At 48.9% G+C, this 144,179-nt stretch overlaps 1 long non-coding RNA gene across 1 annotated transcript; it reads right to left on the minus strand.

The window, feature by feature from the left end:
* Window positions 1-33,883: 33,883 nt before the first annotated feature.
* LOC142295129 (uncharacterized) lies at window positions 33,884-84,389 on the minus strand. Its single transcript, XR_012751374.1, has 5 exons — window positions 84,116-84,389; window positions 78,506-78,597; window positions 77,885-78,059; window positions 64,369-64,563; window positions 33,884-34,711 (listed from the first exon to the last, which is right to left on the minus strand). It is a non-coding gene; the product is annotated as an uncharacterized LOC142295129 (long non-coding RNA).
* Window positions 84,390-144,179: the final 59,790 nt, after the last annotated feature.

The following is a 144,179-nucleotide window of genomic DNA, read 5'->3' on the forward strand; positions in this document are numbered from 1 at the left end:
CCCAGGTGGGGTATAAACAAGTGGCTATGACTGTGGGGCAAGCTGAACTGCAACACCAGGGTATGATTGTGATCATGAATGAACCCAGTGATCATAACCCGAAAATAGTGCTGGGAACCAATGTGATGGAACACTGCATGGCTGATGTGTTAACCCTATTACAACAGCTGGCCGCCACAGCGGCAGGGAGCCGGCAGAGGGCTGTGCAGCGTGAAATCCGAGCCCTGATGTACTGCCAGCATGTAAGCTCAACAGGAGGGGAGATTGGTGGAGTGAGAGTGATGGATGTTGCTCCATTGACTGTGCCCCCTAGGAGCGAGATGATGATCTGGTGTAGGGCAGCAGTAGGGCCTCAGGGGCGTGACTACCCTGCGATGATGGAGCCCATGCCTTCCGAGCACTGGCCCACTGTAATGGCCGCCCGAGGGGTGGTGGATGTGAAGAAAGGGAGAGTGCCTGTGAGAGTGCTGAACTGTGGGGAGGAAGAAGTCAGGCTTCCCCGGTATGCCACCATTGCCAAGCTGCTCACCCTGGACCCTCACACTATCCATGAAGCCAGTCCATCCACACTCCCACCTACCACCAGCACTTCCCCACCCCAGGGGGAGACAAAGGAGTGGCATCAACAGCTACATGTAGGCACTGATGATACCCCTACACACCACAGGGCAGGGGTATACAGGGTGGTGCAAGAGTACGAACAGGTTTTCAGTAAGCACCCCCTAGACTTTGGGCAGATCAAGGGGGTCCAACACCACATCCCCACCGGTGAACATCCCCCTATCAAAGAGAGGTATAGACCTATTCCCCCTGCACATTACCAGTGTGCCAAGGATATGTTGAGGAATATGAAGGAGGCAGGGGTTATTCGGGACAGCTGTAGTCCCTGGGCCGCTCCGTTGGTACTGGTCAAGAAGAAGGATGGTACCATGCGGATGTGTGTGGACTACCGGAAGATCAACCAGATAACCCATAAAGATGCCTATCCATTACCTCGTATTGAAGAGTCTTTGGCTGCACTGAGAACTGCAAACTACTTCTCGACCCTTGACCTCACCAGCGGATACTGGCAAGTGGCCGTGGCCCCAGAGGACCGGGAGAAGACCGCCTTCACCACCCCGATGGGGCTCTGCGAATTCAATAGCATGCCGTTTGGGCTGTGCAATGCCCCCGGAACCTTTCAACGGCTGATGGAGTGCTGTCTGGGACATTTAAACTTCGAGACCGTCCTGTTGTACTTGGATGATGTGATTGTTTATTCCCAGACGTACGAGGCCCATCTGGAGCACCTGGCCGAGGTGTTCGCGTCCCTTGCCAAGTACGGGATGAAATTGAAGCCCTCTAAATGCCACTTGCTGAAACCCCGGGTGCAGTATCTAGGGCATGTGGTGAGTGCGGATGGTGTCGCCCCCGACCCTGAGAAGATTACTGCCATCCAGAGCTGGCCGAGACCAACTACGGTGAGGGAAATAAGGCAGTTTCTGGGTCTGGTGGGGTACTATCGGCGCTTTATAAAGGGGTACACGAAGATGGCCGCCCCCATGCAAGACCTCCTCGTGGGACAGACCAAAGGTGGTAGACCCATTGGAGCCCCACTGTCATGGGAGGACAAGCATGAGGAGTCCTTTTGCCAGTTGAAGGCGGCCTTGACCGGAGAAGAGGTCCTGGCGTACCCTGATTATGGGCGCCCGTTCATCCTCCACACGGACGCCAGTAACGTGTGGCTAGGAGCGGTCCTATCCCAGGTCCAGGATGGAAAGGAGAAGGTGATTGCCTATGCTAGTCGAAAACTCCGGCCGACTGAAAGGAACCCTGAGAACTACAGCTCCTTCAAGCTCGAGCTATTGGCGTTAGTGTGGGCTATCACGGAGCGGTTCCGTCACTACTTAGCGGCAGCAACATTCACCGCGTTTACGGACAACAATCCGCTGACTCACTTGAACACGGCCAAGTTGGGCGCGCTGGAGCAGCGGTGGGTAGCCCGGCTAGCCAACTATGATTTCACCATAAAGTACCGAGCCGGTCGCGTCAACATAAATGCAGATGCACTCTCCCGAATGCCCCATTTGTCAGAAGAGGGGTGCGAGGATGACGACCTCGAGGAGATCGAGTTGCCTGCGTTGAACCAGCCGCCTACTGAGAGGGTACAAGTACATCAGCAACGAGTGGATCTGGACCCACGGCCCAGTCAAGAGTGGCAGGAAGCTCAGGACCAAGTGCCGGCTGTTCGCCTTGTCAAAACTCTGGTGGAACAAGGTGCTACGGGAATAGACCCTGCCGCTCCAGCCGAAGCCCAACGCTTGTGGAAGGAACGGAAATGGCTTTACCTACACCAGGGGAGGCTGTACCGTGAGCTGATCAACCCGAAGACCCATGAGAAAATATGCCAGCTGGTCATTCCTCAAGCTGACGTCGCTACTGTCCTGCGGGCATACCATGATGGTGCTGGCCACTTCGGGTGGAAGAAGCTGGAGATGCTGTTGAGGGAGCGGTTCTATTGGAGTGGGATGCGTGAATCGGTGGAAGCCTGGTGCCGAGAGTGCGGTCCTTGTACGCTGAGGAGAAAGGACGAGACTAGCCAGAGGGCACCCTTACATCCAATAGTCACCCATCAGCCGCTGGAGTTGGTCGCCCTAGACCATGTCAAGCTCACCCCTAGCCGAAGTGGGTACGCCTACGCATTGACCATTGTAGACCACTACTCAAGATTTATGGTGGTAGTCCCCGTTAAGGACCTGACTGGTCGAACTGCTGCTCGAGCGTTCCAGGCTTATTTTTGCCGACCCCATGGGTACCCCGAAAAGGTGCTGACTGACCAAGGCCCGGCCTTTGAAGCAGAGGTGTTCCACGAATTCTGCCAGTTGTATGGCTGCAAGAAAATCCGGACCACTCCGTACCACGCCCAAACCAACGGCATGTGCGAGAAAATGAACCACTTGGTCCTGGGGCTTCTCAAGACGCTACCGCTGGAAGAACGGAACCTATGGCCGGAAAAGTTACCCGACTTGGTCGACATGTACAATAATATCCCCTCTAGCTCGACGAAGTGCACCCCGGCGTATCTGATGAGGGCTCGGCCTGGCCGCCTGCCGGTGGATCTGGAGATGGGGTTGGAGGCCCCAGAAGCACTCCCTTCGACGGCGGAGTGGGAAAGTCGGAGGAGAGCACAATACCGGCAAATCCAGGAATATGTGGAGAAAAACCTCAGTCGAAGTCGAGAACAGCAGGAGCACCGGTTCAATCAGAAGGCGTCCGCGGGTCCTTTCCAGCCAGGAGATGTAGTGCTGAAACGGAAGAGGAAGGCCCACAAGCTGGACGATCAGTGGGAGCAAGTCCCTTACGTCATACAAACCACAGAATGGGGAGATGGGAAGGCCTACCAGATCAGACATGACCAAGGGGGAACCCTGGCCACAGTTTCCCGGGACCATCTAAAAAGGTGCCCCCCAGCGTTGGAGGCAGAGGCTGAAGTACCGGTTCCTCCACCAGCAGAGAAGACAGCCGAGGTAATCCACACTGTAATGGGTGACTTCCCAGCAAACTGGCCTACACAGAACGGCGCGGTGATTCTTCCAGTGATACTGTTCCCACAACCCGTGGATGAAGAAGTAGTGGAAGCGGTTAACCGTGAGCCAGAACCAGTGCCAGTGCCCAGGGATGAACCTGTACTCAGCTCCCCTACACCTCCGCCTGCTCCACACTATAGCAGGGAGGAGGAACCGATTGTTTCCTCTACCCCACTGTCTAGCACCACTGACACCGGTCCCCGTAGGTCCACCCGTTCCAACCTAGGTAGACCTCCACTTAGGTACAGGGAGACCGTTTTGTGAGTAAAGGGGTTAGGGAATGTAAAGAGTGTTTGTTGTTTGAAAAGTTGAAAGATGATAAGAAGAAGATGATTACCGAAGTTTAACCTGATTTGCTTTGTGATTTGCAACCGGCTGGAGCCGGCACCGTTGTCCCCGTGGGGACCGTTTAAAAAGTTTTTGCATGGGAACTATCCATGGACAAGCCCGTGAACTTGCAGGGCAACCACAAACGTTAAGTGGCTTGTAAATATGTTGTTTGCCGTTACCGTTCCCGCAATGCCGCCTCCGGAGAGGCAGGTTGGAGGGAGGGCCCTCAGCAGAGCAGGCTGGGGCCCAGCCACCAAAGGAACCGGTGGCTACCCTCTGGAGGGAAGGACAGATCCCGCTCGGGTACCGTGTGCTGGACTATGGGTCAAGGGGTGCTGCCTGGGCTTTAGGGGCAGCATCAGGGCCAGGTTGCTTGGGTGGGAGAGAGCGGAAACCGTAACCGTAAACCGTTATGCAACGTTTAAGAAATGTGCCTCCCGTTTTGGGAAGAGTTATTATTAAAAATGTACATATGTTATTTTACCATGTTATCTTTTACAGAAAAATAAAACCGGTGTTGGACGGCAGCCCGCGGACGGTCTGCATTTTGCTAAGGGGGAATGTGTCGCCCTGGGCAAGCCAGGGGACACAGGTCACACACCACCACACCCTACATCCCAGGTAGGAACATCTAAGCTAACCAAAAATCCTTGTTGCCTTCCTCCAGAGGCTGATGATACACACCAGGGGGTGGGCCAGGTGGTTGGCTCCACCCACCGAGGAGTTCACAGCTCTGGAGGAGGGAAGAACCAGGCAGTCCAGCGAGGGACATGGAAGAGTAAACAACAAGATTAGCCCAGGCAGGGCTCGAGTTCAGAACCACTGACAAATATTGTATAGAGTAGTAATTATCCAAAACACCACTATTAAATCTACTCTTATAAAATCGTTTATTATAATGAGTTAAAACAGAACAAACATATTGTTCTTCTTATAAATAGGCATAGAAACATAAACATGCAGATCAAGTGCAGGTGCAAGTGTCAGACAAACAGTGCCCTCGCCTAGGGACAGCCCCAGACAATGTAGCTGAATAAGTGAGGTAGGGGTATAAATTCGTCACTGTCAGAATGATACTGCTTGGTATGTGCTGTGACTCTCCCTCACAAGTTAGCTTACTTCACTTGGATTGAGCCTAAGTTGGCATAGTAGATGTATGTCAGACTCACCGTCCTAGCTCATCTCTTAGCGGGGGTTACCACCACCAAGTAATCGTGATTAACATATAGTACAGATATAACAAACCATAGACAACAGAGACAATAAGCGTTAGGTGTCCAGGGTTCTACTGTAACATAGATTTCCCTAATATAACAATACTGGATGGTTAGATTAGAGTCTAGGATGCCACTTAGCTTGTGGATCTCCTAGCTCTCCCGACGCGTTTCACCCCCCTAACGCAGTATAGGGGATCATCAGGGGATATATAGAGGAATCATTCCTTGGAGAGAATGACACAAGGTAGTAGATCCCTGTGGTAAAGTACTTGTGTTCTTAGAAAGATGCCAGGGAGACTATCTCCAAAACCAAATAGTAGTTTCAACTTCCCATCGGATAGTGCCTTGACTCTCCGGGGTTGAAGGTACAGGTATAACGGGTTTGTCTATTGTAACCATGAAATTAGATCCATTCCTGATGTTCAGGTTATCACTAAGTGTCTGGATCAAAATTGGGTCCTTTTGTCGACCAGACAGTTAGAATGATCTATAGGGTTTAAAGAATACAGCTCCTCCAGATGTGGCTGATCACTGGTTTTTTCCTGTAGGGAACAGTTCATATATGGGAGTGGACAAACGGGTGCAGAGGTCCCTAGTTGCCTGCGTTCAGACCGTGTGTAAGGTTTATTCTTTTCTCCTGTAAGGAGGCAAAGAGGGGAGGTATATCATGGGACTGATGGCTGCCTGTAGACCCCGAGTATATATTCCCAGCCTATGGGCTCAACCAGCAAGGACTGTTAGTCCCGAGTGGAACCCACTCTAAGTACGCTGGGAGCCCACGGTCCAAGGATGCCAGGGGAAGATGCCAGGGGAGACCAACCACGTCTGCTTGTTACTGTCTCAACAGTAACAAGCAGACGTGGTTGGTCTCCCCTGGCATCTTCCCCTGGCATCCTTGGACCGTGGGCTCCCAGCGTACTTAGAGTGGGTTCCACTCGGGACTAACAGTCCTTGCTGGTTGAGCCCATAGGCTGGGAATATATACTCGGGGTCTACAGGCAGCCATCAGTCCCATGATATACCTCCCCTCTTTGCCTCCTTACAGGAGAAAAGAATAAACCTTACACACGGTCTGAACGCAGGCAACTAGGGACCTCTGCACCCGTTTGTCCACTCCCATATATGAACTGTTCCCTACAGGAAAAAACCAGTGATCAGCCACATCTGGAGGAGCTGTATTCTTTAAACCCTATAGATCATTCTAACTGTCTGGTCGACAAAAGGACCCAATTTTGATCCAGACACTTAGTGATAACCTGAACATCAGGAATGGATCTAATTTCATGGTTACAATAGACAAACCCGTTATACCTGTACCTTCAACCCCGGAGAGTCAAGGCACTATCCGATGGGAAGTTGAAACTACTATTTGGTTTTGGAGATAGTCTCCCTGGCATCTTTCTAAGAACACAAGTACTTTACCACAGGGATCTACTACCTTGTGTCATTCTCTCCAAGGAATGATTCCTCTATATATCCCCTGATGATCCCCTATACTGCGTTAGGGGGGTGAAACGCGTCGGGAGAGCTAGGAGATCCACAAGCTAAGTGGCATCCTAGACTCTAATCTAACCATCCAGTATTGTTATATTAGGGAAATCTATGTTACAGTAGAACCCTGGACACCTAACGCTTATTGTCTCTGTTGTCTATGGTTTGTTATATCTGTACTATATGTTAATCACGATTACTTGGTGGTGGTAACCCCCGCTAAGAGATGAGCTAGGACGGTGAGTCTGACATACATCTACTATGCCAACTTAGGCTCAATCCAAGTGAAGTAAGCTAACTTGTGAGGGAGAGTCACAGCACATACCAAGCAGTATCATTCTGACAGTGACGAATTTATACCCCTACCTCACTTATTCAGCTACATTGTCTGGGGCTGTCCCTAGGCGAGGGCACTGTTTGTCTGACACTTGCACCTGCACTTGATCTGCATGTTTATGTTTCTATGCCTATTTATAAGAAGAACAATATGTTTGTTCTGTTTTAACTCATTATAATAAACGATTTTATAAGAGTAGATTTAATAGTGGTGTTTAGGGCTCGAGTTCAGCCAGGGAGGAGGAAGTGGAAGGAGTGGAGGAGTAGCCCAGACAGGGCTAAAGTAAACAGCTAAGTGAAAGTGAAGGAAGAAAAGGAGTAAAGGAGGAAAGCAAGAGTGGTGACAGGAAAGAAAGAGTGTGCAGAGCCTGAAGTAGTCCAGCTGTGTGCAGGACAGGTCAGCAAGGTCAGCAACGGCGGTGACTGTCTGGAGGGGGACCGTTTGGAAGTTCCTGGAAGGACCCCGTAGGCTGTGTGCCCGATGGTCTGGAGCAGTGTTCCGAAGGACAGTCAGCACCAGGGCAGGGGCCTCTCGGACCCCGGCAAGGCTTGGAGTCGCCATAATTTGTCGAATCCGTCAGTGAAGGGGACGTAGATCCCCCAACAACCAAGTCCCGATTGAAGGCAACAGCCCAGCCAGTGTAAGAGAGACACCGCCACCGCCAAGGCACCAGTTTCTTAGGGCCAGCGCCTGCGGGCAAAGAGTAGAGCTCCCCCGGTCCAGCTTGAAGCCGGGGAGCGGGTTACCGGTGGGGACCCATCGCAACCAACGAGTACAAATAGGTGCTAGGAAGAGGGACATCACCGTCACCTATCGGGAGAGCAAGTGCAGCCGTCCGTGGGACCGTCTTACCAGCCGTTTGGTTTACCGTAAAAACTGTGTCAACGTCTCAGGCTGAGTGAGTACCACAGTGCCACAAGGCACAGCACTGCCCCCCGCGTCCCTGCGCCCACCAGGCCCCGCACCTTCCTCACCATCACCGGGCCCCGGGATCACCAACCCCTACCCACGGAGGGGCAACACAACACCTGGCTGCTCCGCATCACCATCCCCGGGATCCCCATATCGAGCAGCGGTGGTGAAATCACCACAACTGTGGGTGGCGTCACAGACAATAAACAATCCCCACACCCAACAACCCCTTTCACTCACGGGCGAAGAGTGCCGCTCGAGAAACCCCCGGGATCCGGCCTACAGCTCGAGCCACCACTGAGCAGTGGCCGCCGGACCCGAGCAGAAGGGGGTGAGCGTAGTGTGCTGACACCCTCCTCCCCGCCCGCGACATAGTCACTTCCGTAACACATGATGGTCCATCACTCAGATTCTGAGGTCAGAGACCTGTATTACAATACTTTCACTGGTTACGCAGGAGGAGGAGGAAGAAGCAGCAGACGATGTTGATTTGGCAGCTGGTGGCTTAAAAAGAACCTGTCACCACTTTTTTTGGCTATAAGCTGCGGCCACCACTACGGGCTCTTATATACAGCATTCTAACATGCTGTATATAAGAACCCAGGCCGCTGTGAGAACATAAAAAACACTTTATAATACTTACCTAGGAGGTGGAGTTGGGTCACAGAGGCGTCTCCGTTCTTTGGTGCCGGCGCCGCCTCTTTCGGCCATCTTCGTCCTCTTTCTGAAGCCTGTGTGCATGACGCGTCTACGTCATACACAAATACATACACACACACTATTAGAAAGCTGTATATAAGAGCCCTGTGGTGGTGGCTGCAGCTTATAGCCAAAAAAAGTGGTGACAGGTTCCCTTTAATAGGTCCATTAGTCTGTATTTTAGTGCAGTGACATTGCCACAGTAATGCATGTTGGTTCACCATGTGCCTGTTCATGCATGTAGTAGTCACATTTTTACAATTTCTGCATCTACTCAGTCATTGTGTGAGGGCTGGGGAGGTCGGGTAGGCCCAGGAGGTGGATCCACTGGACTGAGCACCCCACCTGGAGGGCAGGGTACACAGTAGCTGGAGCACTAGCGTGGCAGGAACGGGAAGAACCAGGTCACTAGGGTCATGGAGTCCCATAGGACAGTGCAGGAACAGGTGCAGGTATCAGGAAGCAAAGACTGGACCAGGTCACTAGGGTCACAGTGTACTTTAATGTAGTAATACACGATACAGGAACAAAAGGACCTGAGCACCTAGCTCACAAGACAAAGCAAAGAAACACAAGCGATGATCAGGCCCCGCCCACATAGAAAGGCCAGTCTTATATACCCAGCACAGCCTCAGGTCATTTCCTGTTGCAGCAGTGCTGGGCCTATAAGACCAGGTGAGTGGGCGCGGCCCAGTCCTATACAGAGGCATCAGTCAGAGTCAGACTCCTGAGACCAGGAACAGGACTCAGGGGAGCATGAGCGGGAGCGGCAGCCATGACCGGTGGATGCATGGACTGGACCAGTGAGCAAGGAGCGGTGGTCTGATGGCAAGACCGGACCAGTGGGTACAGAGCGGTGGTGCGATGCAGGGACCAGCTCAGTGAACAAGGAGCGGTGGTGCGATGGTGAGACCGGCTCAGCAGGTAAGGAGCGCTCCCGAGGCATCGGAAGCGTGACACATTGTTTACAACAGTGGAAGATAACAGGAGTTGAGTCATCTTTTGCGGTTTGAAAAAAGGCCCAGGCTACGCAAACCCTTCCTGCGAATGGCAGACCCGCAACCGCTGATGGCCACATCCAGAGTTGTGGCTGAGGATGCAGTGCTTCTTATGGTTGCATCACTACGTGTTTGTGTGGGAGTTGAAACCATAAAATCCTCGCCTTCCACCTTCTCCTCATCATCTGCTGTTCTACTCAACTGCGTGCCTCTAGGTTTACACCAAGTGGGATCTACAACTTCATCATCATGCTCTATGTTTTCCCCCTCCTGTTCTTCCTGACCTGACATTACAGCACAGTGTGCATGCACCTCAGGTATCTGAGTATCATCAAAACTCCACCCCTGGGGCTAACGTTAGTTCATGAGGGTCAGGATCCTGCTTGGACGCTAGTTCATCCGGGCCAGGATCTAACTTGATTTCCTCCTCTTGAGTCTGGGAATTTTAGAGCAAACCTCTGATGCCCATGGGATAGAAAGTGTGAACAGCTCTGCAGACTCTCCCATTTGTAGTTCACCACAGTCAGTTTGCTGGTTGTAGATTTGTGACGCGGGCGCAAACAAGTATAATTGGGTTGTCACCTCTGGGGAATGAACTGTGTGTGATATTGAGGAGGAGGAAGAGGAGGAGAGGTCACTTGATGCAGTACTTGCCATCCAGTCTAACACCTGCTCTTTATCAGCCTCGTTTCAAAGCTAAAGTGATGTGCGGCTGCCAAAGATACTGTATCTAGTGGTGTAAACTGTCTAAGTAACAGAAGTTATTCTCATTTCTCTAGGCATTGGATGAGCTGGTGTTTGGTGATTAGACCTTTGACTAGCAGAACTTCCCACACATACACCTCCAACACCCCGCATATTCCCTCTTCCACGACAACCTCATTGTTATTTACCACTCATGGTTAATGTACCTTCCTCTTTTCAAACAGATGTTTCGCAATCCTACACTCACTCCTGTCAGACACCTGACACAAAAGATAAATTATTTATTTCCTGCCTGAGTTGGCAATATTGTGAAGGTGAAGGCACTAACAAGTATCACTACCTACAAATGCGGTTCACTGCGTAATTTGGAGCAGACACGTAAAAGTGCCAAGGAGACCTTTTCAGCTTGTTCAATAGCAAATTGTCAGCAGGCAGCACTAACAATACCTATATGTTACGAGGGGGACCCGGGGAAGCGTGCCAAGATGGGAAATGGACAGCTTCCGCCGGTCAAGGTCCACTGTGCGGTGTAAGGGACCGCCGCTATGGTGGGTGAAGAGTGAGCGGGTTGCTGCTAGCGATCGTCTGGAATGTCACAGACGATCTATGTACACCGATCTGCCCTAACCCGTGAGGGTTGTATGGCACGGATCTCGCGGCTCGGTGTACCTGTTGCACGGGGAAGCACAGAGGTGCCCACGCATGTGTGCCAGTGGAAGTCACGAGAATATGGCACGAGGGTAGCACAGAGGTGCCCACGCACGTGTGCTTTCAATAACCAGGTGAGTCCGGTGGAGACTTGAGGAGCTCACCTGGGACAGGAACACGGCCTGTTGAAGGGGATACTGCCGGAGCAGTAAGGCAGGAACACGGCCTGCAAACCAGGGGCTGCCTAAGCAGCAAGGGCCAAGCCCACATGAGACAGTAATGCCTGAGCAGTGGCGTGGCAGCACGCTGCCAGACATCCAAACATAGAAGGACGGTCGCGCGCCGCCATGATGGCAGGAGGAGCTTTTAAGGAGGTGTCGTTCCACCCAAGGGCGGGCGCGAGGCGGAGATGACGGACTTGACCCAATCAGGGTCCACGGCGTCCCAGCCTGGCCAGTCAGGATTCACCACGTCACCAGCCTTGTCATCAAGCCGTGTGACGTCAGTGGGCGAATCAGAACCCACCACGCATTGCACATGCTCACCCTCCTGCCTCTGGGAAATAGAGGCGGGATCCTCGGTCTCACAATGTGCAGAGATAACGGAAGTCTCACTGCTTCCCTGAGCAGTAAACCTCTGCACATTGCGTAGCCTCGCAGACCTTCGGGGCCGCTGAGCAGGAGGGTCTGCGGCAGGCCAGGAATGGGAGACCGCTTCACTCCTTGTAACAGGAGAACCACTAGGTGTCACCCTTCTGCTGCCTCTCTGAGAAGGTATCTCCTGCGCAGTCTGGCAGACCTTCGGCGCTGCTGAGCAGGAGCGCTCGTGGCAGGCAAGGAATGGGAGACTGCCTCAGTCCTTGCCTCAGGAGAGCCACGAGATGTAACATTACCCCCCCATCTAGGCCCCCCCCGTCCGTGCTCGAAGGCCGCTATCAAACCCGGGGCGCGGATATGATCCTCCAACTCCCAGGATCTATGTTCCGGACCACGGCCGGCCCACTCCACGAGGTAGTACCTCTTGCCCTGTATGACTTTTGTCTCCACAAGTTTTGCCACCTCAGGGTCGTCGGATGGGGAGTCGGTTTGAGCCGGCACGGACCCCGAGAATTTATTAAGTCATACGGGTTTCAGGAGGGACACGTGAAAGGTGTTGGCTATAGCCCAGCGTGGAGGGAGCTGGAGTCGATATGCCACCGGGTTTACCTGCTGTAGTACTTTAAACGGACCCAGATACCTAGGGGCGAATTTGGCTGCCTGTACCCGTAGGTTAACATTCTTAGAGGACAGCCATACTAGGTCACCAGGGGCGAAGGATGGTGCAGGGCGGCGGCGAACATCAGCCGTTGTCACCATCCGGTCTTTAGCCCTTTTAAGAGCCTCTTGGGTGTCATCCCAGATCTCCCGGGCCTTGGTCGCCCAATCCTCCACTCTAGTATCGGGTGACGTAATGGGCATTGGAACCGGGATTCTGGGATGTTGTCCGTTATTGAGTAGGAACGGAGTCTGGCCAGAGGATTCATGGACCGAATTGTTAATGGCAAATTCGGCCCAAGGAAGGAGGTTAGCCCAGTTGTCGTGGTGTGCGGAGATAAAATGGCGGAGGTAAGTTACCAAGGTCTGATTAGTCCTCTCCACTAGTCCATTGGTCTCGGGATGGTATGCGGAGGAGATGTTCAGCTCTATCTGCAGGAGCTTACAGAGCTCTCTCCAGAAGCGAGACGCGAACTGGGGACACCGGTCGCTTACCACCTTGTCAGGCATGCCATGCAACCTAAATACATGCTGAATGAACAAGGTGGCGAGAGCACGTGACGTCGGGAGTCGTGGGAGAGGCACCAAGTGGACCATTTTAGAGAAGTGGTCCGTGATGACCCATACGACCCTGTGCCCTGCTGACTTGGGCAGATCTCCCAAGAAGTCCATCCCTACCACTTCCCAGGGACGATCCGGCACTGGCAGTGGGTGAAGAAGACCTGCCGGTCTCTGCCGGGACGGCTTATTCCGAGCACACGACATAGAGGCTCCCACATACTCCTGTATGTCCTGGGGTAGTCTCGGCCACCAATAATGCCTGGTCACCAGGTCTCTGGTCCTTTTGACCCCGAAGTGACCCCCAACCTTGGAGGCATGGGCCCACGATAGCACCTCGTTCCGTAGTTCAGGGGGAACGAGGGTCTTGCCAGGTGGCACCTGGTCCAAAGAAGTGGGAGTAACCATCCTCAAGCTGTCCGGGGGTAGTATAAGACGAGGCTCCTCCTCGTCCTCCTCCAACACAACCATACAACGTGACAAGGCATCGGCCCGTACGTTCTTCTCACCAGCCAGGTGGCGGATAATAAAGCGGAACCGGGAGAAGAACAAGGACCAACGGGCCTGCCTTGGGTTCAGGCGTTGTGCTGTCTGGAGGTATGTGAGGTTTTTGTGGTCAGAAAATACCTCAAATGGATGCTTCGCACCCTCCAGGAGATGCCGCCATTCCTGGAATGCTAGTTTCATCGCCAGTAACTCCCTATCCCCTATGGAGTAGTTCCTCTCGCCCGGAGAAAAGGTCTTGGAGAAAAAGAAACACGGATGCTTCCTTCCTCGTTCGTTTTTCTGGTACAGGACTGCACCTGCACCGACCGAAGAGGCGTCTACCTCCAGTAGGAAGGGTTTGGAGATGTCTGGACGATGAAGGATGGGAGCTCTGGAGAAGTATGTTTTGAGAGTGTGAAATGCCTCTACCGTTTCCCGTGTCCATGCTTTGCGATTAGCGCCCTTGCGGGTAAGGGCAATGATGGGTGCTGCCACCGTCGAGAAGTTGGGAATGAACTGGCGATAATAATTGATAAACCCCAGGAATCGCTGGATCGCCTTCAGCGAGCGGGGCTCAGGCCAGTTCATCACTGTCTCCAACTTCCCCGGATCCATTGCTAACCCCTGACTGGACACTATGTACCCCAGGAACGGCAAGGATTCCCGTTCAAAAACACACTTTTCCAGCTTAGCATATAACGAATGGGTGCGGAGCCTTTTAAGTACTCGGATGACATCCCTCCGATGGGTGGTAAGATCGGGGGAGAAGATAAGAATGTCATCCAGGTATGCAACCACGGATAGATACAAATCCCGGAAAATGTCATTCACAAAGTCTTGAAATACGGCGGGGGCATTGCAGAGTCCGAAGGGCATTACTAGATACTCGTAGTGACCGTCCCTGGTGTTAAAGGCAGTCTTCCACTCATCGCCCTTTCGGACTCGCACTAGATTATACGCCCCGCGTAGATCCAGCTTTGTGAAGACCTTTGCCCAGCGGAATCGATCAAATAGCTCAGTAATGAGGGGCAAAGGGTATTTGTTCTTGATCGTGATTGCATTTAATCCCCTGTAATCGATACAGGGGCGCAGATCCCCTTCCTTCTTCTGCACAAAAAAGAACCCTGCACCAGCCGGTGAAATAGACTTGCGAATGAACCCCTTCGCCAGGCTGTCCTGAATATATTTGGACATAGCCTCCGTCTCTGGAGCAGAGAGTGGATACACTCTGCCCCTAGGGGGCTCGGAGCCTGGCTTCAGGTCTATTCGGCAATCATATGGCCGGTGGGGAGGAAGAGTATCTGCGGCCCTTTTGGAAAATACATCCCTGTAGGCCTCATAAGGTGTCGGTAAACCCGGCCCCTCTGTATTCCCTGAGGACCCAACCGACCTAATGGTAGCGGGTGGTTCGGTAGTCACGAGGTGCTCTCTACAGGATCCTGCCCAGGATGAGATCTCCCCTGTTGCCCAGTTGAGTATAGGAGCATGCTGTCTCAACCAGGGAAGGCCCAGTAGGATCTCATCCGTCCCCCCTGGAAGCACCAGGAAGGACACCTGCTTATGGTGTCCCGGTGGTACATCCATCCTGAGAGGGATGGTGATCTGGGTGATAGGGTCGAGTAGTATGGACCCGTCGACTACCCGGACCCTGAGTGGCTTGGGCAACAGAACCAGGGGAACTGAGTATCGGGTTGCCAGGGAGGTCGAGATGAAATTGCCTTCAGCGCCTGAGTCCAAGCAAGCCAGGGCAGAGAAGAGAGTAGTGCCAAACTGCAACTGGGCGCTGATAGTCAACCTAGAGGGAGAGGTAGCGTCTAGAGTCCCCCCTCTGATAGAAACTAGACGCTTGTCTTTTCCCGACGGTTTGGGACATCGGGTAGCTATGTGTCCCCTCTGCCCACAGGAAAAGCAGATGACTAGAGTTGAGCGCGGTTCGCGGTTCGAGGTTCTCCAGTTCTAGGCTCGAGTGATTTTGGGGGCTGTTCGAGATCGAACTAGAACTCGAGCTTTTTGCAAAAGCTCGATAGTTCTAGATACGTTTGAGAACGGTTCTAGCAGCAAAACGCAGGGCTTTTTACAGCTACAGTGTGCAGGAGCCATCGCTGGCAGACTGCCAGAAGCTGGTAACCAAGATAAACATCGGGTATCCAACCAAAGCGCTTTGGTTAGTAACCCGATGTTTATCCTAGTTACGTGCAGGAAGCCCACACTTCCCCGCTCAGCTCGCTCCGCCCCCTCCTGCCCGCGGCATGTACACATACATACATACATACACACACACACACACACACATGGTCCCGCTCGGCTTACCTGCGGTGATGAAGTCCCGCCATCCCGACCTCAGCGCTGTCACTGTCCTCCATGGCCGCCGCTTGTCACATCACCTCTCGCTTCCGACCCGAGACTGACTAGCGGTGACGTCACGGGCCTCTCGCGATACTTGGTGTGAAGGCGCCGGTCATTGAACTCAGTGACAGGGGCTGTCAGTGTGCTGGAGATCAGCGCAGGTAATGTACCTCGCTGACAGCAGCACTTGTCATGCCCTGCAGTGACCTGGGCTGACCCATTGATGTTAGCTCAGGTCACTGCATTGCTCTCCCAGCCAATGGGGAACATCCTGCTCTTCATTGACTGGGACAGTGTGGATCGTCATGGCAACCCCTTGGATTACACCAGACCTGGATTTGTTTTTCATTCTAATAAATTGGTTAAAGAGGGAATGTTTTGGGGAGTGTTTTTTCAAATAAAAATGTGTTTGTCGTCTATTTGTTTTTTATTACTGACTGGGTTGGTGATGTCGGGTATCTGATAGACGCCTGACCTCACCAACCCCAGGGCTTGATGCCAGGTGACATTACACATCTGGTATTAACCCCATATATTACCCTGTTTGCCACCGCACCAGGGCGCGGGATGAGCTGGGGCGAAGCACCAGGATTGGCGCATCTAATGGATGCGCCACTTCTGGGGCGGCTGCGGCCTGCTATTTTTAGGCTGGGGAGAGTCCAATAACCATGGACCTCCCTAGTCTGAGAATATCAGGCCCCAGCTGTCTGCTTTACCTTGGCTGGTGATCCAATTTTGGGGGACCCCTACATGTTTTTTTTTTAAATTATTTATTTAATTTAAAATAACAGCGTGGGGTGCCCTCAGTTTTACATTACCAGCCAAGGTGAGGTTGCCAGCTGTGGTCTGCAGGCTGCAGCCGTCTGCTTTACCCTAGCTGGCTACAAAACTAGGGGGAACCCTACGTCATTTTTTTTTTCATTTTTTTGGCTAAATACAAAGCTAAGCACCCCTTAGTGCCACATGAAAGGCACCACTTTTTCTCCACTTTTTCTCCATTTTTTCTCCACTTTTTCTACATTTTTTCTCCACTTTTTCTACATTTTTTCTCCACTTTTTCTACATTTTTTTTCTCCATTTTTTTCTCCACTTTTTCTCCACTTTTTCTCCACTTTTTCTCCACTTTTTCTCCATCTTTTTCTCCATTTTTTCTCCACTTTTTCTCCACTTTTTCTCCACTTTTTCTCCATTTTTTCTCCATTTTTTTCTCCATTTTTTCTCCACTTTTTCTCCACTTTTTCTCCACTTTTTCCTCCACTTTTTCTCCACTTTTTCTCCATTTTTTTGCTCCACTTTTTCTCCACTTTTTCTCCACTTTTTCTTCACTTTTTCTCCACTTTTTCTCCACTTTTTCTCCACTTTTCTCCATTTTTTTCTCCACTTTTTCTCCACTTTTGCTCCACTTTTTCTCCACTTTTTCTCCACTTTTTCTCCACTTTTTCTCCATTTTTTTCTCCACTTTTTCTCCACTTTTTCTCTATTTTTTTCTCCATTTTTTCTCCACTTTTTCTTCACTTTTTCTCCACTTTTTCTTCACTTTTTCTTCACTTTTTCTTCACTTTTTCTCCACTTTTTCTCCACTTTTTCTCCATTTTTTTCTCCACTTTTTCTCCACTTATTCTCCACTTTTTCTCCACTTTTTCTCCACTTTTTCTCCATTTTTTTCTCCACTTTTTCTCCACTTTTTCTCCACTTTTTCTCCACTTTTTCTCCGTTCTTTCGTACCAGAGCTGTCTAAGCCTACTCTGACCCCATATTTGTCATTACTATATTGTCCTTGTACTGTATTATGACATTTGTATCATGTGTTTCATTTCTTGCTGTGTTGCAATTTTTTTGCTGCATCCCAATTGTACCTCTACATTGTTCGAGTTTATGTTATTGTTCTCTCACTCTTATGTGATACTGATTATTGTCATTTTTCATGATTACATGCAGATAAGTCCAATCTGACGAAGGCTCAGGCCGAAACGTCATTTGTAACTTGTTTTGGACAAAAACATATAAGCTTATGAAAAAAAAATTTTTCTTAATATGGACCAATAAAGAGTGATTTTGCATTACTATCCGTTGTGACTTACTGACTTAGTCTGGGAGATTTAGAGTGCCGAGGTTACTCACTAATTTTATCTATTATTACCTCTGAGCACCTATATACCAGTGAGCAGAGCTTCCTCTACAGTAGTTCTCCTGATTAGGCATGCCCTTACCTCATGAGCAGGGCATTGCAGCTTTGGTAGCAACCATTACGACATGGACTCTGCTGCTGTGGACCCGAGAAGAGTGAGTGCAGATTCATTGCACCAACACTCCTCACATAAAGGGTCCGCACTCCTAGAAAATGGGGGATACGTTCCCTGAGTGTCTCCCCCCCATATATTAGACGGTCCAGAGTCGTCGTGGGACCCCTTTATTTTTTTTCTTACAATAAATTGGTGAAAGAGGAAATGTTTTGGGGACTGTTTTTTCAAATAAATTTCTTTTGTCGATTTTTTTTTTTTTTGTTAGTACTGACAGTTTATGATGTTGGGTATCTAATAAATGCCATGACATCACAAACTGCTGGGCTTGATCTCAGGTTACCTTACAGCTAGTATCAACCCGATTTATTACCCTGTTTGCCACTGCACCAGGGCACGGGATGAGCTGGGGTGAAGCGCCAGGATTGGCGCATCTAGTGGATGCGCCACGTCTGGGGTGCCTGCGGCCTGCTATTTTTAGGCTGTGAAGGCCCAATAACTATGGAGCTTCCCACCCTGAGAATACCAGACCCCAGCTGTCCGCTTTACCTTGGCTGGTGATCCAATTTGGGGGGGACCCTACTTTTATTGTGTAATTATTAATATTTATAAAATAATTATAAAAAAGAGCCTGAGGGGACCTCCACATTGGATCCCCAACCACGGTAAAGCTGCCAGCTGTGGTTTTCAGGCTACAGCCGTCTGCTTTACCCTAGCTGGCTATCAAAAATGGGGGGACCCAACATCATTTTTTTTTTTAACTATTTTTTAAATAGAAAAAATTAATGGGCTTCCCTGTATTTTGATTGCCAACCAAGGTAACGGCAGGCAGATGGGGGTGGCAACCCATAGCTGTCTGCTTTATCTGCGCTGAGAATCAAAAATACCGCGGAGCGCTACGTCATTTTTTTAAAGATTTATTTTTACAGCACTGTGATGTCCAGCAATCAAAATACAGGGAAGCCCATTTTGTTTTTAGTTATTTAAATAAATAATTAAAAAAAATATATATGGGCTCCTGCTGGATTTTTTGTATTGCTAGCTAAGGGTAATCCAAGCAGCTACTGGCTGCTAACCCCCACTGCTTGGTGTTACCTTCACTGGCAATGGAAAATCCAGGGAAGCATTTTTTTATTTTTTTTGCCAAAAAACTACAAAAAAAGGACGTGAGCTTCGCCATATTTTTGTATGCTAGCCAGGTATAGCAGGCAGGTGCTGGAAGAGTTGGATACAGCGCCAGAAGATGGCGCTTCTATGAAAATGCCATTTTCTGAGGCGGCTGCAGACTGCAATTCGCAGCAGTGGGGCCCAGAAAGCTCAGGCCAACCTGTGCTGCGGATTCCAATCCCCAGCTGCCTAGTTGTACCTGGCTGGACACAAAAATGGGGCGAAGCCTACGTCATTTGTTTTCTAATTATTTCATGAAATTCATGAAATAATAAAAAAAGGGCTTCCCTTTATTTTTGGTTCCCAGCCGGGTACAAATAGGCAACTGGTGGTTGGGGGCAGCCGTACCTGCCTGCTGTACCTGGCTAGCATACAAAAATATGGCGAAGCCCACATAATTTTTTCAGGGGGCAAAAAACTTCTGCATACAGTCCTGGATGGAGTATGCTGAGCCTTGTAGTTCTGCAGCTGCTGTCTGTCTGTATGGAGAAGAGTAGACAGCAGCTGCAGAACTACAAGGCTCAGCATACTCCATCCAGGACTGTATGCAGAATTTTTTTGCCCACCAAAAAAATGACGTGGGCTTCGCCATATTTTTGTATGCTAGCCAGGTACAGCAGGCAGCCACGGGCTGCCTCCAACCCCCAGTTGCCTATTTGTACCCGGCTGGGAACCAAAAATATAGGGAAGCCCGGTTTTTTTTAATTATTTCACTTATTTCATGAAATAATTAAAAAACAAATGACGTGGGCTTCGCCCCATTTTTGTGTCCAGCCGGGTACAACTAGGCAGCTGGGGATTGGAATCCGCAGCACAGGTTAGCCCGAGGTTTCTGGGCGCCTCTGCTGCGGATTTCAGTCCGCAGCCGTCCCAGAAAATGGCGCTCTCATAGAAGCGCCATCATCTGGCGCTGTATCCAACTCTTCCAACAGCCCTGGAGCCGGGTGGCTTGTTGGGTAATCATGAGTTAATACTGGCTTTGTTTTACTAGCCAGTATTAAGCCAGAGATTCTTAATGTCAGGCACGTTTGACCCGGCCATTAAGAATCTCCAATAAAGGGTTAAAAAAAAACACCACACAGAGAAAAAATACTTTAATATAAATAAATACACAGACACATTAGAGACTCCATCTTTATTACCCCCTGTCAGCCCTCCACGATCCTGCTCTTCTGTCTTCTTTCTTTCTAGTGGAGTAGTAGTGACGATTGTAGTGAGGATGAGGTTCACCAGCCCATCACTTGGGGCTTGGGAACCTCATCTTCACTACAATCCTCACTAGTGTAGTAGTAGTGACGATTGTAGTGAGGATGAGGTTCACCAGCTCATCACTTGGGGCTGGGGAACCTCATCCTCACTACAATCCTCACTACAATCGGGAAGCAGCGTGCAGCCTTCACTCCGTGAGTGATCAGTGCTGGCTGTCAGCGGTAACAACGGTAATGCTGACAGACGCGTTACCACCGCTAACTGCGTTGCTATGGCAACGGTGATCTCCGTTAATGACCGGCTGTGTCAGCCGGTCCCTAACGGAACGGGGAGTCGACCGTGTGCTAGAGCATGTCGCCGGTACACGGCGATACACATATGTGCACCGTGTACCGGAGAGATGCACTCGCAGGTCCTACATGACGCGTCATAGTCATGTGACCAGTCTGTAGCCAATGAGGTAATAGCCACGTGACTGGTCACATGGCTATTTTGACGTCACGATAGGTCCTGCATCTCTGCTGGCAGTGCCGTCACCGGGAGGATTCAGCGATCATCGGATGGAATAGCGGCAGGAGACAGAGTGCAGAAGGGATTGCGAGGACCGGTAAGTGTTATGGCAATGTTTATTAACTGTTTGTGTACATTTATAATGCATTTTTATGTGTTTGTGATTGCCTCCCATTATAGCCTATTGGCTCGAGTTCGGTTCGTCGAACGTTCGACGAGCCGAACTCGACCGGGACCTCCGTTCGGCGAACCGACCTCGAGCCGAACCGGGACCGGTTCGCTCATCTCTACAGATGACACAAGACCGAGAACCTGGGGCAGAGGAGACCACCTTGGACACCTCCATTGACTCCACGGAGTCGCCTACAGGACTGGCTGGGAGACCTGTCTGATGGAAGAAGGGAGCCAGACGCTTTTTAGGCTGAGAAGACGTGGGTGCTGAAGAGACCTCGAGCCTCCGCTCCGCCTGGCGGATGTCTATGCGAGAGGCAACCTGAATCAAGGACTCTAAAGTGGCAGGCACCTCACGCGTGGCCAGTGCGTCTTTGACAAACCCTGCCAGGCCCTCCCAAAACACAGGGACAAGGACCTTATCTGGCCAGTCTAGCTCTGCGGCAAGTGTCCTAAAGTGTACAGCAAAGTCCCCGACTGAAGCGGACCCTTGCCGAAGTCGTAGGAGGCGCTGCGCGGAGTCGTGGGTGACTTGAGGCCCGAGGAACACCATTCTCATGGCCCCAAGATAAGCTGTTAAGTTATTCACCACCCGATCTACGCGCTCCCACAATGGCGTGGACCACTTCAGCGCTCTCCCTGTGAGCAGGGACTGGACGAAGGCTACCTTCGCCTTCTCGGTAGCGTAAAGAGTCGCGGACAGCTCTACGTAGGTGGTAACCTGGTTTATAAAACCACGGCACTCAGAGCTGTTGCCGCTAAAGCGCTCTGGAAGCGCAAGGCGAGGAGACCTTCCGCCCAATAGCATAGCCTGGGTAGCCGCCTGGGTGGCGACTGTCGTCAGAGTAGTCTTATCGGAGGAAGACTGCTCCACTGCTGCCAATCGTGACTCCAACTGCTGCACATAACGCAGCAACTGCTGCTGCTCTTCAGCCATAGCCAGACCTTTGGCGCGACCGTAATGTTACGAGGGGGACCCGGGGAAGCGTGCCAAGATGGGAAATGGACAGCTTCCGCCGGTCAAGGTCCACTGTGCGGTGTAAGGGACCGCCGCTATGGTGGGTGAAGAGTGAGCGGGTTGCTGTTAGCGATCGTCTGGAATGTCACAGACGATCTATGTACACCGATCTGCCCTAACCCGTGAGGGTTGTATGGCACGGATCTCACAGCTCAGTGTACCTGTTGCACGGGGAAGCACAGAGGTGCCCACGCATGTGTGCCAGTGGAAGTCACGAGAATATGGCACGAGGGTAGCACAGAGGTGCCCACGCACGTGTGCTTTCAATAACCAGGTGAGTCCGGTGGAGACTTGAGGAGCTCACCTGGGACAGGAACACGGCCTGTTGAAGGGGATACTGCCGGAGCAGCAAGGCAGGAACACGGCCTGCAAACCAGGGGCTGCCTAAGCAGCAAGGGCCAAGCCCACATGAGACAGTAATGCCTGAGCAGTGGCGTGGCAGCACGCTGCCAGACATCCAAACATAGAAGGACAGTCGCGCGCCGCCATGATGGCAGGAGGAGCTTTTCAGGAGGTGTCGTTCCACCCAAGGGCGGGCGCGAGGCGGAGATGACGGACTTGACCCAATCAGGGTCCACGACGTCCCAGCCTGGCCAGTCAGGATTCACCACGTCACCAGCCTTGTCATCAAGCCGTGTGACGTCAGTGGGCGAATCAGAACCCACCACGCATTGCACATGCTCACCCTCCTGCCTCTGGGAAATAGAGGCGGGATCCTCGGTCTCACAATGTGCAGAGATAACAGAAGTCTCACTGCTTCCCTGAGCAGTAAACCTCTGCACATTGCGTAGCCTCTCAGACCTTCGGGGCCGCTGAGCAGGAGGGTCTGCGGCAGGCCAGGAATGGGAGACTGCTTCACTCCTTGTAACAGGAGAACCACTAGGTGTCACCCTTCTGCTGCCTCTTTGAGAAGGTATCTCCTGCACACTGCGCAGTCTGGCAGACCTTCGGCGCTGCTAAGCAGGAGCGCTTGTGGCAGGCAAGGAATGGGAGACTGCCTCAGTCCTTGCCTCAGGAGAGCCACAAGATGTAACACCTATACATGTACATCACGGAGTAATTTTGAGCAGGCAATTAAAGTTGCAAAGAAACACTTTTTAGATATTTCCCTAGCACCTTTTTTAGGCCAGGCGCTAACAAGTGACAATACCTATAAATGTGTCTGAAGAATTTTGAGCACGCAATTAAAATTCCAAGAACCATTTTTTAGATACTTGCCTAGCAACTTTTTTTTAGGCCATGCACTAACAAGTAACAACACCTATAACTGTGTTTGCAGAATTTGGAGCAAGTAATTAAAATTGCCATGAACAAATTTTTAGATACTTCCCTAGCAACTTTTTTAGGCCAGGCACTAATAAGTAACAATACCTATAATTTTGTGTTAGGGTTGGCGGATTGGAATAAATAATAACGTTTCAATCGCAACCCGGGGTCCACCGTGCTCTAAGGTGGTATAGAGCTGCTAGTGTCCCAAGTAGAGTTGAGCGATGTTCGATTCGAATGGTTCGCCAATTTCAAATTCGAGTGATTTTGGGCGGTGTTCGAGTCGTTCGACGAACTCGAACGATTTTCTTCACGTTCGGCAGTTCGAGTTACGTCGATAATAGTTCAATCACCAAAAGCGTGGCTTTATACAGTAAGGCTATGTGCGCACGTTGTGTATTTGCATGTGTCCTGCATCCCCAGTACAATCCCTCTCTCTTTCCTACTCACTGATCACGGGCCCGGCGCTGCACGGCTGTCACAAAGCTCCGGCGGCTTTTCTTCTTTTGAAAATGGCTGCCGCTTCATTATTCAATCTGGTATTCCCTGCTTTCCCCGCCCACCGGCGCCCATGATTGGTTGCAGTCAGACACGCCCCCACGATAAGTGACAGCTGTCTCACGGCCACCAATCACAGCGGCCGGCGGGTCTATATCGTGCAGTTAAATAAATAAATAATAAAAATAATACAAAAACAAAAGCGGTTCCCCCAATTTTGATACCAGACAAGATAAAGCCACATGGCTGAAGGCTGGTATTGTCAGAATGGAGAGCGCCTTGTTATGGGGAGCCCACCACTCTAACAATATCAGCAGGCAGCCGCCCGGAATTGCTGCATCCATTAGATGCGACAGTCCCGGGACTCTACCCAGCTCATCCCGAATTGCCCTGGTGCGGTGGCAATCGGGGTAATAACGGGGTTAATGATGGCAGGCGTCTCCCCGAGATACCTTCCATGATTAACCTGTAAGTAAACGTAAATAAACACACACACCGAAAAATCCTTTATTTGTAATAAAAGACAAAAAAACACCTTCTTTCACCATTTTATTAAAATCCCCAAATACCCCTCCAGGTCCGATGTCATTCACAGAGGTCCCGCGAGGCATCCAGCTCTGCTACACAAAGCTGACAGGAGCGCCATAGAACACGAGCGCTCTGCGTCAGATCCACGCAGCAGCTGAAGTGAGCCGCGCTGTCACCGGGGACGTCACTGAGGTAATGCCTGCATGTGCGGTGATGATGGGGGTTGTAGTACCTGCGTGTGTGCGAGGATGATGAGTGCCATAGTGCCTGCATGTGTGCGAGGATGATGAGTGCCGTAGTGCCTGCGTGTGTGCGAGTATGATGAGCGCCGTAGTGCCTGCGTGTGTGCAAGGATGATGAGTGCCGTAGTGCCTGCGTGTGTGCGAGGATGATGAGTGCCATAGTGCCTGCATGTGTGCTAGGATGAGTGCGGTAGTGCCAGTGTTTGCCCATCCCTCCCTCCATCCCTCCCTCCATCCCTCCCTTCATCCATCCCTCCATCCCTCCCTTCATCCATCCCTCCATCCATCCCTCTATCCCTCCATCCATCCCTCTATCCATCCATCCATCCCTCCATCCATTCATCCATCCCTCCATCCCTCCATCCCTTGATCCATCCATTCATCCATCCCTCAATCCCTCCCTCCATCCATCCCTCCCTCCATCTCTCCATCCATTCTTCCCTCCATCCATCCATCCATTCTTCCATACATCCCTCCATCCATCCCTCCATCCATCCATCCATCCAGTCCATGTGAAAAGACACGGAAGGCACTCACCAAATATGCGGTAAAAAAAGCTGTTTTATTCGACCATCAGGTCAGGGGGAAAGGCGTGGCCTTTCATTGGAATGAGCACTGTGGCCAGAATGCAAGGACATTTACAATCCATATAATGCGTGTATAAACCTGAAATAGGAAGATTGAGCTGCTAGCTCGCTGAATGGTGCCAGTGTTTCCTCCTTTCACTGTTATATTGGAATGAGCACCGTGGCCAGAATGCAAAGAAATTTACAAGTTATATAATGCGTGTGTAAACCTGAAATAGGAAGATTGAGCAGTTAGCTCGCTGAATGGTACCAGTGTTTCATCCTTTCACCATCCATCCATCCTTGTAGCTGAACAATCTGCTTCTGGATTCTCTACTGCAATATAGAGGTCAAGATTACCAAATCTTCCTATGCTTTTCATTAGAGGCAGTGGCTCAATGGATAGAGCTACTGCCTAAGGAGAATTAGCTCATGAGTTTGAATCCTGGCCATCCCGGTAAAGAATTTAATTTATTTTAAATTATAATTATTATTTATTTATAATTATAATTTAATTTAATTATGCACTGAGGGGAGGAGCCGGACATCAGCTGTGAGCCGCAGGACACACCTCTAAAATTGGAGCAGTTAATAGAATTAGGCTGCATTTCTCTCTCCTCTCTCTCTTCTCTCTCTTCTCTCTCTTCTCTCTCTCTCCCTCTCTCTCTTCTCTTTTTTCTCTCTCTATTTTCTATCTCTTTTCTCTCTCTCAGACCTGGCGATGATCGGCTGATGCGGTCACCTGACGGGGTCAGCTGACGCTATAAGTTGAGTGGTGTGGCTGGCTTTTTACCGCCCGGCCGGCTAAACTATCAGCTGATGCTGTCGGACAGGAGTCTGCACAGAAGTGTGTAGTTTGTTGGGTTTTTTTGCACTGATGCATCAGCTGATTGTGTAAAAGCCGTCTATACAATCAGCTGCTGTGTCATGTGATTCAGGCCCTTGAACCTGACACATCATCTGATCGCTTTGCCTTCCAGCAAACCAATCAGATGATATTGGATCCGGATTGGACGGCGCGGGACCCTTGACCCAGGATTACTGCGGAGGGGGGTTCTTTATTTCAATAAAGATGGAGTCACTAATTGTGTTTTGTTTTATTTAAAAAAATATAAATTTTTCTGTGTGTTGTGTTTTTTTTATCTGTACTAGAAATTCATGGTGGCCATGTCTAATATTGGCGTGACACAATGAATTTCGGGCTTAGGGCCAGTTGATAATATACAGCTAGCCCTAACCCCATTATTACCCAGCGAGCCACCCCTCACCAGGGCAGCTGGAAGAGATGGATACAGCACCAGAAGATGGCGCTTCTATGAAAGCGCCACTTTCTGGGGCAGCTGCGGACTGCAATTCGCAGCAGGGGTGCCCAGAAAGCTTGGGCAACCTGCGCTGCGGATTCCAATCCTCAGCTGCCTAGTTGTACCTGGCCGGACACAAAAATTGGGCGAAGACAACATCATTTTTTTAATTATTTCATAAAATTCATGAAATAATTAAAAAAAGAAGGGCTTCCCTATATTTTTGGTTTCCAGTCGGGTACAAATAGGCAGCTGGGGGTTGGGGGCAGCCCGTAGCTGCCTGCTGTACCTGGCTAGCAAACAAAAACATGGCAAAGCCCACGTAATTTTTTTTGGGGGGGCAAAAAACTCCTGCATACAGTCCTGGATGGAGTATGCTGAGCCTTGTAGTTCTGCAGCTGCTGTCTGTCTGTAAGGAGGAGAGCAGACAGCAGCTGCAGAACTACAAGGCTCAGCATCCTCCATCCAGGACTGTATGCTGGAGGGAGAGGCAGGGGGAGCAGAACTGCAAGGCTCAGCATACTTCATCCACTAGTGTATGCAGGAGAGCAGACAGCAGCTGCAGAACTACAAGGCTCAGCATGCTGCATCCAGGACTGTATGCTGGAGGGAGAGACAGGGGGAGCAGAACTACAAGGCTCAGCATGCTCCATTCACTAGTATATGCAGGAGAGCAGACTGCAGCTGCAGAACTACAAGGCTCAGCATACTCCATCCAGGACTGTATGCAGGAGTTTTTTGCCCACCAAAAAAATGACGTGGGCTTTGCCATATTTTTGTATGCTAGCCAAGTACAGCAGGCAGGTATGGCTGCCCCCAACCCCCAGCTGCCTATTTGTACCCGGCTGGGAACTAAAAAAAATAGGGAAGCCCTTTTTTTAAATATTTCATGAATTTCATGAAATAATTAAAAAAAAAAAAAACGACATGGGCTTCGCCCCATTTTTGTGTCCAGCCAGGTACAACTAGGCAGCTGGGGATTGGAATCCGCAGCACAGGTTGGCCCGAGCTTTCTGGGCCCCTCTGCTGCGAATTGCAGTCCACAGCCGCCCCAGAAAATGGCGCTTTCATAGAAGTGCCATCATCTGGCACTGTTTCCAACTCTTCCAGCTGCCCTGGTGACGGGTGGCTCGCTGGGTAATAATGGGTTAATACTAGCTTTGTTTTACTAGCTATTATTAAGCCAGAGATTCTTAATGTCAGGCAAGTTTGACCCGGCCATTAAGAATCTCCAATAAAGGGTTAAAAAAAAGACACCACAGAGAGAAAAAATACTTAAATAGAAATAAATACACAGACACACTTAGAGACTCCATGTTTATTACTCCCTCTCAGCCCTCCATGATCCTGGTCTTCTGTCTTCTTTCTCCTTCAACCCATGCAGCTCTGCTATATGGCTATGTGCCAGAGCATCTCGCCGGTACACGGAGATGCTGGAACGAGCACCGCATACCAGAGAGATGCACTGACAGGACCTAGCATGACATCTAGCCATGTGACCAGACTGTAGTCAATGAGATAATAGACACGTGACTGGTCACATGCTATGACGATGTCACAGAAGGTTCTATCATCAGTGCTGGTTACCGGGAGGATGCAGCGATTATTGGAAGAAAAAGCGGAGGGAGACTGAGTGCAGGACGCGTCGCGGGAGCCTGTAAGTGTAATGGCAATGTTTATTAACTGTATGTGTATATGTAAAATGTGTTTTTATGTGTTTTCCTGCCATTGTTTTCAAAGGCGTTCGAAGGTGTTCGTCGAACGTTCGCCGAAGTAAGCTGCCGTTCGATGAACCGAACTGAACCGAACTCGAACACTAGGGGGGTGACTCAACACTAGTCCCGAGGACTAGCCAGATGACAGCAGATCACAAAAAGGTAGAATGCACTATATCCTGTGTTAACCATCACACAGGTAGCACGCAATGACTTGTGTAACTCCACACAAGCCTGGTGTAGAGAAGCTTATGTTACGTCACAAAAGCTGAACATACACACACTGAAATAACTAAAGGAGACTAAAGATAGTTTGACAGGCCACAAGTGTGCTGCCAAAATAAAGGAGAAAGAAGAAAGACGCCATTCAAGCAGCTAAGAACGTGTGTGCACGCTGCCCCGTGCACACACAATATGGCTAAAGAGGTAGATCCTAACCAGACTGCCTGTCACTTTGTAGAATAGTAGTGCTCACCCAGCATCCATGCATAACCTGCATTCAAACACTAAGGCATCAGGACGCCTTGACTGCGACTACTCACACACTCTCTCTCATATATAAAATGACAACTGCACAGCCATGTGCGCAACCCCAAATACTTACCCCCAGTCGGCGGTGACGTCACCCATGGGCCAATCTGGTGGTGCCACATCATCAGGCCTGCTGACGTCAGACCATCAATAGGACGATGACAGATCATGCACATGCTCACTAGTGTGGGTTCTGCACTTAGACTTAGGAGCTAAAGCACCTCCAACTTGGGCATGCACTGTAGAGAGTTTCCGGGATTTAGCTGCAGAACAGCCAGTACACTGGCGCACCTCCCAGAGATGCGCTAAGCACTGGGAGTTACGCCTCGGCTATGCAGCAGTTCCAGCAACCAGCTCCAAATGGAAGACCCGAGGAGATCCAGATTCTAGCTCACGGTGTCCGGGCTCCAGCTTGCGAAGAAGGGCAACCGCGGCCCATAACAGTACATCCCCGCTAACACCCCCCACTCTGATGCTCAAAGGCAGTGCCCACTTCAGTCCACCAGATAATTTTTTTTTCTGCTCTGTACCTTGGACTCGACTATCGCATTGACCTTGAAATCATCCGAAGACGAATCGGAATCTCTAGGGAAGGATCCTGAGAACTTGGTGAAGAGAATGGGTTTCAACAAGGACACATGGAAAGTGTTGGAAATACAAAGATGGGGAGGTAGACTGAGGTGATAGACCACAGGTTTGACCTGGGCAAGGACCTTGAATGGACTCAAATACCAAGGGGAAAACTTAGTGGACTTCACACGTGGAATAATTTTACGTGCAGATATGGCACCCTGGCCTATCAGGCCATCACAGGGAATTGTGCAATCTGCCCTTCTGCACAGTATCCGCATCCTCTTGGTTACGGATCCTTGGCCTTTGGTGTTGCTAAGAGCAGAACCAGTCAAAACCCTAGAAACACTCGGCACCACACCCACCAGACACACCATTGGGGGGCCTGAAGGGAATAGGGCCACCCACTTGGGGGATTGGTAGGGAAGGAGTCAGAGGTGTTGGGAGCGGTGAAGTTGAGGAGAGAGGAGGTCAGGAGCAGGGCTCCCGGTAGAATACTAGGTGGCAGACGTTGGTCTGGGCCTAGTAGGAGCTGGAACCCCGGTCGTAGGGGATAGTGTCAAGGGGCACAGATCTGCCAAGGAGGGCAGCCGGCGGCCTTGAGCCATCTCCGGGCAGGGGCCAGGGCACGACGGGGTACGTGGACCCTAGGCCGGGAAGCAGCTTCACACATCCTGGTAATTTACCCGGCGAGGGTGAAGTCTTCAAGATTCATCCTCCACCCGCTTCAAAATCGGCGTACTAGCGCAACAAGGGAAAAGGACTTTCCCAATACATAGTCCAAAAAATCCCAAGCGTGAACCCTGAGGGAAAGCTCACTCCGTTAGCCATACGGGTGAGCGGGACCCGACTAGTTCCACACTACAGGGTCCAAATAGTGAAGAAAGTGCCACGGAAAAGGTCACAGGCTAACAAGCAACACCAAGGGAACGGATCCACGTGTGCTTCTCCCTGCTGCAGCGGTGCTCAGAATTCTGGTTTACAAGGTGTCGTGTCAGTATTGTTGGACGGAGTGAGTATGCAGAAAAACCCTTTCCTCCCCAACGGTACCCCCTTCACTACAGACACCGGGCCTCGGGGCAAACCCCCTACCCACGGAGGGGTTAAACACCTTGCTGCCATACCACCGCCACCGGGCGCTCCCAACAGCAGCGGTGGTACTCCATCTTACCATGCACTGTGGGTGGCGTCACAAACTTCTAATCCTCCTGTACATATCCCCCCTTTTAAATTCGAGTGTCCGCATGACCCCCTCCCGGGTCCGGAGACACCTCGAGCCGCCGTGGTTCCGGATCCGAGCAGCTCGGCCGCTGACATGGGGGCGGTACACAGAGAGCCACACTAAATCACCTGCAGCAAAAGTCGGAGCTGGACAGCAATGTACGTTGACTGCGACTCTCATCCGCTCCTTGGACACATGAATGGCATCCTGTATACGGTCCCAGATGTCACGGGCCCCAACTGCCAAGTCCACGACCCTCGGGTTGATAGAGGAGACGGGCATAGGCACAGGGATGCGAGGATGCTGTCCTTTATGAAGGAGGAAAGGTGTTTGCCTTGTAGAGTCCCTAACAGCATTATTTAGGACAAATTCTTCCCAGGGCAAGAGAGATGACCAGTTGCCGTGATGAGCCAACACAAGGTGTCGCAAAGGTCAGTAGTGTCTGATTAGTTCTCTTCACAAGACCATTAGTCTCCGGAAGATATGCGGATGACAGGTTAAGCTCTATCTGAAGTAGGCGACACATCTCCCTTCAGAAACGAGAGGCAAATTGGGGACCATGATCACTGACAATCTTGTCAGGCACTCCGTGCAACCGGAAAATATGCTTAACAATGAGAGCGGCAAGCATATGCGAAGATGGAATAAGAGGGAGAGAGATTAGGTGAACCATCTTAGAGAAATGGGCGGTGACCACTCTGATGACTCTACTGGCTCGGGACTTAGGCAGGTCCACAATAAAGTCCATCCCAACCATCTCCCAGGGCCTATCCACCACAGGCAATGGATAGAGAAGACACCCAGGTCTCTGCCAGGAAGGCCGATTCCTAGCACAGTAAACACAGGCCTGTACATAGTCCCTCACATCACTGGCTAAGCATGGCCACCAGTATGCCCTCTCCAAGAGCTCCGTGATCCTCTTAACACTAAAATGCCCACCAACCTTGGAGGAGTGTGCCCAAAAGAGCACCTTGACCCGCAAGTTAGGAGGCGCAAAGGTCTTGCTCCAGGGACTTACTCCAGGGACACGGGAGCAACTATCCGCAGACTCTCTGAAGTGACAATTAGGCGTGGCTCATGCCGTTCATCAGTCGAGTCCACAGAGCGGGACAAAGCATCCACTCGTGAAGTCTTCTGCCCCGACAAAAAATGAATGGTGAAATTAAAACACAAGAAGAATAAGGACCCTCTCGCTTGTTGGGAATTCAGACTCTGGGCTGTCTGGAGGTAAAGGAGGTTTTTATGGTCGGTAGAAACCATAAAAAGATGCTTAGCTCCCTCTAGCAGATGCCTCCATTCGGAAAAGGCCAGCTTCATTGCCAGCAATTCTTTGTCCCCAGTAAGATAATTCCTCTAAGCTGGTAAAAGATCTTAGACAAATAAAAACAGAGATGTTTCCGACTGTGTGAGTCCTTTTGATACAGAAGTGCCCCAGCACCAAGAGACGAGGCATTAACATCAAATATGTAGGGCTTAATCTTATCTGGCCAATGTAGAACAAGGGTCTTGGCAAAATGGGACTTCAAGGAGACAAATGACCAGGAAACCTCCTCAGACCAATGCTTCAGGTTAGCTCCCTTCTTAGTAAGGGCTCCCAGCGGGGCCACAAGCGTGGAGAAATGTGGAATGAACTGGCAGTAATAGTTGATAATCAGGGAATGAGGTTCTTGCCAGGTCAACACCACCTCCAGCTTGGTGGGATCCATAACTAAACCCGCAGAAGAGACTATGTAACCCAGGAATGATAAGGACTCCTGCTCAAATACGCACTTCCCCAACTTAGCATAAAGTGAGTTAGCACAAAGGAGCTCAAAGACCTTACAGACATCCTTATGGTGGGTAGTGATATCTGGAGAGAAGATGACAATGTCATCCAGATAGACAACTACTAACAACGTTAACAAATCTCAAAAGATGTCATTAACGAAGTCCTGGAATACTAAGGGGGAATTACACTATACGAAAGGCATGACTATATACTCATAGTGAACGAATGTGTCTGGCTCACTGTGTGTATAATAGGTGCCCAGAAAAAATAAAAGTCAATCAAATAGAAATAGCTCTGGCACACTGAAATAATTGATAGCATGAAAAAAGGTTCTTTGATGCTGAATAAATTTATTTGTGCAAAGGATAAATGAAAATTCATCCGACGTTTCGACTGTATGACTTAGGTCTTTATCAAGGACAAAGTTATCTAAGATCATAAAAAATGTTTTGAAAGTACAAAACATAAGATTAGTACATAGTATGACATTAACAATACAATGTCTTATAAGTGGCTGTTACAGTGAATATACGGACCATCTTTTATTGCACATAATAAACAAATATACGTTGTAAAGATATATGAAAAAAGGAATTCATCATATAAGTAACCTATCTAAAGAAAAAAAGGTGGTACATGTTTGTTTATAAGGTAAAAGGTAAGTACAGCAAGCACACACCAACCTATATGGACAATGGGAAGGTATGTGTTCTATTGTATATGGTCATCACCATTAGGTAATAGAAGGACAAATATGCGATCCTATGCAAAGATAAATAAGTATCATATGACAAATCACAAGAATATAAACATGAAGGAACAGTTCATTTTGCTTTTGCATCAGGGATGTAAATGTATAATCATATCTATACCTTATGCACTTAAGAGTGGTAAATGCAAAAGGTAGCAGAGGCCCTCTTTTTCAAGAGTAGGAGGCAATATGCAGTTGTGATTGATTCTAAACAGAGATCAGCACAAATGTTTACATCATAATAATGTATGCACTATCACATGATAGGAGATGCACATAAATTATAAAAAATGAAACAAAATTAAAGATAAAAAATAATAAAAATGAAGAACATGTGTAAGAAGAGCAAACTACCTGAAATACTATGTTGTAAGCAGTGGTAGACTTTTTGGGAGATAGAGAGGAATGATGTGGTTCACTCACTGAATGGTTCTCAGTTTCCTCCAAGGGACATAAATACTATAAGTAGATTATGTAAGAAGAGAGAGAGATTCATACATAAGTGGATAACACCAGTATAAGGTACGTATGCCATTGGATATAACAGATGTAATATCCATATTACCTTTATGTAGTATTAGAGGGAAAAAAACAACTCTAGTTTTTCCATACTTCACTAGCAACTTTTTAGGCCAGGCACGGCTAACTAGAAATACCTATAAATGTTATAAAATTCTCTCAACAATATGTGTCAAAATAAATCATACCAATCCAAAAATAGACTCACCTCCTGGGCATGTAACATACAAATAAAGAATGTGGACCATATGACACAATTATTTCAAGAAAAACAATCATTTTATTAAATTACCTCAATAAAAACAAAAATATATTAAAAACGAAAAAGAAAATACCACCAGTGTGGGAGTAAGGGGCACTTTGCACACTACGACATCGCAAGCCGATGCTGCGATGCCGAGCGCGATAGTCCCCGCCCCCGTCGCAGCTACGATATCATGGTGATAGCTGCCGTAGCGAACATTATCACTACGGCAGCTTCACATGCACTCACCTGCCCTTCGACATCGCTCTGGCCGGCGAACTGCCTCCTTATTAAGGGGGCGGGTCGTGCGGCGTCATAGCGACGTCACACGGCAGCTGTCCAATAAAAGCGGAGGGGCGGAGATGAGCGGGACGTAAACATCCCGCCCACCTCCTTCCTTCCGCATAGCCGGCGTGAGCCGCAGGACGCAGGTAGGAGATGTTCCTCGCTCCTGCGGCTTCATACACAGCGATGTGTGCTGCCGCAGGAACGAGGAACAACATCGTAACATCGGTATTTCCCAATTCATGGAAATGACAGAGGCTACACCAATGATACGATTACGACGCTTTTGCGCTCGTTAATCGTATCATAAAGGATTTACACACTACGTTATCGCCTGCGACGCCGGATGTGCGTCACTTTCAATTTGACCCCACCAACTTCGCACCTGCGATGTTGTAGTGTGCAAAGTGCCCCTAACAGACAGGACCAGTGCACAAAATAGATGCAATAATTCCATTAACAATGCAGTACATATAAATAGCAAAACAACCAAAATACTACTGCAATAGGTAAAATATGCAGACCAAGGTATTTGTTAACATGCAGAGAGTGCTAAAAAGTGCTTAATTATGACAAACATCTGCCAGTACTAGGTGTAGTCACCAAAATACCCCCTGCCATAATAAATGTTTAATCTAAATGTACCTGTATTAGAACACTATTTTACCCATAACATAAAATCTACAATGAAGTAAATATCTCTGCATGTATCAAACTAGTGATTAGCCACTTATGAAATCACTGCAAAAAATGTGGAAAAAAATATATTTAAACTTAGAAAAAGAGGTAACTGCATCTGCCTCCTGCCTCCGACGTGTGTTTCATCTCCTTCATCAGGTGTCCCCTGCAGTGAAACGAGATATGAATGAAAGGTAAACAGACCATCATTAGGCATAAAAAAAGATGATATACATGAGAGAGAGAGCAGAAATATTAGAAGTGGCCATTTCAAAATTTTGGCACAGTCTACAAAAAAAAAAAATACAAATGAACTGTTGAGCGTGGGAGCTCAAAAAGGCCTTGAAGTCCACAGAAGAAACGATGGTGGACAGTTGCAAAATCCTTTCTATGTTGAAGAAAAACCCCTTAACAACATCCACCTAAGTGAAGAACTTCTCGATGAAGTAGGTGTTTTAATATCTAAGTCTACCATACAGTGAGCAAATACAGAAGGTTATCTACAAGGTGCACACCATTAATCAGCCTTAAAAATAACAAAGCCAAATCAGACTTTGCCAAAAAATATTTGAAGAAGTTAACCCAATTCTGGAAAAGCATTCTTTGAAAAATGAAACTAAGGAAACCTGTACCAGAATGATGGGAAGAACAAAGTATGGAGAAGGATTGGAAGGCTCATGCATAGTGTTGAGCCACACCCCTAGTGTTCGAGTTCAGTTCGGTTTGTCGAACGGCGGCTCAGTTCTGTGAACGTTCGACGAACACCTTCGAACCCCATTGAAAGCAATGGCAGGCAAACACAAACAACTACAAACACCTAGAAAACACCTTCTAAGGTGTCCAAAAGGTGACAAACAAGTCACAAGACACCACAAACACATGGAAAGTGACAAGTACATATACTCATGCTGAAACAAAAGAGCTGGACGAGTAAAAGGAGGAGGAGACACAGATGTAGTAGTATCTCCAAACGAAAATCGATGCCATGACTGAGCAACTGGAGCCTTGCTCATTTTGGGCTTCCAATCTGGAAAAATGGCCTGAGGTCACCACTAGAGATGAGCGAACCGGTCCCGGTTCGGCTCGAGGCGGTTCGCCGAACGGGGGGTCTGGCTCGAGTTCGGCTCGTCGAACGTTCGACGAACCGAACTCGAGCCCATAGGAAACAATGGCAGGCAATCACAAACACAGTAAAACACCTAGAAAACACCCTGAAAGGTGTCCAAAAGGTGACAAACAACTCACAACATAACACAAACACATGGGAAAGTGACAAGGACATATACTCATGTGAAAACAAAACAGCTGGACAAGGAAAAAGAGGGAGACACACAGATATATGAGTATATGCAAAGAAACATCGATTCCATTATTGTGCAACTTGAGCCCTGCTCATTTTAGGCTTCCAATCTGGATAAATTGCCTGAGCTCGCCACGTACGCCTTGAGGATCTTGTCGTGTCCTGCAGCCAGCGTTCTCTCGGAACCTGTCTTCAGTGCTGCTGGGGGTCTGCTGGCAGATAAGCACACGTGTCTGTCCACTGACAATGTGGACCTGGCTCTCAGAGGACTTTTCTTCCCCTGGGTCAGCCAGGGGAGGCGAAAGGCACGCGTATTTTTGAGAGTGCTTCATGCAAAGCATCTTTTTCTTTGTCAAAAGGGGGGCTCAACCGATGCCAGTCAAGTGGGGTGTGTGTGGCCCAGTTAGTGGCAACGAGGGAGACTGTGGTTGGAGTCCCCTCGCTGTGTCTCTAAAAGAACCAAGATGAACAAGTCATGGCTCTCAGAGGACTTTTCTTCCCCTGGGTCAGCCAGGGGACGGGAAAGGCACGCGTATTTTTGAGAGTGCTTCATGCAAAGCATCTTTTTCTTTTTCAAAAGGGGGCTCAACCGATGCCAGTCAAGTGGGGTGTGTGTGGCCCAGTTAGTGGCAACGAGGGAGACTGTGGTTGGAGTCCCCTCGCTGTGTCTCTAAAAGAACCAAGATGAACAAGTCATGGCTCTCAGAGGACTTTTCTTCCCCTGGGTCAGCCAGGGGACGGGAAAGGCACGCGTATTTTTGAGAGTGCTTCATGCAAAGCATCTTTTTCTTTGTCAAAAGGGGGGGTCAACCGATGCCAGTCAAGTGGGGTGTGTGTGGCCCAGTTAGTGGCAACGAGGGAGACTGTGGTTGGAGTCCCCTCGCTGTGTCTCTAAAAGAACCAAGATGAACAAGTCATGGCTCTCAGAGGACTTTTCTTCCCCTGGGTCAGCCAGGGGACGGGAAAGGCACGCGTATTTTTGAGAGTGCTTCATGCAAAGCATCTTTTTCTTTGTCAAAAGGGGGGCTCAACCGATGCCAGTCAAGTGGGGTGTGTGTGGCCCAGTTAGTGGCAACGAGGGAGACTGTGGTTGGAGTCCCCTCGCTGTGTCTCTAAAAGAACCAAGATGAACAAGTCATGGCTCTCAGAGGACTTTTCTTCCCCTGGGTCAGCCAGGGGACGGGAAAGGCACGCGTATTTTTGAGAGTGCTTCATGCAAAGCATCTTTTTCTTTTTCAAAAGGGGGCTCAACCGATGCCAGTCAAGTGGGGTGTGTGTGGCCCAGTTAGTGGCAACGAGGGAGACTGTGGTTGGAGTCCCCTCGCTGTGTCTCTAAAAGAACCAAGATGAACAAGTCATGGCTCTCAGAGGACTTTTCTTCCCCTGGGTCAGCCAGGGGACGGGAAAGGCACGCGTATTTTTGAGAGTGCTTCATGCAAAGCATCTTTTTCTTTGTCAAAAGGGGGGGTCAACCGATGCCAGTCAAGTGGGGTGTGTGTGGCCCAGTTAGTGGCAACGAGGGAGACTGTGGTTGGAGTCCCCTCGCTGTGTCTCTAAAAGAACCAAGATGAACAAGTCATGGCTCTCAGAGGACTTTTCTTCCCCTGGGTCAGCCAGGGGACGGGAAAGGCACGCGTATTTTTGAGAGTGCTTCATGAAAAGCATCTTTTTCTTTGTCAAAAGGGGGGGTCAACCGATGCCAGTCAAGTGGGGTGTGTGTGGCCCAGTTAGTGGCAACGAGGGAGACTGTGGTTGGAGTCCCCTCGCTGTGTCTCTAAAAGAACCAAGATGAACAAGTCATGGCTCTCAGAGGACTTTTCTTCCCCTGGGTCAGCCAGGGGACGGGAAAGGCACGCGTATTTTTGAGAGTGCTTCATGCAAAGCATCTTTTTCTTTTTCAAAAGGGGGCTCAACCGATGCCAGTCAAGTGGGGTGTGTGTGGCCCAGTTAGTGGCAACGAGGGAGACTGTGGTTGGAGTCCCCTCGCTGTGTCTCTAAAAGAACCAAGATGAACAAGTCATGGCTCTCAGAGGACTTTTCTTCCCCTGGGTCAGCCAGGGGACGGGAAAGGCACGCGTATTTTTGAGAGTGCTTCATGCAAAGCATCTTTTTCTTTGTCAAAAGGGGGGGTCAACCGATGCCAGTCAAGTGGGGTGTGTGTGGCCCAGTTAGTGGCAACGAGGGAGACTGTGGTTGGAGTCCCCTCGCTGTGTCTCTAAAAGAACCAAGATGAACAAGTCATGGCTCTCAGAGGACTTTTCTTCCCCTGGGTCAGCCAGGGGACGGGAAAGGCACGCGTATTTTTGAGAGTGCTTCATGCAAAGCATCTTTTTCTTTTTCAAAAGGGGGCTCAACCGATGCCAGTCAAGTGGGGTGTGTGTGGCCCAGTTAGTGGCAACGAGGGAGACTGTGGTTGGAGTCCCCTCGCTGTGTCTCTAAAAGAACCAAGATGAACAAGTCATGGCTCTCAGAGGACTTTTCTTCCCCTGGGTCAGCCAGGGGACGGGAAAGGCACGCGTATTTTTGAGAGTGCTTCATGCAAAGCATCTTTTTCTTTTTCAAAAGGGGGCTCAACCGATGCCAGTCAAGTGGGGTGTGTGTGGCCCAGTTAGTGGCAACGAGGGAGACTGTGGTTGGAGTCCCCTCGCTGTGTTTTACATGCTTTTAGAAGGGCATGAAATGGCTTGGAGGTTGACTTTCATCATATGCAAACTGTTGGCTACCAAAATGCTGCCTTTCCAACAACTGTGGTTATAGGCAATGAGGAACATACTGATGAAGATGAGACGCAGATACCCGATTGGGATGACAACTTAAATATTCGGTCAGGGCAAGAAGAAACTCGGTCTGAGGGGTAGGGGAGTGCAAACACAACAATTGATGATTAAGTTCTAGATCACACCTACTGTCAACCCACAGTCAGACACTCGAGGAGGTCAACAGAGGCGGTGGAGGAGGATGCAACCGACGTCGAAGTAACCTGGCGCCTTCCTGGACACAGTCGGAGCACTGGTAGCACGTCTACAACTGCATCCTCAGCCACCACTCTGCCTCTGAGCATTATTCGGGGTGGATCAACAGGTCGCATGGCCTCTAAGCCTTGCCTAGCCAGGTCCTTTTTTGACATAGAAAAAGATCGCCCAAATTATGTGATCTGTAAAATTTGTCATGGTTCTCTTAGTAGAGGTCAAAACCTCAGCAGTTTGACAACTTCTTCCATGAATCGTCACATGAATAAATATCATATGGCCCGATGGGAAGCTCACCGTGCTGCAATGCGGCCTAGCGGAGCGAACCATCCACCGCCTGCCCCTTCCAGTGCATCCGCGCGCTCGTCATCTTCTAGGACTGTGGGGACAGCTGTCACACCTGTTTTTCCACCCACAACTTCCACCACTGTAACCGCAACAGGCAGTTTGCTTGGTAGGTCGTCAGTTGGTTTGGAAGGGGAAACAAGTGAGTGTGTACAGCTCTCTCAGACATCGATAGCACCAACTTTGGATGAAGGCAACATCATGTCTCCGCCTGCACTTGACGCATCTATAAGGGATAAGCAGGTTATCCTGTAAAACACACCCCCCGTACCATATCTACCTAAATGAAGACGAGAACCACGACTTTATTGCAGGAATGGCCACAGTTTTATTTTACCGTATATATGTATACCAAACTTGTGGCCCAACATGCCACTCAATTGTTAAACTTAACCTTATACATATATATACCCGTATAACCAGAAACACCGATAGATCCGTCCGAGAGGCAAACCATCATTCCTAACCCCCCGGCCGTAACCTCCAAACCGGCCCAGAGGACCACCTCGGCCGTGACCACCCGGCCCGAGGTGAGGGGTAACAACGTTCCATCGTTAATTACCCCTACCCAGAACCTGCGGGACCTCCGCCCACAAGTTCCCATCCACTCCGAAGCCACTCCCCTTGAGCGACTTCGTACCAACAAGCCGACTGTCGGTACTCCCAACCTCTCAGACGGACCTATCACCCCGCTGTGACAACAATAAATTAGCAACTCAACCTTGTATTCTCCTTTATTCCTCTTTTTTTTTTTTGAAAAACCATCACCTTTTCACCCTTTTATTTTTTTTATTTTTTTTTTTATCTTTTTTTTTTTTTTTTTTTGAACATATACATATAATTATATATCAGGGCGGGCGGGTGGGACACAAAGATCAATCGACGAAAGGGGAGGTAAACAGCACACCCCCCTCTCTTATACCTCTCCCAACACCCCACCCCTTCCTTGCTCCCCCCCAATCCCCTTACAGCTCCCTACTACCAATCCTGTACTCCCACACATCCCCCATCCCATGCAAACCTATTAACCCTTTCCTAACCTTGCACCCTCCCGATCGTCATGGGGTCCATTCCCCCCTATGGGGCTCACTGCCCTTCTTGACGCATCTATAAGGGATAAGCAGGTTATCCTGTAAAACACACCCCCCGTACCATATCTACCTAAATGAAGACGAGAACCACGACTTTATTGCAGGAATGGCCACAGTTTTATTTTACCGTATATATGTATACCAAACTTGTGGCCCAACATGCCACTCAATTGTTAAACTTAACCTTATACATATATATACCCGTATAACCAGAAACACCGATAGATCCGTCCGAGAGGCAAACCATCATTCCTAACCCCCCGGCCGTAACCTCCAAACCGGCCCAGAGGACCACCTCGGCCGTGACCACCCGGCCCGAGGTGAGGGGTAACAACGTTCCATCGTTAATTACCCCTACCCAGAACCTGCGGGACCTCCGCCCACAAGTTCCCATCCACTCCGAAGCCACTCCCCTTGAGCGACTTCGTACCAACAAGCCGACTGTCGGTACTCCCAACCTCTCAGACGGACCTATCACCCCGCCACAGGCCGGCCAAGTGACACCCTTACTTGGCCCGGGCCCCCCACATCCCCAGTGCTTGCTCTAGGCCATCCCTCAAACCCAACATCCATAAATCCAGACCCACATCAGTCAGGTGAACCCCATCTCTCCTTAGATACTGCTCCGTGGACTCCTCCAATTCTCTATGCCGCACCACCAACCCACCATTTCTCGCCACAAACCTGCCAATAGCCCGGTTCAGCTTGCTCCAAGCCCTATTAATACGGTCCACCGACCTCCCAAAACGCCACTGCGTCCGAGCTATAATGTCCGACCAAACGATAACTATGCCCGGGAATGCCCTCCACAAATGTAACAGGTCCAGCTTTATATCCCTTTTCAATTCCCTCGCCGACCTTACTCCCAAATCGTTCCCTCCCACATGCAAAATTAACACATCAGGGACACGATCCATACGGCTATAATAAGCCACCTCAGGGCGCACCCTACCCCAGGTCATGCCCCGAATTCCGAGCCACTTTACTCGAGCTTCCGACACCGACATTCCGAGCTGCCGACCGTCACGCCGCACATCCGCCCGCAACGCTCCCCAATACACATAGGAGTGCCCGAGGATCCACACAAGGCATGGACCTATAAAATACAAAGACCACGAATAAAAACAGCAACAGCACAAGAAATTGCCCACAAACCGGCATCTAACACCAACCTTGAATCCCCCACCCCTGACCATCACCTGACCAAGTGAGGCCTAATGTACAAACGGAACCTGGAAGACTCCCACCTCCCAATCCGCCGGATACAATCCTCACTCAAGCCCCACCTGGCGGCCTCCGTTGCCGCCCCAATCCGGGAGGAGTGAGACCCGTACTCACGTGGCTCCTCCCCCACCCTTGCTAGAGCCATCTTCAGCACCGCATTGAATTGATACCGCGACAAAGCCAATCCGTCCGTATGTCTAAGAAAAACACCAGGGTAACCGCCGCGCACCTTTAAAAACTCTGACACATGTAACACTGGGCACAACTGGTGCCCCGGTAAAGCGTACAACACTACTAAGCGCCCCCGGCCCCTCTGATCCGTCTTAGAAAAACGAAGCCGACATTCCACTCTATCCTCCCCCAGCATCACATCACCCAACAGCAAACCACCCATCGCTTGCTTAGTCGGGCTGACCAATTCGCCAATACGAAAGGCCCCAAAAAACGCCAGTACAAAAGCTACCGAGAACAACACCCGCTCATAAGGAGACGAACACAACTCCCCTAAACACCCCACCAAACGCACCAACAATGGCAATGACACCGGCCGCCTACAGTCACGCGACTGAGCCCCTTTTCGAAAACCCTTCATCGCCTGTCGCACCAGAAAATCCTTAGTCGCGTCCCGAACCCCTTGCATCTGGAACAAAAAGGCCAACGCCGCCAACTTGCAACCAATCACCGAAACAGACCTGCCTTCCGAAAAATCCCCACTTATTAACATCAGTACCCCCAACACTCGACCCTGGTAACCCGACTCTATGAACTCCCTACTTTCCAACTTTGCCCATTCCTGCCACACCGCCTGATATCGGCACCAAGTAGCCTCAGACACCGATCTCCGAATTCCCTCAAAAGCTACACCGATGCCAGGTCCCACAGCCAGTTCGGGCAAGGTTCCCCCTCCGCGTCCGCTTCCGGCACCAGCTTCCTGAACCTGCAAAACTGAAACCGTGATAGCGCATCAGCCACCTCGTTGCGAATCCCAGGCACATGCCGAGCCACCACGCAAATGTTTAACTCCAAACAACGCAACACTAGATGCCTTAAATACCCCACAACCGGCGGGGATTTTGCCGACAGTGCGTTGATGGAATGCACCACCGCCATGTTGTCACAATGCATGCAAACCCTTCTTCCAGCAAAAACAGGGCCCCACAACTCCACCGCCACAATAATGGGAAACAATTCCAACAGCGCCAAATTCCTCACCAAACCTGCTTCCACCCACCGCCGCGGCCACTTTCCCACGCACCAGCGCGTTTGAAAAATTGCTCCAAAACCTGTCGCCCCAGCCGCATCCGTGTACAATTCCAGCTGGCTATTGGACACCGCCTCGCTCATCCAAAGGGTCCGACCGTTGTACCGGTCCAAGAACTCCTCCCACACCAACAAATCCCCTTTCATCATTTTTGTCACTCTGACAAAGTGATTTGGAGCTTTTACCCCTGCGGTTGCGCTCGCCAGTCTCCTATTAAATATCCGCCCCATCGGCATAATGCGACAAGCGAAATTCAATTTTCCGAGCACTGACTGCAACTCGCGCAACCGCACCTTCTTGGCCTGAGACAAAAACCGCACCGACGCCTTCAAATCCAACAGCTTTCCCTCCGGCAACCGGCATTCCATTGCCAGTGTATCAATTTCGATACCTAAGAAACATAATACCGTCACCGGCCCTTCTGTTTTGTCTTTTGCCAACGGAATACCCAGGCTCCGCGCGATCCGCTCTAACGTAAACAACAATAAGGAGCAAACCGAAGAGCCCGCCGGACCCACGCAAAAGAAGTCATCCAAATAGTGAATCACCGAATGGACTCCTGCCACCTCCTTGACTACCCATTCCACAAACGTACTGAATGCCTCAAAATAAGCACACGAAATGGAACAGCCCATCGGCAGGCAACGATCCACATAGTATTCACCATCCCACATACACCCTAAGAGATGAAAGCTCTCTGGATGCACCGGGAGTAAACGAAAAGCTGCTTCCACATCCGCCTTTGCCATCAGGGCCCCCCGCCCCGCTACCCTTACCAGCTCCAAGGCCCTATCGAACGATACATAACATACCGCCGACAATTCCGGTGATATCCCATCATTCACCGACAATCCCGCCGGATAAGATAAATGATGAATGAGCCGAAATTTGTTCGGCTCCTTCTTAGGTACCACCCCAAGGGGGGAAATCCGTAAATTAGAGAATGGCGGGTCCTGGAATGGGCCCGCCATCCTCCCCAACTCCACCTCCTTCTGCAGCTTTTCCTTCACCACCGCCGGATGTTCTTTTGCGGACCGCAAGTTTCCCGGGCGAAACACCGGCGCCTCAGATTCAAACGGAATCCGAAAGCCCTCTGTAAAACCACGTTCCAACAACTCCGCCGCCCGCACATCCGGGTATCTACTTAAATAGGGAAGCATCGCCTCTACCCTCACTGGCGTCCTCCCTTTTTCCAGACCCCTCCCCCGCCTTTCCTTTGCCTTTCTTGAAGCACCTGGCCAGAGGGTGGGACCCTCCACATCCGGAACACTCGTGTCTGAACCGACAAGAGGCCCCGAACTTACACTGTCCCTCGTTATACTGCCAACAAGCTCCCTTTTTCTGTCCAGCCGAGGACCCGCCACTCGCACCCGGGCTCCCGGCACCCCCTCGAAAGGGCTGAGCCGGCGCCGTCATTAACCGCATCCACAAAGAAATATCCTTGTGGCCCCACTGGACTCCCGACCGCAGAGCCTTCCGCTGCCGGAACTGCTCATCATATCTCAACCACCCCAAACCGCCGTATACTCTATACGCTTCCCCTATCGCGTCCATATATCCAAATAGGGCGGAACAATGCTCCGGCTCCTTTTCCCCGATCACACTGGCTAAGATAGCAAAGGCCTGCAACCAATTGGTAAACGTCCTCGGGATCAACCTATATCGCCGTTTTTCCTCATCCTCCTTCTCCTTTTTTGTATCACTAGGTTTCACCTTATCCAAATTAAACTTTTCCAAGGGAAGCAGGGAAAAAATTTCCACATACTCCCCCTTCCAAATCTTTTCCCTCACCTCCTTTTTCAAATGAACCCCTAACTGCCCTTCAAAGCACACATAAATTTCACTCCGTGCCCTATCATCCAAACGCACTACCTCATCCTCCTTTTCTTTTTCCTTTTCCGCCTCCTTACTCGCACCCACGGCAGCCGCCCCACCAGCCTCCTGTCCCGTACCTGCCGCCGAGGTCGTGTCCCCCGCAGCAACATCGCGCACCGGCGCTTCTGTCCGCACCACCTCCGTGGGGCCCACCCACGCCCCCACCGGAGCCCCAGGCCCAGTCCGACTAACCCGTTCCGCAGACAACCCCTGCAACACCCCCAAAAGCTGCCCCCAAAACTCCGGACCCGGTAAACCAGACTGCCCGACCGCACTCGCCCCCAGCGCAACGCGTCCCGCGACGGAACCCCCGCCCTCGCCCGCGCTACCCACAGCATGTAACATTTCTGTTGTCTGCTCACCAGGCTGCCGTTGAGCCGACGCCGGAACAGCCGTGCCACGATCTTCCAGCTGCCGCTCCGTCCGACCTGCCGCTGCTCCTTCTTCCTCGCTGGAGTCTGATGCGCTGCCGAAATCCTCAGGGGGGACCAGCGAGGGGACAGCCCGCACCTGGCGGCCGTCGACCCCCACGGTCACCGCACCCCGCTCGTCCGGGCGACTCCTGCTTGACCTCTTCCTTTTTTCCCGCCGTGGCGCCCTGCCGCCGTCTCTTCCCGCTGTAATCGTGATATCCTGCTGCGCCGCCCCTTCTCCTGTCGTCCTCAGTGGGCTCCCTCCCTGCCGACTGCCGGAAGGCCGTGCCGAGCTTGCTCCTCGCCGGGACCCACCCCCAGCACGCTCCTCGCCGGGGGGGACCGTGACTACCGATCTCCTCTGTGCCTGCGGGCCACCGTACCCCTCCTCCGATCTCCTGACCTCGCCGCTCACATCCGCTCCCATCCCCCGTCCTGTTGCTCTCCCCTGCGGCCTGCAGGGAGTCTCCTCCGGCAATCCGGCATGCCGAGCGCCACCCCCAGCCGGCACATCACTGGGGGCTGCCGTCATCCATGCTCCGGTCTGGTGCTGCGCAGGCCGCGGACCGGAAGTGGGCCTCGCAGAGGCTCCGCCCACCCCCGACCCACGGGATCTCCGTCGCGGATTCCTCCCGGTGGCCGGCTGCTCCCCTAGGTTAGTTGGAGGGCTCCGCCGCTGCTCCGGAGGGTCCCCGCAGGGGCTCCTTGATCTGATTCTCCCCCTCCAGCTGGGGGAGTAGCGCTCCGGCGGTCGCGCCCGCCGAGCACGTAGCCACGGCCCGGGCGCTGGAACAGCAGGCGGCGCCGCTCCAGCCCCACAGACCGCTGCCAGCTGCTGCCTCAGGGCATCCACTCCCATGACCTCGGATGCCCCCCGCACCATCTCCAGGAGTTCAGCAAGGGCAGCCATGGCAGGAAGCAGCAGCAGCACTACGTCCTGGGACACAAAGATCAATCGACGAAAGGGGAGGTAAACAGCACACCCCCCTCTCTTATACCTCTCCCAACACCCCACCCCTTCCTTGCTCCCCCCCAATCCCCTTACAGCTCCCTACTACCAATCCTGTACTCCCACACATCCCCCATCCCATGCAAACCTATTAACCCTTTCCTAACCTTGCACCCTCCCGATCGTCATGGGGTCCATTCCCCCCTATGGGGCTCACTGCCCTTCTTTCCTCACAAAGCTGCATTTTTCCAGGGACACCCGACTCAACACCGTCTACACACAGCAGCCAGATCTCTGTCCCTCAGATGTGGTCAAATAAAAGGCCACTTCCTGCGACCCATGACAAAGCGAAGAGGTTGACTCTATCCCTCTGTAAGCTGTTGACTACAGAAATGCTGCCTTTCCGCCTAGTGGACACACAGGATTTTAGAGACCTTATGTCTGTCGCTGTGCCCCAGTACCAGATGCCTAGTCGCCACTACTTCTCTAAGAAAGGTGTGCCCGCGCTACACCAGCATGTCGCACACAACATCACCGCTTCCTTGAGAAACTCTGTGTGTGAACGGGTGCATTTCACCACCGATACTTGGACCAGTAAGCATGGACAGGGACGTTACATGTCGCTGACTGGCCACTGGGTAACTATGGTGATAGATGGTGAAGGGTCTGCTGCACAAGTCTTGCCGTCCCCACGACTTGTGTGTCAATCCTCTGTCTGTCCAAGTTCCGCCACTGCTTCTGCATCCTCCACCTCATCTGGGTCCTCCACCTCCGCCCCAAGCCTGCCTGGTCAGGCCACCAGCGTTCTCACTGCGCAGAAGGAATCACGCACCCCTCATTACTATGCTGGTAGCAGAGCGCAACGGCATCAGGCGGTCTTTAGCTTGACATGTCTTTGAAATAGGAGTCACACAGCGACTGAGTTGTGGGCAGCTCTGGAGACTGATTTTGATAAATGGTTGTCTCCACTCAACCTGCAGCCTGGTAAGGCCGTGTGCGACAATGCTGCAAACCTGGGTGCGGCCCTTCGCCTGGGCAAGGTGACACACGTGCCTTGTATGGCTCACGTGTTTAACCTTGTTGTCCAGCAATTTTTAACACACTATCCCGGCCTAGATGGCCTTCTGACCAGGGCACGGAAACTGTCTGCAGTGCTCACTTCCGCCGTTCAACCGCCGCACCTGAGCGACTTGCATCGCTCCAGAAGTCTTTCGGCCTGCCGGTTCATCGCCTGAAATGCGATGTGGCGACACGCTGGAATTCAACTCTCCACATGTTACAGCGACTGTGGCAGCACCGGCGAGCCCTGGTGCAATACGTCATGATGTATAGCCTGGGCCAACGAGATGCAGAAGTGGGGCAGATCACCCTGATGGAGTGATCTCAGATCAAGGACCTATGCACCCTTCTGCACAGTTTCGACATGGCGACGAATATGTTTAGCGCTGACAATGCCATTATCAGCATGACGATTACAGTCATTTACATGCTGGAGCACACGCTAAACACTATTCGTAGTCAGGGGGTGGGACAACAGGAAGGGGAGGAACTACAGGAGGATTCATATGCGCAAGACACAACAACATCACCAAGGTCCAGACGTTCATCATCACCAACGCGGCAGGCATGGGACCATGGGGGACAGGGATCAACAAGGGCGCATGGTAGCAGGTGAGATGTTGAGGAAGGTGCAGGAGGACATGAAGATATGGAGGACGAACTGTCCATGGACATGGAAGACTCAGCAGATGAGGGGGACCTTGGTCAAATTTCAGTTGAAAGAGGTTGGGGGGAGATGACAGAGGAAGAAAGAACGGTTAGCACCTCTATGCCACAAACACAGCGTGGACTTGGTGCGCATGGCTGCGCAAGACACATGAGTGCCTTCTTGTTGCACTACCTCCAACATGACCCTCGTATTGTCAAAATTAGAAGTGATGATGACTACTGGCTTGCCACACTATTAGATCCCCGGGACAAGTCCAAATTTTGTGACATAATTCCACCCATAGAAAGGGACGCACGTATGCAGGAGTATCAGCAGAAGCTGTTACTCGATCTTAGCTCGGCTTTTCCACCAAACAACCGTGCAGGTGAAGGGAGTGATTCTCCCAGTTGTAACTTGACAAACATGGGACGGCCTCGTCATCTTCAACAGTCTACCCGTACCAGTAGGACCGTATCTGGTGCTGGTAACAGCAATTTTATGGAATCTTTTCATAATTTTTTTAGACCCTCCTTTGCAAGGCCACCAGAGACAACAAGTCTGACACATAGTCAACGGATGGAGAGGATGATACAGGAGTATCTCCAAATGAACATCGATGCAATGACTTTGCAAATGGAGCCTTGCTCCTTTTGTGCTTCAAATCTAGAAAAATGTCAAGAGCTCTCCAGTTACGCCTCGAAGATTTTGTCGTGTCCAGCTGCCAGCGTTGTCTCTGAACGTGTCTTCAGTGCTGCTGGGTGTGTGCTGACAGATAAGCGCACGCGTCTGTCCAGTGACAATGTGGACAGACTGACGTTCATCAAAATGAACAAGTCATGGATCCAGAAGGAATTTACTACCCCTGTGTCATCCTGGGGAGAGTAAATGCTTGTGGATTTGGAATGTGCTTGATGCAAATCAAAACATCCTGTTTGCAACTAGGGCACAAGTGCTGCCACTGATAAGGTGTCTGTGTGGGGCCCAATTTTTGGAAAAAAAGGGAGACTCCGCTTGGAGTAACCCTTGCTTGCTGTGTTTTTTAAAAATGATACAAGATGAACAGATCTGAAGGCAAGATGAAGCCAACATCATGTCTCCGCCTGCACTTTTCTCACAAACCTGCATTTTTCCAGGGACACCCTACTCAACACCGTCTACAGACAGCAGCCAGATCTCTGTCCCTCAGATGTGGTCAAATAAAAGGCCACTTACTGCGACCCATGACAAAGCTAAGTGGTTGACTCTATCCCTCTGTAAGCTGTTGGCTACCGAAATGCTGCCTTTACGCGTAGTGGACACACAGGATTTTACAGACCTTATGTCTGTCGCTGTGCCCCAGTACCAGATGCCCAATCACCACTGCTTCTCCAAGAAAAGCATGCCCGCGCTACATCGGCATGTCGCACACAACATCACCACTTCCTTGAGAAAATCTGTGTGCGACAGGGTGCATTTCAACACAGATACTTGGACCAGTAAGCATAGACAGGGTCATTACATGTCACTGACTGGGCACTGGCAAACTATGGTGAGAGATGGAGAAGGGTCTGCTGTACAAGTCTTGCCGTCCCCACGAGTTGTTTCAATCCTTGTTCTGTATGTAGAAGTTAATACACTGCTTCTGCCTCTTCAACCTCGTGTGGGTCCTCTACCTTTGCGCAAACCCTGTGTGGTCAGGCCACCCTTCCTTGCAACTGCGCACAAGGACTACCACACACCTCCTTACTATGCTGGCAGCAGAGCTCAATGCCATCAGGCGGTCAAAGTTTTACTTTGAAATGTATGGGAAATGTGAGTCACACCGCTATTACAGAGAATAGTAGTCAGGCAGGGTCAAAACATTAATTGAGGAACAGGAACAGAATGGGACGGCCAGGACTTAATCAGAAAACAAGCAGAGGTGAAATGCGTATCGGCCAACAAGGTACATAAACAGCAAGCAGGAAAAGTAGTCAGGTAACAAGCACACAAAATCATAAAACTGAACTGGGGGTAAAATTAACCAGAGGTTCATAGCTATGTCTGGCAGTGGTCTGCAGACAGGATGGGCATAAAAAAGGGTGTGGTGTCTTCCCATTGGTTGTAGCTGAATGATGGTATTTCATCTGTGAGATACCCACCAGCTACATTCAGCCAGAGATTCTGCATCTGTCAAGGTAATGCAGCCCAGTGTGTGAGCATAACCTGCGTCCACCTGCGCCGCTGGCATCGACTACTCTCCCATCATCAGCACTATTCATGAAAGGAACACGTTGTCACCTGGCGACCGGAGTACAAATTGACGGAGCGGACTCCGTTGGTGACTTAACAGCCGTGTGCGGCAATGATGCAAACCTGGCTGCGGGCCATCCTCAGGGCAATGTGACACACGTGCCTTTTATGGCTCACGTGTTGATCCGAATTCTCCAGCAATTTTTAAAACACCATCACGGCCTACATGGCCTTGTGCAGCGGGCACGCTCGCTATGTGCTCACTTCCATCGTGCGCACACAGCAGCTCAACAACTTTCATCACTCCGGAAGTCTTAGGGTCTGGCAGTTAAACGCCGGAAATGCGATGTTCCGACACGCAGGAATTGGAATCTGCACATGTTGCAGCGTGTGTGGCAGCACCGCAGAGCCCTGCTGAAATACGGTAAGACATATAGCCTGGGATAAGTTGATCCAGAGGTGGTGCAGATCACGCTGCTGGAGTGGTGTCAGATCAAGGACCTATGCACCCTGCTACACAGTTTTGAAATGTCGACGAAGATGTTTAGCACTGGCAATGTCATTCTCAGCGTGACAATTCTGGTCATCTACATGATGGAGCACACTGTAATTATTATTCGGAGTCAGGTGTTGGGACAAGAGGAAGGGAAGGAAGTACAGGAGGAGTCATATGCGGAAGGGATAACAAGATCTACGAGGTCCAGATGGTCAGCGGCACCTATGCGGCAGTCATGGTGAGGGAGAGGGATTAACAAGGGCGCATAGTATCAGCAAAAAGTGTTGATGAAAGTGCAGGAGCCCATGAAGAAATGGAGGACGAACTGGCGATGGGCATGGAAGACTCAGCAGATGAGTGAGAGCTTGCTCACATTTCGGTTGTGCGAGGTTGTGGGTAGAGGGCAGAGGAAGGATGCACGATTCTCACCTCTCTGCCACCAACACACCAAGGACTTGGTCCTCCTGGATGCACAAGACACATGAGCGCCTTCTTGCTGCACTACCTACATGACCCTCGGATTGTATGAATTTGAAGTAATCCTGAATACTGGGTTGCCACACTGTTAGATCCCCGGTACAAGACAAAATTTGGCGAACTAATTCCTGCCATAGAAATAGACGCACGTATACAGGAGTATCTGCAGAATGTGGTACGCAATCTTAGATCTACTTTTCCACTAAACACCAGTGCTGCACAGAGTGAATCTCAACACTTTGTCATGGATAGGAGGAAATGGTCTTTTACTTGTCCACATCGGAGGGACCGAGGGATGGCTGCTGTGCTGAGATGGCGTTGAGTACGGTGTCCCTGCACAGTTGCACTTTTGGTCATATCCCAAAATGAGTTGAAAAAGGACAGATGCTGTTGGAAAGGGGAACAGGTGTGTTGGAAAGGGGAAAAAAATTTTGGTCCGTGGATTTGGTGGTTAAACAACTGTAACATTTGCTGAAGAAACAACATCTGTTACAGTGGGACTGGCAGATTTGGATAAAGTGGTATATAATCTGTGACCGCTATATAACAAAAATTAATAAGAAAAGAAAGAGAAAGGTATATATCACCTTCAGCAGTCAGTGTCCACCGTGCTCCCAGTTGGAAAAGGAGAGGTTGGCAACTTGAAGGTTTGGTGGAGGATACAGAGCTGTGTGGCTATGAAACTAATAGTAGCCTGAACCGAGTTAGACGCCATTCGGATCTGGAGACTGTGAGCCCTGTTAGCGTCACAGGGTCCACATGCCCACCCAGCCCAGGAACTCCCTGTTAACAACACAGGGGCCATTGAGTACGCTGACCGTGTGCGTAGGGGCCACACCTGTGGACAGCAGGCGCATCAGCAGCAGCAGGCCTGTTAATGCCACTGGGCTGCACAAGCAGGACTGTTAGGACAGGAGCTGGTCTTAACCGTTCTGCGTTACCAACTGTGGTGGTGGCCTGCATCCACCACCCTATCCCTGCCTACCTCTGGCCTAAAGCCGCAATGGGTTCAACACATGGAGGTGTGCTCTTTCGGAGCATAATAGAAGACTGCGCACCTCCTTGTTGGCTCCAGCCCCTTTTATAACCTGGGTCCGCCCCAAACCAGGGTGAACCACAATGCACCTCCTGGAGACAAAAGCAGAGTGACACGTCATGAGTGGCATAACTAGCGTCCTATTTGGAAACGCAACTTCAATGATGACCTCATGGCTGCCATGACCCAAACACCTCACCAGTCATCGTCTGACCATCAATAATGCGGTGACAAGTCATAGGTGTGGGCCTCTGCAAGCCATTTGGGAGGACACCTGATGCCCTGTGGTCTATATGGGACCCCCACATCAGGGCCAGGGCCAAAGAGTTCATTACCGGACCTAGTCTCTGATGCAGGAAGTGCCTGAGCATGCTCAGTAGCATGAAATACAGTCTCTGAAAAAAGACTATCAGCTTTAGCATGGTGTCTAGGCACAAAACAGGACTTAGACCCGGCACAGAATGCAAGCACCTGTGCAAAGAGGCTTTTCACACTTAGTGTGGGAGCATGCGCTGTATCCCGAAATGAAGACTTAGCGTCAGGAATGGCACAGTCAGGCTGAGCATACTCACTAGGCGAAACACTGTAATTATGCTGCAGCTGGGGTACATCGGCACACGCATGCGCACTAGCTGCCTCTCCACACTTAGACGTGGAGGGGAAATTTGTCTTGGAGATGCTGTCTATGAACAGAAGGAAAAGCTAAAGGAAGCCTGACTTTCTATCCCTCCGAATTATGAAATGCAGCAATGAATTCCATGAGTTTGCTATAACATTAGCGTAGCTAAATGTGCATGAGGGTGTGATGTAGAGGTGCTAGAAATAGCTTGTCACCAGTGGGGCACTAATGGAATACAACAGCCAGTTCTATGATGCCACAAAATGGCAGTATTTTGTGCTATCATTATAGCTTATTAAAAACAGAGCACGAGGTTGTCATGCAGAGGTGCTGCACATAGATTTGCAGTAGTGTGAATAGACAAAAGTACAATAGCCACGTTTAGGATACAACTAGGTACAGTGAGTGTTTGCTAGTATAATGGCTGAGTTTAAAAAAGTTTGAGTGTGCAATGCAGGCAGATGTCCTGCAAATATCGTTCCAATACTGTGAATTGACAAAAGTACAATAGCCACGTTTAGGATACAACTAGGTACAGTGAGTGTTTGCTAGTATAATGGCTGAGTTTAAAAAAGTTTGAGTGTGCAATGCAGGCAGACGTGCTGCAAATAACGTTCCAATACTGTGAATAGACAAAAGTACAATAGCCACGTTTAGGATACAACTAGGTACACTGAGTGTTTGCTACTATAAATGGCTGAGTTTAAAAAAGTTTGAGTGTGCAATGCAGGCAGACGTGCTGCAAATAACGTTCCAATACTGTGAATTGACAAAAGTACAATAGCCACGTTTAGGATACAACTAGGTACAGTGAGTGTTTGCTAGTATAATGGCTGAGTTTAAAAAAGTTTGAGTGTGCAATGCAGGCAGACGTGCTGCAAATAACGTTCCAATACTGTGAATTGACAAAAGTACAATAGCCACGTTTAGGATACAACTAGGTACAGTGAGTGTTTGCTAGTATAATGGCTGAGTTTAAAAAAGTTTGAGTGTGCAATGCAGGCAGACGTGCTGCAAATAACGTTCCAATACTGTGAATTGACAAAAGTACAATAGCCACGTTTAGGATACAACTAGGTACAGTGAGTGTTTGCTAGTATAATGGCTGAGTTTAAAAAAGTTAGAGTGTGCAATGCAGGCAGACGTGCTGCAAATAACGTTCCAATACTGTGAATAGACAAAAGTACAATAGCCACGTTTAGGATACAACTAGGTACACTGAGTGTTTGCTAGTATAATGGCTGAGTTTAAAAAAGTTAGAGTGTGCAATGCAGGCAGACGTGCTGCAAATATCGTTCCAATACTGTGAATAGACAAAAGTACAATAGCCACGTTTAGGATACAACTAGGTACACTGAGTGTTTGCTACTATAAATGGCTGAGTTTAAAAAAGTTAGAGTGTGCAATGCAGGCAGACGTGCTGCAAATATCGTTCCAATACTGTGAATAGACAAAAGTACAATAGCCACGTTTAGGATACAACTAGGTACACTGAGTGTTTGCTAGTATAATGGCTTAGTAACAATGAGTTGTAGTGTGCAATGCAGGCAGACGTGCTCTGCAAATGTCTTTGCACTAGTGGGACTATAGCAAAGTCCAATAGCCACGTTTAGGATGCCACTAGGTACACTGAGTGTTTGCTAGTAAAATTGCTTAGTTTAAAAAAGTTGGAGTGTGCAATGCAGGCAGATGTGCTCTGCTAATATCTTTGCACTAGTGGGACTATAGCAAAGTCCAATAGCCACGTATAGGATGCCACTAGGTACACTGAGTGTTTGCTAGTATAATGGCTTAGTTAAAATGAGTTTGAGTGTGCAATGCAGGCAGACGCGCTATGCAAATGTCTTTGCACTAGTGGGACTATAGCAAAGTCCAATAGCCACGTATAGGATGCCACTAGGTACACTGAGTGTTTGCTAGTATAATGGCTTGGTTTTAATGAGTTGGAGTGTGCAATGCAGGCAGACGCGCTCTGCAAATGTCTTTGCACTAGTGGGACTATAGCAAAGTCCAATAGCCACGTATAGGATGCCACTAGGTACACTGAGTGTTTGCTAGTATAATGGCTTGGTTAGAATGAGTTGTAGTGTGCAATGCAGGCAGATGTGCTCTGCTAATGTCTTTGCACTAGTGGGACTATAGCAAAGTCCAATAGCCACGTATAGGATGCCACTAGGTACACTGAGTGTTTGCTAGTATAATGGCTTAGTTAAAATGAGTTTGAGTGTGCAATGCAGGCAGACGCGCTATGCAAATGTCTTTGCACTAGTGGGACTATAGCAAAGTCCAATAGCCACGTATAGGATGCCACTAGGTACACTGAGTGTTTGCTAGTATAATGGCTTGGTTAGAATGAGTTGTAGTGTGCAATGCAGGCAGATGTGCTCTGCTAATGTCTTTGCACTAGTGGGACTATAGCAAAGTCCAATAGCCACGTATAGGATGCCACTAGGTACACTGAGTGTTTGCTAGTATAATGGCTTAGTTAAAATGAGTTTGAGTGTGCAATGCCGGCAGACGCGCTATGCAAATGTCTTTGCACTAGTGGGACTATAGCAAAGTCCAATAGCCACGTATAGGATGCCACTAGGTACACTGAGTGTTTGCTAGTATAATGGCTTGGTTTTAATGAGTTGGAGTGTGCAATGCAGGCAGACGCGCTCTGCAAATGTCTTTGCACTAGTGGGACTATAGCAAAGTCCAATAGCCACGTATAGGATGCCACTAGGTACACTGAGTGTTTGCTAGTATAATGGCTTGGTTAGAATGAGTTGTAGTGTGCAACGCAGGCAGACGCGCTCTGCAAATGTCTTTGCACTAGTGTGACTATAGCAAAGTCCAATAGCCACGTATAGGATGCCACTAGGTACACTGAGTGTTTGCTAGTATAATGGCTTGGTTAGAATGAGTTGTAGTGTGCAACGCAGGCAGACGCGCTCTGCAAATGTCTTTGCACTAGTGGGACTATAGCAAAGTCCAATAGCCACGTATAGGATGCCACTAGGTACACTGAGTGTTTGCTAGTATAATGGCTTGGTTAGAATGAGTTGTAGTGTGCAATGCAGGCAGACGCGCTCTGCAAATGTCTTTGCACTAGTGGGACTATAGCAAAGTCCAATAGCCACGTATAGGATGCCACTAGGTACACTGAGTGTTTGCTAGTATAATGGCTTAGTTATCAGTTGGAGTGTGCAGAGGACAAGAGGGTACAGTGGCAGGATTGTGGTGCTCTGGGTAGAGGAATGGAAGACTGCCTTTCTATTCCCTCCTAATGGTGAAATGCAGGTAGGAAATCCCTGACCTGGGCTACACAGACGCTGTTGCTGTTTGCAGGACCTGTCACCTATGGCTCTCTGACCCTGCCGGTTGGAGCCCTTAAAAGGACTGCTATAAAGTGCTCTCCCTAAGCTGTCTAACGCTGTGTATGCAGCGCATACAGCTGTATCGGCTATAGGACTCAGGAAGACGGAGCTGCGACAGTGATGTCTGACACCAAAGACGCAGAAGGCAGATAATGGCGTCCGTGAAGAAAATGTCCGGTTTTATAATGCAGGGACATGTGACATGCAGATCCTATCACACATGCCGTTGCTTCTCTGGCTCAAAGTCCACTTAGCTGTGTGTGTGTCTGGGATTGGCTGACATGCTGGCCCGCCCCACAAGACGCGCGCGCTTAGGGAAGGAAGACAAGAAAAAAAAAAAAAAAAATGGCGATCGCCATTATAGAAACAGCAGTGATCTGAAGGCGCTGTTCACGCACACTATACACTGAAATGTGATAATAGTTTGATTCACAGAGTGACTTACACTATTACAGCAGAAACCAAGCTATGATTTAGCTGTTTTTTGGCTGCTAGAACCGTTCTCGAACGTTTCTAGAACTACCGAGCTTTTGCAAAAAGCTCGAGTTCTAGTTCGATCTAGAACATGCCCCAAAATCACTCGAGCCGCGAACTGGAGAACCACGAACCACGAACCGCGCTCAACTCTAGTCACCACTTATGCCTTGGGGATCTTGTCGTGTCCCGCAGCCAGCGTTCTCTCGGAACGTGTCTTCAGTGCTGCTGGGGGTGTGCTGACAGATAAGCGCACGCGTCTGTCCAGTGACAATGTGGACAAACTAACGTTCATCAAAATGAACAAATCATGGATCCGCAAGGACTTTTCTACCCCTGTGTCATCCTGGGGAGAGCAAAGGCTTGTGGATTTTTGATAGTGCTTCATGCAAATTAACTTTTTAAGTTTGCAACTGTGGGACAACTGATGCCAGTGAAGTAGTGTGTGTGGCCCAATTTTGGAAAAGAGGGAGACTGTGGTTGGAGTTCCCTTTTTTATGAAAAATGAACCAAGATGAAGAAGTCATGGATCAGAGATGACTTTTCTACCCCTGTGTCATCCTGGGGAGATGAAAGGCTTGTGGATTTTTGATAGTGCTTCATGCAAATCAACTTGTTAAGTTTGCAACTGTGGGACAACTGATGCCAGTGAAGTGGTGTGTGTGGCCTAATTTTTGGAAAAGAGGGAGACTGTGGTAGGAGTCCCCTTGCTGTGTTTTACATGATTTTAGAAGGGCATGACATGCCTAAGAGGTTGACTTTCAGCATCTGCAAGCTGTTGGCTACAGAAATGCTGCCTTTCCACCCGGTGGACACAGAGGATTTTTGAAAACTTATGCCCATCGCAGTGCCCCAAGAGCAGATGCCCAGTCGCCACTCCTTCTCCAAGAAAGGCGTGCCTGCGCTACACCAGCATGTCGCACACAATATCACAGCTTCCTTGAGAAACTCTGTGTGTGACAGGGTGCATTTCACCAAAGATACTTGGACCAGTAAGCATGGACAGGGGCGTAACATGTTGCTGACTGGGCACTGGGTAACTATGGTGAGAGATGGAGAAGGGTCTGTTCTACAAGTCTTTCCATCCCCACGAGTTGTGTGTCAATCCTTCCTCTGTATATAGAAGTTCCTCCACTGCTTCTGCCTCCTCAACCTCGTCTAGGTCCTCAACCTCTGCTCAAAACCTGTCTGGTAAGGCCGCCCACGTTCTAACTGTGCACAAGGAATCCCGCACACCTCCTTACTATGCTGGCAGCAGAGCTCAACGCCATCAGGCGGTCATATCTTTACTTTGAAATGTATGGGAAATGTGAGTCACACCGCTGAGGAGTTGTGGACGGTTAGCTCTGGAGAACGAGTTTCATGAATTATTGTCTCCACTCAACCAGCAGCCAGGGAAGACTGTGTGCGACAATGATGCAAACCTGGGTGCGGCCCTTCGCCGTGACAATGTTACACACGTGCCTTGTATGGCTCACATGTTTAACCTGGTTATCCAGCAATTTTTAAACCACTATCCCGGCCTAGATGGCCTTCTGAAGAGGACACAGTGTAATGCCTGCCTGGATCCACACACTCAGACGGGCTGTAAAGGATAGGCTAGAGGGAAGCCACTCACCAAGCTGCACCCCTAGAACCTTGAAACCCTTTAACACCTTTACAGGGATTTGGAATTACACAGGGCCCAAGGTGATCAATACCTGTGGAAGGCTGCAGTCAGAGAGAGTAGTAGTCAGGCAGGGTCAAACCATGAATTGAGGAACATGAACAGAATCAGACGGCCAGGACTTAATCAGAAAACAAGCAGAGGTCAAATGCGGATCGGGCAACGAGGTACATAAACAGCAGGCAGGAGACCTAGTCAGGAAAAAAGCGGTAGTCAGCACACAAAATCACAAAACAGAACTGGGCGGACAGGAACCAGAAGTTCAAAACTATGTCTGGCAGTGGTCAGCAGACAGGAAGGACCTAAAAAAGGGTGTGGTGTCTTCCCATTGGTTGTAGATGAATGATGGTACTTCAGCTGTGAGACAACCACCACCTACAGTCAGCCATTGGTACTGCAGATCTCAAGGTAACCCAGCCCAGTGGATGAGTGGAACCTGCGGCCACCGGCACCGCTGGCATCGACTTCTCTCCCATCACCAGCACTATCTACGAAAGGAACACGGTGTCACCTGGCGATCGGAGTACAAGTTGCTGGAGCGGACTCCGGTGGTGACGTAACAGCCGTGTGCAACAATGATGCAAACCTTGGTGCGGCCCTTCGCAAGGACAATGTGACACACGTGCCTTGTATGGCTCACGTGTTGAACCTGGTTGTCCAGCAATTTTTAAACCACTATCCCGGTCTACATGGGCTTCTGCAGAGGGCACGCTCGCTATTTGCTCACTTCCACCATTCACAATTTGCAGCTGAACAACTTGCATCGCTCCAGAAGTCTTTCGGTCTGCCGGTTCACCGCCTGAAATGTGATGTGCCGACACGCAGGAATTTGAATCTCCACGTGTTGCTTCGTCTGTGGCAGCACCGGCGAGCCCTGCTGCAATATGTTATGACGTATAGCCTGGGCTAACGAGATCCAGAGGTGGGGAAGATCACGCTGCTGGAGGGGGTCTCAGATCAAGGACCTATGCACCCTTCTTCACAGTTTACAAATGGCGACGAAGATATTTAGCGTTGACGATGCCATTATTAGCATGACAATTCCGGTCAGCTACATGCTGGAGCACACTGTAAACAGTATTCAGAGTCAGGTAGTAGGACAAGAGGAAGGGGAGGAAGTACAGGATGAGTCATATGCAGAAGGGATAACAAGATCTACAAGGTCCAGACGGTCAGCAGCACCAAGGCAGCAGGCATGGGATGGTGGGGGAGAGGGATTAACAAGGGCGCATAGTAGCAGCCAAACTGTTGAGGAAGGTGCAGGAGCCCAGGAAGAAATGGAGGACGAACTGGCCATGGGCATGGAAGACTCAGTAGATGAGGGAGAGCTTGATCACATTTCTGTTGTGCAAGGTTGGGGAGAGAGGGCAGAGGAAGGAAGCATGATTCTCACTTCGCCGCCACCAACACAGCAAGGACTTGGTCCTCCTGGATGCGCAAGACACATGAGCACCTTCTTGCTGCACTACCTACAACATGACCCTCGGATTGTCACAATTCAAAGTAATGCTGACTACTGGGTTGCCACACTGTTAGATCCCCGATACAAGACAAAATTTGGCGAGATAAGTCCTGCCATAGAAAGGGACGCACATATGCAAGAGTATCTGCAGAAGCTGGTACGCAATCTTAGATCTGCTTTTCCACTAAACACCAGTGCTGCACAGAATGAATTTCAACGCTTTGTCATGGCTAGGAGGAAATGGTCTTTTACTTGTCCACATCTGAGGGACAGAGGGCTGGCTGCTGTGCTGATATGGCGTTGAGTAGGGTGTCCCTGCAGAGTTGCAAATTTGGTCATATACCAAATGAATGGAAAAAGGCCAGATGCTGGTGGAAAGGGGAACAGGTGTGTTGGAAAGGGGTAAAAAGTTTGTGTCCGTGGGTTTGGTGGTTAAGCAACAGTAACATCTGCTGAAGAAACACCATCTGTTACAGGGGGACTGGCAGATTTGGATAAGGTGGTATATATCCCAATCGCCAGTCGGGGTCCACCATGCTCCCAGATGGAAAAAGAGATCCTGGCAACCCAAAGGTTAGGCGGAGGATACAGAGCTGGGTGGCTCTGAAACTAATAGTAGCCTGAACCGAATTAGACGACACTCGAATCTGGAGACTGTGAACCCTGTTAGCGTCACAGGGTCCACACACCCAGCCCAGGAACTCCCTGCTAACAACACAGGGGCCATTGGGTATGCTGTCCGTGTGCGTAGGGGGCCCACCTGTGGACAGCAGGCGCAGCAGCAGCCCAGTTAATGCCACTGTGCTGCACTAGCAGAACTGGTAGGACAGGAGCTGGTCATAACCGTTCTGCGTTACCAAGTGTGGTGGCGTCCTGCACCTATGCCCTATCCCTGCCTACCTCTGGCCTAAAGCCGTAATGTGTTCAACACATGGAGGTGTGCTCTGTCTGAGCATAATAGAAGAATGCGCACCTCCTTGTTGTCTACAGCCCCTTTGATAACCTGGGTCCGCCCAAACCCAGGGTGGACCACAATGCACCTCTAGGAGCCAATAGCAGAGTGCCACGTGCCATCAGTGACATAACCAGCGGCCTATCCGGAACTGCCACTTTAATGATGACCTCATGGCAGCCACGCCCCAAACACCTCAACAGTCATCGTCTGACGAACAATGATGAGGTGGCAAATCATAGGGGTGGGCCTCTGCGAGCCATTCCGGAGTGACCACATCATCAGGACACCTGATGCCCTCTGTACTATCATGGACTGCCACCTCACGGACATGGCCAGTGAGTTCCTTAACGGACCTAGCGTCTGATGCACTAAGTGCCAGAGCATGCTCAGTAGCCTGAACAACTGTCTCAGAAAACAGACTATCAGCTTCTGTGTGTCGCCCCCGTGCCAGCAGCTGGCACTGCTCGGATCCAGACCTGCTGGGTAGTGGCTCAAGGGTCTCCGGACCCGGGGGTTTCACGTACACGCCGAATAAATGGGGGGACGTAGATGTACGGGCTAGGCTGTGTTAAGTTCGTGACGCCACCCACGGTGTGTGGTGAGTTGGGACACCACCGCTGCTGTGATAGGGGCACCCAGGGGAGATGTAATGCCAGCTGGATGTTAACCCCTCCGTGGGTAGGGATGGTTGCCCCCGGGACCCACTGGCTCTGGTGCAGGGTATAGCGACCGCAGGGAGTGTTTGTTTACTCACAGTTAATAAACCACACAAGACTCTGGTAAACCAAGGTGCTGGTGGCCGATGCCGCGGCCGGTTGCATTCGGGTCCACCACTCGGCTAGTGGTCTCTATCCTTTTCCTCTGCATTGTTTTGTGTAAGGTGGACTTTCCTAGTCTGAAACTCAGGAGTCCGCTCCCGGCTGGATGTGGCCTTAGGAGCCATGCCCGCAGACGCTGGCCCGTAGGATCTATGGGCCCTGGCGGTGACCTCTTATCCCTATCGGTGGGTTGTTGTCTTCTATGAGGGACTTTGGGTGGGACAGAACCTCTAGTCCTGGCATCAATCAGTGAATTAATCAGTCCGCTTGTTTCCGGTTCTGGCTTCAGGGTCCAAGTACCCCCCTTTGTGCTACGGTTTCTGGGTCGGTTCCCCGTGTCGGTACCAGCGGGCTATAACCCTGTACCGGTCCACCTCGGTTCTGCCTAGCCGTCTTCCCATCTCCTGCTGATGGAGACCACCATCTGCCTCCTAGCCAAGGCACCAGGGCTCCTACCCGGGTACCGTTCAACTTGAACTTCACCTGCTGGAGCTACACTTAGCTCCAGCCCACACTCCTACCAAAATGAACTCCAAACTGATCTAACTACTGTTCTCCCACCCCGGGCTGTCTGGACCCCTGGGTGGGCGTGTCCAACCGCCTGGTCACGCCCACTGGTGTGTTTATCTTTCCCTAAGGTGGGGTGACTAGGGTTTCTAGGTTGGCTGTGTGTTTCCTAATGAGGGAAGGTGTTATGCGGGTGCCTATTTGTGACTACCTGGTTTTACCAGGGCGTCACTTTTCCCTTGGTTTAATACAGATCGTCCGTGGGCTGTCCGACCACCAACATTTATTGAACTGGAAAAGATAAAAGGGTAAACAGTTTACAAGCATACTAACATATTTACAATTAAGCATATTTTGGTTTCTTCCCTTACGGGAGGCATGTTACTTTAACGTGTCACATATAAAACCGGGACGGGACGGGACAGACCGGGTCCTTCTCACCTCACCCACACAAAACAACCTAGCCCTGATGCCACCACTAAAACACAGGTTGGCACCCCTTGCCCAAGTCCAGAGTAGGTCCGGGTGTTGCCCAAATGGGCCGGGTAAAAAGTTCCTTACCCGACAGTCCTTTTTCAAGGGCCCTACGTCCAGGGGACCCCTGACCCAGAGGGTAGTCACTGGTTTTGCTGGTGGCAGGGCCTCGGCCAACTCTACTGCAGGCCCGTCCTCCAATCAGCCTCTCCAGAGACTGCGGCATGGTGAGAAGGTTGGTTGGGGGGCTATTTACAAAACCCAAAAGTTTATGGGTTGGCCTGCAAGTTCACGGCCATTGTCTTTTTAGTTGCAAATGGGAACCATAACTGTAACGGGATCAACAAACGGTCCCAACGGGGACTTTGCAGGGGAGGTAGCCAGGAACTGCCACCACTGCTGCATGGGGCCGTATGGCTCACTTGGCCCCCGAGGGTCAGCATTCCGAGACCAGCTTTGAACTTCCATTGGGAATGGAGGTGGTATAGCAGGTGATGCCGCTGCTCCTGGGAGCAGTGCCGGCCGGCACTCTCCCATCACGTAGGAAACAGGCTCCAGCTCCGGGTAGGTCAAAGAGGACGAGACGGTCTGGGTACCTTTCTCCCGTCACGACACTGCGCGGGTAGCTCGGCTCTCACGGGCCCACACCACGGCCACCATTCTCCAGACCTCTGCTTTCCACTCCAGCACCTGTTGCAAAGACTGCGACCGCACCTGGACACAGAATCTCGCCAGCTCCCGCTCCAGCCAGGCAGTGGTCCCTTTGGGTGGGACAGGATCTCTAGTCCTGGCCTCAATCAGTTAATTAACCAGGCCGCTGGTTTCGGGTCCTGGCTTCAGGGTCCGAGTACCCCCTTTGTGCTCCGGTTTCTGGGTCGGTTCCCCGTGTCGGAACCGGCAAGCTACAACCCTGTACCGGTCCACCTCGGTTCTGCCGAGCCGTCTTCCTATCTCCTGCTGACGGAAACCACCATCTGCCACCTAGCCAAAGGCACCAGAGCTCCTACCCTGGCTCTGTTCAACTTGAACTTCCTTTGCTGGAGCTACACTTAGCTCCAGCCCACACTCCTCTCCACTTAAACTACAAACTGAACTAACCACTGTTTTCCCGCCCCGGGCTGTCTAAACCCCTGGGTGGGCGTGTCCAACCGCCTGGTCCCGCCCACTTGTGTGTCTATCTTTCTCTAAGGGGGGTGATTAGGGTTTCAGGTTGGCTGTGTGTTTCCTAAGTGAGGGAAGGTGTTGTGCAGGGGTCTATCTGTGACTACATGGTTTTGCCAGGGCGTCACATTAGTATCCCAGACAGTTTTAGTATGCCCCTAAAAGTGTCAGCACTTTTGGAAATTAAAATTGCATAGCAAAAATGGAGAGGTGTGTAGAATGCACACTTGGTGTACCTTGCTTGACAGGAGAGGAACCCTAAGTTAGTATCCCAGACAATTTTAGTATGCCCCTTAAAGTAGCGGCACTTTTTGCACTTAAAATTGCAAAGGAAAAATGGAGAGGTGTGTAGAATGCACAGTTACTGTAGCTAGCTTGTCAGCAGAGGAAGCCTCACTTTCTATCCCTGCCAATGAAACAATGCTCCAAGGAATTGCCTGAGCTGATTTAGCCAGATGCTGTGATATAAACCCCTGCACAGTGCTGGCACAGACCTGCCTAGCAGAAATGGCTATGAATGGCTGTAATGTAGCTCTGAAAAGGATTGCACTGTATGTCTATAGCGCACACAGCAGCAGCAGCGGGAGGGGGAGCGGTGACTGTCACCCACCTGCAGCAGACAGATAATGTCGGCGACGGGGAAAATGGCTGAGTCTTATAGGGCAAAGACATGTGACATGCACAGCCAATGACACATACCCTTGCTTGTTTGGCAAAAATCCACTTTGCTGTGTGTGTGTCTGTGATTGGCTGACAGCCTGGACCGCCCCACTGTACATGCAGTTAGGGAAAAAAAACAAAATGGCGATCGCCATTCTTTCAGCACTCTGCAGCAGCACTGATCTAAACCCCGTCCCCCCTCCACACTTTACGCTGAATTTTGATAATATCATGATTTACAGTGACTCACAGTATTACAGTAAAAAGCCAGCTAGTAACTAGCTACGCTTTTTGGTGATCGAAGCCTTACCGAACGTAACTCGAAAAGCCAAACTTGAAGCAAATCCTTCGAGTTCCTCGAACGACTCGAACGTTGCCCAAAATCACTCGAATTTGAAATCGGCGACCTCTTCAACTCGAACATCGCTCATCTCTACTCATGTACCAAATCACACCCCATCCTCTGTACATCTTTCAATGGCACTAGGTCACTAGTGTTTATTGACTGTAACAGAAAACAGAAGCAGTTGGATGAATTCTGTAGTGTACATGGCTATAATTTCTGCTCAGATTCAACCAAATGTAGCAAAGTTGATTGCACAGCACTTCACAGTACATATGGACAATGACCCAAAATATACTGCAAAAACAACTCAGGAATTTTTTAAAGCAAAGAAGAGAAATATTGTGCCATGGTCATGGCAGTCACCAGATCTCTACCCAATCAAGCATGCATTTCACATGCTTGGGATAAAACTTAAACTTAAACTACTTTAACATTGATGAGCTATCCTTACGATAGGTCATGAATGTCTTATTGGCTGAGGTGTAATACCCGCAGGCCTGGTGATCACCTGCTCTCGGTGTGGGTGGTGGCAACAGATGACTGGAAATGCTTGGCTCTGGAGCGCCATCTTCTGAGCAGTGGCTGTGGACAGGTACTGCACATCCAGCTCCTATTGCTTTGAATAGGAGGCGGATGTGGGGTACCTGGCCCTGGCCACTATCAGAAGATGGAGCAACTCAGGAACTGAACATTTATGGCCACCTGCTGCCTTTCTTTCTGTTTCGGATCTAGACCCTGTAATGGACTATAAAAGTCGTGATGGTTGCTGAGCCTCACAGATCGGTGAGATATTCGGTGGCAGCTCCAATCAGAGCTTTACTCAGTCTTCATCATCAAATCGTGAGTTACAGAATAAATTTAAGGATCTCTTGAAGAGGCGGATGAGGACTTGGTGGAACAAGGCCTCCCTTGAACAATATCTCTCCCGAGGAATTACCCCTAGGGGCCTGAGGGTCTAGGTTTTTCCCTCTTTTGAGGTATCTGATGAAATATTTAAAAAGAGGTGGGAGGAAGCCTGTAGTCTATGTTCTCGTACTATGCTCGAACTCCTCATAGGCCTTGACAAGAAGAAAATAGAGTCCCTTGAAACCGAAATTGAGCAAATGAATGCTGAAATTAAAACCAAAATGTCTAAGGAGGCTATTGATGCCCTTGAGAGGGAAATACAAAAGGAAAGTGCGTAATGGGAGACTGATATCAAACAATTCAAACTTAAAAAGTTCCAGCGGGACATCACCGACCATGAGACTAATAATGTGTTTCGATGGCATCATGCGAGACACTTTGGCTCAAGATCTAGATCTCAATATAGAAATGGTTCTTTTTCCTCTGACGATCGCTCAAGAAGCCCTCACCCAAATTAAGACCATGTGCAATCTGGCGACAGCTCCGACAGACCTGTGATGGGTGGAGTAGTGACATGCAATTCCGCCAGAAAAAGAGCAAATTATCCAACCGGTGGCACTAAGGAGTATGGTCCGAAAGATAACCTAAAGGTAATTAACCTTTCTGACAAGACACTAACTCAGGCACAACTTGAGGTTTTGCAGCTGGGACTGTCTTTTTCACCTGTAGCTAAATATGATCAGTTCACGGCCATTAAGGATGTTCAGCTATTCAGTCGGAAACTTCTGTATAAGAAGTACTTTGCCAAAAATAGGGATGGGGAAGACTTAACCAATCTATCGGCACAGGACAGAGAAATTGTTTCTCTTCTAGAGTCCCTACTGGCTGAGCAGGATGAACCAGACGTACCCAAATTTCCACAGTCCTGCAAAAAGAGGTCCGCTGCTTTTCCCCCCTTGTCGTCCTGTCCCACGGTTGATCTCTTCACCAGATTGGTCATTCAGGACTTACGCAAAATTCCTGAGAAAATATCACATGACAATCTAAGTTCGAGACAAAGGAGGGCAATTGACGAACTGGCCAAGATGAGGGACATCGTGGTGAAACAGGCCGACAAGGGGGGAAATGTAGTGATCTGGCCGACTGTGAAATATGAACATGAGGCCTTTAGGCAATTGAACAATCGTGATTGTTACCGTAAGTTGGATAGTAATCCGACAACTTTATTTCAGGGTGAACTTGAGAGGATACTTAAAAAGGCATTCAATGAGAGTATCATACCGCAGTCGGTGTTTGAGGGACTGCTTAAACAGTTTCCTACAACACCAACTCTGTACTTCTTACCAAAGGTTCACAAGGACATATCAAATCCCACGGGCAGACCGATTGTTTCGGGTATCAATGGTCTTTGTGAACCTGTCTGCAATTTTTTGGATCATTATCTGAAGCCCCTGATGTTTGATCTCCCTTCATACATCAGAGACTCCACTGACTTCTTGGCCGTCTGCAGGATTTGCATCTTGACGAAAATACCATAATGTTAACTGCAGATGTAGAATCTCTCTATACGTCTATATCTCATGCAGACGGACTAAGGGCAGTGGAGTTTTTCTTGGGCACCACCTCTTTGGATGGGGGGCTGGTCAATCTCCTGCTCACTCTGCTCAGATTTATTCTCACCCACAATTACTTTCTCTTCAGGGGGCGGTACTATCTCCAGGAGAGGGGCACTGCTATGGGGGCGTCTTGTGCGCCCTCGTATGCGTGCCTCTTCCTGGGGTATTGGGAACGCCTAATTCAATTTCCTGAGGATGATGGTGGAACAGTGATATTGTGGGTGAGGTATATTGATGACATCTTTGCGATTTGGCAGGGTGAGCGACAGAAGCTTGATTTGTTTCTGTCATCTTTGAACAATAATGCCTCTAACATCCATCTGACCTATCATTGCAGCATGGACTCTATTGAGTTTTTGGACATCAAGGTCGTGAGGAGTGAGTGCGGTTCCATCAAGACAGACATCTATAGAAAAGACACTGCCGTCAACTCTTTATTATGTGCCAAATCATCCCATCCACCACAAGTCATAAAATCGGTCCCAACAGGTCAGTTTCTTAGGGCCCGATGTATATGTTCAAATATTAACCTTTTTGATGGATAGGCTTTGGAACTAAAAAGGAGATTCAAGAACAGACACTATGCAGATGATGTAATCCAGCGTGGTTACGATAGGGCTAAGGCTACACCTAGAGAAAATCTTTTGAGGTCAGTAGTTAAGACATCTGATGACCAAGTGAGGCTTATCACGCCCTATCACTCTCACTGGCGTGAGATGAAGGAGGTGATTGGGCACTACTGGCCTATACTATTATCTGACAGTGATCTTAGATCTGTTCTTACGGATAGGCCCTCTATAACACCACGGAGGTCAAAAACCTTAAAAGAAATGATGGTGAGAAGCCATTATATACCGCCTCCCTCTAACTTTCTGGAGAAATCAAGAGGACCAAGATGGGGTTCCTTCTGCTGTGGGGACTGTGGGGCCTGCTCACAGATGGAGAGAGTATTTACATTCTATAATTCTGGCCATGACAAAGAATTCAAAATTGTTCATAACATTAATTGCAGAACAACTCATGTGATTTACTGGGCTACATGCCCATGTGGGCTCATTTATGTGGGCCTGACCTCCCGTGAGCTTAGAGTGAGGATTCTCGAGCATATTAGAGATATTAAGAAGGCGGCTAGGACTGTGAAATCTGAGGAATTGGAGTTATTGAAAAATATTCCAAGGCATTTCCGAGACAGGCACAATTGTAACTGGCGCCTGCTCAAATTCCGAGGCATAGATAGGGTATACCTGAGCCCTAGGGGTGGTGACCCTAAAAGGATTAGGGGATATAAAATTCTCCCCTTTTTTTGAAGCTGTCAATCGACTTACTCACCTTTTTGTAATTTTAGGTCATTCTTCTATTTATTTATTTGTATACATAGAGTTCCTGGCTGCACAATATAATAATATGAATTTTGGCGGATGAAATGGACCGTTACCTTCTACTGCATGAATTACTTTATGGATCATGAACAATATGTTTGAAGCACTTCCTTACTTGGGATGAAGATAATATTCAAATAACTATCTGACTGCTTAATATGATCATATCAAATATGTCAAAGATTTTATATACCTTAATGAAATAAATGGTGGATTTTACACTGATTATGGCATTTATGAGGAATTATCCTCTAGGTGTCAGCATTGAGCAGTTGTCCGCCCATATATGGGCTGTTACATTGTGCTATATATGTATTTATATGTAATATATCTTTACTGTGATGTATTCAAGCATCGTTTCTATATATAAATATGTCCGCCTTATTTCTATGTACCAGGCTGTTTAAAAACTATACTATGTATTTTGCCATTATCTTTGCCCCCTTCTAATATGGCTGCTGGCCGGACTGACGTCAGCGCGCGCGCTGCATGGTGGTGGCCGTCTCTCCTCCCTGGCCGGCGCCCAATTGAGAGACGCTTACTGTGCATGCGCACAGCGTCTTCCGGGACGCCGGCTGCGGTGGATGACGCGGCTTCCGCCCTGCAACGCGCGCCATGGAGGACATCAGGTGGGCCTTGTACTATATAAGAATGACCACTTGACTGCAGCAGCACCTCCTGACGAAGCGGAAGCGAAACGCGTCGAGGTGCTGGGCAGTGTGGTCTGACCTCTGGGACTCTTTGATTTTTGCTATGCTCATCACCCATTAACTTATAGGTGGCCGTTTATAATCATTGGTCCCGGCTTTTGCTTACAAATTTGCCTTAAGAGGTATATATGTATATATTATGTGATTAGGACAGGTGATAATACTGCCATTTTTCTGTGTCCTCAACTATGCCGGGTCAGCCATCCTATATTTTCTCTGCACTCTGCACTTTATACTATTGATGAGGTGATTTTGATTAGCAGAATTGATATATGTGTGATTGTATGTATACCCAGAGGTTTAAAATGTGCAATACTTCTCTCTTTTGTAATATTTATAATTATTGTACCACACTGTACCAGTTTTGTCTTATGGATGTTTTTTGGGGTAGGGAATTTTAAAATCTGTGGGTACCAGCACTTTATTTTCTAATAGAATTTTTTTTGTAATTATGATATAAAAAAGATATTTAATATATACAGACTCTCTGTTGATGATTTATATAGCTTTTGCGCAAACTCAAATCTTTGGTTCTTAGTTTTGATATGGTGAGGTTGCCATAATTTATGGTGGTTTGATATGGAGTTCTATTTCCTGTTTTGGCTTAATAAACTGTCACGGATAATATCTGATTGGTGGGGGTGCTGGGTGCCGGACCTCGGCCTATCAGAAATTGATGACCTATCCTATGGATAAGCTCATCAATGTTTAAGTAGTGGAAAATCACCTTAAGGCCTGTTTCAGTCGTCAGTGATTCTGGTACGTGTGTGCTAGTTTTTATACGTACCAGAATCATTGACATATGCAGACCCTTTATAATCAATAGGTCTGCGCACACATCAGTGATTTTTCACTGACCGTGTCTCCATGCGGCGTACATGCGTGTCCGTGTGCTCCACACGGAGACTTGTCCGTTTTTTTCTGGCATCACTGATGTCCCACGGACCACACTATGTTGTAATCTGTGAAACATGTACCAGAAAATCACGAATATTGAAAATAAAAACATTTTTAACTCACCATTTCCAGCGATGTTGTGTTCTGCCTCTGCTCTTCGCAGATCCCTGGCCGGCTCATTACTGTTGTGCATATTCATTATGCATGACACAGCTGACCTGGAAGTAGCTGCAGAGGTGACACAGCGGCGGCCGGGTGCCGCACCGCGGGACTCTTCAGCACCACGGACAGCAGGAGCGGGGGCAGGTGAGGTTATGTCCATATGCAATCACGGAGCACGGATAACGGATAGAACATAAATAACACACGTGTGCCGTGAATCACGGAATACGGATACACGGATTCACAGGATGTGTTTTTTTGAAGCCCCTTAAATAAACATGAAATTCTACACTTCAATTCCACCTCAGTTGTTACATTTTCAATAAAGAATAGTGGCATGCAGAACCCAAACCACAGAGGCTCTGTCACTGTCAAAATATTTCTGGACCGAACTGTAAAGGCATCAGCTGAGCAGAGTCAGATAAATTGATCAAGGAGGGCCTATGTACTGCCATTGGTATGGTTTTAAATGATTGCTGCTATGGTGTTGTCTTTCTGATGATATAATGTCAAGTGTTTGATTCCACTTCACTATCTTTGCATAAGAACTGGCTGCACAGGCAATGTCCACTACTATGTCACAAATATATCAGATACTGTATATGTCACTCACAAAATAGAGACATATCACTCAGATTTTATACGTTCAGCACTCACGTCACTGAAATATTTCAAACTTGCAAAAAAGCAGATCCTTCTAAGGCTAGGGCCCCACTTTGCGTTTCCACCTGCGTTTTTGGTGCTTTTTAGGTCCGTTTTGAGAAGCACCTTTTTCATGCCAAAAGGCATGCGTTTTGATTTTCCAGCAAAGTCTATGGAAAATGGAGATTTCTAGATCCCACTTTGCGTTTTAAAACGCTGCGTTTAATTTGCATATCTTGTGGCAAAAACCATGCGTTCAAAGAAAGAACATGTCAAATTTTTTTGCCATTTTGGGTGCGTTTTGCTAACATTGAAGTCTATGAGAAATGGCAAAAACCAAGATTCCAGCAAATTCCTATGTTTTACCTGCTTTTCCAGTGCAGAAAACATGTGTTTTGGACTTCAAAAACGCATCCTTTTTGGACATCAAAATAATGATTTCATATGTCCCTTTACACACACACATAGTCCGATAATTAAAAATAAGAATTTTAATAAATTATTGCAATTTTTCCATTAAATATCATATTACCGCTATAATTTCATTAAATTAATCTATTTTCATTATTTTTCACAAAAATATAGATTTGTTCCTTTTTTTCCAATTTTTTCATTGAGTTTGACTATTTAAACTTTATTTAGCAGTGTCATGATGTTCAAAACGCAGCTATCAAAACGCAGGTGGAAAAGCGGGTAAAAAGCACTGAAAACGCAACTAAAACGCGGTAAATACGCATGCGTTTTCAGTGCTAAATTTCTGAAAAAGGCAACTTTGGTCAAATCAATTAAGCCCAAAACGTGCGTTTAGAACTGCAAGTAGATAAACGCAAAGTGGGGCCCTAGCCTAATGCCAACATAGGCAACTGTGGGATGCAGAACTAATAATCAGCTCTGCACATGTACAGTTTAACAAATGGCAGGCAGATTGGCCCACATTAGACTGGCTCACAGGAAATGTGTCTGGTGAGACAGACTGTAAGTCCAGGCCTGGCTTTACTAGTTAACTCCTTAATGACCGCCGATATGCCTTTTAACAGCAGCAGGAAAGGGTACTTATTCCTCTGCTCCGCTTTTTAACGATGCTCAGGAAAAAGGGTATAGCGCCCCCACAGCGTCGGAAAATCTCCGGAATCTCTGGGAGATCATGTTTTTTTGGTCCCTGGTCACATGATCACCGTTATAAACCATATAACAGTGACCACATGAAAGTTAATGCAGCGCCAGTGAAAAAATATTAATTTCCCATCTGGCATGATCAAATATGTCAGATGGGAGATGAATGTCCTCCCCCGGTCACCGGTGTGGCCAATGTCTTCTCACCCCCGATCCTTGTCCCCGTCCCCCTCCCGATGATGTAAAATGGCCGCTGCACTTGTGGTATGCCCCCCGCATTCATCCTCCTCCTCTGCTTTTTGTGTAAGATGACACAGAATGATCTTCCCAGGTCACCCACGTCAGGCTGTCACCCCCCTGTCTCCTACGGTCCTGCTCCAGTCTCCCCAGTTACCTTTTGCAGTGCTATTAATCTGCAGCCCCTCCATCTCTGTGTCTCCAGTAAAAATGCTGGCTGCATGCACAGAGCATTACAGCAGCTCACACTGCTGTGCTCTGGACCCGGAGAGAGTGAGTGCAGTATTCTCAGGTCACTACACCCACACTCCTCACATGTAGTGCCTGCATTTCCAGAAAATGGTGGATACCTTCACTGAGCATGCCCCCCATATACACACAGTCATTGTGGGACCTCCAAAATGGATTACAGCGGACCGGATTTTTTTTGTCTTTTCAATAAATTGGTGAAAGATGGATGTTGCTAGATTAACATTATTAGGTAAAATGATAATTTTTGTTATTTTTAATTCCATTATTAGAAATCGTGTGTTGATGCTCACCAAGGTTATATGAAAAAAGCCAAGCAAGCGGTGTAACCAAAATGTGTGAAGACAAAAATAAAATATAACTTTTAATAATTACGAATTAAAATATTTTGCACACACAACATAAACGTTTGTAAAACCAAAAAATAAATACAGCACAAGGAGCTGATGTTATGCAAAGCTCCCACTGTATACACAGAGGAGAATAACAGTAAGAGAACCCGGTCCCAAAAACAATTCTCTCACTGTGTACACAGGTGTGATTTACCCAAAACAACATCAATTGTGTCCAACTGATGTCTATAAGTGTGTACGCCAGAATGTGATAATCATAATCTAGAACACCTAAAGCTAGGGTCACACGTAGCGATGCAGGAGCGATCACGACGGACGACCTACCTTATCAGGATCGCTGCTGCGTCATTACATGGTCGCTGGTGAGCTGTCAAACAGGCAGATCTCACCAGCGACCAGTGACCAGCCCCCAGTCAGCACCGTGGCATGGAAGCGATGCTGTGCTTGGTAACTAAGGTAAATATCGGGTAACCAAGCAAAATGCTTAACTGGTTACCCGATATTTACCTTCGTTACCAGCGCACACCGCTTAGTACTGGCTCCCTGCACTCCTAGCCAGAGTACACATCGGGTTAATAAGCAAACCTTTGCTTATTTACCTGATGTGTACTCTGGCTTCGTGTGCAGGCAGCAGGGAGCCGGCACTGGCAGCCTGAGAACAGCGGACACTGGTAACCAAGGTAAATATCGGGTAACCAGCGAAGCATTTCGCTTGGTTACCCGATGTTTACCTTGGTTACAGCTTACCGCAGGCTGCCAGATGCCGCCTCCCTGCTCCCTGCTCGCTTCAGGTCGTCGCTCTCTCGCTGTCACACACAGCGATGTGTGCTTCACAGCAGGAGAGCAACGTCCAAAAAATGAAGCAGGACATTCAGCAACGACTGGCGACCTCACAGCAGGGGCCAGGTCGTTGCTGGATGTCACACATAGCGACAGGACGTCGCTGCTACGTCACAGAAAATGGTGACTTAGCAGCGACATCGTTGTCGCCATCGCTGTGTATGACACCACCTTAACAGTGTTAAGAAATGTCATCAAAACATGCATATGGTCATAAAACACTGAGGTGATAGAATTCAAACAAAAATGTGTTGTCTAATAGAGGGGGGGGGGGGCAAAACAGCAACCTCACAATACCCATCAAAGGCAACAATCTGACCTTATACGCTCCTAGTCCCAACGACGCGTTTCATATTTAGCTTACTCATGAGGGGACATTGGCCAAGAAAGCAGAAGCTTCAGAATATTACGGACTTTCACCATAATAAGTCCGGGCATAACATAGCGCTATGTTATGACCTTAGATCATCAATGGTAAACCTCTTTAAAGGTAAGGTGTCTCGGATTTATATAATCCAAACAATGATTTCTTGTAAGATAACATGCAGTTATAATGTTATCTTGCTTTAAATAAAGATGTCTTTCAGTTTTTATAATCCTGGAAAGCTGACAAAGCTGCCATTTTACATTCCAAGTTCTAGCACGACAGTGCAGGCTCAATTTACTGCATCTCATGGACATAGGCGATAGTGGTTGGATTCCGACCCCATTAGTTCAAATACAACTGTCCCATTGTGAAATAGTAACGCCTATGTGGGCGGCCCAATTCACAGCCGTGAGTGTGTTCAGCCGCGATTTTTCCATAGCCCATGGTTTGGGCTGGGCTGCATTTTTCCCCACAGCCAAGATCTGAAAGAGAAAGCAGTACTATCCTAACAAATCCTAGAACACTGCGGTTACCGACAGCTGGAGCGGCCTGCAATGGTGGATTATCTCCAATGACATCCCCTCCCCTCGCTCTACCCAGCCCTGCTCTCCCCCCGTCTCCGGCGTGCATGCAGCAAAGCTGTGTGTGTGTTTCTTTGTTTGTGTGTGTACCGCCCCGGGGCTCGGCCGGCTGCCGAGCCGCTTGGATCTGTGCTCATCAGTGGGTGGCTCGAACTCCTCACGGACGCGGGGGTCACGTCGCTCTGAAAGGGAGTTGGCGCTACGCGTAGGGACTTCGGTGGGAAGTCCACGGCCGGAGCCGCGGTTGTTTGTAAGGGATTTGAATTTGTGACGCCACCCACAGGTTGTGGTGAATGGATGGACACCACCGCTGCCGTTGACTAGGCTCCCGGGGACAGTGTTGCGCAGCTTGGTGTTGACCCCTCCGTGGGTAGGGGGAATGATGGTCCCGGGGGCCCAAGGGAGGTGCTGAGGCTGGGGATTGGATGCGTGCTGGTGTGTCGGTGCGGTGCGGAGCGGTGCGCGGCCCGAAGGCACTGTTGTACTCACTATTACAAACATGCTGGAGTCTCTGGTAAACCAAACAAGATGGTGAACGGTGCCCGTAGCCGGCTGCAGTTTTCCCCCTTAACAGGTTGGTGGTGTTCATCTTTCTCCTGCACCTCGCTTATGTAGAAACTGTCGACCCCTATGACTGAGCAACGGTAGTCCGCTCCCCGGCTTGGTATGTGCCGGGAGAGCCCTTTTTGCCCGCAGACGCTGGCCCCCCGGGTCTCTATGTCTGGGCGGTGGCGTTACCCTAATGGTTGGGCTGTTGTCTTCAGTCGGGTCTTAGGTGGGATAGGTCCTTAAGTCCAGTCCTCAATCAGTTGATTTGACTCAGCCCGGTTGTTTCTGGGCCTCGTACTGGGTCTGAGTATCCCTCCTGGTGCTCCGGTTTCCAATTGGTTCCCCGGTTCGGTACCGGCGGGCCACCGCCCGTCCCCGGTCCCTACGGTTTCCCCGGCTGTAATCCCAGATCCTGCAGGTGGCCACCACCGTCTGCATCCTTGCCAGAGGTATAAGATGATATCTGGTTCATCGTAATTTAATAGGTGCCTCCGGGAAAAAAAAGGGCAATGTAGTAGTAGTAAAACCCGGGCACACAACAAGTAATCAAGAAAAAGAGAAAATATGTATTCTTTTTAATCTGCTTTTTATTTGAGCAAAGGTTTGAAAAATAATAACGTTTCGGCCTTACATCCAGGCCTTTATCAAAATGAGATCTAAAATGGTATCTATGAAACACAAGGTGAGTGGGTCAGCCGTTTTACCCGTATGAGGGTTGTGAAAAAAGGGAGTATACCTTTGCTTGTGCTCAAGAGAACTCCTATGTATGATAGTCACAGGAAGTGTTGCGATACGGCATCACGGCTTTATAAACGATTTGCGTGGTTTATGGGTCAGAATGATATATGAATCAGGAAAAAAGGTCCTATCAGGGACTTATTGGGGTCAGTCACTCCTCAGTAGGCCAGAGAGCAGTATTGGTCAGATGAGACCGTATATAGGCCGAAAAAGGGAAGGCGGGCGCCTGAGTATCAAAAAAGGGGATCACAGCTCCGCTTAGGAGTATTGCAAGTGTAAGACCAAATATGGTCACTGGTGAACACCTGGATAGCTGAGGGTGACCCACTCACCTTGTGTTCCATAGATACCATTTTACATCTCATTTTGATAAAGGCCTGGATGTAAGGTCGAAACGTTATTATTTTTCAAACCTTTGCACAAATAAAAAGCAGATTAAAAAGAATACATATTTTCTCTTTTTCTTGATTACTTGTTCTGTGCCCGAGTTTTACTACTACTTCCTTGCCAGAGGTGACTGGGCTCCAACCCAGACACCTGGTGTAGACTATGGCAGACCTGGACACAGGTCTGCCGTCAAACTTCACTCCACTCCACTGTCAAAGCTCAACTCTACTAGACTACTGTTTTTCCCGCCTCAGGGCCTGTGAACTCCTCGGTGGGTGGAGCCAACCGCCTGGCTCCACCACCCTGCTGTGAACATCAAACCCGGAGGGAGGTGACAAGGGTTTTGTAGTTTGGCTGCTGTCACCTTATCAGTGGGGGGGAGGGGTGTAAGGGCCTACCTGTGACAACCTGGCTAGTCCAGGGCGTCACATGTGCGTGTATGCAGAGCATGTGAGTACCATCGCCCCACCCCCCACTGCTACTGTCTCCAAGGACACCCCCCACTTCCCCCTGCTCTCTTTGCTGCAGCCGCTATGGGCGTGCATGCAAAGCAGTGCGTGAGTACCGGCGCCCCTCCCCTGCCGCTGTATATCTAATCCTCTCCTATGTGATACTGTCTGCTGAGCTGTGTATCTAACCCTCTCCTGTGTGGTACTGTCTGCTGATCTGTGCATCTATTCCTATCCTGTGTGATACTGTCTGCTGAGTTGTGTATCTAATCCTATTTTGTGTGATACTGTCTGCTGAGTTGTGTATCTAATCCTCTCCTGTGTGATACTGTCTGCTGAGCTGTGTATCTAATCCTCTCCTGTGTGGTACTGTCTGCTGAGCTGTGTATCTAATTCTATCCTGTGTGATACTGTCTGCTTAGTTGTGTATCTAATCCTATTCTGTGTGATACTGTCTGCTGAGTTCTGTATAAAATCCTCTCCTGTGTGATACTGTCTGCTGAGCTGTGTTTCTAATCCTATCCTGTGTGACACTGTCTGCTGACCTGTGTATCTAATCCTGTCATATGTGATACTGTCTGCTGAGCTGTGTATCTAATCCTCTCCTGTGTGATACTGTCTGCTGAGCTGTGTTTCTAATCCTATCCTGTGTGATACTGTCTGCCGAGTTGTGTATCTAATCCTCTCCTGCGTGATACTGTCTCCAGAGCTGGGTATCTAATTTAATCCTGTGTGATACTGTCTGCTGAGTTGCTGTATCTAATTCTATCCTGTGTGGTACCTGTCTGCTGAGTTGCTGTATCTAATCCTATCCTGTGTGATACTGTTTGCTGAGCTGTGTATCTAATCCTATCCCGTGTGATACTGTCTGCTGAGCCGTGTATCTAATCCTTTCCTGTGTGACACTGTCTCCTGAGCTGGGTATCTAATCCTCTCCTGTGTGACACTGTCTCCTGAGCTGGGTATCCAATCCTATCCTGTGTGATACTGTCTGCTGAGCTGTGTATCTAATCCTGTCCTATGTGAGACTCCTGCTGTCCTTTGTGACACTTTAGACATTTCTGGTCACCAGCAAAATGGCTCTGCACTGTGTCCCTACATTTCATTCTCTGTTATCCTTTTGGAAACACCCAGGTTGGGAGGTGGAGCTGTGACAGCACGCACAGGAGAGCAGACTCCGTCCACTTTACTGCAGCTGTAATCCAGGCTATTTCTACAGTAGGATTTCTGTAGGATTTCAGCAGCTGCTCCCCCTAGTGTTTAAGAGTGGAACATAAATATCAAACTTTTTTTTTTTTTTATATTTTGCTCAATTAAATACAAATAATAATATTTAAACAAAACATTAAAACATTAATACTTTACATTTTTTCAGTTATTGAATTTTTGGTTTTTTGGACGACACCTTCCCTTTAAGGCAGAACTTTTTGGGTATAACGCAAGACTGGGTTGACAAACTTTTACTGTAACAGACTTCTTTCTTCAGCAAATTCACAGTAACGTTCTGGCTTCACAAAGTCACTTTTATAGCATTGTAGGCCTACAAATTGAAATACAAAATAATTAGATGTGATATTTCCTTACCTAAGACACAGTTAGGCCTTTTCACACTGGGCGTTTTTGCAGCGTTTTTTAGCTACAGATTTGCCTTGGTTTATGCAGATCCATGCTAATAAAACGCTGCTTTGTACAGTCCCAGCAAAGTCTATGAGATTTCTGAAATCTCATGCACACACACACAAACATGGCAGGATTTTTTCCTGACGGTTTTCTGAAATACCTCCAGTTTTACTGCGTTCTGAAAAGAATGAACATGTCAATTATTTTCAGTGCTTTTGCTACAGTTTTTCACCCTAGTGACAGGTGGACTCGCAGATACCCTGCAAGTCCACCTGTCACTAGATACCCGGAATTGGTCCAGGGTATCTGGCCGGAACTTAAATAGTGGTGGGGACAGGGGGATTGGAGCAGGTGCGATATATTTACCGAATCACTGCCGTGGCTCCTCTACTTCCCCACTCATTCCATATTCACTGCTTTCATCTATGATTGGTTGCATTTAGACGCGCCCCCAGCATCTAAATAAAAATCAAAAAAGACTGCTGGAACACTATTGTAAATATGAACAGGGTGCTAGCTAAAATATACACAATCTATATAAAGTGAAAGCTGCACACCAAATTCAGAGAAATATGAACAAGCATAACTGCTTTATAATACATAAGGAAGGAAAAATATAATACGACATATGAAAAATTTAAAAAATGAAATGAGACATTGCATAACTGCTGAGGATTATTTGAAAAAAGAGATATTTAGCTAATGTATTGATCAATTCATTACTGCCCCATAACCACTTCACGGTAATCTCTTATTTATGGGGTCCCTAACCAAATGTTACCTCTATATGCGGTTAAAACCTGCATGTGTGTATGGTTACCCAGTATCTAACTGCAACCAAAGACCCGGTCTGCAGGTCCATACAGAGAATGAGTGAGCCGCTCATTCAGCAGTGACCTCACTCAGACTATTCCCGGTGACAGGTATCGCCAGCTGTGGTCGGGAATCACCTGAGTGAAGTGACCACTGATCGTGAGGCTTATTCATTCTCTGGAGCTCACAGCAGGCAGTCCTGTTCTATGGTGCTCGCTGTGATCTTCAGATGTCACAGAGCTGAATCGTCGTGGGACCTCGTGTGGATTTCATCGGAACTGCAGGGGTGATTATGGGGTTAATAAAGGGGTAAAAGAGGAGGCTTTTTGTAATTTTATTTCAAATAAAGGATTTTTTCAGTGTTTGTGTTGATTTCTTTTCACTTTTTACAGATTGGTAATGGCAGGCAACTATGAGACACCCCCATTACTAATCTAGGGATTAGTCTAGTCCCCTGATATTACCCCAATTGCCACCGCACTAGAGCAATTCAGGCTGGGTAAAGTGCTGGGATTGTCACATCTAATGGTTGTGAAAATTCTGGCCAGCTGCAAGCTGATATATTTACGCTGGGTCTCTCCAGCCTGATAATACCAGCCCCCAGCTGTGGGCTTTATCTTGGCTGGGCATCAATATTGGGGGGGGGGGACCAAACACTGTTTTTTGCTTTGTTTTGTTTTTAATTCATTATTTAAATAATTTAAAAATCAGCATGGGGTCCCTCTTATTTTGATAACCAGCCAAGATAAACCATACAGCTGGGGGCCGTAGCCTGTAGCAATGGGCTTTATCTGTGCTGGGTCTCATAATATGGGGGGAAACCTACGTCATTTTTTATTTATTTATTTTTTTTACTGTACGATAGACCCACAGACTCCAGTGGGGGGAGGGGGAAGCAGTGAATATGCTTGGGGCTAATGAGCGGCACCGGAAGTAGGAGGGGCCGTGGGAGCAGGTACGGATGATACTAGAATGTATTGGCTCCTTCCAGGTTAGTGGGCGTGGCTTGCTGGGTTAGTGGGTGTGAACTGCTTGGTTAATGAGCTTGGAGATGTTTTCTCCCTTCCACTACAATCATGCTTCGCCCCCCTGCCCCTCATGTGATAGGGGTCTGTTGAATGACGTCATACCTGGAAGGAGCCCATACACTCTAGCATCTACCGTAGACTGGTAACTATAGCGTGCTTGCTTTACTTTTCTTTTTTTCTTTCTACTTTTTTTTTACTACTCGAGTGGCGGATCAGGTCAATCTCAGCCCGGCCCAGCACTCGGGTACTCTTGAACCCTTGCTGGTCTTGACATCACAAAAACGCCACAAAAACCACACCAAAATCTCAGATGGCTCCCAGGAGACATCCTTCCACAAGATTAGGTTTTGGTCAGGAAAAAAACGTTACAAAAACGTCCCATGTGAACATAGCCTTAGGGGTACTCTGCACACTACGACATCGCAGGTGACGCATATCCGGCATCGCAGGCGACATCGTAGTGTGTAAAGCCTAGATGATACGATTAACGAGCGCAAAAGTGTCGTAATCGTATCATCGGTTTAGCGTCGGCGTAATCCATAATTACGCTGACGCGATGGTCCGATGTTGTTCCTCGCTCCAGCAGCCACACACATCGCTGTGTGTGAAGCCGCAGGAGCGAGGAACATCTCCTACTGGCGTCACCGTGGCTCCCGTAGGATATGCGGAAGGGAGAAGGTGGGCGGGATGTTTACATCCCGCTCATCTCCGCCCCTCCGCTCCAATTGGCCGCCTGCCGTGTGACGTCGCAGTGACGCCGTACGACCCACCCCCTTAATAAGGAGGCTGGTCTCCGGCCAGAACGACGTCCCAGGACAGGTGAGTGCATGTGAAGCTGCTGTAGCGATAATGTTCGCTACGGCAGCTATCACAAGGATATCGCAGCTGCGACGGGGGCGGGGACTATCGCGCTCGGCATCGCAGCATCGGCTTGCGATGTCGCAGCGTGCAAAGTACCCCTTAGGCTCTGTGCGCACTAGGCCGTTTTGCCCGCGTATTTACCCGCGGATTTGCTGCAGAAATTTCTTGAGAAATGTCTGCAATCTTTGTGCAGACATTTCCCAGGAAATCCTATGAGAAAAAAAAATAGCTGTGCGCACTGTGCGGATTTTTCTCAAGAAATTTCCTTGAGAAAATTTTCTCGAGAAACTTTCTTGAGAAAATGAGCATGTCCATTATTTTCCAATTTCACTCCATTCACTGTAATGTAATCGCGAAATTCCGGGGGTATACCGCAGGTAGCAAATGATGTGCGGTATACCCCCGGTATAGCCGCGATTTACCTGCGGTAATGCTCATCGCTGCCTGCGGTTTTGCAGGAAGCGATGTCATTATGCCAGGAAGAGGAAGCGGAGCAGAGTAAACACAGACGTCACACTCCCTGGACGCCGCACAGAAGCACTTCCGTGCGACCTCCAGGTGCCCGTGCAGTCTGTGTCCTGCTCCGGCCTCGCGGCTGCAGTGTCAGTGTCTGCCCGCAGTGTCAGCAGCTTGTCACGCTGCAGCGCAGGCAGACACTGACACAGGCAGACACTGACACTGCACTGCAGGGTGTCAGTGTGTGCCCGCAGTATCAGCAGCCTGTCACGCGGCAGCGCAGGCAGACACTGACACCCTGCAGTGCTGGCAGCCGCGGGGATGACGATCGCTGCTGTCAGGAGGTGAGATCATTACCTGCTGTGACGATCTCCTGCCTCCTGACGTCAGCGCTGTCACTGCTGTCTATGCCCGTCTCGCGAGCGGCCCGAGACTGTCACTAGCGGTGACGTCACGGGCTCTCGCGATACTTCTGACAACGCGGCGGGCATAGAAGTCAGTGACAGCGCTGACGTCAGCAGTACAGGAGATGATCACAGAAGGTAATGATCTCATCTATGCTCCTGACGGCAGCGCTCGGCATCCCCTGCAGTGACCTGGGCTGACCTATTGATGTTAGCTCAGGTCACTGCATTGCTCTCCCAGCCAATGGGGAACATTCTGTTCTTCATTGACTGGGACAGCGACTATGGTATGGATCGCCGTGCTCCCCCCCTTATTGGATTACACCGGACGTGGAATTGATTGTTCTTTTCAATAAATTGGTTAAAGAGGGAATGTTTTGGGGAGTGTTTTTTCAAATAAAACTTTTTTTGTTGTCTATTTTTTATTTCTTACTGACTGGGTTGGTGATGTCGGGTATCTGATAGACGCCTGACCTCACCAACCCCAGGGCTTGATGCCAGGTGACATTACACATCTGGCATCAACCCCATATATTACCTCGTTTGCCAACGCACCAGGGCGCGGGATGAGCTGGGGCGAAGCGCCAGGATTGGCACGTCTAATGGATGCGCCACTTCTGGGGCGGCTGCGGCCTGCTATTTTTAGGCTGGGGAGTGTCCAATAACAGTGGACCTCCCTAGTCTGAGAATACCAGACCACAGCTGTCCGCTTTACCTTGGCTGGTGATCCAATTTGGGGGGACCCCACGTTTTTTGTTTTAAATTATTTATTTAATGTAAAGTAACAGCGTGGGGTGCCCTCTATTTTGGATTACCAGCCAAGGTGAAGCTGTCAGCTGTTGTTTGCAGGCTGCAGCCGACTGCTTTACCCTAGCTGGCTACAAAAGATGGGGGGACCTCAAGTCGTTTTTTTTTTAATTATTTATTTATTTTATGGCTAAAAACAAGGCTAAGCACCCTTTAGTGCCACATGAAAGTCACTAAAGGGTGCCAGCTTAGAAAATGCAGGGAGGTGGGACATTCTATAGGTCTTTCTCATCTATCTATCTATCTATCTATGGCCCGTTTCACACGTCAGTGAAAAACACTGACGTTTTTCACTGGCGTGTAAAACACGCACATGTCCCTGCGTGTGCCGTGAATTACAGCACACGTGGGTTGTCTAAGTGCAATCCGGGCTCCATTCTCCGTGGCCCGTGATTGCACTTAGAAACCAACTCACCTGTGCCCGCTCCCGCTCTCCATGGTGCTGATCGCTCCCGCGGTGCAGCATCCGGCCGGCGCTGACCCCCGCAGCAGCTGCTTCCGGGTCGGCTGTGTCGTGCATCATGAATATGCGCGACAGTAATCAGCCGGCTCAGAAGCAGCAGGCTGCACGGGCTGCAGAGAGCGCCGCTGAAGCCGGTTGAGTAAAAATGTTTTTTATTTTAAAAGCACGTTTTTTTCTGGCACGTGTTTGACGGACCACACCACTGCGTGGTCCGTGGGACATCAGTGATGCCAGAAAAAAATGGACATATCTCCGTGCGGCAATCACGCACACGCGGGTACGCCGCACGGAGACACGTGCAATGAAAAATCACTGACGTGTGAGCAGACCCATTCATTATAATGGGGCTGCGTATGTCAGGGATTCTGGTACGTTTAAAAAAAAGCACAAACGTGCCAGAATCACTGACGTGTGAAACAGGCCTATCTATCTATTCATCTATCCATCTTTCACTCTATCCATTATCTGTCTATCGATTATCTATATTATTTATTGCAAAACCGCAGGGAGCAACCTGCGGTAAATCCGCGGCAAATCCACGGCAAATCCGCGGCAAATCCGCATGCGTTTTTGCCGCGGATTTTTCCGCAGGTGCGGAAATCTTCCACTCCCAGAAGTTTCTCAAGAAATTTTCTTGAGAAAATTCACATTTCTAGTGCGCACATAGCCTTAGAGTGAAAAGACAAATCAAAAGCTATTAGATTTCTTATCACACACAAGTCACATTGGGAGAATGTTTTTTTCTTCATGGATGTCTATTATCTCCCCCCAAAAAATGTAATTCAGCACCTTCAAATTACCGTAAATCAATTAAAAAAACAGTGGCACCAGATTTTTTATTTTTTTTGTAGACCTGTGTTATCTGAGCCCACACCTTCATTGCCACACTTCATTGGGAAAAAACAAGAGGGCGAAAAACTTCAACTAGTGGAATCCTTATCTTTTCTGTTAGGCTATGTTCACACAAACATATACAATCCACGTGTGGACTGCTATGCAATGACTATTGGCAAAGCTATCAATTTGAATATAATAATGTTCTTCTTTATTAACTGCTCAATTACTCATATCATAATTTTAGTAGCATGTCATTTGCTCGTATAATTACAAGCAGTTACACTGCAATTTCATTCTTTGTACTCACCCATTTGAAGGCAGCATTTCTCCCTCTCTAGCTGTGGTAGGAGCAGCTTATGAACCAGCTGTAACACCAGAAGGTAGCTCCTGCAGGAGTGATTTTCAAGTAAGAAGCCTTGACAGATGCTGGCAAGAAAACAGGGAAATCAGCAGTAGCTGCAGGGCAGACAAAGCCAGGATACAGGCCAGGGTCTGTCAGGCCAATCATCAGATGCAAGTAGTCAGTAAACAGGCGGTTTGCAGACAAGAATAGTTAGGAAACATGCTGGAGGTCAGGAAACAATCAGGTAGACAGAAAGCAAGATTTGCTGATGTTCAGTCAAGGAGCATTGCTCAACCAACAGACAAAAGGAATATGTACACATTTGTTCAAAAAACCCTATTTAAATAGAGAAAATAGTCATAGTTTACAGATATCCATCTCCAAAGACAGATCAGCATCACAGACAATGAAATATGTTGCTACAAACAAGTGAGTGCATTCAGTCGCCTTGGGCGGTAACAGGCGTGCTGTCGCATACTATATATTTTGACTCTTATTACATGTATCAGCAAAGTGTAAACAATTAATATAGACATCTGAATAACGTGAATTCAATTTTTCTACAACTATGCTTTGTCGCTTAGAAAACTTACTCAAAAAGAGAATTGTGTCTTATCATCAACCTTGTTATAGAAGACCTGAGTCCTCAGTGGTCACTAAGACTGCAGAATAATGACGCTCTCATATACGCGGTAATTAATCCTGTCAACTAAAAAGAAGGAAAGTGGTGTGCAAAGGAGGGATACACCTCTATCAAAGTACAAAACGTTCTTTATTACATCGAGACACAGCAAACACGCTTTAAAAACACTAAAAAAGGCGTAACAGCCCCAATTTACACTATTTGATTCCTATAGGGAACAAAAAGTATATATCCCCTCCTTCCCATCCAGCAACATTCAAACATACAGATAAATGGCAAATAATGCTTTGAAAAAATAGCCCAATAAATATTAGCAACCAAATAGGTCATAGGTATATACACCAATATATACACAAATTCCCTAAGAGGTGATAGTAATTGCCCAAAGCCATAGAGCTACCAGAAAAGCTGGGTTACCAAATAATGAATGATAGCCATATTAAGTCAGGAAGGTGGGATAATACCAGTCCCCACACGTATCGTTGCCACCAAGGGCAACTTCATCAACTATCACCTCTTAGGGACTTTGTGTATCTATTGGTGTATATACCTATGTCCTATTTGGTTGCTAATATTTATTGGGCTTTTGCCTTTTCCTATAGGGATCTATTTATTGCTTATATGTCCATCCATTTTGGATAAAGAAATATCTATCTGTATTTGTTATATATTTTTATATATATATATATATATATATAAAAATATGTGTATATATATATATATATATATATATATATATATATATTTATCTGTAACCTCATAGATGAACATATTATTCCCTATTTGAGATTTTACTTCTGGGAGTACCTTATTGTATATAACCAGCCTATTTTTGCCATCTATTAATAACATCCTATTAGGCGCTAACTATGTTCAATATAGATCTCCCTGTATGAATTCAACCTTTAGTTATTATATTGGATTTATGTGTACACTTATATGTGACGCCCTGGCCTATCAGGTCGTCACAGGGTATTGTGCAATCTGCCCTTCTGCATGATATCCAATCCTCCTTGGTTATGGATCCCTAGCCTGTGGTGTTGCTAAGAACAAGCTAATCAAAATCCTAGAAACACTCTGCACCACACCCACCAGACACACCAGTGGACAGCCTGAAATGAATAGGGATGGACACTTGGGGGGTTTGTAAGGGGAGGTCAGGGGTGTCAGGAGTAGTCAGTCAGGTGGTGACTCTCGAGAGGAGAGGCCACAAGTCGTTGTAGGAGGTTAGGAGCTGGGCTCCTCAGTTACTAGGTGGCAGACGTTGGTCTGGGCCTGGTAGGAGCTGGAACCCCGGTCGCAGGGGATCACGTCAAGGGGTACGGAACTGCTGAGGAGGGCAGCCGGCAGCCTTGAGCCATCACCGGGCAGGGGCCAGGGCACAGCGGGGTACGTGGACCCTAGGCCGGAAAGTAGCTTCACGCGTCCTGGTAATTTACCCGACGAGGGCGAAGACTTCACGATTCGTCCTCCGCCCGCTCCAAAATCGGGGTGCTAGCGCAACGAGGGGGATTGGACTTTCCCAATATATAGTCCAGAAAATCCCAAGCGTGAACCCTGAGAGCAAGCTCACTCCGTTAGCCATACGGGTGAGCAGGACCCATTTAGTTTCAAGCTGAGAGGGACCAACTACAGACAGAGGTGCCAAGGTCAAGGTCACAGGCTATCAGGCAACACCATAGGGCACGGGATCCCGGCGTGGTCCCTCCTTTCTGCAGCGGTGCTAAGAATTCTGGTTTACAAGTTGTCCGTGTTAGCGTTATTGGACTGAGTGCGTAAGCAGTGACCCTTTCCTCCCCAACGGCGCTCCCCTCTCACCATCACCAAGCCCTGGGGCATCGCTTCCCTACCCACGGAGGGGTTAAACATCCGGCTGCCATTCCACCGCCACTGGGCGCTCCCAACAGCAGCGGTGGTATCCCACCTTACCACACACCGTGGGTGCGTCATGAACTCTAACCACAAAATCCCCTGTAAATACCCCCCTTTTAGTTCTTGCGTCTTTCCTGAGAAAGCGCGCAAAGTCTAAGCCCCACCTTTCATCTTGCTTGTGAGGCCGGAACCGGAAGTTCCCAGAGGGCCACAGCGCGTGAAAGAGTGCGAGGTGAAAACCAAGGGGGCGCACGAAGATGTCGGCTCCAGACGATGGAAGTGTGGCGGCGCTGCCTCCGCCCGACCAAGGTAATGCTGGGGTGGTGGACGCCGCTCCGGCCGCAGGATCAGCGGCATCGGGACCCGAGGTGGTTGTTCCAATAATGCCGATAACCTTGCCGAATGTACCATGCACTGCCTGGCTCAGTATGATGGCTGACCAGACGTGCTGCAAGGATTCAAGAGAAAAATCTGTAACGTTCTCTATATGTATGCCTTGACCGGACGGCAGCGGGTGTCTATAGTGCTCGGGCAGCTGACTGGCGCTGCTGAGGTGGAGGTGGAAACGTGGACCGAAGCGGATTGGATATCCGTAACTGCCATATTTAGGAGACTGGGAGCTGCCTTTGAAACCCGCACGGAAGCGGAGCTCAGGATGAGATTTTACAGCTGCAAGCAATGGCCCCAAGACAGCATTCGAGATTATGCTTTGAAGCTACAAGCGGCACTGCGGACCATGAGACTGACCAACGATGTCGGAGAGCCAGCGGGGAACAAGATAAGAGTGGAGCAGTTCCTGCAAGGCCTTGGGTCAGTGGAAAACCGCAAGTAGCTTAGGCTGTGGGCCCTAGAGCACCCTGCTTTGGACTTTGCTACCCTGAAAGAACGGGTAATTAAAGCCCTGCAGCCCCCAGAGGCCCCTGACTCTTCACTCCTGTCCTGGCAAGCTGGAACGTCTCCAATGCAAGTGAAGCCCCCTGCCCTGGCACTGCCAGAGCCCCCTTCATTAACAACGTCTGGGACCGAAACAAGCGATTTGTTTACCCAAGTACAGCAACTAAGTAAAGACGTCGCCCGGATTCTAGAGGCAATGCAGCTAAAGTCCAAGACCACTTCATCAAGGGAAATCCAACTGGCTGACTGCCCTGGATTAGAAAGCGGACCTCGGCGTATAAAGGACGGAGCAGCGATCAGTATGGCCCACTGATATGCTACAAGTGCAATAAGACCGGCCACTACGCACGAAGCTGTCCTTTAAATGGGCAGCCCCTGGGGCCAAGGGAATAAATTGCCACGGCCCAGAAGACTGGAGAGAGCGGTATGTTGGGGGATGGCCCATCGTTTCCATCACCCTGGATGGGATCCCGACCTCTGCACTTCTTGATACTGGCTCCCAGGTAACGACTATTCCCTATATACTGTATAAGAAATTATGGCTTGATGATGATCTGACCCCGCCGGACGACAGCCTGACCAACTATGCTGTCAACGGGTTACCTGTGACTCAAATTGGGTTCAAGGAGGTGACCATTAAGGTGGGCAGGGTAGAATTGCTGAGACAAGGCCTCATAGTAGTGCAAAATGACCCTAGTGATCAGAACCTGAAGATCATTTTGGGAACAAATGTCATTGAGAATTGTATTGGTGAAGTACTGTTTTTGCTCTTACAGCTGTCTGAGACTGCAGGAGCAGGGCGACAGAGAGTCCTGCAACGTGAGATCAGAGCTCTCCTGCAGCGGCAACAGGTAAATCTTTCCGGTGGAGAGATAGGTGGTGTACGGGTAATGGATGCGGCCCCCACGTAATACCCCTACAAAGTGAAATGTTGATATGGTGCAGGGCAGCTGTAGGCTCCCAGGGACAGGATTACCAGGCAGTGGTAGAGCCCCTACCCTCCGAGCATTGGCCCACCATGTTTACAGCAAGGGGGATAGTTGATGTCCAGAGGGGGATTGTGCCCATGCGGGTGCTGAACTGTGGGGAGGAGGAAGTTACACTACCCAGATATGCCACTCTAGCCAAGCTGTTTACAGTAAATGCAGATGACATCCATGCAACAGGCTCTTTGGATAAGACTAGTAAGCTCCCCAGTGCTAGCCCCCAGGACCCGGCAGAGAAGTGGTGTCAGGAGTTACATGTGGGCACTGACTCTAGACCTGAACATCATAAACAAGGGGTCTACAGAGTTCTCAGGGATAACTGGAGAAAAAAGGGAGATGAGGCAAAAAACATGTGTGAAAGATTCCATTTTATTCATAAAAAAATATGTTGATAACAGCTGATATGTGCGCCGATCGCCGCCGCCCGCCGGCGGCAGGGGGCGGGGCTTACCAGAACACGATCCATGACGTATCTAGTACGTCATGGGTCGTTAAGGGGTTAATGCTTTGCCAGGCCTTTACAGCCGCAGCCTTCAGGTCTTGCTTGTTTGTGGGTCTTTCCGTCTTAAGTCTGGATTTGAGCAAGTGAAATGCATGCTCAATTGGGTTAAGATCTGGTGATTGACTTGGCCATTGCAGAATGTTCCACTTTTTTGCACTCATGAACTCCTGGGTAGCTTTGGCTGTATGCTTGGGGTCATTGTCCATCTGTACTATGAAGCGCCGTCCGATCAACTTTGCGGCATTTGGCTGAATCTGGGCTGAAAGTATATCCCGGTACACTTCAGAATTCATCCGGCTACTCTTGTCTGCTGTTATGTCATCAATAAACACAAGTGACCCAGTGCCATTGAAAGCCATGCATGCCCATGCCATCACGTTGCCTCCACCATGTTTTACAGAGGATGTGGTGTGCCTTGGATCATGTGCCGTTCCCTTTCTTCTCCAAACTTTTTTCTTCCCATCATTCTGGTACAGGTTGATCTTTGTCTCATCTGTCCATAGAATACTTTTCCAGAACTGAGCTGGCTTCATGAGGTGTTTTTCAGCAAATTTAACTCTGGCCTGTCTATTTTTGGAATTGATGAATGGTTTGCATCTAGATGTGAACCCTTTGTATTTACTTTCATGGAGTCTTCTCTTTACTGTTGACTTAGAGACAGATACACCTACTTCACTGAGAGTGTTCTGGACTTCAGTTGATGTTGTGAACGGGTTCTTCTTCACCAAAGAAAGTATGCGGCGATCATCCACCACTGTTGTCATCCATGGACGCCCAGGCCTTTTTGAGTTCCCAAGCTCACCAGTCAATTCCTTTTTTCTCAGAATGTACCCGACTGTTGATTTTGCTACTCCAAGCATGTCTGCTATCTCTCTGATGGATTTTTTCTTTTTTTTCAGCCTCAGGATGTTCTGCTTCACCTCAATTGAGAGTTCCTTAGACCGCATGTTGTCTGGTCACAGCAACAGCTTCCAAATGCAAAACCACACACCTGTAATCAACCCCAGACCTTTTAACTACTTCATTGATTACAGGTTAACGAGGGAGACGCCTTCAGAGTTAATTGCAGCCCTTAGAGTCCCTTGTCCAATTACTTTTGGTCCCTTTAAAAAGAGGAGGCTATGCATTACAGAGCTATGATTCCTAAACCCTTTCTCCGATTTGGATGTGAAAACTCTCATATTGCAGCTGGGAGTGTGCACTTTCAGCCCATATTATATATATAATTGTATTTCTGAACATGTTTTTGTAAACAGCTAAAATAACAAAACTTGTGTCACTGTCCAAATATTTCTGGACCTAACTGTATATGTGCAGCAAATCTAAACCTGGTGCACCGCGCAACCAAAGAAGCTGAGATTGTAGAAAAGTTTCTTATAATATAGCTGTGGCAAAAAGGCTGAACCAGAGAGGGGCTACAGTTTTATGTATGCAAAAATAATATCCACCAGCTGAAAGCAGCACGCATATAAATTCCCATTATATTCACCACAGCCACATAAGGGTTAATTCTAGTGCTGCACGGAGCTAAAAAGGGGTTTGAGGCAATACAAGAGGCACAGGAGTACTGTGCGATTGGTAATCCCAATCCAGATCACCGTGCAGCCAAAAGGAAAGCAAAGCAATTGGGGGCAACATCAGATAATATACCTGGTGGTTGGTTCTGAGGCGCAGGAAACAGCCTCCTGACAGCTGTTTCGCAGCGTTGCTTTTTCGAAGGAGGTATGGATGGGATAGGCATACCAAGCTTTATTGAGACTGGACCGGGTGTACAATATTGAACCTAATTGCGGTCGTTCACTGCGCATGCGCCGGTGCCCGAGTACGGAGAGCAGAAGGAAGCAAAATACCGCTGTGTACGGCGCACGCATGGGACGAGTCACCATGGTACTCGCGCGCGCGCACCAGCGATCTCGCTCCCAACCCCTGCCCGCAGTCAGAGCGCCGGAGGACGCGCATAACCACAAGGTAAATGAAAACATTACAATAATTTCACAAAACTTGTTGGAAAATGACATAATAATGAATTGACAACATAATCCGGATTTCAACAAGGGGCCAAAAAGAATTATACAAGTCCCAGAAAAAAGCTATGAGGAAACCTAAAGGACATAAAACAAAGGGATGAGCAAATAGTACAATAAAATAATAAAATAAAAAATATATATAATATATATATATATATATATATACATACACAAAAAGGTGTAATGACATACACAATTAAAAACCCCACAAAATTACCCAACCACGGATTATAACCAGGGTGGAAAATTCCACCACAGTGAACCCGAACACAGCACAGGAAGAGGACAGGGGGAGAAATCAGAGGAACAAAAGATCCATAGCCATGTGGAACAATTGGATATTATGATGGAAATTAGTTGTCATAATGCAAACTGGCCAAAATGAGAGAAAATGCCGGATGTGAATTACAAGAAAAGGGCATAGCTGACCACCTCGTTTAAACCGAAGGGCACGAGGGTGTTCAGGGAGACGATCCACTTGGACTCCCGCTGAGCGAGAATCTTCCGTAGATCGCCCCCCCGAACACCCCCGTGAATCACATCAATGCCCCTAACTTGTAATGATTTAGGGCTGCAATTATGAGCAGCCCTAAAATGACGGGGCAAAGTTTTCAAGAGGGTGACATCCTCCACAGAGGCAGCAGCAATAATATCTCTCACGTGCTCCCTGACCCTAATGCGGAGCTCACGGGAAGTGAGCCCCACATAGATCAGGGAGCATGAGCATGTAGCATAATAAACCACGTGTGTGGTGCTGCAAGTGATGTAATTGTTGATGGAAAACGTCTTCTTACCATCAGAAGAAGTGAAGGATGGCACCCTAATGATGTTAGCACATGCGGCACAATGGCCGCAAGGAAAACAGCCCCTGAGAGGACCCCTAGAACCAAAAGGGTTCTGTCTGGGTGGAACGTAGTGGCTCTTGACGAGAAGATCCCCCAGGTTTTTTGCTCGCCTAGCCTTCATGAGGGGTCTCCTGGGAAGCACTGCAGCCAAAGTAGGCTCAGTAAACAATACAGACCAGTGCTTCACCAGGATCCCCCTCATCGTGTCCCACTCGTGGTTAAAGGTACCAATAAAACGGATCTGATTGTCCATGGTTGGCCGAGGGTGTTTATATTGGAGAAGATGTTCCCTGGGGGTATGCTTTGCATGTAAATAGCCTTTTTCAATGCATCTGTTGCTATACCCCCTCGCTCTAAACCTGCATCGGAGATCGGATGACTGGGTTTCAAAGGTGGAAGAAGTAGAGCAGATCCGGTTCATCCTCAAAAACTGTCCGGTCTGGATGGCGCGTATGGTTGACATGGTATGGCCAGAGGATGCATGTAGGAGGGCATTGACCGACGTGTCCTTGCGGAAAACGTCAGTCTGAATGCCCCCCGCCACATCCACATAAATATTAACATCAAGGAAGTCCAAACTGGAGTTACTGGATCTGTAAGTCAACTTGATGTTGAGGGAATTAGAATTAAGGTCATCCATGAATTGATCAAGCTGCCCGACTGTGCCCTGCCAAATGACAAAAACGTCATCAATGTAGCGGAGCCAGCACTGCACATGGGAGCTCCCCGCAGCACCGCCATCGCCAAACACCAACCTCTCCCAATACCCCAGGAAGAGGTTGGCGTAGGCGGGTGCGCAAGAAGCACCCATCGCAGTGCCGCGCCGCAGTAAATAAAATAAATCTTTGAAAACGAAAAAATTGTGAGTCAGGGCAAAGTCAAGCAGCTTCATCACCAGTGTAACCATGGCGCCATCGAGACCGGAGGTTGAGAGGTAGAAGCGGACCGCCTCCAAGCCGTCAGTGTGTCCGATGCAGGTGTAGAGCGACTCCACGTCGGCACAAACCATGAGCATATCCGAATCCATAAAGATGCCGTCAAGACGCCTCAGGACGTCCGTGGTGTCCTTGACATAGCAGGGTAGGTTTTCAACTAAAGGTTTTAAATAAAAATCAATAAATCTACAAATAAATTCACACAACCCTCCTATGCCGGACACAATCGGATGACCCGGGGGGTTGAGGGCATCCTTATGGATCTTGGGTAATAAATAAAACGTGGGAACACGTGGACAGCTAGTGAGCAACCCCTGGAGCATCTTCTCGTCTATGATTCCCTGATGGTGGGCCTGGATAAGAAGTTTCTTCAGATCAAGGGAAAAGGAGGTCAAAGGATTATGAGTGAGGCGTCAGTATGTTGTCTTATCCCTAAGTTGTCTTAGTGCCTCTTTTTCATATTTATCTATCGGCCAGACCACTATGTTACCCCCCTTGTCCGCCGCCTTGATCACGACATCATCGTAGCTTTGTAGAGAGGTGACCGCCGACCTCTGACGATGGGTTAAATTATAAAATTTACCTCTAGTTGGTACTTTTCTGAGGTCGTCGGTCACCAATCTAAGAAAGATATCGATGGCCGGGCAGAGGGACAGGGGGGGAAACGCGTGGATCTAGGCCGTAGAAAATCAGGTGTCCTACCTGGAGTAGAGTTTTGTTCCTCCAGGAGATCTTGCAGGTCTTGGAGGGCGCCCCTCTCGGTCTCGTCCAAGTCACTCATTTGTTGCCTTCGAGAGTACAATTTTTTCAAAAGCAACTTCTGGGCAAATAAATTCATGTCCTTCAGCGCTAAAAACAAATTGAAGGTATTAGTGGGACAAAAATTCAAACCCCTGGAGAGGACATCCAGTTCATCACCAGACAAGACACGGGAAGATAGATTTATTACCTGCAGTTTGCCTCTATTGTTGGCCCCTCCAGGTAACTTGGAAGTAGCATCAGGTGTCTTTGAATGGTGACCCCAATGGGGTTCACAAGACTACGTGTCTTGTCAGATGGACCAGAAGGTGCCTCATCCAGGGACAATTCTGAAAAGAGGGAAGTCGAACGAGACCGAGAGGAGGGTCCCTGTCTAAAGGGTTTTCTGCCCCGAGAAAATCGGTGGCTCCACCTATAGACAGATCCTGAAGAATAGTCATTAGCATCACGCTGAATTTTTTTGGATTTCATGTCACAAACCTCCTTCTCCCATTTCTGAGCATTGGTAGACACTTCTGAATTGAATTTGTGGAAGATCTCCGCTGTACATAGGCTCTGGATAGTCCTTTCAAGACTCTCCAGTTCACTTTCAATTGCCTCAAGTGTAGTACAATTGTGCTTAGAAAGAAGATCCATACACTTGAGAGAACAAGACTGTAAATTTTCTTCCCACTCCTTTTTAAAATTATCCTCAACTATGGGAAAGGAGGGGAAAACCTGAACACGGAGTCCACGTGGCACCCAGGCATTCTCCACATATTTGGCCAGGAACGCACGGTTCCACCATAGCCGAATTCTCCTCCTGTATAACTCCCTGTACCTCTGCATAGAAGATTGTAATGATTGATTATCCATATTTGTCGGGTCACTGGGAATACTGGAGTACATGTTCCCACATTCCTGAAAGACCTTATCCAGTTGGGTGCTCCACGCTTGATCGCGTGAGCGAAAATTCATGATGGCCGGCTGAAAGGCTGTAAAAAACACAGAAAAGCAGATTAATAGCGAAAAATTGGCCATAATAAAGTATTAGCTTATGGGACCACTCAGTAGTGCCCCATAAGGAATTGCCTGCTCAAAAAACCATAAATAACTGGAGAAAAAAGGGAAATGAGGCAAAAAACATGTGTGAAAGATTCCATTTTATTCAGAAAAAATATCATATATAAATATATAACAACAATGTATAGTCAATAGGACAAGGATCTTTCTCAGGAAGTATGAGCAGGTTTTTAGCAAACACTCATTGGACTTTGGGCGGATTAAGGGGGTACAACATCACATACCCACAGGCACTCACCCACCTATCAAAGAGGGGTATAGGCCCATACCACCTGCCCATTACCAATGTGCTAAAGATATGCTCAGAAGCATGAAAGAAGCCGGAGTGATCCGTGACAGCTGCATTCCCTGGGCCGCCCCCCTGGTACTGGTAAGGAAGAAGGATGGGACAATGAGGATGTGTGTAGACTATTGACAGATTAACAAAATCACACATAAAGACGCCAACCCTTTACCCCGAATTGAGGAATCATTAGCCGCTTTGAAGTCTGCTACTTACTTTCCATTCTTGATCTCACTAGCGGGTACTGGCAGTTGCCAAGGAAGACCGTGAGAAGACAGCATTCGCTACCCCGGTGGGCTTATGTGAATTCAACAGCATGCCATTCGGGTTGTGCAACGCACCCGGGACGTTCCAGAGGTTAATGGAGTGCTGCTTGGGCCACTGCAACTTTGAAACCGTCTTGTTATATCTGGATGATGTCATCGTTTACTCCAAAACCTACGGGAGCACACCTGGAGCACCTTGCCGAGGTGTTTGATGCCCTATCCAAATACGGCATGAAGCTCAAACCATCCAAATTTCAGAATCTAAAGCTGAAGGTACAGTACTTAGGGCATGTGGTGAGTGCCGAAGGTGTGGCACCGGACCCCGAGAAGATCACAGCCATACAGAATTGGCCGCGCCCCACTACCATTAGAGAAGTGCGGCAGTTCCTGGGCCTGATGGGATACTACCGGAGGTTCATCAAGGGGTATACCCAGATGGCGGCCCCCTTGCCCTCCTGGTGGGTCAGACGGTACACGGCAAATCCTTTGGACCTCCATTCAAATGGGGCAAGGAACAAGAAGACAACTTTGAGCAGATGAAGTCTGTCCTGACCGGGGAAGAAATTCTGGCCTATCCTGATTACAGTCTCCAATTCGTGTTGTACACGAATGCCAGTAATGTGGGATTGGGAGCCGTTTTGTCGCAGATGCAGAAAGGCAAGGAGAAGGTGATCACCGCCGGAAGTTGAAACCTACGGAAAGAAACCCAGAAAATTATAGCTCCTTCAAGTTGGAATTCCTGGCGCTTGTCTGGGCTGTGACAGAAAGATTCAAACACTACCTTGCCGCTGCCAAGTTCACGGTGTACACAGACAATAACCCATTGACTCACTTGGATACGGCAAAGCTAGGAGCCCTGGAACAACGATGGGTCGCACGGTTAGCTAATTATGATTTATAATCAAGTATTGGGCTGGCTGCAAGAACACTAACACCGATGCCCTGTCCAGGATGCCTCATTTGCTGGATGATGGGAGGGATGAAGATGACCTGGAAGAGGTGGAGCTACCTGCGTTCCATCAGCCCATGCCTGAGGAGCAGTCCAGATCCAGTGTTCACCAGCAGGAGATGACCTGTAATCCATTGCCTCATCACGGCTGGCAAGAGGCCCAGGACCGAGACCCTGCAATCAAGTTGGTCAAGGTGTCTTGGACCAGGCACCCCAGAGGAGGCCAGAAAACTGTGGCAGGACCAGAGTCGACTTTATCTGCATCAAGGCAAGCTATGCAGGAGCTTGACCAACCCTAAGACCCATGAGAGAATCTGCCAGATTGTGGTTCCCAAGTCGCACGTCCCGGTGGTGCTGGAGGCATACCATGATGGAGCCGGACACTTCGGGTGGAAGTAGCTGGAGATGTTGCTCTGAAGTTGCTTCTATTGGATAGGGATGAGAGACTCCATAGAAGCATGGTTTAGTAATTGTGGCCCCTGTGCCTTGAGGAGGCAAGACGGCACAAGTCAACGAGCACCACTTCAGCCGATCATCACCAAGCAGCCCCTGGAGATCGTGGCTTTGGACCATGTCAAGCTAACAACCAGCAGAAGCGGATATGCGTATGCGCTCACGATGGTTGACCCCTATTCCCGGTTCCTGGTGGTGGTGCCTGTTAAAGAATTGACTGCCAGAACTGCGGCAAAAGCGTTCCAGGCCCACTTCTGCAGGCCGCATGGGTACCTCAACCGAGTCCTTATGGATCAGGGCTCTGCATTTGAAGCTGAGATCTTTCAGGAGTTCTGTAGCCTGTACGGTTGCAAGAAGATCCGCACTACACCCTACCATGCACAGACGAATGGAAAGTGCGAAAAGATGAACCATCTAGTGATCAATTTGCTGAAAACCCTTCCCCTGGAAGAACGGAATTAGTGGTCTGAAAAACTGCCAGACCTGGTGGACATCTACAACAACATTCCAGTGGGATCCAGCAAGGGTACCCCAGCCTACCTGATGAGGGCTCGACCTGGAAGACTCCCGGTCGACTTGGAGATGGAGGTTGAATTGCCTGAAGCCTGCTCACCCGGAGACGATTGGGACTCACGTCGCCAAGCTCAGTATAAGCAGATTCAGAAGTGCGTTGAAGAAAGTTTGAATCAAGCCCGGGAATGGCAAGAAAGGAACTTTAACGAACAAGCGAAAGCAGCTCCCTTCGCCCCTGGTGAAGTTGTGTTGAAAATAAAGAAGAAACAACACAAGTTGGATGATCAGTGGGAGAAAGAGCCGTATGTGGTACAACCGTCTAACTTCGACAACCAAAAGACCTGTTTGATCAGCAAGGATTACGGGAGAACTATGGCTACGGCATCTCAGGACCATCTGAAAAAGTGTCCAGAACCTTTAAGAATGGCAGAAGAGCCTCAGCCTCAGGTGGTGTAAGGAAGAAAAAGTGTGATCCATACCATTCTAGGTGACTTCCCAGAGGATTGGCCCATGCAGAATGGAGTAGTAATAGTCCCTGTGTTAACATTCCCACAACCCGTGGAAGAACCAGAGCAGGAAAGGCTTACTGACACTGCACCCATTCCAGCACCTAGGGTAGCACCTGTTCCCTTGCCACGCACACGTAGGGTCTTTTCAGTTACACCCAGCACTGAGAGCGAGGGACCCACAGGGAGCGTAGCCATGTCATCAGAAGGGGATGAGAGTCCCACACTCAGAAGGTCAACCTGTGTTAACTTTGGTCAGCCTCCACGGAGGTACAGAGAAGAGTGTTAAAAGAATATTATAATGCCAATGGTTTTACGACGCCATAGAACTGTTAGGTATCTGTCAGAGTTCCGGGATTTCCAGTTTGCTTCTGAAGGATCTTGCCCTTTGTTAACATGGAGTTTTCTGTTCTGTTGCCCTACTTCCTGTTCATCTGTTTAAAAGCCCGCCCCTAAGCTTAGTCTAGTTGCTTGAGTATACTGCTTCCTGTCTACTCCTGCCCTGCTGCTCTTGGTTCCTGATTGCTATTTTGGATCCTGTTGAAACACCCGACACCGGCTCTGAACTTCACCTGGTCTCAGCAAGCTGTGCCCTCGCTGGTCCCGGACTCCGTCTGCCGTCTCTGGTCGGCACTTCCGTTTCATATCCACCCTAGGACTCACATCACGTACGGACATTTTTGGACTATACCTGTTGCCCTTTCGTGTCCCAGCTGCTGCGCATTTAGGCCTTTTGGGGTGATCGCCAGACAGCCCATGTATAGGGGTTCGCTCCTGGTGGTCTCCCTGGGGGAGTCCGGTGGGCGGCCCCGGGAATTCCCCTTTGTTCCGAACCTGGCAGGTATTTACTGTGTTTATGTTCTACTGTGTTTATGTTCTGTTCTGTGTACATATTGTTGGTTGCATATTATAAAACGTCTTTGCACCAAGAACCCGTCTCTGGTTGTCATTGCCCTAACGCAATCGAAATCCTCAGTTCATACAATAGTATTATAGTATCGGTGTTTTCGTTTGTTATTTTCCACAGTTTGCTATTTTCTATATAGAATTGTTAGCAAATGAATGCTCGAGTAACCCATTACAAATGAACGAAGAAGTTACCTGATTAACAACTAGATTCCTTTGCAGAATGTACACCCGGTACATGGACTCCGTTGTTTTTATATGAATATAAGTAAATATGGACCACAGTCACAGGACTTGTGTGACCAACATGAACTAGTTATTGTATATAGTTGCACCTCCTGTGCCAACCAGAATCGTCTAAAGACCACGCCCGGGACCTTAACCTGTTCACGGACCCGCGGATAGGTTTCCAGGGGTTCAGGTTGTTTGGGTGGCGGGTTACTGGGATCTGGGACATTGGGACATTGGGACTGGACTGTCGCAGGAAGGGGCTGCAACGGAGTAGGTTGGGTGTCCGCTGCCACCAAAACCGGTAGCGTCCCACCGTTGGGAAATTAACTCTATAATGTTTAGTAAAGTTTAAGTAAGGTGCCTCCCCTGTGTGGCATGGGAGCTGTTAACAAACAACCATTAACCCTTTTCTTATCTCTTACAGTTAAAAAAGAAAATAAAAAAATAAACCTGTGGTGTCCTGTAGCTCGGAAACGAGCTACGTTTAACCAAAGGGGAATGTGACGCCCTGGCCTATCAGGTCGTCACAGGGTATTGTGCAATCTGCCCTTCTGCAGGATAACCAATCCTCTTTAGTTATGGATCCCTAGCCTGTGGTGTTGCTAACAACAAGATCCAAAATTGGGGTACTAGAGCAACGAGGGGGATAGGGCTTTCCCAATATATAGTCCAGAAAATCCCTGAGAGCAAGCTTACTCCGTTAGCCATACGGGTGAGCAGGACCCGTTCAGTTTCAAGCTGAGAGGGACCAACTACAGAGGTGCCAAGGTCACAGGCTAACAGGCAACACCATAGGGCACGGGATCCCGGTGTGCTCCCTCCTTGCTGCAGCGGTGCTAAGAATTCTGGTCTACAAGTTGTCGGTGTCAGCGTTATTGGACTGAGTGAGTACGCAGTGACCCTTTCCTCCCCAACGGTGCTCCCCTCTCACCATCACCAACCCCGGGGCATCTCCCTCATACCCACGGAGGGGTTAAACATCTGGCTGCCATTCCACCGCCACTGGGCGCTCCCAACAGCAGTGGAGGTATCCCACCTTACCACACACCGTGGGTGGCGTCACGAACTCTAACCACAAAATCCCCTGTAAATATGCCCCTTTTAGCTCGAGTGTCCGCGCTACCCCACTCGGGTCCAGAGACCCCTCGAGCCACCGCGGATCCGGATCCAAGCGGCGGCCCGGCTGCTGGTGCTGGGGCGGTACACCTCGAAACTTCTGGTGTCACGAACAGGATACAAGCAGGACCCACTTACCGGGGTGACGTGCGCCTTAGAGCCGAAAACCGCGAGTCAAAATTCCTCGTCCAGCCAATTCCGCCATTTTCTGCCATCTTTTAGCACGAAAATGCTGTCTTCGCCGAGAAAGCACGTGAAATCTAAGCCACGCCCTTCGTCTTGCTTGTGAGGCCGGAACCGGAAGTTACCAGAGGGCCACAGTGCGCGAAAGAGTGCGAAGTGAAAACTAAGGGGGCGCTTGAAGATGTTGGCTCCAGACGATGGAAGTGTGGCGGCGTTAAGTTGTCCTGTTTAGAGTTGAGCGCGGTTCGTGGTTCGTGATTCTCCAGTTCGCGGTTCGAGGGATTTAGGGGGCAGTTCTAGATCGAAGTAGTGGGGTGGGCCAGCATGTCAGCCAATCCCAGACACACACAGCTAAGTGGACTTTTAGCCAGAGAAGCAACGGCATGTGTGATAGGATGTCCATGTCACATGTCCCTGCATTATAAAAACGGGTATCTACCCGTCCGGACGTCATTATCTCTTCTGCGTCTGGGTGTCAGTCACCACTTGCGTAGCTCCTGTCTCCGATACAGCTGTGTATGCTCTACACACAGCGCTATACAGAATAGGGATAGATGTTTCCATTAGCCCTTGTAAAGGCTAATAACAGCAGGCTCAGAACCATAGGTGACAGTCAGGTCCGTGGAAACAGATTTTAACAGCTACAGAAGATAACAGCGTCTGTGTAGCTAAGGTCAGGGACTTCCTCACTTCATTTCCCCATTAGGAGGGATAGAAAGTGAGGTTTCCTTTCCTGTACACTGACCCACAACCCTACCACTGTACCCTCCTGCCCTTTGCACACTCAAGCTCATTGTTACTAAGCCATTATACTAGCAAACACTGAGTAAACTTAGTAACATCCTAAAAGTGGCTGTTGGACTTCCATTAGTGTCCCACTAGCGCAAATCTATTTGCAGCACCACTGCATTGCACACTCAAGCTCATTGTTACTAAGCCATTATACTAGCAAACACTGAGTAAACTTAGTAACATCCTAAAAGTGGCTGTTGGACTTCCATTAGTGTCCCACTAGTGCAAAGCTATTTGCAGCACCACTGCATTGCACACTCAAACTCATTGTTGCTAAGCCATTATACTAGCAAACACTGAGTAAACTTAGTGGCATCCTAAAAGTGGCTGTTGGACTTCCATTAGTGTCCCACTGGTGCAAATCTATTTGCAGCACCTCTGCATTGCACACTCAAGCTCATTGTTACTAAGCCATTATACTAGCAAACACTTAGTAAACTTAGTGGCATCCTAAAAGTGGCTGTTGGACTTCCATTAGTGTCCCACTAGTGCAAATCTATTTGCAGCACCTCTGCATTGCACACTCAAACTCATTGTTACTAAGCCATTATACTAGCAAACACTGAGTAAACTTAGTGGCATCCTAAAAGTGGCTGTTGGACTTCCATTAGTGTCCCACTAGTGCAAATCTATTTGCAGCACCTCTGCATTGCACACTCAAGCTCATTGTTACTAAGCCATTATACTAGCAAACACTGAATAAACTTAGTGGCATCCTAAAAGTGGCTGTTTGACTTCCATTAGTGTCCCACTAGTGCAAATCTATTTGCAGTACCTCTGCATTGCACACTCAAACTCCTTGTTACTAAGCCATTATACTAGCAAACACTGAGTAAACTTAGTGGCATCCTAAAAGTGGCTGTTGGACTTCCATTAGTGTCCCACTAGTGCAAAGCTATTTGCAGCACCACTGCATTGCACACTCAAACTCCTTGTTACTAAGCCATTATACTAGCAAACACTGAGTAAACTCAGTGGCATCCTAAAAGTGGCTGTTGGACTTCCATTAGTGTCCCACTAGTGCAAAGCTATTTGCAGCACCACTGCATTGCACACTCAAGCTCATTGTTACCAAGCCATTATACTAACAAAAACACAGAGTAAACTTAGTGGCATCCTAAAAGTGGCTGTTGTACTTCCATTAGTGTCCCACTGGTGCAAATCTATTTGCAGCACCTCTGCATTGCAAACTCAAGCTCATTGTTACTAAGCCATTATACTAGCAAACACTGAGTAAACTTAGTGGCATCCTAAAATTAGTGTTACGGTTGCTGCGAGCACTGGAGGCTATGTCCAGATTTCTTGCTACTGCACATGTGCGAGCGCTGGAGACTAAGTCCAGATTTCTTGCTACTGCACATGTGCGAGCGCCGGAGACTAAGTCCTATCTTGGAGCCATTGCACATGTGCGGGTGACATCATCAATGACACGAGGTCACATGTCTCTGACACCTTCTATGCCGATTGGTTGCTGGTCATGTGCTTGTGATGCCTTGCTCGATGATAGGCCAGCATGACGTCACTCCTGTCGTTCTGGCAGCGGATTGGCTCTGGTGTCCTCCATCTTGGATGAGGCACAGAGTCTATATAAGACCCTGACACACGCCGCATGGCGCTCAGTCCTCTTGGTTCATGCATAAGAGTAGACGCTCTGTGCGCGTTCCTCTAGGCATTCCTCTGTCTATGCTAGGTGAGCGCTACCGGCAGGGTAGCGTTCTTATACCTTACAGCTTCGGCTGCTGTCCGTATCCTTACCTCTTAGGGGAGCGGACATAGGCAGGTGCCTGAGGCACATGGTCTGGCTGGGCCTTGTGGTTCGACTCGTAGGTGGACGTTGCCGCTAGGGTAACGTTCCTTATACTGCGTCTGGCAGTTGTTTGTATCCTCGCACACTAGGGGAGCGAACAGAGGTAGGAGCTTTGTGCGGCTTACGCTGCTGTTCGTCTCTTTTGCACCACTAGAAGAGCGGACCTAGGCAGGTGCCATATCTAGTGGTTCGTGTCCTCGCACACTAGTGGAGCGAACGCAGGTAGGAGCTTTGTGCGGCTTACGCTGCTGTTCGTCTCTTTTGCACCACTAGAAGAGCGGACCTAGGTAGGTGCCATTTCGCACACATTGCCTTTGTCTCTGTGATTATTAACAGAGATCATTCCACACACCCTCCAATTAAGGGAGGAATTGCTTTACTTACTTATTATATCCTTCTGTGAGTTAACAGAGGTATTGCACTCTGCCATAGTCTGCAGCAGAGTCTTTGCACGGTGGATCCTGACTGTCTGATACTCCTTTAGGCTATTATCAGACAGCCCCCCGTAACAATTAGCTGTTGGACTTCCATTAGTGTCCCACTGGTGCAAAGCTATTTGCAGCACCTCTGCATTGCACACTCAAGCTCATTGTTACTGAGCCATTATACTAGCAAACACTGAGTAAACTTAGTGGCATCCTAAAAGTGGCTGTTGGACTTCCATTAGTGTCCCACTAGTGCAAATCTATTTGCAGCACCTCTGCATTGCACACTCAAACTCATTGTTACTAAGCCATTATACTAGCAAACACTGAGTAAACTTAGTGGCATCCTAAAAGTGGCTGTTGGACTTCATTATTGTCCCACTAGTGCAAAGCTATTTGCAGCACCACTGCATTGCACACTGAAACTCATTTTTACTATGCCATTATACTAGAAAACACTGAGGAAACTTAGTGGCATCCTAAAAGTGGCTGTTGTACTCCATTAGTGCCCCACTGCTGCCAAGCTATTTCTAGCACCTCTGCATGACACCCTCCTGCTCTGTTTTTAATAAGCTATAATAATAGCAAAAAATGCTGCCATTTAGTGGCATACAAAAAGTGGCTGTTGGACTTCCATTAGTATCCCACTATTGCAAATCTATTTCCAGCACCTCTGCATTGCACACTCAGACTCATTGTTACTAAGTCATTATACTAGCAAACACTGAGTAAACTTAGTGGCATCCTAAAAGTGGCTGTTGGACTTCCATTAGTGTCCCACTGGTGAAAAGCTATTTGCAGCACCTCTGCATGACACCCTCATGCACATTTTGGTATGCTAATTTTATAGCAAACTCAGGGAATTCCTTGCTGCATTTGATCATTTGGAGGGATAGAAAGTGAGGCTTCCTTTACTGTCCTGGTACGCACAGAACATGGCCACTGTACCCACCTGTCCACTTTTGCCACGCTTTTTAATTTGCCCAAAGAGCTGACTCTTTTTCTGCCTTCCTAAAATTGTCTGTAATACTAAGTTAGTGTTCCTTTGCTGCCAAGCAAGGTACAACACATGTGCATTCTACACTCCTTTCCATTTCTGGAATGCAATTATTAACTGCAGGTAGTCCAGCCAATCTGTGACGAAGGTGCAGGTGTGGATATAATGTAGCCTGCATCCAATGTTGGTTTTCTCGATGTCTGACAGCTCAACAATACCATCTGTTTCCACTTCCAAAACAAGTGATGACCTGCCAATCACACTCCCTGTTGCGTGTAAAGGGGTGGAAGTTCAGTGTGAAAAACCATGTGAGACTGCTGTCCCCACAGTCACAGAGGATGAAGAGCACGCAGATGCACTTGATGGGGCAGGCGGTGGTTGCACAGGCACGCTAGGCCGCATTGTAGCACAGTGAAATTCACATTGCGACTTATGCTTCATTATAAGTCGTGTACAGGGTGGGCTCCCCAGTATGCAGCAAAACCAGGCAACAGGAAAAGGACTCTAGTCAGTTGGGTTGATAAATGATTGTTTAATTTTACCAAAACAAACAATAAGAACCATGCATACAATTTAAATAATTGAACAATCTATTCTGTTGCCTACTCCCTACTAATCCCTCTGCGTAGCAGTAATTGTGTGTTTGTGCGTGTGTGTGTGTGTGTGTGTGTGTGCGAACACGACTTACCAGTGGCGCATCACAAGAGCTTCCCAGTTATCTACCTAAACATAGACAAAACACATGTTTAGGTAGATAACTGGGAAGAGCGGTCCTCCGATTAGCGTTTCTGGCCACCTCTTGACTGGCCACGTGTGTGTAGGACACGTCAGGCCAGATGGGTACACCAGTAGCGTTGACCGGGAAGCCGAGGAGGATAAGGAACACCCTGTTAACTCCACAGGGGTCCTGGGGTACGCTGTCCGTGCGCGTAGGGGGCACAACCGGACAGGTGGCGCAGCAGGTGCGTTGTCCGTGTGCGTAGGGGGCACAATCGGACAGGTGGCGCAGCAGGTGCGTTGTCCGTGTGCGTAGGAGGCACAATCGGACAGGTGGCGCAACAGGTGCGTTGTCCGTGTGCGTAGGAGGCACAATCGGACAGGTGGCGCAACAGGTGCGTTGTCCGTGTGCGTAGGGGGCACAATCGGACAGGAAGCACAGCAGCCGCAGCACAGTTAACGCCACTGGGCTGCTATAGCTGCTATAGCAAGACTGGAATGGCAGGAGGGAAGCACGGCGCCTGACCCTGATGTGCCGAGCCACGAATCTTGGCGTGACAGGCACCGTTCGCCTAACCCTACCTACCGCTTCCCAACATAGGCTTATGCCGCAATGAGGCTCTAACATGGAGGTGTGCTCTGACTGAGCAAAAGTGAAGACTGCGCCCCTCCATGTTGTCTCCAGCCCCTTTTATAACCTGGGTCCGCCCCAAACCCAGGGTGGAACCACCAAGGTCCAATAGCAGAGTGCCATGTCATCAGTGACGTCACATGCGACCTATCCGGAACCGCCACGTCATTGATGACCTCATGGCAGCCACGCCCCAAACACTTCACCAGTAATCGTCTGACGACCAATACTGAGGTGCCAGATCATAGGGGCGGGCGTCTGCGAGCCAGTCCGGAGTTGCCACGTCATCAGGACACCTGACACCCTCTGCCCTATCAGAGCCTGCCACCTCACGGACATGCTCAGTGAGGTCCTTACCGGACCTAGCCTCTGGTGCACTAAGTGCCTGAGCATGCCCAGTAGCCTGAACTGAGGACTTAGTCTCAGACATAACACAATCAGGCTGAGCATGCTCACTGGGCAAAACACCGGGCTTAAACTCTGGCTGGGGTAAATCGGCGCACGCATGCGCACTAGCCGCCTCTCCACACTTAGACGTGGTGGAAGGAACAGCCAACTGGACGACCCGAGGCACGGCCAAGAAGGGCAGCCGGCGCCTGGGCGCAACAGGAACCGCAGCAGGCTGCTTGCGGCTATGGCAGCGCCGGTTCGTAACAGTACCCCCCCTCTAGCGGCCCTCCCACTCGAATGGTCTATAGTCGCCACAGATACCACTGAGCGACGAGCGGAAGATGGAGACATGCAGTGGGAGTTACAAGACTCGCTCCACCGCGTAATCACCCCAGACGACCAGTCGATATGTGGGGAATGCCGCTTCAACCAAGGAATACCCAGCAGAATATCATCTGCACCCTTAGGAAGAACCAGAAATGAAATGGTCTCCCTATGCCCAGATGACATGGCAAGGGTAATTGTTACGAGGGGGACCCGGGGAAGCGTGCCAAGATGGTATATGGACAGCTTCCGCCGGTCAAGGTCCACTGTGCGGTGTAAGGGACCGCTGCTATGGTGGGAGAAGAGTGAGCGGGTTGCTGCTAGCGATCGTCTGGAATGTCACAGACGATCTGCGTACACCTGTCCGCCCTAACCCGTGAGTGTTGTATGGCACGGGGCTCACAACTCGGTGTACCTGTTGCACGGGGACGCACAGAGGTGCCTACGCACGTGTGCCAGCGGGAGTCACAGGAATATGGCACGAGGGTAGCACAGAGGTGCCCACGCACGTGTGCTTCAGAAAAAAGGTGAGTCCGACAGAGATTCAAGGAGCTCACCTGGGACAGGAACACAACCTGTTAAACGGAATACTGCCGGAGCAGCAAGGCAGGGGCGAGACCTGCAAAATACAATGACGTCTGTACAGTGGCGTGGCAGCACGCTGCCAGACATCCAAACATAGAAGGACGGTCGCGCGCCGCCATGATGGCAGGGGGAGCTTTTAAGGAGGTGTAGCTCCACCCAAGGGCGGGCGCGAGACGGGCGTGACCCAATCAGGGTTCGTGACGTCCTGGCCCAGCCAGTCAGGATTCAGCACATCACCAGCCTCGTCATGGGGCCGTGTGATATCAGTGAGCGAATCAGAAGACGTCACGTGGAGCACATGCTCATCTTCCTGCCTCTGGGTCATAAAGGCTGGATCCTCGGTTTCACAATGTGCAGAGACATGGGAAGTCTTGCTGCTTCCCTGAGCATCTATTCCTTGCACACTGCGCAACCTCCCAGAGCCTCTGTGATGCTGAGCAGGAGAGCAAGTGGCAGGCAAGGGATGGGAGACCGCTCCATTCCCTGCAAGGGGAGAACCACTAGGTGTCACCCTTCTGCTGTGTCTCTGAGGAGGCAACTCCAGCAGACTGCGCAGTCTCCCAGACCTTTGGCGCTGCTGAGCAGTAGGGCTCATGGCAGACAAGGAATGGGGGACCACCTCATTCCTTGCAACAAGAGAGCCACGACATGTAACAGGTAATGGGCACTGTCCGCTGGTGAATTACCTTGGGCAACAAGGACCCATCCACCACATGGACTCTCACTGGCCTTGGCATTTGCACCAGCGGGATGGCATGCCGCCGGGCAAAAAGAGGAGGAGATTAAACTATCTCCAGCACCTGTGTCCACACTTGCCCTTGTGGACCATGTTGACCCCTTAAAGGAAATGGACGCGGGAAACGTCACCCTAATGGATGACGCAGAGTCCAGTCTACCTCCAGCTATGGTCACCAATCGTGGTCGCTTATCCTGACGCTTTGGGCAACGGTTGGCATAATGACCATACTGCCCACAAGCGAAACAGGAAATGCCCTTGTGACTCGAAGACCTAGCAACACCAACCCTAGAGATGTCCATAGGGACAGAGATGTCCTCTAAGGGAGGTGCAGTAGGAGAGACCACTACAGTGGCTGAACGACCCTCTGACCTGCGCTCCAGCTGACGTTCGGAGGTCCGCAGGTCAATGCGGGTAGCCAGAGTCATGAGGCCCTCAAGGGTAGTTGGTACCTCACGCGACGCTAATGCGTCCTTCACGTGCGAGGCTAATCCCCTCCAGAACAGTGGAATGAGAGTCCTCTCTGACCACCCAAGTTCTGCAGCAAGTGTCCGGAAACTCACAGCATATTGACTTGAGGAGGTACGCCCCTGCTCCAAAGTCAGTAGCTGTAGGGCCGAGTCGTGAGTGACCTGAGGCCCCAGGAACACTTGTCGCAAGGACTCCAAAAACTCCTTAGAGTCCTGTACTACGGGGTCATTCCTCTCCCACAATGGTGTAGCCCACTCCAGTGCTCTATCAGAGAGCAAGGAGATGATAAACCCCACCTTCGACCTCTCTGTAGGAAACCGTGCAGCCAACAGCTCTAGATGGACCGAGCACTGGTTCACGAATCCCCTACATGCCTTGCTGTTCCCCGTAAACTTGTTGGGCAGCGAGAGGTGAGGGAGGGTTGGAGTAGGCTTGGTGACTGACACCATTGCAGCCGCTTGAGCCACCACATCATCCATATCAGCAGCAAGAGCAGACTTCTCCAGAGCCCTCACTCTGGCATCAAGCTGCAGCATGAACTGACGTAGCTGCTCCATCTCCGCCATGCCAGCCAGACCCTGGCGCAATCTTACTGTTACGGGGGGACCGGCAGATTAGGACCAGGGGGTATATATCCTAATCGCCAGTCGGGGCCCACCGTGCTCCAGATGACAAAAGAGCTGCTGGCATCTGAGGGTTAGGCGGAGATTATAGAGCTGGATGGCTCTGAGATAACCCAGGAACTCTGGGAACCGGTAACGTGTGTTGGGACACGTCAGACTGGACGACAACCCGATTAGCGTTTTGGTGCACCTAGCGCTACACCAATCACGTGTGCAGGAAACACGTCAGGCCGGGTGGTAACCAGGTAGCGTTGACCGGAAGACCGCCACGAAAGCGCCCTGTCGGCCACGTGTGTAGGACACGTCAGGCCGAGCGGTCCTCCGATTAGCGTTTCTGGCCACCTCTCGACTGGCCACGTGTGTGTAGGGCACGTCAGGCCAGATGGGTACACCAGTAGCGTTGACCGGGAAGCCGAGGAGGATAAGGAACACCCTGTTACCTCCACAGGGGTCCTGGGGTATGCTGTCCGTGCGCGTAGGGGGCACAACCGGACAGGTGGAGCAGCAGGTGCGTTGTCCGTGTGCGTAGGGGGCACAATCGGATATGTGGCGCAGCAGGTGCGTTGTCCGTGTGCGTAGGAGGCACAATCGGACAGGTGGCGCAACTGGTGCGTTGTCCGTGTGCGTAGGAGGCACAATCGGACAGGTGGCGCAACAGGTGCGTTGTCCGTGTGCGTAGGGGGCACAATCGGACAGGAAGCACAGCAGCCGCAGCACAGTTAACGCCACTGGGCTGCTATAGCTGCTATAGCAAGACTGGAATGGCAGGAGGGAAGCACGGCGCCTGACCCTGATGTGCCGAGCCACGAATCTTGGCGTGACAGGCACCGTTCGCCTAACCCTACCTACCGCTTACCAACATAGGCTTATGCCGCAATGAGGCTCTAACATGGAGGTGTGCTCTGACTGAGCAAAAGTGAAGACTGCGCCCCTCCATGTTGTCTCCAGCCCCTTTTATAACCTGGGTCCGCCCCAAACCCAGGGTGGAACCACCAAGGTCCAATAGCAGAGTGCCATGTCATCAGTGACGTCACATGCGACCTATCCGGAACCGCCACGTCATTGATGACCTCATGGCAGCCACGCCCCAAACACTTCACCAGTAATCGTCTGACAACCAATACTGAGGTGCCAGATCATAGGGGCGGGCGTCTGCGAGCCAGTCCGGAGTTGCTACGTCATCAGGACACCTGACACCCTCTGCCCTATCAGGGCCTGCCACCTCACGGACATGCTCAGTGAGGTCCTTACCGGACCTAGCCTCTGGTGCACTAAGTGCCTGAGCATGCCAAGTAGCCTGAACTGAGGACTTAGTCTCAGACATAACACAATCAGGCTGAGCATGCTCACTGGGCAAAACACAGGGCTTAAACTCTGGCTGGGGTAAATCGGCGCACGCATGCGCACTAGCCGCCTCTCCACACTTAGACGTGGTGGAAGGAACAGCCAACTGGACGACCCGAGGCACGGCCAAGAACGGCAGCCGGCACCTGGGCGCAACAGGAACCGCAGCAGGCTGCTTGCGGCTATGGCGGCGCCGGTTCGTAACAAATTGGGCCACACACACACACACCCCACTTGACTGGCATCAGTTGACCCCCATTTTCAAAATCAAAAAGTTGTTTTGCATGAAGCACTCTCAAAAATACATGTGCCTTTCGCCTCCCCTAGATGACCCAGGGGAAGAAAAGTCCTCTGTGACCCATGACTTGTTCGTCTTGGTACTTTTTTTCAAAAGCGAGGGCACTCCAACCACAGTCTCCCTCGTTTCCACTAATTGGGCCACACACACACACACCCCACTTGACTAGCATCAGTTGACCCCCATTTTCAAAATGAAAAAGATGCTTTGCATGAAGCACTCTCAAAAATACACGTGCCTTTCGCCTCCCCTGGATGACCCAGGGGAAGAAAAGTCCTCTGTGACCCATGACTTATTAGTCTTGGTTCTTTTTTTCAAAAGCGAGGGCACTCCAACCACAGTCTCCCTCGTTTCCACTAATTGGGCCACACACACACCCCACTTGACTGGCATCAGTTGACCCCCATTTTCAAAATGAAAAAGTTGCTTTGCATGAAGCACTTTCAAAAATACACGTGCCTTTCGCCTCCCCTGGATGACCCAGGGGAAGAAAAGTCCTCTGTGACCCATGACTTGTTCATCTTGGTTCTTTTTTCAAAAGCGAGGGCACTCCAACCACAGTCTCCCTCGTTTCCACTAATTGGGCCACACACACACACACCCCACTTGACTGGCATCAGTTGACACTTGCCCTTGTGGACCATGTTGACCCCTTAAAGGAAATGGACGCGGGAAACGTCACCCTAATGGATGACGCAGAGTCCAGTCTACCTCCAGCTATGGTCACCAATCGTGGTCGCTTATCCTGACGCTTTGGGCAACGGTTGGCATAATGACCATACTGCCCACAAGCGAAACAGGAAATGCCCTTGTGACTCGAAGACCTAGCAACACCAACCCTAGAGATGTCCATAGGGACAGAGATGTCCTCTAAGGGAGGTGCAGTAGGAGAGACCACTACAGTGGCTGAACGACCCTCTGACCTGCGCTCCAGCTGACGTTCGGAGGTCCGCAGGTCAATGCGGGTAGCCAGAGTCATGAGGCCCTCAAGGGTAGTTGGTACCTCACGCGACGCTAATGCGTCCTTCACGTGCGAGGCTAATCCCCTCCAGAACAGTGGAATGAGAGTCCTCTCTGACCACCCAAGTTCTGCAGCAAGTGTCCGGAAACTCACAGCATATTGACTTGAGGAGGTACGCCCCTGCTCCAAAGTCAGTAGCTGTAGGGCCGAGTCGTGAGTGACCTGAGGCCCCAGGAACACTTGTCGCAAGGACTCCAAAAACTCCTTAGAGTCCTGTACTACGGGGTCATTCCTCTCCCACAATGGTGTAGCCCACTCCAGTGCTCTATCAGAGAGCAAGGAGATGATAAACCCCACCTTCGACCTCTCTGTAGGAAACCGTGCAGCCAACAGCTCTAGATGGACCGAGCACTGGTTCACGAATCCCCTACATGCCTTGCTGTTCCCCGTAAACTTGTTGGGCAGCGAGAGGTGAGGGAGGGTTGGAGTAGGCTTGGTGACTGACACCATTGCAGCCGCTTGAGCCACCACATCATCCATATCAGCAGCAAGAGCAGACTTCTCCAGAGCCCTCACTCTGGCATCAAGCTGCAGCATGAACTGACGTAGCTGCTCCATCTCCGCCATGCCAGCCAGACCCTGGCGCAATCTTACTGTTACGGGGGGACCGGCAGATTAGGACCAGGGGGTATATATCCTAATCGCCAGTCGGGGCCCACCGTGCTCCAGATGACAAAGGAGCTGCTGGCACCTGAGGGTTAGGCGGAGATTATAGAGCTGGATGGCTCTGAGATAACCCAGGAACTCTGGGAACCGGTAACGTGTGTTGGGACACGTCAGACTGGACGACAACCCGATTAGCGTTTTGGTGCACCTAGCGCTACACCAATCACGTGTGCAGGAAACACGTCAGGCCGGGTGGTAACCAGGTAGCGTTGACCGGAAGACCGCCACGAAAGCGCCCTGTCGGCCACGTGTGTAGGACACGTCAGGCCGAGCGGTCCTCCGATTAGCGTTTCTGGCCACCTCTCGACTGGCCACGTGTGTGTAGGGCACGTCAGGCCAGATGGGTACACCAGTAGCGTTGACCGGGAAGCCGAGGAGGATAAGGAACACCCTGTTACCTCCACAGGGGTCCTGGGGTATGCTGTCCGTGCGCGTAGGGGGCACAACCGGACAGGTGGAGCAGCAGGTGCGTTGTCCGTGTGCGTAGGGGGCACAATCGGATATGTGGCGCAGCAGGTGCGTTGTCCGTGTGCGTAGGAGGCACAATCGGACAGGTGGCGCAACTGGTGCGTTGTCCGTGTGCGTAGGAGGCACAATCGGACAGGTGGCGCAACAGGTGCGTTGTCCGTGTGCGTAGGGGGCACAATCGGACAGGAAGCACAGCAGCCGCAGCACAGTTAACGCCACTGGGCTGCTATAGCTGCTATAGCAAGACTGGAATGGCAGGAGGGAAGCACGGCGCCTGACCCTGATGTGCCGAGCCACGAATCTTGGCGTGACAGGCACCGTTCGCCTAACCCTACCTACCGCTTACCAACATAGGCTTATGCCGCAATGAGGCTCTAACATGGAGGTGTGCTCTGACTGAGCAAAAGTGAAGACTGCGCCCCTCCATGTTGTCTCCAGCCCCTTTTATAACCTGGGTCCGCCCCAAACCCAGGGTGGAACCACCAAGGTCCAATAGCAGAGTGCCATGTCATCAGTGACGTCACATGCGACCTATCCGGAACCGCCACGTCATTGATGACCTCATGGCAGCCACGCCCCAAACACTTCACCAGTAATCGTCTGACAACCAATACTGAGGTGCCAGATCATAGGGGCGGGCGTCTGCGAGCCAGTCCGGAGTTGCTACGTCATCAGGACACCTGACACCCTCTGCCCTATCAGGGCCTGCCACCTCACGGACATGCTCAGTGAGGTCCTTACCGGACCTAGCCTCTGGTGCACTAAGTGCCTGAGCATGCCAAGTAGCCTGAACTGAGGACTTAGTCTCAGACATAACACAATCAGGCTGAGCATGCTCACTGGGCAAAACACAGGGCTTAAACTCTGGCTGGGGTAAATCGGCGCACGCATGCGCACTAGCCGCCTCTCCACACTTAGACGTGGTGGAAGGAACAGCCAACTGGACGACCCGAGGCACGGCCAAGAACGGCAGCCGGCACCTGGGCGCAACAGGAACCGCAGCAGGCTGCTTGCGGCTATGGCGGCGCCGGTTCGTAACAAATTGGGCCACACACACACACACCCCACTTGACTGGCATCAGTTGACCCCCATTTTCAAAATCAAAAAGTTGTTTTGCATGAAGCACTCTCAAAAATACATGTGCCTTTCGCCTCCCCTAGATGACCCAGGGGAAGAAAAGTCCTCTGTGACCCATGACTTGTTCGTCTTGGTACTTTTTTTCAAAAGCGAGGGCACTCCAACCACAGTCTCCCTCGTTTCCACTAATTGGGCCACACACACACACACCCCACTTGACTAGCATCAGTTGACCCCCATTTTCAAAATGAAAAAGATGCTTTGCATGAAGCACTCTCAAAAATACACGTGCCTTTCGCCTCCCCTGGATGACCCAGGGGAAGAAAAGTCCTCTGTGACCCATGACTTATTAGTCTTGGTTCTTTTTTTCAAAAGCGAGGGCACTCCAACCACAGTCTCCCTCGTTTCCACTAATTGGGCCACACACACACCCCACTTGACTGGCATCAGTTGACCCCCATTTTCAAAATGAAAAAGTTGCTTTGCATGAAGCACTTTCAAAAATACACGTGCCTTTCGCCTCCCCTGGATGACCCAGGGGAAGAAAAGTCCTCTGTGACCCATGACTTGTTCATCTTGGTTCTTTTTTCAAAAGCGAGGGCACTCCAACCACAGTCTCCCTCGTTTCCACTAATTGGGCCACACACACACACACCCCACTTGACTGGCATCAGTTGACCCACATTTTCGAAATGAAAAACATGCTTTGCCTGAAGCACTCTCAAAAATACACGTGCCTTTCGCCTCCCCTGGATGACCCAGGGGAAGAAAAGTCCTCTGTGACCCATGACTTGTTCATCTTGGTTCTTTTTTCAAAAGCGAGGGAACTCCAACCACAGTCTCCCTCGTTTCCACTAATTGGGCCACACACACACACACACACACACACACACACACACCCCACTTGACTGGCATCAGTTGACCCCCATTTTCAAAATGAAAAAGATGCTTTGCATGAAGCACTCTCAAAAATACACGTGCCTTTCGCGTCCCCTGGATGACCCAGGGGAAGAAAAGTCCTCTGTGACCCATCACTTGTTCATCTTGTTTTTTTTTTTCAAAAGTGAGGGCACTCCAACCACAGTCTCCCTCGTTTCCACTAATTGGGCCACACACACACACCCCACTTGACTGGCATCAGTTGACCCCCATTTTCAAAAAGAAAAAGATGCTTTGCATGAAGCACTCTCAAAAATACACGTGCCTTTCGCCTCCCCTGGATGACACAGGGGAAGAAAAGTCCTCTGTTACCCATGACTTGTTCATCTTGGTTCTTTTTTCAAAAGCGAGGGAACTCCAACCACAGTCTCCCTCGTTTCCACTAATTGGGACACACACACACACACACACACACACACTCCACTTGACTGGCATCAGTTGACCCCCATTTTCAAAATGAAAAAGATGCTTTGCATGAAGCACTCTTAAAAATACACGTGCAATTCGCCTCCCCTGGATGACCTAGGGGAAGAAAAGTCCTCTGAGAGCCAAGACTTGTTCATCTTGGTTCTTTTTGAAAAGCGAGGGGACTCCAACCACAGTCTTCCTCGTTTCCACTAATTGGGCCACACACACACACCCCACTTGACTGGCATCAGTTGACCCCCATTTTCAAAATAAAAAAGATGCTTTGCATGAAGCACTCTCAAAAATACATGTGCCTTTCGCCTCCCCTGGATCACCCAAAGGAAGAAAAGTCCTCTGTGACCCATCACTTGTTCATCTTGGTTTTTTTTTTCAAAAGCGAGGGCACTTCAACCACAGTCTCCCTCGTTTCCACTAATTGGGCCACACACACACACACCCCACTTGACTGGCATCAGTTGACCCCCATTTTCAAAATGAAAAAGATGCTTTGCATGAAGCACTCTCAAAAATACATGTGCCTTTCGCCTCCCCTGGATGACCCAGGGGAAGAAAAGTCCTCTGTGACCCAAGACTTGTTCATCTTGGTTCTTTTTCAAAAGCGAGGGGACTCCAACCACAGTCTCCCTCGTTTCCACTAATTGGGCCACACACACACACCCCACTTGACTGGCATCAGTTGACCCCCATTTTTACAATGAAAAAGATGCTTTGCATGAAGCACCCTCAAAAATACACGTGCCTTTCGCCTCCACTGGATGACCCAGGGGAAGAAAAGTCCTCTGTGACCCATGACTTGTTCATCTTGGTTCTTTTTCAAAAGCAAGAGGACTCCAACCACAGTCTCCCTTGTTTCCACTAATTGGGCCACACACACACACCCCACTTGACTGGCATCAGTTGACCCCCATTTTCAAAATGAAAAAGATGCTTTGCATGAAGCACTCTCAAAAATACACGTGCCTTTCACCTCCCCTGGATGACCCAGGGGAAGAAATGTCCTCTGTGACCCATGACTTGTTCATCTTGGTTCTCTTTTCAAAAGCGAGGGAACACCAACCACAGTCTCCCTCATTTCCACTAATTAGGCCACACACACACACACACACACACATACACACACACACACCCCACTTGACTGGCATCAGTTGACCCCCATTTTCAAAAAAAAAAAGGTGCTTTGCATGAAGCACTCTCAAAAATACATGTGCCTTTCGCCTCCCCTGGATGACCCAGGGGAAGAAAAGTCCTCTGTGACCCCAGACTTGTTCATCTTGGTTCTTTTTCAAAAGCGAGGGGACTCCAACCACAGTCTCCCTCGTTTCCACTAATTGGGCCACACACACACCCCACTTGACTGGCATCAGTTGACCCCCATTTTCAAAATGAAAAAGATGCTTTGCATGAAGCACTCTCAAACATACACGTGCCTTTCGCCTCCACTGGATGACCTAGGGAAAGAAAAGTCCTCTGTGACCAATGACTTGTTCATCTTGGTTCTTTTTTTTAAAAGCGAGGGGACTCCTACCACAGTCTCCCTCGTTTTTACTAATTGGGCCACACACACACACCCCACTTGATTGGCATCAGTTGACCCCCATTTTCAAAATGAAAAAGATGCTTTGCATGAAGCACTCTCAAAAATACACGTGCCCTTCGCCTCCACTGGATGACCCAGGGGAAGAAAAGTCCTCTGTGACCCCAGACTTGTTCATCTTGGTTGTTTTTCAAAAGCGAGGGGACTCCAACCACAGTCTCCCTCGTTTCCACTAATTGGGCCACACACACACACCCCACTTGACTGGCATCAGTTGACCCCCATTTTTAAAATGAAAAAGATGCTTTGCATAAAGCACTCTAAAAAATACACGTGCCTTTCGACTCCCCTGGATGACCCAGGGTAAGAAAAGTCCTCTGTGACCCATGACTTGTTCATCTTGGTTCTTTTTGCAAATACGAGGGAACTCCAACCACAGTCTCCCTCATTTCCACTAATTAGGCCACACACACACATACACACACCCCACTTGACTGGCATCAGTTGACCCCCATTTTCAAAATATTAAAGATGCTTTGCATGAAGCACTCTCAAAAATACATGTGCCTTTCGCCTCCCCTGGATGACCCAGGGGAAGAAAAGTCCTCTGTGACCCATCACTTGTTCATCTTGGTTCTTTTTTTCAAAAGCGAGGGCACTCCAACCACAGTCTCCCTCGTTTCCACTAATTGGGCCACACACACACACACACACCCCCCACTTGACTGGCATCAGTTGACCCCCATTTTCAAAATGAAAAATTTACTTTGCATGAAGCACTCTCAAAAATACACGTGCCTTTCGCCTGCCCTGGATGACCCAGGGGAAGAAAAGTCCTCTGTGACCCATGACTTGTTCATCTTGGTTCTTTTTTCAAAAGCGAGGGAACTCCATCTACAGTCTCCCTCGTTTCCACTAATTGGGCCACAAACACACACACACACACACCCCACTTGACTGGCATCAGTTGACCCCCATTTTCAAAATGAAAAAGATGCTTTGCATGAAGCACTCTCAAAAATACACGTGCCTTTCGCCTCCCCTGGATGACCCAGGGGAAGAAAAGTCCTCTGTGACCCATGACTTGTTCATCTTGGTTCTTTTTTCAAAACCGAGGAAACTCCAACCACAGTCTCCCTCATTTCCACTAATTAGGCCACACACACACACACACACCCCACTTGACTGGCATCAGTTGACCCCCATTTTCAAAATAAAAAAGATGCTTTGCATGAAGCACTCTCAAAAATACATGTGCCTTTCGCCTCCCCTGGATGACCCAGGGGAAGAAAAGTCCTCTGTGACCCATCACTTGTTCATCTTGGTTCTTTTCTTCAAAAGCGAGGGCACTCCAACCACAGTCTCCCTCGTTTCCACTAATTGGGCCACACACACACACACCCCACTTGACTGGCATCAGTTGACCCCCATTTTCAAAATGAAAAAGATGCTTTGCATGAAGCACTCTGAAAAATACACGTGCCTTTCGCCTCCCCTGGATGACCCAGGGGAAGAAAAGTCCTCTGTGACCCAAGACTTGTTCATCTTGGTTCTTTTTCAAAAGCGAGGGGACTCCAACCACAGTCTCCCTCGTTTCCACTAATTGGGCCACACACACACACCCCACTTGACTGGCATCAGTTGATCCCCATTTTCAAAATGAAAAAGATGCTTTGCATGAAGCACTCTCAAAAATACACGTGCCTTTCGCCTCCACTGGATGACCCAGGGGAAGAAAAGTCCTCTGTGACCCAAGACTTGTTCATCTTGGTTCTTTTTTAAAAGCGAGGGGAATCCAAATACAGTCTCCCTCGTTTCCACTATTTGGGCCACACACACACACCCCACTTGACTGGCATCAGTTGACCCCCATTTTCAAAATGAAAAAGATGATTTGCATGAAGCACTCTCAAAAATACACGTGACTTTCGCCTCCACTGGGTGACCCAGGGGAAGAAAACTCCTCTGTGACCCATGACTTGTTCATCTTGGTTCTTTTTTCAAAAACGAGGGAACTCCAACCACAGTCTCCCTCATTTCCACTAATTAGGCCACACACACACACACACACACCCCACTTGACTGGCATCAGTTGACCCCCATTTTCAAAATAAAAAAGATGCTTTGCATGAAGCACTCTCAAAAATACATGTGCCTTTCGCCTCCCCTGGATGACCCAGGGGAAGAAAAGTCCTCTGTGACCCATCACTTGTTATCTTGGTTCTATTTTTCAAAAGCGAGGGCACTCAAACCACAGTCTCCCTCATTTCCACTAATTGGGCCACACACACACACACACACACACACACACACACACACACACACACACACACACACACACACACCCCACTTGATTGGCATCAGTTGACCCCCATTTTCAAAATAAAAAAGATGCTTTGCATGAAGCACTCTCAAAAATACACGTGCCTTTCGCCTCCCCTGGATGACCCAGGGGAAGAAAAGTCCTCTGTCACCCATTACTTGTTCGTCTTAGTTCTTTTTTTCAAAAGTGAGGGAACTCCAACCACAGTCTCCCTCGTTTCCACTAATTGGGCCACACACACACACACACCCCACTTGACTGGCATCAGTTGACCCCCATTTTCAAAATGAAAAAGATGCTTTGCATGAAGCACTCTGAAAAATACACGTGCCTTTCGCCTCCCCTGGATGACCCAGGGGAAGAAAAGTCCTCTGTGACCCAAGACTTGTTCATCTTGGTTCTTTTTCAAAAGCGAGGGGACTCCAACCACAGTCTCCCTCGTTTCCACTAATTGGGCCACACACACACACCCCACTTGACTGGCATCAGTTGATCCCCATTTTCAAAATGAAAAAGATGCTTTGCATGAAGCACTCTCAAAAATACACGTGCCTTTCGCCTCCACTGGATGACCCAGGGGAAGAAAAGTCCTCTGTGACCCAAGACTTGTTCATCTTGGTTCTTTTTCAAAAGCGAGGGGAATCCAAATACAGTCTCCCTCGTTTTCACTATTTGGGCCACACACACACACCCCACTTGACTGGCATCAGTTGACCCCCATTTTCAAAATGAAAAAGATGATTTGCATGAAGCACTCTCAAAAATACACGTGACTTTCGCCTCCACTGGATGACCCAGGGGAAGAAAACTCCTCTGTGACCCATGACTTGTTCATCTTGGTTCTTTTTTCAAAAACGAGGGAACTCCAACCACAGTCTCCCTCATTTCCACTAATTAGGCCACACACACACACACACACACCCCACTTGACTGGCATCAGTTGACCCCCATTTTCAAAATAAAAAAGATGCTTTGCATGAAGCACTCTCAAAAATACATGTGCCTTTCGCCTCCCCTGGATGACCCGGGGGAAGAAAAGTCCTCTGTGACCCATCACTTGTTATCTTGGTTCTATTTTTCAAAAGCGAGGGCACTCAAACCACAGTCTCCCTCATTTCCACTAATTGGGCCACACACACACACACACACACACACACACACACACACACACACCCCACTTGACTGGCATCAGTTGACCCCCATTTTCAAAATAAAAAAGATGATTTGCATGAAGCACTCTCAAAAATACACGTGCCTTTCGCCTCCCCTGGATGACTCAGGGGAAGAAAAGTCCTCTGTCACCCATTACTTGTTCGTCTTAGTTCTTTTTTTCAAAAGTGAGGGAACTCCAACCACAGTCTCCCTCGTTTCCACTAATTGGGCCACACACAGACACACACCCCACTTGACTGGCATCAGTTGACCCCCATTTTCAAAATGAAAAAGATGCTTTGCATGAAGAACTCTCAAAAATACATGTGCCTTTTGCCTCCCCTGGATGACCCAGGGGAAGAAAAGTTCTCTGTGACCCAAGACTTGTTCATCCTGGTTCTTTTAGAAAAGCGAGGGGATTCCAACCACAGCCTCCCTCGTTTCCACTAATTGGGCCACACACACACACCCCACTTGACTGGCATCAGTTGAACCCCATTTTCAAAATAAAAAAGATGCTTTGCATGAAGCACTCTCAAAAATACACGTGCCTTTCACCTACACTGGATGACCCAGGAGAGGAAAAGTCCTTTGTGACCCATGACTTGTTCATCTTGGTTATTTTAGAAAAGCGAGGGGACTCCAACCACAGCCTCCCTCGTTTCCACTAATTGGGCCACACACACACACCCCACTTGACTGGCATCAGTTGACCCCCATTTTTAAAAAGAAAAAGATGCTTTGCATGAAGCACTCTCAAAAATACACGTGCCTTTCGCCTCCCCTGGTTGACCCAGGGGTAGAAAAGTCCTCTGTGACCCATGACTTGTTCCTCTTGGTTCTTTTTTTCAAAAGCGAGGGCAATCCAACTACAGTCTCCCTCGTTTCCACTAATTGGGCCACACACACACACCCCACTTGACTGGCATCAGTTGACCCCCATTTTTAAAATGAAAAAGATGCTTTGCATGAAGCACTCTCAAAAATACACGTGCCTTTCGCCTCCCCTGGATGACCCAGGGGTAGAAAAGTCCTCTGTTACCCATGACTTGTTCCTCTTGGTTCTTTTTGCAAAAGCGAGGGAACTCCAACCACAGTCTCCCTCATTTCCACTAATTAGGCCACACACACACACCCCCCACTTGACTGGCATCAGTTGACCCCCATTTTAAAAAAAAAAAAGATGCTTTGCATGAAGCACTCTCAAAAATACATATGCCTTTCGCCTCCCCTGGATGACCCAGGGGAAGAAAAGTCCTCTGTGACCCATCACTTGTTAATCTTGGTTCTTTTTTTCAAAAGCGAGGGCACTCCAACCACAGTCTCCCTCGTTTCCACTAATTGGGCCACACACACACACACACACCCCACTTGACTGGCATCAGTTGACCCCCATTTTCAAAATGAAAAAGTTGCTTTGCATGTAGCACTCTCAAAAATGCACGTGCCTTTCGCCTCCCCTGGATGACCCAGGGGAAGAAAAGTCCTCTGTGACCCATGACTTGTTCGTCTTGGTTCTTTTTTTCAAAAGCGAGGGCACTCCAACCACAGTCTCCCTCATTTCCACTAATTGGGCCACACACACACACACACACACACACCCCACTTGACTGGCATCAGTTGACCCCCATTTTCAAAATGAAAAAGATGCTTTGCATGAAGCACTCTCAAAAATACACGTGCCTTTCGCCTCCCCTGGATGACCCAGGGGAAGAAAAGTCCACTGTGACCCCAGACTTGTTCATCTTGGTTCTTTTTCGAAAGCGAGGGGACTCCAACCACAGTCTCCCTCGTTTCCACTAATTGGGCCACACACACACCCCACTTGACTGGCATCAGTTGACGCCCATTTTCAAAATGAAAAAGATGCTTTGCATGAAGCACTCTCAAAAATACATGTGCCTTTCGCCTCCCCTGGATGACCCAGGGGAAGAAAAGTCCTCTGTGACCCATCACTTGTTCATCTTGGTTCTTTTTTTCAAAAGCGAGGGCACTCCAACCACAGTCTCCCTCGTTTCCACTAATTGGGCCACACACACACACCCCACTTGACTGGCATCAGTTGACCCCCATTTTTAAAAAGAAAAAGATGCTTTGCATGAAGCACTCTCAAAAATACACGTGCCTTTCGCCTCCCCTGGATGACCCAGGGGTAGAAAAGTCCTCTGTGACCCATGACTTGTTCCTCTTGGTTCTTTTTTTCAAAAGCGAGGGCACTCCAACTACAGTCTCCCTCGTTTCCACTAATTGGGCCACACACACACACACACCCCACTTGACTGGCATCAGTTGACCCCCATTTTCAAAATGAAAAAGTTGCTTTGCATGTAGCACTCTCAAAAATACACGTGCCTTTCGCCTCCCCTGGATGACCCAGGGGAAGAAAAGTCCTCTGTGACCCATGACTGTTCGTCTTGGTTCTTTTTTTCAAAAGCGAGGGCACTCCAACCACAGTCTCCCTCGTTTCCACTAATTGGGCCACACACAGACACCCCACTTTACTTGACTGGCATCAGTTGACCCCCATTTTCAAAATGAAAAAGTTGTTTTGCATGTAGCACTCTCAAAAATGCACGTGCCTTTCACCTCCCCTGGATGACCCAGGGGAAGAAAAGTCCTCTGTGACCCATGACTTGTTCGTCTTGGTTCTTTTTTTCAAAAGCGAGGGCACTCCAACCACAGTCTACCTCGTTTCCACTAATTGGGCCACACACACACACCCCACTTTACTTGACTGGCATCAGTTGACCCCCATTTTCAAAATGAAAAAGTTGTTTTGCATGTAGCACTCTCAAAAATGCACGTGCCTTTCACCTCCCCTGGATGACTCAGGGGAAGAAAAGTCCTCTGTGACCCATGACTTGTTCGTCTTGGTTCTTTTTTTCAAAAGCGAGGGCACTCCAACCACAGTCTCCCTCGTTTCCACTAATTGGGCCACACACACACACCCCACTTGACTGGTATCTGTTGACCCCTATTTTTAAAATGAAAAAGATGCTTTGCATGAAGCACTCTCAAAAATACACGTGCCTTTCGCCTCCCCTGGATGACCCAGGGGAAGAAAAGTCGTCTGTGACCCATGACTTGTTCATCTTGATTCTTTTTTCAAAAGCAAGGGAACTCCAACCACAGTCTCCCTCATTTCCACTAATTAGGCCACACACACACACTCACACACACACCCCACTTGACTGGCATCAGTTGACCCCCATTTTCAAAATAAAAAAGATGCTTTGCATGAAGCACTCTCAAAAATACATGTGCCTTTCGGCTCCCCTGGATGACCTAGGGGAAGAAAAGTCCTCTGTGACCCATCACTTGTTCATCTTGGTTCTTTTTTTCAAAAGCGAGGGCACTCCAACCACAGTCTCCCTCGTTTCCACTAATTGGGCCACACACACACCCCACTTGACTGGCATCAGTTGACCCCCATTTTCAAAATGAAAAAGATGCTTTGCATGAAGCACTCTCAAAAATACACGTGCTTTTCGCCTCCACTGGATGACCCAGGGGCAGAAAACTCCTCTGTGACCCAAGACTTGTTTATTTTGGTTCTTTTTCAAAAGCGAGGGGACTCCAACCACAGTCTCCCTCGTTTCCACTAATTGGGCCACACACACACACCCCACTTGACTGGCATCAGTTGACCCCTATTTTTAAAATGAAAAAGATGCTTTGCATGAAGCACTCTCAAAAATACATGTGCCTTTCGCCTCCCCTGGATGACCCAGGGGAAGAAAAGTCCTCTGTGACCCATGACTTGTTCATCTTGGTTCTTTTTCGAAAGCGAGGGGACTCCAACCACAGTCTCCCTCGTTTCCACTAATTGGGCCACACACACACCCCACTTGACTGGCATCAGTTGACCCCCATTTTCAAAATGAAAAAGATGCTTTGCATGAAGCACTCTCAAAAATACATGTGCCTTTCGCCTCCCCTGGATGACCCAGGGGAAGAAAAGTCCTCTGTGACCCCAGACTTGTTCATCTTGGTTCTTTTTCGAAAGCGAGGGGACTCCAACCACAGTCTCCCTCGTTTCCACTAATTGGGCCACACACACACCCCACTTGACTGGCATCAGTTGACCCCCATTTTCAAAATGAAAAAGATGCTTTGCATGAAGCACTCTCAAAAATACATGTGCCTTTCGCCTCCCCTGGATGACCCAGGGGAAGAAAAGTTCTCTGTGACCCATCACTTGTTCATCTTGGTTCTTTTTTTCAAAAGCGAGGGCACTCCAACCACAGTCTCCCTCGTTTCCACTAATTGGGCCACACACACACACCCCACTTGACTGGCATCAGTTGACCCCCATTTTCAAAATGAAAAAGATGCTTTGCATGAAGCACTCTCAAAAATACATGTGCCTTTCGCCTCCCCTGGATGACCCAGGGGAAGAAAAGTCCTCTGTGACCCCAGACTTGTTCATCTTGGTTCTTTTTCGAAAGCGAGGGGACTCCAACCACAGTCTCCCTCGTTTCCACTAATTGGGCCACACACACACCCCACTTGACTGGCATCAGTTGACCCCCATTTTCAAAATGAAAAAGATGCTTTGCATGAAGCACTCTCAAAAATACATGTGCCTTTCACCTCCCCTGGATGACCCAGGGGAAGAAAAGTCCTCTGTGACCCATGACTTGTTCGTCTTGGTTCTTTTTTTCAAAAGCGAGGGCACTCCAACCACAGTCTACCTCGTTTCCACTAATTGGGCCACACACACACACCCCACTTTACTTGACTGGCATCAGTTGACCCCCATTTTCAAAATGAAAAAGTTGTTTTGCATGTAGCACTCTCAAAAATGCACGTGCCTTTCACCTCCCCTGGATGACCCAGGGGAAGAAAAGTCCTCTGTGACCCATGACTTGTTCATCTTGATTCTTTTTTCAAAAGCAAGGGAACTCCAACCACAGTCTCCCTCATTTCCACTAATTAGGCCACACACACACACTCACACACACACCCCACTTGACTGGCATCAGTTGACCCCCATTTTCAAAATAAAAAAGATGCTTTGCATGAAGCACTCTCAAAAATACATGTGCCTTTCGGCTCCCCTGGATGACCTAGGGGAAGAAAAGTCCTCTGTGACCCATCACTTGTTCATCTTGGTTCTTTTTTTCAAAAGCGAGGGCACTCCAACCACAGTCTCCCTCGTTTCCACTAATTAGGCCACACACACACACTCACACACACACCCCACTTGACTGGCATCAGTTGACCCCCATTTTCAAAATGAAAAAGATGCTTTGCATGAAGCACTCTCAAAAATACACGTGCCTTTCGCCTCCACTGGATGACCCAGGGGCAGAAAACTCCTCTGTGACCCAAGACTTGTTTATTTTGGTTCTTTTTCAAAAGCGAGGGCACTCCAACCACAGTCTCCCTCGTTTCCACTAATTGGGCCACACACACACACCCCACTTTACTTGACTGGCATCAGTTGACCCCCATTTTCAAAATGAAAAAGTTGTTTTGCATGTAGCACTCTCAAAAATGCACGTGCCTTTCACCTCCCCTGGATGACCCAGGGGAAGAAAAGTCCTCTGTGACCCATGACTTGTTCGTCTTGGTTCTTTTTTTCAAAAGCGAGGGCACTCCAACCACAGTCTCCCTCGTTTCCACTAATTGGGCCACACACACACACCCCACTTGACTGGCATCAGTTGACCCCTATTTTTAAAATGAAAAAGATGCTTTGCATGAAGCACTCTCAAAAATACATGTGCCTTTCGCCTCCCCTGGATGACCCAGGGGAAGAAAAGTCCTCTGTGACCCATGACTTGTTCATCTTGGTTCTTTTTGCAAAAGCGAGGGAACTCCAACCACAGTCTCCCTCATTTCCACTAATTAGGCCACACACACACACACCCCCCATTTGACTGGCATCAGTTGACCCCCATATTCAAAATAAAAAAGATGCTTTGCATGAAGGACTCTCAAAAATACATATGCCTTTCGCTTCCCCTGGATGACCCAGGAGAAGAAAAGTCCTCTGTGACCCATCACTTGTTCATCTTGGTTCTTTTTTTCAAAAGCGAGGGCACTCCAAACACAGTCTCCCTCGTTTCCACTAATTGGGCCACACACACACACCCCACTTGACTGGCATCAGTTGACCCCCATTTTCAAAATGAAAAAGATGCTTTGCATGAAGCACTCTCAAAAATACACGTGCCTTTCGCCTCCCCTGGATGACCCAGGGGAAGAAAAGTCCTCTGTGACCCCAGACTTGTTCATCTTGGTTCTTTTTCAAAAGCGAGGGGACTCCAACCACAGTCTCCCTCGTTTCCACTAATTGGGCCACACACACACACCCCACTTGACTGGCATCAGTTGACCCCCATTTTCAAAATGAAAAAGATGCTTTGCATGAAGCACTCTCAAAAATACACGTGCCTTTCGCCTCCCCTGGATGACCCAGGGGAAGAAAAGTCCTCTGTCACCCATGACTTGTTCGTCTTGGTTCTTTTTTTCAAAAGCGAGGGCACTCCAACCACAGTCTCCCTCGTTTCCACTAATTGGGCCACACACACACACCCCACTTGACTGGCATCAGTTGACCCCCATTTTTAAAATTAAAAAGATGCTTTGCATGAAGCACTCTCAAAAATACACGTGCCTTTCGCCTCCCCTGGATGACCCAGGGGAAGAAAAGTCCTCTGTGACCCATGACTGTTCGTCTTGGTTCTTTTTTTCAAAAGCGAGGGCACTCCAACCACAGTCTCCCTCGTTTCCACTAATTGGGCCACACACACACACCCCACTTTACTTGACTGGCATCAGTTGACCCCCATTTTCAAAATGAAAAAGTTGTTTTGCATGTAGCACTCTCAAAAATGCACGTGCCTTTCACCTCCCCTGGATGACCCAGGGGAAGAAAAGTCCTCTGTGACCCCAGACTTGTTCGTCTTGGTTCTTTTTTTCAAAAGCGAGGGCACTCCAACCACAGTCTCCCTCATTTCCACTAATTGGGCCACACACACACACCCCACTTGACTGGTATCAGTTGACCCCTATTTTTAAAATGAAAAAGATGCTTTGCATGAAGCACTCTCAAAAATACACGTGCCTTTCGCCTCCCCTGGATGACCCAGGGGAAGAAAAGTCCTCTGTGACCCATGACTTGTTCATCTTGATTCTTTTTTCAAAAGCAAGGGAACTCCAACCACAGTCTCCCTCATTTCCACTAATTAGGCCACACACACACACTCACACACACACCCCACTTGACTGGCATCAGTTGACCCCCATTTTCAAAATAAAAAAGATGCTTTGCATGAAGCACTCTCAAAAATACATGTGCCTTTCGGCTCCCCTGGATGACCTAGGGGAAGAAAAGTCCTCTGTGACCCATCACTTGTTCATCTTGGTTCTTTTTTTCAAAAGCGAGGGCACTCCAACCACAGTCTCCCTCGTTTCCACTAATTGGGCCACACACACACCCCACTTGACTGGCATCAGTTGACCCCCATTTTCAAAATGAAAAAGATGCTTTGCATGAAGCACTCTCAAAAATACACGTGCCTTTCGCCTCCACTGGATGACCCAGGGGCAGAAAACTCCTCTGTGACCCAAGACTTGTTTATTTTGGTTCTTTTTCAAAAGCGAGGGCACTCCAACCACAGTCTCCCTCGTTTCCACTAATTGGGCCACACACACACACCCCACTTTACTTGACTGGCATCAGTTGACCCCCATTTTCAAAATGAAAAAGTTGTTTTGCATGTAGCACTCTCAAAAATGCACGTGCCTTTCACCTCCTCTGGATGACCCAGGGGAAGAAAAGTCCTCTGTGACCCATGACTTGTTCGTCTTGGTTCTTTTTTTCAAAAGCGAGGGCACTCCAACCACAGTCTACCTCGTTTCCACTAATTGGGCCACACACACACACCCCACTTTACTTGACTGGCATCAGTTGACCCCCATTTTCAAAATGAAAAAGTTGTTTTGCATGTAGCACTCTCAAAAATGCACGTGCCTTTCACCTCCCCTGGATGACCCAGGGGAAGAAAAGTCCTCTGTGACCCATGACTTGTTCGTCTTGGTTCTTTTTTTCAAAAGCGAGGGCACTCCAACCACAGTCTCCCTCGTTTCCACTAATTGGGCCACACACACACACCCCACTTGACTGGTATCAGTTGACCCCTATTTTTAAAATGAAAAAGATGCTTTGCATGAAGCACTCTCAAAAATACACGTGCCTTTCGCCTCCCCTGGATGACCCAGGGGAAGAAAAGTCCTCTGTGACCCATGACTTGTTCATCTTGATTCTTTTTTCAAAAGCAAGGGAACTCCAACCACAGTCTCCCTCATTTCCACTAATTAGGCCACACACACACACTCACACACACACCCCACTTGACTGGCATCAGTTGACCCCCATTTTCAAAATAAAAAAGATGCTTTGCATGAAGCACTCTCAAAAATACATGTGCCTTTCGGCTCCCCTGGATGACCTAGGGGAAGAAAAGTCCTCTGTGACCCATCACTTGTTCATCTTGGTTCTTTTTTTCAAAAGCGAGGGCACTCCAACCACCGTCTCCCTCGTTTCCACTAATTGGGCCACACACACACCCCACTTGACTGGCATCAGTTGACCCCCATTTTCAAAATGAAAAAGATGCTTTGCATGAAGCACTCTCAAAAATACACGTGCCTTTCGCCTCCACTGGATGACCCAGGGGCAGAAAACTCCTCTGTGACCCAAGACTTGTTTATTTTGGTTCTTTTTCAAAAGCGAGGGGACTCCAACCACAGTCTCCCTCGTTTCCACTAATTGGGCCACACACACACACCCCACTTGACTGGCATCAGTTGACCCCTATTTTTAAAATGAAAAAGATGCTTTGCATGAAGCACTCTCAAAAATACATGTGCCTTTCGCCTCCCCTGGATGACCCAGGGGAAGAAAAGTCCTCTGTGACCCATGACTTGTTCATCTTGGTTCTTTTTGCAAAAGCGAGGGAACTCCAACCACAGTCTCCCTCATTTCCACTAATTAGGCCACACACACACACACCCCCCATTTGACTGGCATCAGTTGACCCCCATATTCAAAATAAAAAAGATGCTTTGCATGAAGGACTCTCAAAAATACATATGCCTTTCGCTTCCCCTGGATGACCCAGGAGAAGAAAAGTCCTCTGTGACCCATCACTTGTTCATCTTGGTTCTTTTTTTCAAAAGCGAGGGAACTCCAAACACAGTCTCCCTCGTTTCCACTAATTGGGCCACACACACACACCCCACTTGACTGGCATCAGTTGACCCCCATTTTCAAAATGAAAAAGATGCTTTGCATGAAGCACTCTCAAAAATACACGTGCCTTTCGCCTCCCCTGGATGACCCAGGGGAAGAAAAGTCCTCTGTGACCCCAGACTTGTTCATCTTGGTTCTTTTTCAAAAGCGAGGGGACTCCAACCACAGTCTCCCTCGTTTCCACTAATTGGGCCACACACACACACCCCACTTGACTGGCATCAGTTGACCCCCATTTTCAAAATGAAAAAGATGCTTTGCATGAAGCACTCTCAAAAATACACGTGCCTTTCGCCTCCCCTGGATGACCCAGGGGAAGAAAAGTCCTCTGTCACCCATGACTTGTTCGTCTTGGTTCTTTTTTTCAAAAGTGAGGGCACTCCAACCACAGTCTCCCTCGTTTCCACTAATTGGGCCACACACAGACACACACCCCACTTGACTGGCATCAGTTCATCCCCATTTTCAAAATGAAAAAGTTACTTTGCATGAAGCACTCTCAAAAATGCACGTGCCTTTCGCCTCCCCTGGATGACCCAGGGGATGAAAAGTCCTCTGTGACCCATGACTTGTTCATCTTGGATCTTTTTTCAAAAGCGAGGGAACTCCAACCACACTCTTCCTCGTTTCCACAAATTGGGCCACACACACACACACACACACACACACCCCACTTGACTGGCATCAGTTGACCCCCATTTTCAAAATAAAAAAGATGCTTTGCATGAAGCACTCTCAAAAATACATGTGCCTTTCGCCTCCCCTGGATGACCCAGGGGAAGAAAAGTCCTCTGTGACCCATCACTTGTTCATCTTGGTTCTTTTTTTCAAAAGCGAGGGCACTCCAACCACAGTCTCCCTCGTTTCCACTAATTGGGCCACACACACACACACACCCCACTTGACTGGCATCAGTTGACCCCCATTTTCAAAATGAAAAAGTTGCTTTGCATGTAGCACTCTCAAAAATGCTCGTGCCTTTCACCTCCCCTGGATGACCCGGGGGAAAAAAAGTCCTCTGTGACCCATGACTTGTTCGTCTTGGTTCTTTTTTTCAAAAGCGAGGGCACTCCAACCACAGTCTCCCTCGCTTCCACTAATTGGGCCACACACACACACACACACCCCACTTGAGTGGCATCAGTTGACCCCCATTTTGAAAATGAAAAAGTTATTTTGCATGAAGCACTCTCAAAAATACACGTGCCTTTCGCCTCCCCTTGATGACCCAGGGGAAGAAAAGTCCTCTGTGACCCATGACTTGTTCATCTTGGTTCTTTTTTCAAAAGCGAGGGAACTCCAACCACAGTCTCCCTCGTTTCTACTAATTGGGCCACACACACACACACACACACCCCACTTGACTGGCATCAGTTGACCCCCATTTTCAAAATGAAAAAGATGCTTTGCATAAAGCACTGTCAAAAATACACGTGCCTTTCGCCTCCCCTGGATGACCCAGGAGAAGAAAAGTCCTCTGTGACCCATGACTTGTTCATCTTGGTTCTTTTAGAAAAGCGAGTGGACTCCTACCACAGTCTCCCTCGTTTCCACTAATTGGGCCACACACACACACACACCCCACTTGACTGGCATCAGTTGACCCCCATTTTCAAAATAAAAAAGTTGCTTTGCATGTAGCACTCTCAAAAATGCACGTGCCTTTCGCCTCCCCTGGATGACCCAGGGGAAGAAAAGTCCTCTGTGACCCATCACTTGTTCATCTTGGTTCTTTTTTTCAAAAGCGAGGGCACTCCAACCACAGTCTCCCTTGTTTCCACTAATTGGGCCACACACACACACACCCCACTTGACTGGCATCAGTTGACCCCCATTTTCAAAATAAAAAAGATGCTTTGCATGAAGCACTCTCAAAAATACATATGCCTTTCGCCTCCCCTGGATGACCCAGGGGAAGAAAAGTCCTCTTAGAGCCATGACTTGTTCGTCTTGGTTCTTTTTTTCAAAACCGAGGGCACTCCAACCACAGTCTCCCTCGTTTCCACTAATTGGGCCACACACACACACACACACACACACCCCCCACTTGACTGGCATCAGTTGACCCCCATTTTCAAAATGAAAAAGTTGCTTTGCATGTAGCACTCTCAAAAATGCACGTGCCTTTCGCCTCCCCTGGATGACCCAGGGGAAGAAAAGTCCTCTGTGACCCATCACTTGTTCATCTTGGTTCTGTTTTTAAAAAGCGAGGGCACTCCAACCACAGTCTCCCTCGTTTCCACTAATTGGGCCACACACACACACACACACACACACCCCACTTGACTGGCATCAGTTGACCCCCATTTTCAAAATGAAAGAGTTGCTTTGCATGTCGCACTCTTAAAAATGCACGTGCCTTTCGCCTCCCCTGGATGACCCAGGGGAAGAAAAGTCCTCTGTGACCCATGACTTGTTCGTCTTGGTTCTTTTTTTCAAAAGCGAGGGCACTCCAACCACAGTCTCCCTCGTTTCCACTAATTGACCACACACACACACCCCACTTGACAGGCATCAGTTGACCCCCATTTTCAAAATAAAAAAGATGCTTTACATGAAGCACTCTCAAAAATAAATGTGCCTTTCGGCTCCCCTGGATGACCTAGGGGAAGAAAAGTCCTCTGTGACCCATCACTTGTTCATCTTGGTTCTTTTTTTACAAAGCGAGGGCACTCCAACCACAGTCTCCCTCGTTTCCACTAACTGGGCCACACACACAAACACCCCACTTGACTGGCATCAGTTGACCCCCATTTTCAAAATGAGAAAGATGCTTTGCATGAAGCACTCTCAAAAATACACCTGCCTTTCGCCTCCCCTGGATGACCCAGGGGAAGAAAAGTCCTCTGTGACCCCAGACTTGTTCATCTTGGTTCTTTTTCAAAAGGGAGGGGACTCCAACCACAGTCTCCCTCGTTTCCACTAATTGGGACACACACACACACCCCACTTGACTGGCATCAGTTGACCCCCATTTTTAAAATGAAAAAGATGCTTTGCATGAAGCACTCTCAAAAATACACGTGCCTTTTGCCTCCCCTTGATGACCCAAGGGAAGAAAATCCTCTGTGACCCATGACTTGTTCATCTTGGTTCTTTTTGCAAAAGCGAGGGAACTCCAACCACAGTCTCCCTCATTTCCACTAATTAGGCCACACACACACACACACACCCCCCACTTGACTGGCATCAGTTGACCCCCATTTTCAAAATAAAAAAGATGCTTTGCATGAAGCACTCTCAAAAATACATATGCCTTTCGCCTCCCCTGGATGACCCAGGGGAAGAAAAGTCCTCTGTGACCCATCACTTGTTCATCTTGGTGCTTTTTTTCAAAAGTGAGGGCACTCCAACCACAGTCTCCCTCGTTTCCACTAATTAGGTCACACACACACACACACACACACACACCCCACTTGATTGGCATCAGTTGACCCCCATTTTCAAAATGAAAAAGATGCTTTGCATGAAGCACTTCTCAAAAATACACGTGCCTTTCACCTCCACTGGATGACCCGGGAGAAGAAAAAACCTCTGTGACCCAAGACTTGTTCATCTTGGTTCTTTTAGAAAAGCGAGGGGACTCCAACCACAGCCTCCCTCGTTTCCACTAATTGGGCCACACACACACACCCCACTTGACTGGCATCAGTTGAACCCCATTTTCAAAATAAAAAAGATGCTTTGCATGAAGCACTCTCAAAAATACACGTGCCTTTCGCCTCCCCTGGATGACCCAGGAGAAGAAAAGTCCTCTGTGACCCATGACTTGTTCATCTTGGTTCTTTTTGCAAAAGCGAGGGAACTCCAACCACAGTCTCCCTCATTTCCACTAATTAGGCCACACACACACACACCCCACTTGACTGGCATCAGTTGACCCCCATTTTCAAAAAAAAAAAGATGCTTTGCATGAAGCACTCTCAAAAATTAATATGCCTTTCGCCTCCCCTGGATGACCCAGGGGAAGAAAAGTCCTCTGTGACCCATCACTTGTTCATCTTGGTTCTTTTTTCAAAAGCAAGGGAACTCCAACCACAGTCTCCCTCATTTCCACTAATTAGGCCACACACACACACTCACACACACACCCCACTTGACTGGCATCAGTTGACCCCCATTTTCAAAATGAAGAAGTTGCTTTGCATGTAGCACTCTCAAAAATGCACGTGCCTTTCGCCTCCCCTGGATGACCCAGGGGAAGAAAAGTCCTCTGCGACCCATGACTTGTTCGTCTTGGTTCTTTTTTTCAAAAGCGAGGGCACTCCAACCACAGTCTCCCTCGTTTCCACTAATTGGGCAACACACACACACACACCCCACTTGACTGGCATCAGTTGACCCCCATTTTGAAAATGAAAAAGATGCTTTGCATGAAGCACTCTCAAAAATACACGTGCCTTTCGCCTCCCCTGGATGACCCAGGGGAAGAAAAGTCCTCTGTGACCCATGACTTGTTCATCTTGGTTCTTTTTTCAAAAGCAAGGGAACTCCAACCACAGTCTCCCTCATTTCCACTAATTAGGCCACACACACACACTCACACACACACCCCACTTGACTGGCATCAGTTGACCCCCATTTTCAAAATGAAAAAGATGCTTTGCATGAAGCACTCTCAAAAATACACGTGCCTTTCGCCTCCCCTGGATGACCCAGGGGAAGAAAAGTCCTCTGTGACCCCAGACTTGTTCATCTTGGTTCTTTTTCGAAAGCGAGGGGACTCCAACCACAGTCTCCCTCGTTTCCACTAATTGGGCCACACACACACCCCACTTGACTGGCATCAGTTGACCCCCATTTTCAAAATGAAAAAGATGCTTTGCATGAAGCACTCTCAAAAATACATGTGCCTTTCGCCTCCCCTGGATGACCCAGGGGAAGAAAAGTCCTCTGTGACCCATCACTTGTTCATCTTGGTTCTTTTTTTCAAAAGCGAGGGCACTCCAACCACAGTCTCCTTCGTTTCCACTAATTGGGCCACACACACACACCCCACTTGACTGGCATCAGTTGACCCCCATTTTTAAAATTAAAAAGATGCTTTGCTTGAAGCACTCTCAAAAATACACGTGCCTTTCGCCTCCCCTGGATGACCCAGGGGTAGATAAGTCCTCTGTTACCCATGACTTGTTCCTCTTGGTTCTTTTTGCAAAAGCGAGGGAACTCCAACCACAGTCTCCCTCATTTCCACTAATTAGGCCACACACACACACCCCCCACTTGACTGGCATCAGTTGACCCCCATTTTCAAAATAAAAAAGATGCTTTGCATGAAGCACTCTCAAAAATACATATGCCTTTCGCCTCCCCTGGATGACCCAGGGGAAGAAAAGTCCTCTGTGACCCATCACTTGTTCATCTTGGTTCTTTTTTTCAAAAGCGAGGGCACTCCAACCACAGTCTCCCTCGTTTCCACTAATTGGGCCACACACACACACACACACCCCACTTGACTGGCATCAGTTGACCCCCATTTTCAAAATGAAAAAGTTGTTTTGCATGTAGCACTCTCAAAAATGCACGTGCCTTTCACCTCCCCTGGATGACCCAGGGGAAGAAAAGTCCTCTGTGACCCATGACTTGTTCGTCTTGGTTCTTTTTTTCAAAAGCGAGGGCACTCCAACCACAGTCTCCCTCGTTTCCACTAATTGGGCCACACACACACACACCCCACTTGACTGGTATCAGTTGACCCCTATTTTTAAAATGAAAAAGATGCTTTGCATGAAGCACTCTCAAAAATACACGTGCCTTTCGCCTCCACTGGATGACCCAGGGGAAGAAAAGTCCTCTGTGACCCAAGACTTGTTTATTTTGGTTCTTTTTCAAAAGCGAGGGGACTCCAACCACAGTCACCCTCGTTTCCACTAATTGGGCCACACACACACACCCCACTTGACTGGCATCAGTTGACCCCTATTTTTAAAATGAAAAAGATGCTTTGCATGAAGCACTCTCAAAAATACATGTGCCTTTCGCCTCCCCTGGATGACCCAGGGGAAGAAAAGTCCTCTGTGAGCCATGACTTGTTCATCTTGGTTCTTTTTGCAAAAGCGAGGGAACTCCAACCACAGTCTCCCTCATTTTCACTAATTAGGCCACACACACACACCCCCCACTTGACTAGCATCAGTTGACCCCCATATTCAAAATAAAAAAGATGCTTTGCATGAAGCACTCTCAAAAATACATATGCCTTTCGCTTCCCCTGGATGACCCAGGAGAAGAAAAGTCCTCTGTGACCCATCACTTGTTCATCTTGGTTCTTTTTTTCAAAAGCGAGGGCACTCCAACCACAGTCTCCCTCGTTTCCACTAATTGGGCCACACACACACACACCCCACTTGACTGGCATCAGTTGACCCCCATTTTCAAAATGAAAAAGATGCTTTGCATGAAGCACTCTCAAAAATACACGTGCTTTTCGCCTCCCCTGGATGACCCAGGGGAAGAAAAGTCCTCTGTGACCCCAGACTTGTTCATCTTGGTTCTTTTTCAAAAGCGAGGGGACTCCAACCACAGTCTCCCTCGTTTCCACTAATTGGGCCACACACACACACCCCACTTGACTGGCATCAGTTGACCCCCATTTTCAAAATAAAAAAAGATGCTTTGCATGAAGCACTCTCAAAAATACACGTGACTTTCGCCTCCCCTGGATGACCCAGGGGAAGAAAAGTCCTCTGTCACCCATGACTTGTTCGTCTTGGTTCTTTTTTTCAAAAGTGAGGGCACTCCAACCACAGTCTCCCTCGTTTACACTAATTGGGCCACACACAGACACACACCTCACTTGACTGGCATCAGTTCACCCCCATTTTCAAAATAAAAAAGAGGCTTTGCATGAAGCACTCTCAAAAATACATATGCCTTTCGCCTCCCCTGGATGACCCAGGGGAAGAAAAGTCCTCTGTGACCCATCACTTGTTCATCTTGGTTCTTTTTTTCAAAAGCGAGGGCACTCCAACAACAGTCTCCCTCGTTTCCACTAATTGGGCCACACACACACACACACCCCACTTGACTGGCATCAGTTGACCCCCATTTTCAAAATGAAAAAGTTGTTTTGCATGTAGCACTCTCAAAAATGCACGTGCCTATCACCTCCCCTGGATGACCCAGGGGAAGAAAGGTCCTCTGTGACCCATGACTTGTTCGTCTTGGTTCTTTTTTTCAAAAGCGAGGGCACTCCAACCACAGTCTCCCTCGTTTCCACTAATTGGGCCACACACACACACACCCCACTTGACTGGTATCAGTTGACCCCTATTTTAAAAAGGAAAAAGATGCTTTGCATGAAGCACTCTCAAAAATACACGTGCCTTTCGCCTCCCCTGGATGACCCAGGGGAAGAAAAGTCCTCTGTGACCCATGACTTGTTCATCTTGATTCTTTTTTCAAAAGCAAGGGAACTCCAACCACAGTCTCCCTCATTTCCACTAATTAGGCCACACACACACACTCACACACACACCCCACTTGACTGGCATCAGTTGACCCCCATTTTCAAAATAAAAAAGATGCTTTGCATGAAGCACTCTCAAAAATACATGTGCCTTTCGGGTCCCCTGGATGACCTAGGGGAAGAAAAGTCCTCTGTGACCCATCAATTGTTCATCTTGGTTCTTTTTTTCAAAAGCGAGGGCACTCCAACCACAGTCTCCCTCGTTTCCACTAATTGGGCCACACACACACACACACACACACACCCCCCACTTGACTGGCATCAGTTGACCCCCATTTTCAAAATGAAAAAGATGCTTTGCATGAAGCACTCTCAAAAATACACGTGCCTTTCGCCTCCCCTGGATGACCCAGGAGAAGAAAAGTCCTCTGTGACCCATGACTTGTTCATCTTGGTTCTTTTAGAAAAGCGAGTGGACTCCTACCACAGTCTCCCTCGTTTCCACTAATTGGGCCACACACACACACACACACCCCACTTGACTGGCATCAGTTGACCCCCATTTTCAAAATAAAAAAGATGCTTTGCATGAAGCACTCTCAAAAATACATGTGCCTTTCGCCTCCCCTGGATGACCCAGGGGAAGAAAAGTCCTCTGTGACCCATCACTTGTTCATCTTGGTTCTTTTTTTCAAAAGCGAGGGCACTCCAACCACAGTCTCCATCGTTTCCACTAACTGGGCCACACACACAAACACCCCACTTGACTGGCATCAGTTGACCCCCATTTTCAAAATGAAAAAGATGCTTTGCATGAAGCACTCTCAAAAATACACGTGCCTTTCGCCTCCACTGGATGACCCAGGGGAAGAAAAGTCCTCTGTGACCCAAGACTTGTTTATCTTGGTTCTTTTTCAAAAGCGATGGGACTCCAACCACAGTCTCCCTCGTTTCCACTAATTGGGCCACACACACACACCCCACTTGACTGGCATCAGTTGACCCCCATTTTTAAAATGAAAAAGATGCTTTGCATGAAGCACTCTCAAAAATACACGTGCCTTTCGCCTCCCCTTTATGACCCAAGGGAAGAAAAGTCCTCTGTGACCCATGACTTGTTCATCTTGGTTCTTTTTCAAAAGCGAGGGGACTCCAACCACAGTCTCCCTCGTTTCCACTAATTGGGACACACACACACCCCACTTGACTGGCATCAGTTGACCCCCATTTTCAAAATGAAAAAGATGCTTTGCATGAAGCACTCTCAAAAATACACGTGCCTTTCGCCTCCACTGGATGACCCAGGGGAAGAAAAGTCCTCTGTGACCCATGACTTGTTCATCTTGGTTCTTTTTCAAAAGCGAGGGGACTCCAACCACAGTCTCCCTCATTTCCACTAATTAGGCCACACACACACACACACACACACACACACACACACACACACACACACACCCCACTTGACTGGCATCAGTTGACCCCCATTTTCAAAAAAAAAAAGATGCTTTGCATGAAGCACTCTCAAAAATACATATGCCTTTCGCCTCCCCTGGATGACCCAGGGAAGGAAAAGTCCTCTGTGACCCATCACTTGTTCATCTTGGTTCTTTTTTTCAAAAGCGAGGGCACTCCAACCACAGTCTCCCTCGTTTCCACTAATTGGGCCACACACACACACACACACACACACCCCACTTGATTGGCAGCAGTTGACCCCCATTTTCAAAATGAAAAAGATGCTTTGCATGAAGCACTTCTCAAAAATACACGTGCCTTTCACCTCCACTGGATGACCCGGGAGAAGAAAAAACCTCTGTGACCCAAGACTTGTTCATCTTGGTTCTTTTAGAAAAGCGAGGGGACTCCAACCACAGCCTCCCTCGTTTCCACTAATTGGGCCACACACACACACCCCACTTGACTGGCATCAGTTGAACCCCATTTTCAAAATAAAAAAGATGCTTTGCATGAAGCACTCTCAAAAATACACGTGCCTTTCGCCTTACCCTGGATGACCCAGGAGAAGAAAAGTCATCTGTGACCAATCACTTGTTCATCTTGGTTCTTTTTTTCAAAAGCGAGTGTACTCCAACCACAGTCTCCCTCGTTTCCACTAATTGGGAAACACACACACACACCCCACTTGACTGGCATCAGTTGACCCCCATTTTCAAAATAAAAAAGATGCTTTGCATGAAGTACTCTCAAAAATACATGTGCCTTTCGCCTCCCCTGGATGACTCAGGGGAAGGAAAGTCATCTGTGACCAATCACTTGTTCATCTTGGTTCTTTTTTTCAAAAGCGAGTGTACTCCAACCACAGTCTCCCTCGTTTCCACTAATTGGGAAACACACACACACACCCCACTTGACTGGCATCAGTTGACCCCCATTTTCAAAATGAAAAAGTTACTTTGCATGAAGCACTCTCAAAAATGCACATGCCTTTCGCCTCCCCTGGATGACCCAGGGGAAGAAAAGTCCTCTGTGACCCATGACTTGTTCATCTTGGTTCTTTTTTCAAAAGCGAGGGAACTCCAACCACAGTCTTCCTCGTTTCCACTAATTGGGCCACACACACACACACACACACACACACACACACACACACACACCCCACTTGACTGGCATCAATTGTCCCCCATTTTCAAAATAAAAAAGATGCTTTGCATGAAGCACTCTCAAAAATACATGTGCCTTTCGCCTCCTCTGGATGACCCAGGGGAAGAAAAGTCCTCTGTGACCCATCACTTGTTCATCTTGGTTCTTTTTTTCAAAAGCGAGGGCACTCAACCACAGTCTCCCTCGTTTCCACTAATTGGGCCACACACACACACACACACACACACACACACCCCACTTGACTGGCATCAGTTGACCCCCATTTTCAAAATAAAAAAGATGCTTTGCATGAAGCACTCTCATAAATACACGTGCCTTTCGCCTCCCCTGGATGACCCAGGAGAAGAAAAGTCCTCTGTGACCCATGACTTGTTCATCTTGGTTCTTTTAGAAAAGCGAGTGGACTCCTACCACAGTCTCCCTCGTTTCCACTAATTGGGCGACACACACACACACACCCCACTTGACTGGCGTCAGTTGACCCCCATTTTCAAAATGAAAAAGATGCTTTGCATGAAGCACTCTCAAAAATACACGTGCCTTTCACCTCCACTGGATGACCCAGGAGAAGAAAAGTCCTCTGTGACCCATGACTTGTTCATCTTGGTTATTTCAGAAAAACGAGGGGACTCCAACCACAGCCTCCCTCGTTTCCACTAATTGGGCCACACACACACACCCCACTTGACTGGCATCAGTTGACCCCCATTTTTAAAAAGAAAAAGATGCTTTGCATGAAGCACTCTCAAAAATACACGTGCCTTTCGCCTCCCCTGGATGAACCAGGGGTAGAAAATTCCTCTGTGACCCATGACTTGTTCCTCTTGGTTCTTTTTGCAAAAGCGAGGGAACTCCAACCACTGTCTCCCTCATTTCCACTAATTAGGCCACACACACACACACACCCCACTTGACTGGCATCAGTTGACCCCCATTTTCAAAATAAAAAAGATGCTTTGCATGAAGCACTCTCAAAAATACATGTGCCTTTCGCCTCCCCTGGATGACCCATGGGAAGAAAAGTCCTCTGAGATCCATCACTCGTTCATCTTGGTTCTTTTTTTTAAAAGCGAGGGCACTCCAACCACAGTCTCCCTCGTTTCCACTAATTGGGCCACACACACACACACACACCCCACTTGACTGGCATCAGTTGACCCCCATTTTCAAAATGAAAAAGTTGCTTTCCAAGTAGCACTCTCAAAAATGCACGTGCCTTTCGCCTCCCCTGGATGACCCAGGGGAAGAAAAGTCCTCTGTGACCCATCACTTGTTCATCTTGGTTCTTTTTTTCAAAAGCGAGGGCACTCCAACCACAGTCTCCCTCGTTTCCACTAATTGGGCAACACACACACCCCACTTGACTGGCATCAGTTGACCCCCATTTTCAAAATGAAAAAGATGCTTTGCATGAAGCACTCTCAAAAATACATGTGCCTTTCGCCTCCACTGGATGACCCAGGGGAAGCAAAGTCCTCTGTGACCCAAGACTTGTTTATCTTGGTTCTTTTTCAAAAGCGAGGGGACTCCAACCACAGTCTCCCTCGTTTCCACTAATTGGGTCACACACACACACCCCACTTGACTGGCATCAGTTTACCCCCATTTTCAAAATAAAAAAGATGCTTGGCATGAATCACTCTCAAAAATACATGTGCCTTTCGCCTCCCCTGGATGACCCAGGGGAAGAAAAGTCCTCTGTGGCCCATCACTTGTTCATCTTGGTTCTTTTTTTCAAAAGCGAGGGAACTCCAACCACAGTCTCCCTCATTTCCACTAATTAGGCCACACACACACACACACCCCACTTGACTGGCATCAGTTGACCCCCATTTTCAAAATAAAAAAAATGCTTGGCATGAAGCACTCTCAAAAATACATGTGCCTTTCGCCTCCCCTGGATGACCCAGGGGAAGAAAAGTCCTCTGTGACCCATCACTTGTTCATCTTGGTTCTTTTTTTCAAAAGCGAGGGCACTCCAACCACAGTCTCCCTCGTTTCCACTAATTGGGCCACACACACACACACACACCCCACTTGATTGGCATCAGTTGACCCCCATTTTCAAAATAAAAAAGATGCTTTGCATGAAGCACTCTCAAAAATACACGTGCCTTTCGCCTCCCCTGGATGACCCAGGGGAAGAAAAGTCCTCTGTGACCCATGACTTGTTCATCTTGGTTCTTTTTTTCAAAAGCGAGGGCACTCCAACCACAGTCTCCCTCGTTTCCACTAATTGGGCCACACACACACACACACACACCCCCCACTTGACTGGAATCAGTTGACCCCCATTTTCAAAATGAAAAAGATGCTTTGCATGAAGCACTCTCAAAAACACATGTGCCTTTCGCCTCCACTGGATGACCCAGGAGAAGAAAAGTCCTCTGTGACCCAAGACTTGTTTATCTTGGTTCTTTTAGAAAAGCGAGGGGACTGAAACCACAGCCTCCCTCGTTTCCACTAATTGGGCCACACACACACACCCCACTTGACTGGCATCAGTTGACCCCCATTTTTAAAATGAAAAAGATGCTTTGCATGAAGCACTCTCAAAAATACATGTGCCTTTCGCCTCCCCTGGATGACCCAGGGGAAGAAAAGTCCTCTGTGACCCATCACTTGTTCATCTTGGTTCTTTTTTTCAAAAGCGAGGGCACTCAAACCACAGTCTCCCTCATTTCCACTAATTGGGCCACACACACACACACACACACACACACACACACATACACACACACACACCCCACTTGATTGGCATCAGTTGACCTCCATTTTCAAAATGAAAAAGATGCTTTGCATGAAGCACTCTCAAAAATACACGTGCCTTTCGCCTCCCCTGGATGACCCAGGGAAAGAAAAGTCCTCTGTCACCCATTACTTGTTCGTCTTAGTTCTTTTTTTCAAAAGTGAGGGAACTCCAACCACAGTCTCCCTCGTTTCCACTAATTGGGCCACACACAGACACACACCCCACTTGACTGGCATCAGTTGACCCCCATTTTCAAAATGAAAAAGATGCTTTGCATGAAGCACTCTCAAAAATACACGTGCCTTTCGCCTCCACTGGATGACCCGGGAGAAGAAAAGTCCTCTGTGACCCAAGACTTGTTCATCTTGGTTCTTTTAGAAAAGCGAGGGGACTCCAACCACAGCCTCCCTCGTTTCCACTAATTGGGCCACACACACACACCCCTCTTGACTGGCATCAGTTGAACCCCATTTTCAAAATAAAAAAGATGCTTTGCATGAAGCACTGTCAAAAATACACGTGCCTTTCGCCTCCCCTGGATGACCCAGGGGAAGAAAAGTCCTCTGTGACCCATGACTTGTTCATCTTGGTTCTTTTTTCAAAAGCGAGGGAACTCCAACCACAGCCTCCCTCATTTCCACTAATTAGGCCACACACACACACACCCCACTTGACTGGCATCAGTTGACCCCCATTTTCAAAATAAAAAAGATGCTTTGCATGAAGTACTCTCAAAAATACATGTGCCTTTCGCCTCCCCTGGATGACCCAGGGGAAGAAAAGTCCTCTGTGACCAATCACTTGTTCATCTTGGTTCTTTTTTTCAAAAGCGAGGGCACTCCAACCACAGTCTCCCTCGTTTCCACTAATTGGGCCACACACACGCACACCCCACTTGACTGGCATCAGTTGACCCCCATTTTCAAAATGAAAAAGATGCTTTGCATGAAGCACTCTCAAAAATACACGTGCCTTTCGCCTCCCCTGGATGACCCAGGGGAAGAAAAGTCCTCTGTGACCCCAGACTTGTTCATCTTGGTTCTTTTTCAAAAGCGAGGGGACTCCAACCACAGTCTCCCTCGTTTCCACTAATTGGGCCACACACACACACCCCACTTGACTGGCATCAGTTGACCCCCATTTTAAAAATGAAAAAGATGCTTTGTATGAAGCACTCTCAAAAATTCACGTGCCTTTCGCCTCCCCTGGATGACCCAGGGGAAGAAAAGTCCTCTGTGACCCATCACTTGTTCATCTTGGTTCTTTTTTTCAAAAACGAGGGCACTCAACCACAGTCTCCCTCGTTTCCACTAATTGGGCCACACACACACACACACACACACACACCCCACTTGACTGGCATCAGTTGACCCCCATTTTCAAAATAAAAAAGATGCTTTGCATGAAGCACTCTCATAAATACACGTGCCTTTCGCCTCCCCTGGATGACCCAGGAGAAGAAAAGTCCTCTGTGACCCATGACTTGTTCATCTTGGTTCTTTTAGAAAAGCGAGTGGACTCCTACCACAGTCTCCCTCGTTTCCACTAATTGGGCGACACACACAAACACACCCCACTTGACTGGCGTCAGTTGACCCCCATTTTCAAAATGAAAAAGATGCTTTGCATGAAGCACTCTCAAAAATACACGTGCCTTTCACCTCCACTGGATGACCCAGGAGAAGAAAAGTCCTCTGTGACCCATGACTTGTTCATCTTGGTTATTTCAGAAAAACGAGGGGACTCCAACCACAGCCTCCCTCGTTTCCACTAATTGGGCCACACACACACACCCCACTTGACTGGCATCAGTTGACCCCCATTTTTAAAAAGAAAAAGATGCTTTGCATGAAGCACTCTCAAAAATACACGTGCCTTTCGCCTCCCCTGGATGACCCAGGGGTAGAAAATTCCTCTGTGACCCATGACTTGTTCCGCTTGGTTCTTTTTACAAAAGCGAGGGAACTCCAACCACTGTCTCCCTCATTTCCACTAATTAGGCCACACACACACACACACCCCACTTGACTGGCATCAGTTGACCCCCATTTTCAAAATAAAAAAGATGCTTTGCATGAAGCACTCTCAAAAATACATGTGCCTTTCGCCTCCCCTGGATGACCCATGGGAAGAAAAGTCCTCTGAGATCCATCACTTGTTCATCTTGGTTCTTTTTTTTAAAAGCGAGGGCACTCCAACCACAGTCTCCCTCGTTTCCACTAATTGGGACACACACACACACACACACCCCACTTGACTGGCATCAGTTGACCCCCATTTTCAAAATGAAAAAGTTGCTT

Source organism: Anomaloglossus baeobatrachus, chromosome 3 (genome assembly GCF_048569485.1).
Source record: "Anomaloglossus baeobatrachus isolate aAnoBae1 chromosome 3, aAnoBae1.hap1, whole genome shotgun sequence".
Classification (NCBI taxonomy): Eukaryota; Metazoa; Chordata; class Amphibia; order Anura; family Aromobatidae; genus Anomaloglossus; species Anomaloglossus baeobatrachus.